The sequence below is a fragment of the Seriola dumerili genome, unplaced genomic scaffold (genome assembly GCF_002260705.1).
Source record: "Seriola dumerili isolate Sdu_G_001 unplaced genomic scaffold, Sdu_1.0 BDQW01000291.1, whole genome shotgun sequence".
Classification (NCBI taxonomy): domain Eukaryota; kingdom Metazoa; phylum Chordata; class Actinopteri; order Carangiformes; family Carangidae; genus Seriola; species Seriola dumerili.
Genome location: NW_019174546.1, coordinates 1,343,031 through 1,458,969, shown reverse-complemented (window position 1 = coordinate 1,458,969; position 115,939 = coordinate 1,343,031). Strand labels below are relative to the sequence as shown.

The 115,939-nt window shown below is 39.3% G+C and overlaps 6 protein-coding genes across 7 annotated transcripts in view; 1 reads left to right on the top strand and 5 right to left on the bottom strand.

Moving 5' to 3' along the window:
• LOC111231192 (protein APCDD1-like) overlaps positions 1–10,335 on the top strand; it is a 36,185-nt gene extending 25,850 nt beyond the window's left edge. Inside the window, exons 4-5 of the mRNA XM_022758227.1 lie at positions 7,795–8,116; positions 9,872–10,335. Coding sequence (XP_022613948.1) covers positions 7,795–8,116; positions 9,872–10,335 — 786 coding nt within the window. The remainder of the gene's footprint in view (positions 1–7,794; positions 8,117–9,871) is intronic.
• A 4,783-nt stretch (positions 10,336–15,118) lies between these two features.
• vapa (VAMP associated protein A) lies at positions 15,119–32,324 on the bottom strand. The gene is made up of 6 exons (XM_022757995.1): positions 32,177–32,324; positions 25,680–25,832; positions 22,804–22,907; positions 20,676–20,756; positions 17,195–17,374; positions 15,119–16,101 (listed from the first exon to the last, which is right to left on the bottom strand). Exons 1-6 carry the CDS (start codon positions 32,232–32,234, stop codon positions 15,940–15,942), a joined length of 738 nt encoding a protein of 245 aa, XP_022613716.1. The 5' UTR covers positions 32,235–32,324; the 3' UTR covers positions 15,119–15,939.
• Positions 32,325–36,489: 4,165 nt separating this feature from the next.
• Positions 36,490–44,416, bottom strand: rab31 (RAB31, member RAS oncogene family). Its single transcript, XM_022758329.1, has 7 exons — positions 44,286–44,416; positions 42,736–42,815; positions 41,483–41,564; positions 40,121–40,192; positions 39,551–39,657; positions 38,378–38,487; positions 36,490–37,552 (listed from the first exon to the last, which is right to left on the bottom strand). Exons 1-7 carry the CDS (start codon positions 44,319–44,321, stop codon positions 37,455–37,457), a joined length of 585 nt encoding a protein of 194 aa, XP_022614050.1. The 5' UTR covers positions 44,322–44,416; the 3' UTR covers positions 36,490–37,454.
• A 1,391-nt stretch (positions 44,417–45,807) lies between these two features.
• Positions 45,808–56,744, bottom strand: ralbp1 (ralA binding protein 1). Of its 2 annotated transcripts, none has more exons than XM_022758199.1 (10): positions 56,682–56,744; positions 54,016–54,321; positions 52,598–53,029; positions 52,094–52,443; positions 51,344–51,505; positions 49,876–50,007; positions 49,415–49,525; positions 49,103–49,224; positions 48,877–48,997; positions 45,808–47,646 (listed from the first exon to the last, which is right to left on the bottom strand). In XM_022758199.1, the coding sequence occupies exons 2-10, from the start codon at positions 54,263–54,265 to the stop codon at positions 47,344–47,346; spliced, it is 1,983 nt and encodes a 660-aa protein (XP_022613920.1). In that variant the 5' UTR covers positions 54,266–54,321; positions 56,682–56,744; the 3' UTR covers positions 45,808–47,343. The 2 variants fall into 2 exon arrangements, with proteins under 2 accessions (XP_022613920.1, XP_022613922.1); XM_022758201.1 differs by lacking the exon at positions 45,808–47,646 and adding an exon at positions 48,579–48,733.
• A 1,430-nt stretch (positions 56,745–58,174) lies between these two features.
• On the bottom strand, positions 58,175–74,558 carry twsg1 (twisted gastrulation BMP signaling modulator 1). The gene is made up of 5 exons (XM_022758116.1): positions 74,124–74,558; positions 73,008–73,193; positions 65,051–65,150; positions 60,546–60,806; positions 58,175–58,651 (listed from the first exon to the last, which is right to left on the bottom strand). Exons 2-5 carry the CDS (start codon positions 73,158–73,160, stop codon positions 58,470–58,472), a joined length of 696 nt encoding a protein of 231 aa, XP_022613837.1. The 5' UTR covers positions 73,161–73,193; positions 74,124–74,558; the 3' UTR covers positions 58,175–58,469.
• Positions 74,559–76,243: 1,685 nt separating this feature from the next.
• Positions 76,244–114,576, bottom strand: ankrd12 (ankyrin repeat domain 12). Its single transcript, XM_022758071.1, has 12 exons — positions 114,461–114,576; positions 94,482–94,595; positions 90,934–91,084; positions 88,644–88,784; positions 86,621–86,824; positions 86,147–86,289; positions 85,461–85,608; positions 80,642–85,074; positions 79,214–79,312; positions 78,813–78,956; positions 78,609–78,704; positions 76,244–77,466 (listed from the first exon to the last, which is right to left on the bottom strand). Exons 2-12 carry the CDS (start codon positions 94,539–94,541, stop codon positions 77,281–77,283), a joined length of 5,805 nt encoding a protein of 1,934 aa, XP_022613792.1. The 5' UTR covers positions 94,542–94,595; positions 114,461–114,576; the 3' UTR covers positions 76,244–77,280.
• Between the last annotated feature and the right edge of the window lie 1,363 nt (positions 114,577–115,939).

Below are 115,939 nucleotides of genomic sequence, written 5' to 3'. Positions count from 1 at the left end.
TATACTATGACGTTTTTTGACATTTTTATGCCTTACTATACTGTGACGTTTTTTGACATTTTTATGCCTTACTATACTATGACGTTTTTATGACATTTTATGCCTTACTATACTACGACGTATTTATGCCTTACTATACTATGACGTTTTTATGATATTTTATGCCTTACTATACTATGACATTTTTTATGACACTTTATGCCTTACTATACTGTGACGTTTTTCAACATTTTTATGCCTTACTATACTATGCTGTTTTTATGATATTTTATGCCTTACTATACTATGACGTTTTTTGACATTTTTATGCCTTACTATAGTATGACGTTTTAAGACATTTTTATGCCTCACTATACTATGACGTTATTAAGCCTTACCTATTACTATTGACGTTTTTTGACATTTTATAATTACCTTGACGTATACTGCTGACGTTTTTTGACATTCTTTTATGTCCTACTAGTACATGACGTTTTTATACCTTACTCATACTGTGACGTTTTTCTATGTAGTATTTTATAGCCTCACTATTACTAAACGTGTCTCAAGCGCTTACTATACTATGACACTTTTTTATGACATTGTTATGCCTTACTTTTACTGTTGACGTTTTTCGACATTTTTTATGCGCTTACTATACTATTCGCCCCTGTTTTTTATATATTTTATGCCTTAATACTATGACGTTTTTATGCCTTATGTATACTATGACGTTTTTTTGAACATTTTTATGCGCTTACGTATAACATATTGACGTTTTCAGTTGATTTTTTAATTACTTACGTCATGCTATGACATGTGTATTGCTTTACGTATTACTAATTGACGTTTTTAAAGCCTTACTATACTATGACGGTTTTTGACATTTTTATGCCTACTATACTGTTGACGTTTTTTTTGACATTTTTATGCCTTACTATACCGATTGACGATTTTTTATGACACTTTATGCCTACTGATACTGGTGACGTTTTGCAGAGCGAGTTTTTATGCCTTACGTATACTATCGCTGTTTTCTTATGAATTGTTATGCCTTACTATACTACGACGTATTGTCCATGACCTTACTATACTTGACGTTTTATGATATTTATGCCTTACTATACTATGACATTTTTATGACACTTTATGCGCTTACTATACTGTGACGTTTTCAACAGTTTTATATGCCTTACAATATGACTACTGCTTGTTTGTTATGAATATTTTATGCCTCTACTTACTATGACGTTTTCTAATGCCTATTGTATACTATGACGCTTTTTGAACATTTTATTGCCCTACTTATAGTAGACCGTTTTAAGAGATTTTTATTGCCTCACGTATACCATATGATCGTTATTAAGCCTTACATACTTGACGGTTTTTTGACAATTTTTATGCCCTTACTAATTACTGTGAACGGTTTGTTGACATTTTATGCCTTACTATACTATGACGTTTTTATGACATTTTATGGGCCTACATATTTATGACATTTTTATGAACATGTATGGTCCTTACTATACTATGAACGTTTTTATACCTTAACCTATGACGTTGACGTTTTTCTGTGATATTTATTACCTCAGCTATGACTAAGACGTACCTGTTCAAGCCTTACTATACTATGACAATTTTTATTGACATTTTATGCCTTACCTATACGTCGGTTGAAGTCTTTTGTCGACATTTATGCCTTACTATACTATGCTGTTTTATGATTATTTTATTGCCTTACTATTACTATGACGTTTTATGCCTTATATATAACTATTGACGTTTTTGACATTTTTATGGCCTTACTATAGTATTGACGTTTTTTGACCATTTATTTATGCCTTACGTATACTATGACGTTTTTATGACATTTATTGCCTTACGTATTAGCTACGACGTATTGTATGCCTGTACTATACTATGGACAGCTTTTTATGATAATTTTATGCCTTACTATACTCATGACTTTTATATGACATTTATGCCTACTATACTGTGACGTTTTTGCGACATTTTATGCGCTTACTATACTATGCTTTTTTATGATATCTTTATGCCTTTACTGATCTATGACGTTTTTATGCGCTTTATGTATACTATGAACGTTTTCATTGACATTTTATGCCTTCACTATCTAGTATTGACGTTGTTAGACCATTTTTATGCCTTACTTCTATACTATGACGTTAGTTAAGCCTTTACTACTACTTATGACGTTTTTTGACAAATTTTTATACCTTACTATACCCTGTGACGTTTTTTTTGACATTTTATGTGCCTCCTATACTATGACGTTTTTAGTACACTTACTATACCTGTGACGTTGTTTTCTGTGATATATATTACCCTCACTGTATACTAAGACGTGCTTCAAAGCGCTTTACTATACTATGACATTTTTATGACATTTTATGCCTTTACTTTTACTGCTTGACGTTTTTTCGACATTTTTTATGCCTTTCACTATGTTACTTATGCTGTTCTCTTATGGATATTCTTCATGACCTTTTCGTATACCCTATGACGTTTTTCATGCCGTTTTATATACTATGACGTTATTTTGAACCATTTTTATAGCCTCATTTACTGAAAACTATGACGTTTTCATGATTTTTTATTAACCTTTTACTATACTATGAATGTTATGCGTTTACTATACGTATGACGTTTTTAAGCCATTACCTATACTATGACGTTTTTTGACATTTCTGATATGCCTTACCTATACTGTGACGTTTTGTGAAACACTTTTGACTGCCTTACTATAGCTATGACATTTTTTATGACACTTTATGCCTGTACTTAGTACTGTGACGTTTTTCAGACATTTTTTATGCCTTACTATACTATGCTGTTTTATATAATTGTATGCCTTAGCTGTATACTTATGACGGTTTTTCTGATCATTTTTCATGTCAGCTCTACTAACTAGGTGTGATGACGTTTTAAGGACACATCTTTTATGCCCTCACTATACCTATTGTACAGTTTTCTTTCGAAGCATTCTTATGCCATTAACCTATACGTGGACGGTTTTTTGACATTTTAATCTACTTAACATGATCACCTCATGACGTTTATTGACATTTAGAAACCTTACCCTAGTACTACGACCTATTTATGCTTACTCCATACTATGACGTTTTATGATCGATCTTCTACTGGCGCTTACTTAGCTACTATGCACAATTTTTATGACATTTGTATGCCCTCTTACTATCTACTGTGAAGTGTGAGCTCCTTTTCTGACATTTATATGCCTACTCTACCTCTCATAACATACTAATGACTATGTTCCTGTCATTTTATCGATATAATTTATGCGATAACTTAGCCGTATACAGTATGACGTTTTTTATGCCATCTCATCTCATTACCGTATGCACTTTATTTTTGACATTTTTTATGCCTTACATAGAAATTATGACGTTTTTTAGACATTTTTAATGCCTTACTATACTATGCACTTATTAAGCCTTCCACATATACTATGACTTTTTGACATTTTTATTACATACGTATACTGGTGACGTTTTTTGACATTTCCCTTATGCCCTTACTATACTAAGACATGTTCAAGCCTTACTATACTGTGATGTTTTTTTACGTCTTACTATACTAAGACGTTTTTATGATATTTTATGCCTTACTATACTATGATGTATTTATTCCTTACTGTACTATATGTTCAAGCCTTACTATACTGACGTTTTTTGAACTTCTTTTGACTTACTATACTACAATGTTTTTATGCCTTACTATACTATGACGTTTTTATGACATATATTATGTCTTACTATACTATAATGTATTTATTCCTTACTATACTGATGTGTTGAAGCCTTACTATACTATGACGTTTTTTGACCTTTTCATGCCTTACTATACTGTGACGTCTTTGACATTTTATTCCTCACTATACTATGATGTTTTTATGCCTTACTGTACTGTGACGTTTTTATGACATTTTATGTCTTACTATACTATGAAGTTTTTATAATGTACTATACTATGACATTTTGATGATTTACTACACAATGACATTTCAATGACATTGTTACGTTACCTGTTAAAGCTCAGGGATGTGGGGAATTAAAATGGAATAAAATAAGTGAAACAGTCAAACCAAAAAGACTCGGGGAAACAGATTTAGAAGAAACATTGGATTTTATTCACAAACAAGTAAAAACAACAACGAAAAGCTGACATTGGGAAACTAAAACTGCAGCAAAACTAAGATAACCCAAATTAACAACATTCACAAGTTAAGAATGTCGCTAGGCTTCAACACTAAATCTCTGAGCAGCTGTCTTTGGGAAAACAGTCACATAGCTTGTCAACAGCCGAATGGCACACTCTGGCTCTGACCAGGCCTCCTCACTCCGCCTTTGTGCTCCAGCTCCTGATTGAGAAACCAGGAGCAGCCAGGCCAAGTCACCTGCTAGAGAAAAGGGGAGGGCAGAGGGACATGCTCCCGCAACACAACACTACAGCATGTAACAGAAATACCATACTATACTATGACACTTTTATGACTTCCTATAGTATGTTGTTTTTTTTACAACATACTATACTTTGACATTTTTATGATATACTCCATGACGTTTTTGTCTTACTATACTGTCATTTTTATGGCATACTATACTATGACGTCTTTGTCTTATTATACTATGATATTTTCATGACATACTATAGTATGATGTTTTTATGTCTTACTATACTATGACATTTTTCTGACTTTTTCTGATTTATTTTACTGTGACATCTTTGTCTTACTATACTGACATATTTATGACTTACTATACTATGATGTTTTCTATGACATTGACGTCTTACTATATACTATGTTGTTTTTATTTCTTACTATACTATGTCAGTTTTATGACATAATATACTATGGCTGGACTGTAATATTGGGGCCAGCCCTATAAATGCGAATTTCCCTGATCAGCCTGTGGCCCTTTTGCTGCCTGTCATCCTTTCTCTCTCTCTCTCTCTCCAATCTTCCTGTCTCTTTCTTACTATAGTTGTAATTTAGACAAAAGCCTGAAAAAATATCTGAAAAAAAAATTAAGATAGTCTGTCTCTCTTCATCTCTGAGTGTTTATGAGTAAACAAACAGCTCAGTCTTTGTCTTTCATTTATGTGTTTGGTGATGACGTCGCAGTTATAACATCAGGATTTGACCATAGGCAGTCCAGCAACATAGTAGGTTTTAACCTAGTCTTGTTTCATCACGAAAAGCTCAACATTTGTTTGTTCAGAGAATATGTGTTTGCTTTGAGGAAAGCCAAGTGGGCTGAGGATGTACAAGACTGAACCAAATACTATGTACATTTAGGATTATAAAAAAAAAATTAATATGGAACTGAGAATTTTATGTTAATTTATCTGAAAAGCAAAGATCTTTGTGTGTTCAGTCAAGATTAGGTATTTTAGCACTTGCTGTTGGAACTGGACAGAAGAAAAGCAGATTTGTTCCGCCTGAATGATAAAGTTTCCTATTGTCCTTGTTATTGGGAACGATGCAACACTTTGTTGATAAGCAAAGATAAAAACAGATATTGATGCTGTAAATATAGATGATAGTACTGAGCTGAAACATTTAACAGTTACTCTGAACACAAGGTAATGTCTCCTAGTAAAGACTAGGAGACATTACCTTGTGTTCAGAAACAGTGAGACAGTGAATTAAGTCAATTTAAACAGCTGGAAAAATGGAGGCATTCTAAAACATCTGACCCATAGTGTCTATATAATGTGTATGTATGCAAAAATATACAGACATACTTTTCTTGCTGCATACTGTATTTATTTTCTCCCATCTACATATACATATCTTGCTCATATGCATAAGTGCTGAGATATACACCAGTGTATAAAAATACTCAACTCTCTCATACACTGGATTCACAGGAGGCCTCTCCTCCAGACGTCCCATTAACCTCTCACTCTTGAGGGTTTATAGAGCTGCACTGGGATTATCTCATCTGTAGGATGTAGTGATACTCCTGTTTTTTGAGGGTTTTTTTTCTCCGTTCTTCTTTTTTAAACTCTCCATAAATCTCCTGCAGGCATAATGTTGTCTGGGAAAAGAGTGATTGGGTCAGGGAGGTTAGGTCTTAAATTTTGACCACCCTCAAATAACAAAAACTCCACCGCCTCCCTGGAGTTTGGTCTTTTGGAAAAAGTTTTGTGGATTACAGGATGAAGGCTTCCAGCTCCGAATCCACCAGGACCTCATGCCTTTTTCTGCAGCCAGAGACACCACAGCTGTCCTAGTCTGTGGATACTGTGATCACATGCTGCTCCGGGGCTCCACTAAACCAGAAATGATGTGAACTTGATATGATTAATAGACATCAATGGATTTGCAAACCCTCGCTTGTCAGTAACAGGGTGAATAAAGGATTCCTAGTGTTGTTTGTAAGGAGCATGAAAGCTTGACTTGCTGTTTCCTGTGTCACGGCTTTTGTTCGAGCAGACATCTGTCTTTTACTGTAAAATGATGTGATCACTCTGAGAAAATGCTGGAACCTTGTCTGGCTTCCAACACTCAAGAGGTTCAGACTGGAGGAAATAGTTTTTCCTCCTTCACCTCTGAACAGACGCCAGCCGTCCTTTATGTGAATTTCATGACACAATATAGTGATGATGGATTAAAAAACCATTCAGCACTGACAGATTTCATTGAACATGCTGGATTTTCATACAGTGATGTTGTGTCTTTGATTCAGGTTTATCTCTAAACTTCAGGTCCCTCAGGTTTTGTGACCTGACTTTTCTTGTCCATTCAAGCCAAACAGATATTATATATATCGCATTGTATTATTGCAGATACAATAATAAGTGCATGGTTATGATTGATATAACAAGAAATTGCAGTACAGAAATACTGAAGAATTGTTTTGTAAGTAATTCAGGAAGTGTAAAATGTGCCTCCTAATTTATCTAGTTTAGTCCAAACTTAAGGGTTTTTATATGATGCATGTTAATGTGAAAACACTCTCTGCAGGTGTGTTGTTATATCAGATTTAAAAAAAAAAAAAAGAAAAAATATCAATATTGGTGAGGCTTAGTGCTCTACATTTAGGAAAATCACCCCAAAATAATGCTGAAAACTTTAATATTTTTAAAGTCACTATATACAATTTTCAAATTGGTGGCTTTAATCACATTGTTTCAACAATTGAAGCAATCCGCTTCCTTTTTTAACTTAATTCTGTTTGTTTATATACATTTTTCATAGTAGTGGTTTGTTTTTTCGATGTATTTATATTATTGATACTACCACAAGGGGGTACCAAAGCTGGAAATTTTCAAATCCTACACATGGTGGCTTTAATGTTCTGCTTTCAGTTCTGAGTTAGTCTAATTGTAGTTTAGTTTTTAAAATATGACAAAACCTGGTCATTGTAATATCTCCCTCAACAAATTCAATTTCCTAATGAAGTGTCCTTAAATTTAGTCTGTAACTCAACACAAAGAGCTACTTTCATTGCTTGTCATAGTAGTAAGTGTTTTTTATTCTTAGGTTTTAATATATTTTTGTATGCTCTTTTAAAGTACTTTTTTTTCCATTAAAGAGTATAATAAACCACTTATTAAATAGTATATATTATACTGCTTATATATTCTAAATTAGGGGACTTAAAGTTATCAAAAAAGTGTAAGTGAAGCTTTTTTGTTGTTTTTGTAAATTTTGTTCAAGGCATGTCGCCTGACAGTTTATCTCATTTTGATAAGTAACTGCTTTAAATTACTACAACCGCTTGTTTTTCATTGTAACACCTTCCCCTTTCTTTATTTTTCCAGAACCATGACCACGGCTGCATCGCCTGTCGTATCATCTACCGCTCTGACGAGTTCCACCCTCCCATCCTGCCGCCGCGGGCCGACCTGACTGTGGGGTTGTACGGTCAGTGGGTGAGCCAGCGCTGCGAAGTCCGCCCTGAGGTCCTCTTCCTCACCCGCCACTTCATCTTCCATGACAACAACCACACCTGGGAGGGCCACTACTACCACTACTCTGACCCCGTCTGTAGACACCCCACTTTCACCATCTACGCCCGTGGACGCTACAGCCGAGGGCTTCACTCCACTCGAGTAATGGGCGGGACAGACTTTGTCTTCAAAGGTAACTGAGTGATATTCTCTCATCCTACAACTCTCATCTTTTAAGTTAAATACAAACAACTCTCAGAAGAGACCACATTTATAGTGACTGTAACATTTAATTTTTTATGTTTCACTCCACTCCCTAAATTATTTTCTCCAATTATCCTCAATTTATGGATACAAATACTTGTATCCTTAACATCAGCTTATGACTTTCACTTTTGGTGCAGTTTGAAAACAACTTTGGTGCATTTGTGTTTCAGCTTTCAGTTTGTTTTATGGTTCTAACAGAAGAGTATTAAGACCAGTCTGCTCTCCAGCTAAACATCATCCATTAACCCCATTATATTGCAGCTATATTGTTCCCTCAATTATTTGATCAGCGCTCATAACAAGCCATTTCTGCTGATACTGTTCTGCTCTGTTCAGTAAATATGAGGCCACAGCCAGGAGATGGTTAACTTCCCATAAAGACTGGAAGCAGGGGGAAACAGCTAGCCTGGCTCAGCCCACAGACAACTAAATCTGTACGATTACATCTGAATTAAGCAAACAAGATATAATCAGTTAAATAGTGAGCTCTAGAGCTGCTGGTAGGTGGATGTTGTCACCTTCAGACAGATCCAGTCTAGCTGTTTCCCCTGTTTCTAGTCTTTGTGATAAGATTAGTTAACCGCCTGGCTGTAGCTTCATATTCACTGTACAAACATGAGAGAAAATGTCAAAATAGATGGTTACAAAAACTGTCACCTTAACGAGTTCATTGTCAGTTCAGGTGACTTATTTTACGAGGCTTAGTTACAGAGAACCTTAACCTATAGCCTAAAACTAAAAGACAAAAACTACCAACTCACAGCCTTATTCTACTGTTAGACTAATTTAAATTTATTAGCTGAAGCCTGACTGGAATATCCCAGTAAATTTGGTCATTGTGTATATTTATTTTGATAGTATTGTACTCACTAATTAATTATTGAGATGTGGGACCTTGTCAACATCACTAAGAAGAAGTGCAAGGAATAGGAGCAGTCAGACGATCATACGGGTTTTATTCAGACTTCTAGGGAAAACAAAGGTTGTAATGTCCACCATAGTAACAGACAGATGTTCTGGTTCAACTTTTGACCTACTCTTACTGTAGTTTGCATTTGATTTGAGGGATCATTTAAGTTTAAATAAAGATTTTGGCTGAAACTGTTCGTCTGACCGCTTGTATTTCTTCTCCAATGTTGTGTTCCCAAATCTCTGCATTTAACTCGGTGAATATGATGTTTCATAATCAATAGAAACAAAGGCCAAAACTCAAGTTGTAACAACAAGCAGAGAAAGAATGGGCCTCATGCAAGAACATCTTCAGATTCTTACACTGAACTTCTCTCACTGTCAAAGTCTCCAACTCACCAAATACCACCTGTTCATGAGCAGGTGTGCACCTGTGATGTTACATCATTAGCATAAGCATCGCCCCTAACATTGCCTTTTGTTGATAAGTTTGATTCACAAAAGTCATACAGGGGGTAAAAGAAAATTTCCCACCACAGAGCTTCAAGTCCTTTTGTCAGCAGAAACAAAGACAGCAGGTTTGACACAGTCAGTGGCTGTTTTACTAAAACAACGGACCACTTCAGGACATCTGTTCATACGAGTGGTTTGCATGAGGCCCATTGTCTCGTCCAGTTTAAAGTTTAGAGTGAGTCTCAGGGTGTCTGCACCTGTGAGTGTTCCTCTGAGCACAACATCACCAACAGGTCTTCTTCTGTCCTCCTTCCTCTAGTGAACCACATGAGGGTGACGCCCATGGACTTGGCCACCACCTCCCTCCTCAACGTCTTCAACGGTAACGAGTGTGGAGCGCAGGGGTCCTGGCAGGTTGGGGTGGAGCAGGATGTCACCATAACAAACGGCTGCGTGGCGCTGGGCATCCGGCTCCCCCACACAGAGTACGAGCTCTTCCGCATGGAGCAGGACGCCCACGGCCGCTACCTGCTCTACAATGGCCAGCGTCCCAGCGACGGCTCCAGCCCGGACGGGCCAGAGAAGCGGGCCACTTCTTACCAGATGCCGCTGGTCCAGTGCTCGGCAAGCAGCCAGTCGTCCGACTACAGCCAAGGGGACGACAGCTACAGGCCTCTGCTGCACCACAATGACTGCACAGGGTGGCACAGAGGCAGCGAGAAACACGTCACTGTGGCTTTGGTTGCGTTCGTCATGTCTGCGCTCCTTTTCTGGCAAAGCTAGAGAGCTGTTTGAGCTTTTTCTACAGAAAGACACAAAACAAGAGTGTGGATTACAAGAGCAGACTGGGAGACTGCTTTTTTTTAAAACATATGTAAACTTTTAACTTTCCTTCTTTGATGAGAATGAGGATGAAAACTGGTGCCCCTGATCCTCTGAACTCCTCCCCAGCTACCAAAGACTCAACACTGCTGCACCACAGAAACTGCACTTTACAGTGGAACCAAAGACCGACTAGTCTGTGTTTCCACAAATATAAAAAGATGTCTATATATCCACACAGACCTATGTTTTATACAGTGTATTTACCAACAACTGTCATGTTGTTTCTTGGTTTGGTACTACAAAAAAGAAAACTATTTGATGCGTGGAAAGGTTTTCTACATTGAACTCTCTGACAATAAGCTCCTTGTCTCGAGGACATATGCTTGTGAGTCACTGTTTACAGTAAAAAAAGGAACCACCGTACTTATATTAAAGCAATTTGTTTAAATATAGCCTGAACTCAGCAGCAGTTTTCTGTCATCTATTCCACATAAAGGTCATACTGTTATTTTGGACACAATAAAATTCTTTCATCTCCTTCTCATAGCTGCATCTTCACTGGTCGAAACACTCATTTCCACCGGGGCTATTTTAAAATGATATTCTACTGTACCTGGAAAGTTGCATATGAACTAGAGTTCCTCAACAACTGAAGAATTGACTGTAAAATTTGAGTAACATATCACCTTCAATTCAATCGACTGGGGAACAAAATATTAATGAGAATAATTATCCGATATCAGTGTGGTAAATGCACCACATGAAATAATCAAATATAAAAAATTATGCTCTACTTTTACATGTGGAAAAATATGTTAAATTACAATTTGTTTGGAATCACTGGAGTAACAGCAGAATTTTGCAATACAATACTACAATATGATTCCACTACATTACATCGCTGGAAACTATTGAATTATCTAGTCTTACAAGCAACCCAGAGCTGTTACACGGTTGAAATATATCAAAGTGACGCTTTGTTTTCATAAATCTTGAAAAGATTTTATGAAAATGCAGCACTTTGTGCGCATTAACTGTTTGGTTAGTTTGGCCTAGCTCCATGATTAAAATTGACATGCTATCATCATAAACAAAACTGACAGTACATGCACATTACAGAAAAAAACAAACATGCAGGAATACAACTGTACTAACAGGAAATTACACAAAGGTTGAATGATTGAGTGACATATCAGAACTCAACCTGCTGCCACTTTCATAAGTAAAATCATAAACTTGTCATTTTATTTTTCTTGTTCCCTTGATAATTTGAGCAGAACTATTCATCAACATCTGACTTTACTTCACTCTTTTCTTTAAATACTGTAGGTCCTCCACTTATGTTACGATTTACAGTATAGGATAGTCATGCCTGTGGCAATCTTGAAGATTTTTACTTTAAGTCACTGTTGCCGAATAAGGTCACACAATGGTGACAGAGCCTTTGATCCACTGATGAAGTCCCTGCACTTTACAGCTTTATGAACTGGGTGTCTGGTGTGACTCACGTGCAAAATCACAAGGAACATGAGTCACTGACACAAAGTTAGTGATTTGTGTGGTTCAAGAACAAACCTGCGATTACCATGTATCGCCATAGGTGCCGCCAAAGATAACAAAACAGAGATCTTGGAGATTGCCACTTTGCGCAGAAGGTCATTAAGACACAGACAGCTGAAGTTATGATTTGTCAAACTTCAGTAATTTCTCAAAACTGAACAATTCCTTCAATAGTTTCACCACAGGGAACTTGTATGAATAAGTGGATTGGATTTGTGTAATCAGTATGAAATTGGCACAACAGGTGGATTCTGGTAATTAAGAATAGAAGCCACATATTACCTGTCCAGATGTTCAGATGTCCAGATGTGTGGCTCCCTGAATCCCTGAGTCTTACAGTGAGGAATCTGACAGGAAATAAGAATATATTTAATGCTTTTTGCTCCTCCAGGTGGTTTCTGAATTTGAGAGCAGAAATAAATTCATAATACCTCCACTGGGAATAAGGTCATCAGTTTGTGGTACAGGATCAGCACCCATCAGTTCCCCAGTGGGATCACAGAGGTCGCAGGGATGTCCTCAGTCTGAAGAAGTCGTCACCAGCACCTGTTTGGGAACTTCTAGCTCACAAAAACTTTCACAGCTGTGTTCAACAGAGAGCGGACAAACAGGCCACCACATCATATTCTATTCCTGCAATGGAAAAACACTAAGTGACAGTACTTACTTAGGGCCAGTTTGTTCACTGTACCCAGACTTAACCCCTATCAGCTCCAAGAAATGTCTTTGTAACTGGATACATGTGGAAGATTAAAAATTTGATGCTTTTCAGTGTTGATCTGTTATTACATTCCTGTTCTTATAGACATAGTAGATTTTGTATACTGTACAAACTGAACATTCAACAGAGAACATGTTTTTGTTAATCCCTTTATAAGATTTTATGATGCCCGATAGAGCATTAAAAACGCCTCGTTTTTCAAGCATTTGGGGAGCAGATAGTAGTAGTACGAGGGAGTTACACATGAAGTCTGCCAAGAACAACCATCCCTGTGCTGGAGGCCACTGTGTAGCTCTACAGGAGCAGCTGAAGGCGAAGCCTGCCTTTATACTGCTAACACCTTTAGATATCATCATTTTGTTGTGTTCAGTGCAATTCAGGAGTTCCAAATGATGTTCCTTCAAGCAGCTGCATCTACTTAATTTACTGATTCATCACTTTTATTTCCTCTGACATCCTGCTGAGGTTACTATTGGTGGATAAATTTAGATCTGCCTGTTGCGATTATTAGCACACAAACTATAAAATAAAAAGACAATCGGATAAAAAATATTGGGCAAACAAAGAGCTGCGCGGGAGAAGACAGAAACCCAGGTGGGTTTATATGCATCCTAGTAAGGCTACTGAAAATCCAATCAACAAACAGAAAAGCGAGCGAAAATAAATCCGTTTGGAGGCAACAAAAGCGCGAGCGGAGGCAGTTAGCAGAGTGGGATTGAGGATTTCTGATGCACAATGGTGGCACATGGCATCAGAAATCTCTGTTAATGGAAGACTGATACCAAAACATAATATTTTTCTTATATTTACCACCTAAATCTACTGCAGCTGTGAGCCGTTTACCTTAAAAGGACAAAACAACATGAAATAGTGTCCCATATCCATATTAAGACATACATACATACTCTAAGCAGGTTTTCAGCATGTGGCATGGTCACACTGCTAAACGCTGTATACTCATAACAGAGAGAACGCTTACTGAATTGTTGTGGTTTCACGCTAATTCAAACTCAAAATCTCAAAAATGTTGGCGGCTCACATCCGACCCCGTAACAATAAGGAGGCTGAACATTACGTTCTCAGAGGACTTTTTGTTTTTATGATAACAATTGAACATTCAGGATTAAACTGTAAGCAGGGGAAGCTCAATTTTTCTTTTTTGTTTGACGTGGGGAGAGATCACCTGTCGATTCACCATCTGTCTGTCTCTTTTTTTCTAATTACATCTTTTCACCAAAATTGTACTGTTTTGCAAATCGGCCCACTTTCAATACTTTACTTACACCAACCTCAGAAGCAGAATACTAAGACAGTATAGTATGGACTTTGGGTGTGCCAAAAGTCTGGCCAGTTATTCACAGGAAATAACAAAAAAAAAGTATATAAATGAAGCAACTTCCACCAATAACAGCACCAAGAAAATGATTTTTCTCCCCCTTTCAAAATGCTCCACACTCAAAGTTTTGGCGCTCAGCTCATATTTAACGTGTCTATTCAGTAAATGATTACTACTAGAACTGACCAATATTAGAGTTGATGAGGTCAAAATTAGAAAAGTATAAAAATATAATAGAAATATATGAACCATCATTGGAGATAATCTAGTATCCTGAGTTAAATATATATGTATATATATGTATTTGCCTGACAGCAATAACATAAAGTCACAGGAAGGCATATAATATGTAATTCTCGCGCTCTTTACTGCCAAGTCAAAAAAACATTGAAAAAAAAAAAAAATTCCCATGCAACCCTGTTCTCCGGGAGTCAGTATGAATCATATAACTTTATGCTTTAATAAAATGATTGTAGGCTTCGCTTTTGGGGAAAATCAAGCATGTTGTAAAGAAGGTTCTGTATTTTACCCATCAGGGAGTAATGAGTTAATTTTAGGGCCAAATGACCACAGCAGATTTCGTCATCCACAATGCCATAATGTACCAAAACCGTATGAAATTACCTCGGAGGAACAAGCTCAGAAATTCAAAGTTACAGCTCCTGTGCAAGATCAAATCATTTAAACGCATAAAAATCCCTTCCCTTCCTAAGTTTAATCAGGTAGCGTCCAGACTAGATCCTAACTTCTACCTTAAATTCATCTTGTCGATGAAAAAACAGCATGTAAAATAACACTGCAACAAAGAGAATTAACTTCATTTCAAGCTCATAAAAAAGCAGATGTCTGAGGTTCAGACGCATTTTTTTTTTTTACTTTTGTGACTCTTGGCAACTTATAACTGAAAGCCAAATAATCATAACTGAAATGTCAAGTGTATTTAAAACACATGGTTAGCTCATATTGTACTAAGGAAGAAAAAAAAAAAAAAAACTATCCACTACAAATTCTGGCAGCCAGACTGATGGGGAAACGTGGCACACAATCACAGTGCACTTATTTTATGGCACGATGTAATGAATTTTTGAGGTGTATCATTGAAGAGAGACACAGGAAAAGACGGCTATCAAAACCACATTTTTTCATTTTTATTTTTTCAATGCTTAATACCATGGGACAGGATTTTAAGAATGGAGACCTTTTTTCAGTCAATATTTGCCTCAGAAGGAATATATGCTTTGTATAATAATAATAATAATAATAATAATAATAATAATAATAATAATATAATATAAAGTCTGCATTGGTGTTGTGAAGAAAAGGAAAGGATAGAAATGTACAAGGAGGAGGCACCTATATCCCCAGCTGGACCTGAACATTCTGAACATTCCAAGACGAGAAGTAGAAATTACAAACTGAACAAATTTACTTCAGAGGCAATCCAGCAACAGGTAGCAATGTCATTTTGATGGAAGTTCTTTCCTTTTTTTGTTTAAAAGGATTTAAAACAACATTTACAAGACACCTAACATTCCATTCAATTCCTATTAAAAACAACAGAGAGAGAGAGAGAGAAAAAAAAATCTAATCTTTTGACTGCTTCTTTGCCCATGGTTCATTCTAGGCGCATGTTCCGTGTTGACTGATAGTATACATCTTTCATTGTCCCGCCACATTACCTGTATAATCCAGCCATCAAAAAACAGAAAACAAAAAAAGGGGGTAGCAATCATTTTTTTGTCGCCTTTCTTTTCTCAACTCTGTGTATACTAACCGTGTGAGATTGTAAAAAGGCGACGCCTTCGAATGATGCTGTACAGATGTGTTCACTGTAGGCCACACTACCAATGATATGGCAAAGTCAACAGAAAGACTTGTTGGTTTTTCCAGGCCTTTTTGAATCCGGAGCTGGGGCGGGTGATACGGCTGGCATGCATCTCCCAGTCTACAAGATGAACTTCCCTAGGAAGAAACCGATGAAGATGGCTGCTATGACAACAAGAAGGGAGGGCAGGGAGGCAGTGGTGGCTTCTCTGCCGAGGAGGCTGGTTGAGTTTGATGTCATGTGGTCTGAGCGGGGTACCTTTCTCATTCTAATGCCATCCTCCTGTAACACAGACGAAATGCTATGAAGAAAGGATTTCACTGAAGAACATGTCCACAAATGTTGGACGCTTTTATCGCAAAAAGGAGTTCAAACACGTTGATGACCTGAAATAGATCGGTCAAAGAGGGCACAAACAGATCCTATTTACGCCTGCTGTTATCACGTGATCTGTATCTGGATGTATGAAAGTGTAAAAGTAATGCTTCAGACTTCTCTCTTCTCTCTCAAAAAGAGGAGAAGAGGCTCTCCGAAATTGTGTTATTAACCCCGTTTGATGATTGTGGATCATCTCTCTCTACAACAGAAGGCTTTTCAACCCGCCTAAGAGTGTGGCTTATTGGAACAGGTATTGACACTTTTGCCTCTAGCTGTGGTCACAGGATGTTGCGTAGGGTCTATTTTGTTTCGGTTCATTCATAATCCGGCCTTAGACTTCCTTTAGTATAAGTAATGTTTGTCTAGTTACTTAGGCTGCTGTAAAGTAGCCTGTGGATGCCTTTAGCTATGTCCGTCTGTCACGTGACTTTTCTCTTTCACTTTATTCCGGTTCTTCAACAGTAATGAGCGTGGCATCCTTTGACCTCATACATGCCATGTTTACTGACAAGTCTGGCAGCTGTGCCAACCTAATTTGCATATTACATCCAATTAACCACAGGTGGAATTGAGACAATAAGAACAGTAGGTGTTAACACAGTGATCTGATGTTATCCACAATATCCAGATAACTGGTTGCTTATTCAAAAAGCTTAGGGGATAAATCCTCACTGAACTCAGACAGACAGTAATATTCTGTCCTGTGTCATTTAAACACATGTTGTACTTCTACACACACACCCTTTTGGTGATATCACAACACAGAATGCTGTTGATAGAATCAGCGAAATCTAAACCCATAAAGATCAGTTTTCTGCCAACTGTTCACTATTCACTGTGGATTCACTCACTGAGTTTCGTTTTGCTATACAACATGGCTTCCTGATTTTCACAGTCGGTTTTAGTTTCAGCCTGTAGAAAATGCATTAGAATGCAAAGTACAGCAAAGCCACAATATTTCATCACATTATGAATATTATTTTTCAGCACATCTGACCTTTAGTTGCCGGTTCTCCTCAACCAGTTTGTTCATCTCAGTTTGCAGCCTCTTGCACTTCTCCTGCACTTTCTTCATCTCTGTATCGTCCAGTGAGGCAGCGACAGGCACCGCGGCTGCTGCTGGGTCGGCCTTTGCAGAGTTCATCACCGGGGCCGCTTTGGTCGCATCCACGTCATTCTGCCCGACAAGGAGAGGGAGAGAACCACTGAAGTGAAATCCAGCATGCCCTGAGCTAAGTAGGGAGGTTAGCCTCTAGACGGGAGCCTGTGCCAAAGAAAGGCAGCGTTGTCCCGAGGCCCAGAAGCTCACAGTGCCAGATCAAAGAGACCAGGGAGGAAATGCGTCCCTCCAGAAGTCATGTTTGATGTGGCTTTGTTTTGTGGGGCAGACTATGTGACGGCATGGGGCAATGGGGGCTTTGTAATGAAAATACAACAACTGTATTGTTGACGACGGATGACAATCAGCACACAGACAGTATATAATATTACTTTCCTTTGTACCAAAACCCAAGGCAAGCTCTTATATACACGTGATTTTTAGACTAAATGACACTAAATAGTAAGTGCTATAGCAAATCAGGATGTTCAATCATAAATAAACAGGACGGTTATGATACAAGCTTCAACACTGAGCTTTTCTGTCTGTCCATACACATTTCTATTAATTTAGGCAACTCAAGTGTATTCAAGCATCCGTCAATACTAATAACAATGAACCTCTGCTGTACTTGCTCTATGTTACCATCACTACTTAAACAATTGGTTGAGTATCTTCTGGAAATTTTCCACACTAATGCCTGATTTAACACTATACCAAAACAATACGTTCATACTTTGAGGCATATTTAGATGTTTTTCTACAAGTCCTGTTTATTCATTTAACAAAAGAAAACTAATTCACTCAAACCTGTTAAAAGTAGAGCTGCAAAATTAGTCAATTAATCAATTTAACCATTTGATAACTGATTGTTTAAGTCAAACACATTTTTCTTTTTTTATAGAAATTTCTGATGTAAAGAGACTAAGCAATTAATCACTTAATCAGGAAAGAAATCTCCATTAGTTAATGTTAAAGTAATCGTTAGCTGCAGCCCTAGTTAAATGTTGTCTAAAACATGAGCAGCCATACAAAACGTTAGCCTAAATAAAAGAGTATAAAACTGTAATGATGCTAATTGAAAATAACTATCTGATTGAAGAAGACATAAACAAGTTTGCAGATGTGACCACATATATGTCATTTCAGTATTTCTGAAAGAAACAAAAACCCTGCACAGAGTCAATCACATGTACTTGCTTGCACCTGCATGTCACTAACTTTGTGCCTTCTCTCTCCCTGTAGTTTGTGCTTTTCTTCTCTGTGCTCATTCTGCAGGTATTGCCGACTCCAGAGCTGTGGGATCAGGATGTGCCACTACTATTCACACTACTGCTAAACCACTCATCATTAATGATGATGATAATGAGCGTTGTTAATATTAATATAAGTAAAAGGTGCTGTTATCACTGCTACTGTTATATAGTTATAGTATTACACCTATAAGTATCACTATCATTATCATTCTAACAACCAGTCTATTAGTGCTTGGACACAATACAGCTGTTCCTGGTCTTCTATGTGATCAAGTGCTTGCTCATTGTGGGAACTGTTAGGTTTCTCTTTATAATATTGCAAGGTATTGACCTTACTCTGTACTTACTCATTAAGTAAAAGAAACGGCCCACAGTGTGTGGGATTCTTTTTTGTTTCTTTCAGATTTTGACCTGATGTAATTGCTACCTGCTGAGAGTACTTCAGTTTGATACTTGGAGCTACACACACTAAACACAAATTTGATACTTAGCCTTTTACACTACAAAAATGTTGCACCTCAACCGGCATTTCAGCATTATATTACACCTGACGACAAATCTCCATCCTATAAGGTTACTTAGTTTACATGTTACATATTACATGCATGCTACACATGCCAAAGCAGAGAGCAGACACCTTGCTGACACAGCAGTCCACATACACACTGTAGCTGCTTAGTGGAAGCTAAATCTGGCCGGTCCTGGTGGCATTTTTACCTGAACTGAGGGCCTGCTGAGCTGTCCATCGGCACTGCTTATCTAAATCCTGATTACACTTAGGGCTGTTAATAGTCTCCCAGTGTTCACAGTTGACTAGAACCTATTGCCATCCAATATAACAGCCCTATGATAAATCTTATCTTTGTAAGGCTTATAATGTAATGAATATAGTCAAGTATTAACTATGTTCTTCACTTTTGGGGAGTTGTAACAACGGGTGTGTTCAAAAATCTATTCTTGGTCAAGGTTAACATATACACACATAAATGTTAGTTACAACAGTCTGTAGAGGCTGGAGCAACCAGCTACTAATCACTCACATAACCACCGCTGTTTACTCTTTACCCACATCTTTAAATCTCTTTTCTCACCTTGAAAAAGTTGAACAGCAGCTGCAGTTGTTATTCACACTCGAGCTTGATGCAAGTGGCATAGGTGACGTTAGTCGTTAAAATGCAAAATGAGGCGCAAAAGTTCTTGTGCTCCACAACAAGATGCACGCAAAGAATCCATGCATCACGTAAGAGAACATTTAAATATTATACAGTGAGAATTCAAATAATGATGAATGTCAATGTTGTTAGTAAATTTCAATTTTTTTTTACTCAAGCAGATATGTGTGGTGTAATAATGAAACATATTTGTATATCTTTCTCAGTGAAGCCATTTTCTGTTCTTCCCTGTCACTGTACCATGCTTTTATCTTATCTGCTCTGCCATCTCTTTTTTTGTAGCACTTCAACAGGCGCACCGTTTTTAATATCAAGTGCAGCACTTCAGTGTATGCCAGCAGGAATTAAAAGTCAATCAAACTTTATTTAGTATTTTTGCTGGTTGTTCTAACCTTTCCCAACTGTACCACAAATTCTGTTGCTGCCCACTCCCTTTGTTGACCTTTGTTGAACATCTGGACTGCTATTTACCACATCTGACACACCTGAAGTTGACAGATGATTACTGCACAGCAAGAAACTTCATGACAGTTATCTTCCAGATCAGCCTGGCAAATTTAAATTTTCAACATCTGAAAAACTCGCTTTGCATGACACAATGAAGTATTTTTAGTGAGGCTTCAGAGAGAACCACATGATGATTTATCAAATAGAGCGAGTAAGCGAGGAATGCACATGCAGAAGAAAAGCTGATGAAGCTATGGTATTTATATTTTTTCATGAGACAGGATGACTTGGCCAGTTTTTTCCGCTAGTACTGCAATTTCTACAAATTTCACCTTATAGCTGTGAATTTTTCCTATATTTTTGCTTCGATGGAAAGCCATGCTACTCTGGCAATTTTAGCAAAGTTTGGCATTCAACATAAGTCCTTCAACAAAACGAAACTTCAGGTTATGATTAAAGTTGTGTGGAAATAAGCTGTTTTTAATGTTCAGCAGCACCTCTTACCACTTTATCATTTTCAGAAGGCAGCTCGAAGACACATCTCAGCTTGGAATCCATGAGATCATCGGGTTTTGCATCTTTCCACTGGTGGAGATGAAAAATGGGCATGTTATTCATCAGCTCAAACTGCTAGCAGCTGGAATCTATCCACACACACACACACACGCACACAGACTTCAATCTACTTCATACTATTCACATGCAATGTAGCCTAGAATCTATAGGAATTACATAAACATAAAACATGCACAGTTTTATTTAAAAAACACAATTTTCCAACACAAAATAGCCACAAACTGTCTGTATACAAGTATATATTTTTCCCCAATGGTTTCCATTAAGTCAGCTCCTTAAATCCAAGACATGTGATTTTATACACACATACAAACATGTTTGTAATAAAAAGTGCTAATAAAACACAAAATTACTTAATGGTCAAGTAAAAGGAATAATCTGTGTCATAAGAGCAAGGTATTACACAAAGGGTAAAGCAATGCCATGGAATGAATTTATCTGACACAGATCGGTAACCTTGCTGGATTCCAGTTTACTTATCAGGACCAGTCAGACCTTTGTTCCTCTATACTTCCTGGATTTTACTTCTCATTCAAGACAAGCCAGTTCATGAACAGGACTAGGGGTATGTGCATGTTTTATTGACTGACTGAGCCTTTGCTGTCCTCTGGTGGACGACCAAAGAATGAATCTCAATTTGTTTAATGTTCTGCCACAACAGCCTTCTCCAAGGGCACAGAGCCTTGCTTGGTTAAGTAACTCAGCAGAATGTCAATAACCCTGCCACAGTCACTGATCAACTTCCAATATCTGCTGTAAATGGATTTAAACTAAAGTATAATTAGTCATGGAACAATTGTATTGTCAAATATCGTGGATGCCAAATTTTCAGTGACTCCTTCGCAATGTTAAGGCGTCATGTGTGAGAGTGGTCATTTCTGAGGCATTACCATCTATGAATGGTGCTCTTCTTAAAAAGACAGTAATCTGTGGTTGTTTAAAATATATCAAAAATGGAAAAGATACCAAATCCTGAAGAAAAATGTTTTTTATACTTTGCTCTTCACTTTCTATTAACTGAAGCACACTAAGCAGTCAACGCTACAAGAGGCCCTAATTTACTGTTAAGTGTTTTTTTTTAATCAAGTTCTATTTATTGAAGATTTCCACGATATACAAAATGTAATGTAGAACACTGTATCTAGTCTAATCCCAAGTATCCGCTCACCTACCCATCTGCCCACCTACCCACCCACCAGACCTGCGCTGCAGAATTAATGTCATTTTACATGATTGCCAAAGAGATATAAACAAACAAAATGGGGTTACATTTTTCTACAAATGACAAGAATGGCTGCCAAATTGCACAGAATCTCAGGGCAGACATTTGGAGAGAGTATCTTATGTTCTCTGGCCTCAGATATGGAATGATCCAAGTTTATATGGGAGGTAGATGGTCATTCCGTCTAAACAGTATGAGCTGCCTGGCCAACAAAGTGCAGAAGGCCAGCATGTTGCACTTGTTACTGCTTAGATGCGCACCCTGTGGTGAAATACCAAATAAAGCCATAAGAGGAATGGATCCAAGGGCTCCTTTAGAATTTTAGAGAGTATTAAAAATTGACTGCCAGAACTGATGTAGTCTTGGACATGTCCAGAACATATGTAATAGGCTTGGAGAGGCTTGCTTGCATCAGTAACATCCAACTCTGCTCTAATTCTAGACAATCTGAACTTTGAGCCGTCGACAGCATGACGTTGACAAATGAATGATGAGTATATTGCATCTGGAATATGTCCTTTTATGTCCTCTTCCCATTTATTTTTAAGATGGTCTAAAGGTGTCAAGTTATACATGAGCAGTGTCTTTTTGCAGCAGGAAAGACAAACTTTTGGATATGAAAAAAGATATCAATAAGCTTTATGCATGAACAACTGTGTTAACTGCTACTGTTTTGGGTTATTTATTTTTGTGGGGGCAAGGTGACTAAACACAACAGATAATGTACAATAAAGACTGCTACAGTGTGATTTTAACAAACATTTTAAACATCATTTTTGCAGAAAGTTTCATAAAGTCAATCATAAAAATAAAAAAAAATAAAAAATCACTTACCAGTGCATCCATGTCAGAAACATTTGGCGGGGCGAAAATAGTCTGCACCATAAATTTGTGTTTACTTTTCTCATTGGGGTCATAATCAAAGGGCTGCAGCATGACTGTGAATGAAAGGTAAAAAGATGATATTAGATCTTTCCAAAACATTCAGCATAATTAATCCCATAAATTTAGACTCTGATGATACAATAGCCATGTTAAAAGTCTAATTTGTATAAATTAAAGCCAAACATTAATATTTTCCTTATGTAATGTGGGAATGATCAATTGTTGGCTTTTTAAATTGAGAAATTCTACCATCTCCAAATTATCTGCAGAGGTCCAAAATAAATGGACTCGGACGCTAAATTCACTAAAAACACTAAATAAAGCAGTTCCACAATGAAATTGTTCTGACACTGTTTGGAGGGGCTGGGCACCAAGCTGCCATTAATGTTTGCTCAACTTGTTTCTCTGAGAACTTACAATCAATCACAATTGATACTTGACTAAATAAGTCACACCGATACCTCCATAAAAAAATATGAATTTCTCTAGATTTGAAAATTGATGGAACCATTTAGGATAATGCAAGTACACAACTTAACAATATACTAGGGCTGGAACGATTATCCGACATAATCGACGTTGTCGATTATAAAAATTATTCGACGTGGAATTTTAGTGTCGACGCGTCGTGTAAAACCACACAGGGTAAATGTTCATAGAACAAAATCGGAACTTTCTAATGGGACCGTTTATTTCCATCGTCTTTGGTTTACCCGGATACAAGCGCAGCGCAAGGGCTGGGACAACGCGGTGACGTAATTGAAGTCATTGACTACGTGAATGATTTGCATCTGTGTAATCTATTTGAACAACATGGCGGCGTCTACCAGCAGTACGACGGAGCGTGTGGAGCAACACGCGGCAAAAAAGGCTCGCACACGGTCCTCCAAAGTTTGGGAATACTTTAATCTTGACACCAACAGTGCGGTAGTCTGCAGACTCTGCAAAGTGCATCTGGCATATCACTCTAGCACGACAGTCATGTCAAGTTAATAAAAAAAAAAAATCGTTAGATTAGTCGAATAATCGAAAAAATAATCGCTAGATTAATCGTTTAAAGAATAATCGTTTGGGACAGCCCTACTATATACATAACATAGGTCTCATTTTTTTAAGACATTTTAATGTGGAAAAGTTACATATTATATTTTTAAAGTAATACTCCAAAATCAAAATTTCTACTATCAAAGAAATCCCCCATGTAGCCTTGATGAATGGCCACTCCTTTACAGAGACCAGGGTTTGTAGGTAGCTTCAATTAATTTACCCCAGTGACATGTTTGAACACAATGAACAGACAAAGTGAGGTATTCTGCAGGGATGGTCTGAGAGGTTTCTGTGACATTGATACTTTTTTCCCCGCTGTGAAAATGCTATCCTTAAAGGGCCTTGCAACTTGCATGAATTCAAGCTGTTGCTATATGAAACCTAATTTTAAGAGCCACCATTTTAAAACAAAGAAACCATTTTAGTTCAGTAACTTGAGACAATTCGCAAAACAACTGTCCTGAATAAGAATCCATTATGAACGAAAAACCAAGTTACAGTAGCCAGAATTGAGGCCAATTTGACCTTAAAAAGCTGAATGAAAACCCAATTTGCCAGCAGCTATATTTACATGCAAAACAATCAAATAATCTCCACTAATCAGGGTAAGGCAGTGCTCAAATTAAGATATTTTACTTGCTTTACGTGCTTTAAGGGCTTGTCCATCATGCAGAAGTTGAATTTAACCTTTAATCTAATACTTCTGTCATGACACAACTGTAACTGGTAGGGCCTTGTGGGCATCTTTGTGTGACTATTGTAACTTGAAATATCGCCTGGTGGTTGTATGCCTCCACCAACCAGTGCAGTTACAGTTAATTAGCATGTGAATACTTGAGTTGTGGCCAAAAATTGGTTGAGTGGTCGAAATAACCTTGACCTGTGACCATCAAAATCTAATCAGTTCATCTTTGAGTCCAAGTGAATGTTTGTGCCAAATTTGAAAAAATTCCCTCCAGGCACTCCTGAGATATTACGTTCACAAGGCCAAAAACATGTTTTGTGAGGTCACCGTGACCTTGACCTTTGATCACCAAAATCTATCTAATCAATTTATCCTTGAGTCCAAGTGAATGGTTGTACGAAATTTGAAAAATTCCATCAAGGTGTTACTGAGAGAATCGCGTGGACAATCTGAAAGCGTAATGCCTCTGGCCATGGCTGAATTACACTACCTTGACTTAAACCTTTTACTAGCTAAGGAAAAGGAAAAGGTTAAGTCAAGTCAGAGGCCAAGTTTACCTGGGCAACACTTTACTGTTCTGCTGTGCATATAAATATAGCAAATAACCTTCCAAAAATATGTTCCTCAGCCGTTTCACTTAACAGAACGTAGATATTTACAGACCATTTCCTCTATTTTAAGAGTTAATGACATCAGACATGATACTCTCATCCAATATGTACACTACACTACACGTGCCACAATTAAAATAGAGATCATGTGGACTAGATGAAAACTGTTTCCACAAATCACAGCTTGGGTCTTTAACAACTAAACTTCAACCAAGAGGCAACCTACTGTGTCGTCATCCATAGGTTTGTGAACTACCTTTTTTTTTTCTTTTTAAATAGTCAATGGCTTCAATTTAGCACATGGCCTTGTTGAATTGTGACCAAACTGTGCTACATCTCCCTGACCCAGTTTGCCTCATAGGTTTTGTGCACTTTCTCTCCAATTAACAAAATTTTGTGGATTGTGGCAAAGTTTTCCCACTGACTTTACAGATACAGAAAATGAATAAATATTATTTTTGTAAGTGTCTAGAAAAACTTACCAGAGATGCTGACAGCCTGTCCGGCATCGATGACACCACTATTTGGCCGTACACAGTACCTGCGCGGCGCCGTCGTCTTCACTTTGAAACACACTCTTCTGTCAGAGGGGTTCTTCAGTTTGAGGTTGGTGGTGACTACATCTGTGAAAGGACCTGATGGACAGAATGACAAAAAACAAGTGGATTATTATTTCTGTATTTTCAAGTACACTCTTCCTCTGGGTGCAACAACATAAAATGCTCTAAAAGGCACATTTCTCTTTAAGAAAATACAAAGCTTTGTAGTCCTCTATTTTAACAGATACGTCTTTGCTATGATTAATCATTGAAACAGCATTTAAGAAAATTTTTCTGGCAGCACATCCTACACTAGTTGCACCAAAACAGGGCTGAAGGTTTCATGCAGATGCATGAAAATGCAAAACAAACACAATTTTCCAGTGAAGTGGCTGAATTTAGAATACCAAACAATGCAGGGCATGTTGCATGTTTACAGTGAAATTGCATAAGTGGAGGAAATTCAATGTTTCAAGTTACACCTCATCCCTGGAAAACAGATAGGCCTGCAGTGTTTTGGTGCCAAGGTTCAAAAAGAGCTCTGAAAAGATTAAGTTAAAAAATATTGTCAGGCTGCAACTCAATTAGGCCCACATAATTAAGAAGCCTAATCGAATAGTGAGTTCCTTGGCTTGAAGTTGGATTTCAGGATAGTTTTATTGTAAGTATTCAAAAAACGGCATAGATGGAAAAAAAAAACAGTGCCAACACTGATATATTACCAGTTACTGCTACACATTTGATTAAATTATGACTCGCACAAAATCAAAATTATTTTTCTAGTGTTTAAAAAATTATGCTTAGAATTATCTTTGGAATATTACTGAAAACTACTTTGTCATTACTAAGACAAAATTGCATAGCTTAAGAGCACCTTGTTTAAGGAGAAACTGAACTCCTTAAAAAGTGTTGCCTTTTTCAATTTTAAAAATGCATCGTAAAAATTTCATCAACCCTGATGGAAGGGCACCATCTATAAATGCTTCCATGAGATGTTAATGAAGCTCAGCAGCTACAAAACTTCATCCCCTGCATATTCCTCCAGAAGCAACAGGCCTAACCACCTGAATGAATTAAGATTTTCACCAGACAGCTAATTTCATATAGATGTCCCATGTTCATATTGGAAATTAAGGTCCCGTCCTAGTCAGGTCATATATCAGAAGATCAATAGCTGGGTCTCCATCTTGTGACAGAGCTGGCTTCAAATTAGGTCCTTAACCATGGTCAGCACCACCCAGCTTTGATGAGCCATGACATGTCGAAAACACAACTGAAAGCCAAGTCAGAGGTACCCTAAATTCAATCAGCACAATTAGCCTGGGAGCCTGGAAAAAAACAAAAAAAACATGTCCCGTGATGCATGGTTAGCTGACATCACACCATGCGTCCTATGGGTGACGTCTACTGATGTTACCTGCAACACTATTTGCCAACTGTCCATCAAGTATTTATTTGATCTCACAAATTCTCTGTAGAACATGGGTTTCAACTATTGGACATTGAGGTCCAAGGGAGTGCACATTGCACAAATGCAAAATTAGTTTTTGTGTCTGTGAGGCTGATTTTGGAGGGAAGTTCACAAAGCCTCACTTCTTGGATCCTTTGAGGGATCTACCTTTATAGGATGCATCCAATAGAGGTTTCCAGCCTCAGAATTGACAAGAGTGCTAGTTTTTTTATTTGATATGTAAATTATCTAGTAGCTAAATCTGGTACAAAGTATCTTTCCTCTTTTTTTTTTTAGATTAATGTTTTCTACACGGTCCCTGATATAAATAAATTCAATAAAAAGATATGAAGTTATACTCTGGCTGTTTTACCTTACACAACCCCTACATGTATTTTAAGTTTTTAGGGATTGATTTAGGGATTTATCAAATATTACAGCTGCTAAATGTCAGGTTCCAATTCTAAAACTGCATTTACTAAATTTCTCATTTAATCTCACCGTATGATACTTCAAAATAAATGTTTGTTACATACTAAATAATCATCAGGTGACTCTTGTGCCTGACCTGCAGGACAAGTCTAAAAAAAGTTTTAATACATATGGTTTCATTCAGGGTCAACAAATTCACTATGTGGCTGTGATTTGCCCAAAGTATTAACTCCTTTACATTGTTTTCAGACATAAAAAAGTCAAGGAAATAAACATCAACAAAACATCCTTTCTACTTTCTATACCATTTACAGCTTGGTTGGAGCTCTGGAGTTCACAAAGGCTACATTCAGCCTTCCTTCACAATCAGTGTTCAGAAAGATAAGAAGCAATGCATGACCAGATTGGAGTGGCTCCACCCAGCTAAAGCTAACATGTAGCCTTACGGAGATGACTGGGGCGTTGTTTTCAGCACAGGTGTGTCACAAAGGCATTCCTGGAAACCTGAAAAACCTTGTCACTGGTGCTGTGTTTGTATCATCCGATATTTCTACCAGCAACTTCTGCTTCCAACATCTTAGTTTTTGTGTACAGCATTCATGAAACAAGTGGCAAAGAATATGAGGTTCTTCCTGCCATGATTGTTGTTTGTTAAGATAAACTGTTGTATGCATTATCATCCTACCCCTGGTAAACACAAATGGAAGAAACTGGTAACGATGCTGATACATAGTAAATTAACATTCATATCATTGACTCAGTCCAGTAATGCCAGTCCAATAATAATCTTTTAGATATTTTCTATTGCTTGTCAACTATTCTTCCTGAATTTGGACATGCCTGAAGTCTTTCTGACGTCCTGTACCTGCTGATGGGACAAAGAGGAAACAGGACTTTTGGATAATGCACCACAAATACGAGCAGCACCTGCTCTTAAAGCGAAAAACACAAAGGCAATAAAAATACTGATTCTATTTATCAAACCCTCACACACACACTCAATGAAGACACAAAGACTTAAGACAACTGAGAAATTGCTTCTACAAAAAAAAAAAAAAAAAAAAAATCTCCCCATTTTTCAAAAGCTGTGAGCATTACTAAAACCAAGACTGAAACAGATAAAACACTGGAAAGCAGTTGCGTGCATCAGATGTACACCCACATTGCCTACATCCATTGCCTAACTCCGAGATGCCACCTTTGCTCAAGCAGCGTTTCTATCATCTTGTTGCATGTATGCTGAGTTAGGGTCCCCCAGGCCAGTCCTGTTCTAATAATACCAGCCAAGGAAAGGAGGGCTGCCCCCTCTAGCTTGCTGGAGGAATCCCAGCAGAGGCTCTAAAACAGACCAGCTCTCAGATACATGCAGACCAATTTAGCTCTGTCTCTGTGACAGAGAAAGACCTGTGGTCATCTTCCTTCTCCTCATATTGCCTCTCTAAGACCACGCAGGAACCATTTCATTTTCCTCTGTGTTCCTGTCCAAACGCCATGATCCTTTCTCTTTCAATTTAGCAGTTTGGTTTAGATTTGATTACTCTCACATTTCATTTCATGCTGGATCATACCATGGGTAAACAATAAATCTGTGCCAAGGGGCAAACACCAAAGTCTGTGCATAACACACTGTATTGAGACTCAAGCCTGCACACACAAGAGGTTAAAACCAGGACTATTCAAATTGTCCTAGAGCTTGCTAGGATAACTTGCTGGTTATCCTCCTACTAAGCAGAAATACCAATATATTTGCAATTGTTTTGCATTATGATTTTACATTTCATATTAAGCCATTAGTATGGATGTTCTTCCTCAAGCATTAGATTATATGTGTTTTGTTGACAGTGCAATAGAACAGAAGGGGTGGTTGACTAATGTTTATTAGCATCAATATTACCTTTGTCATAACTTTGCAATTTAGCCTTGCATCCAATCCAGTACACAACAGGGTAAAAGTTTAATCTGATGAAGGAAAATATAAACCGTGTGACTGATCAGTAATCACAAATTAGAGGAGAATTTCTTAAATCAGGTAAAATGAGGAGGTTCATGATCAGATTATGATTAACCATGTCTCTGCTATCAGACTGTCAATATCAATTTAAGGTTCAGCTAAAGGACAAACATTCATTTATTTTCTTGGGTTTAACTCTTGATCCCACTTTTAAAGCCTATATGTACCCAACACAAACTGATTGAGCTGACTACTGCAGCCAGACATCTACCATTAGCCTTTCAACAATTTGACTGAAGAAGTTGATCATTTAAGCACCAGTAACCTGTTGAACAAGCTAAAGACAAGCTTGATCAGATGCTCAAGTTTATAGTCAGTACATTTTATCTACCTGGTTTTAAACTTAACTCAAAATGAGTTAATCTCTTGCAGTTTCATTAAATGATATATTTATAAGTTTCATTAAGTGCCAATATGCATTCCATTTACCTCAGAAGTCGGATGTTGGAGCTGGGAATGACGTCAAACCTGCATTGACCGTGTTCCAGTACAACAAGTCCAAAGCTTATTGTTGTTGTTGCTTCCTTATTGTTGTTAATGTTATCAATACCAGTTGATAACATCGCATTGTGCGGTATTTTGTGCATACAAACACCGTAGCAACATGTCACACAGATAGAAGTTGAACAGTACTCTGTGTGCAACTGATTCAATGAGACACAAATAAGACAGAAGTGCTAATAAATGGCGTATTACTACAGGTTTCATTTCTGTTGATGCGCAGAGCAGCCATATTGGATTTGGAGGACGGCGTTGGTGAGGCTCTTTCGACTTTCCAAGTCGCAAATTCAACTTAAGGGGGTGTTCCTGTTGAAATTTCCAACTGGGAACTCAAAATTCCGACTTCCCAGTTCAAATGTAACAAACCATCTATTCAAGTCCTGCACCTAATGATGCAGCCACAGACCTAACAGAGGCAGAAGAAAACACTTTTCCTGATTTCAAACAAAACCTGACCAGTTTAATAAAGTAAGCAGAATAAGTATAGGGTTTAGCATCTATCTTCCTTTTTCCTAGCCTGTGGTCAGGTTTAGGATCTGAATTGTGAAATAGTGCATTAAGGTGTGACATATCAGTTTCCCATAGTACACCTCATCACCAAAACATCACAATGACTATACCCCACCCAAAGTTATCCTGTGGGTCTGGTATTTGAACTGGTGACCTTTCTAACAATCCTGTCAAGTCCAGGCTACAACCAGTACCCACCCATACCTAGTCCTAACTAACAATCAGCCTCTTAGAGTCAGCAAGACAATAGAACGAAAGATTCTTGGTTCTAAGACAGTGGTACATTCAGCAACAATGAAATTGTGTCTTACTGGCAGTAATGCCTGCAGCAGAGACATAGAAAACTAACTGGGACAAATTCAAGAAATGCAAAGAAGAATTCTGGGTCAAAATGAAAAATGGTTATGACAAATAGATCAGCTGCTGGGATTGTTTTACAATTCTACTAGCTATGCTGAAACTTTTAGGTTACATCAGCATAAATCAGTTTTACTGTTACCCCAATCACTTGTAATGGTCACTTAGCTAATAACAAGAGCAACAGTTGGACTCATTAATGTCACAAACTTATAGTAACTCCATCTGTAAATTATGATGAGACGTGGCTGATAGGTCTATCAAAAAGAAGACAGTTTGTTGTCGGAGAGTAACCGATAATGTAGCTAGTTAGACATCAACTTTTGCATTAGCAAGCTAGCCAAGCTAACATTAGCCAACGGTTTACTGACACACCGTTGAACGTTATCACTGCCAGGCAAGCAATCAGTGGTAATCGAATGTTTGAATTACGTTGGTTTCCCGTGAATGTGAAAAACAACAATGTCGTCCAGGACACGTTTACATATTTTGTTGAGTATATACACAGCTAATGGAGTCAGGAGAAACGAACCAACGTTAGCCCCATACATAAAGAAACGTTTCTATATCGACGGTTAGCCAAATGTTGTTGAAACCGTAGGTTGTTAACGTTAACCTTACAATATCAGTTGGTTAGCCAAGTTTGTTATCCAAACTGTCAGTCACTACAGCAGCTTGACATGGCAAAGTCTCGAGAAGAGGTGTGTCAAGTTGTACGCTTCATTTGTCGCTAGAAAAAAAGTTAATTTCCTTCCATATAACGTCCGGGTTATGGACAGTAAGCATTTCAAGGAATAGGCTGAGCCCCGAGGAAACAACAGTTTGCTGTTGCTAACACTACAACAGCAGCATATTAGCTCATGTTGCTGCTCAAGTGAGGTTATTGGCAAACAAGGTGTTCACTTTAATTACGTTTTACAACCACAGTGAGCTGCCCCACATTCTTCTACCACTTTGCTAGGTGTTGTCATGAACGGGATACCGTCCAGATGCACGCCACGCCGGCTTATCCACGTCACTACAGTGCGGGGCTACAGCGGCCCGTCTCGTCCCTGGCTAACTTAAAATGGCGGTGAATGCTAGCTAGCTCGCTAGCAACGAAATTCGCTTGAGGGAGTGTGAAATCGTTTCAGTCAGGCATTACTCCCAACTTCGTTGAAGAAATTGTTATCCACCTACCTTTAAATCTGAGGTCGGAGGGAGGGTCAAGAATAAGGATCTGATCCAACTTTGACATTTTTAGCTGAGGGGGATGCACTTGATTTCGGTATCAGGGAGTAACTGACAAGTGGAAATCCTGGATCCCCTGCCACCACTGAGTCAAATGCTGACTGAGCTCTGCGAACGAGCATGTGGGTACAAATACTTGAACGCGCGGGTGCACAATCCTGTTGCGCGCCCTCGTGGCTCAGATGTGATTATAGTACAGTAAACTAATTATACCGCGTGTACTTTGAAAGACGAAGGAGGAAAAAAACACTGTTTGAACTGACATGACTCCAGATTTACTTATGTCCTATACTTCTGTCTTTAGTATCATCAAACAACGTACTTATTTATTAACAGATTTTTATTTAAATAAATCCGCAGGTTTTACTCCATACAATTTGGGTCTCCATGATTTGATTAATTTAATTATTTTTTATTTTTTTATTTCTAAATTTAACCACTTTCTTAGAATATGAACTCTGTGGGTCTTCCATCCCAATCTTGTAGAGAGACTTGTAGAGAGTTTTGAAATCTAGTTTAAAAACCTGAATTTTTTCAATTTAGATCTCCTTTGCTCACATTTTTTTATTTGAGTCAAGTAATTATGACACAAAACTTTGGGCAAGGTTGAATTATTCCATCATAGAACTAAAACTGCAGCCAACAATTATCTGCAGTCAATACCTCTAACATTACTTTTCTCTAATAACTGATTAATTGTTTAGTGTATTAAATAAAATTTTTTAAAAAGTGAAATATGCCCATCATTATTTCTTGATCCTCAAGTTAACATATTCAAATTGCTTCATTTCATTTGACCAACAGTCAAAAACCACCCAAACTATGAGTTTACCATTATAGAAAACTGGGAAACTAATTAACTTTCTGTCAATTGATTAATCAACTAATCAGTTCAGCTCTTGAGTACTGGTACTGGTTGGTGTCTGTGTGTCTGGGGAAATAATGACACACCCCTTTACATGGGTGGTTGCTAGGGTCTAAAGGCTTAATCAAATTTGTGATTAATAAAATTTTGTAGACAGGCACAATATATAGTAAACCTAGGACGTTTGGGGCCTCTGGTATTTGTGGTTTAAATAGCAATTATACACCATGAGGCTATTTTATACACAAGAAAATGCAGCTGGGCTAAACATGTGGGACTTATTTGTTTTCTCCTTTCTTTTCAGTTACTTCCTGCACTTAAAATCACGTTACCAACAACTGATAATTATATTATATTGGTAACACTTCACTTTAAGTCCCCTATTTAGCATTCATTACCGTTATATAAACAAAAAAAATCATTTCACAAGACACTATAATATAGTTGTAAGGAGATATAAGGACATTTTAAATTGTTTATTAATGTACAGAATTTGCCATCGATTATAACATACCTTATAGAGCTGCAATGATTAGTCGATTAATCAATTAGTTGATTGACAACTATTTTGATAATCAAATAATCATTTGGATTTTGGACTGTTGGTCAGACAAATAGATTGACAGAATGATTAATCAGTTAATCAACAAATAATCGGCAGATTAATTAATATTGAAAATAATAGGTAGTTGCAGGATATTTGTAATACTTAACACGAACTAAAACTTTTCTGTAAATAAAACACAAAATTTCATCATCAAAGCATAAAATATATGTGATTTTTATATTTATTTACTTGAAATGAATTACAGCGCCATGAGCACAATTGAACACTTTAGTTCAAAAAGTTTTCTATTCCTCTCTCCCACACTTGACTATTATTAACTCAGTTTACCCTCTCAGAGGAACAAGAGCCATGTTGTCAATCAGTTACGCCAACATTATTAACACACTCCCTCTTCAAAGGCACACATTATGTCTCCCTAGACTCTCTAACAGAGATGTCTGATTTTAAGAAGTTATAAAATGTAAGTGTACTACTTGGCAGAGCTAGATAAAAAAAAAAGTATAAACATTTGTCATTTATGTGACTTTGAGGATGTACATTAGAGTTGCAAACAAGCACACTGTGTTTACATTACTACTGCTGAGCAGGTCAAACTATAGGCTCAGTTTCAGATTTGTCTTGATTCTAGTCATAAACAAACATGTTTGACTGCCATGTCTTAATGCTAAAGCCAGTGCAGAAAAGCCTCAAGATACTCTTCCTCAAATGAGCACTAGAGGCTGGCTGCATAAAAGAAAAATCCCCAAATTTTCCTCACAAAAAAAAAAAGTTTTGTGATGCTAATGATGTGAGTTTGCACCTTTATAAGAATAAAACCTAAAGGAAAAGAAAGTGAGAGGTTAATTGTTTATGGAGAGGAATCCTGATGTTTCATACAGTGTGTTTTCTCAGTTTGAACTATTTATATCCCACTTTGCTCTCTCGGACACCGCTGACAACTGTGGCTGTTGTTAAATCCATCTTCGTGACAAGAGGTGTAGTCCTCTCCTCTGTAAGCAGCTGAGGGGGTAATCCACTGCAGCGTACTGAATAGGACCCTCTGGAAAAGCTCCATTCTGCAACTAATATGTGCTGTTTGCAACTTTTCTAAAGGCCATGTCAACCATATACTGTACCAGTCAAAAGTTTGGACATTCATGTGAATGGGAAAGTGTGTCCAAACTTATGACTGGTACTGTATGTGCCAAAATAACACTAATTTAATTTAAGACTAATTTGTTAAGTGTTTCCTATTTTGGGATTAAAGCTAAAAGGTAGTGGGAGAGTAATACAATGTTTACAAGGGAGGAGTTACATTTTAAATTTAGGCTGTTTTGGGTGAAGTGAATAAAGCAAGGCATTATTTTTCACATAATGTGGTTTGCAGTGACTGGAGTGAATGCTTATCCTACACTGTGCAACCAAATTGTATCATTTTTCACTGAGTTTTGGTTTCTGAGGTGTCAAGTAGGCTAAATGGAAATGCATCAACCTTTTGTTAGTGAGACTGTGTTCTCACTCATCTTTCTGGTCTCTATCAACGACACGTTAAGAATAAAATTAGAGAGGCCTTATTTAAATCCTTTAAGAATGTTCTGGTGTCTTTGGTGCACATTTTGAAACATATATTTTATTTTTCCAGTTGGAAAAGTAACAAAAAAACTAAAGCGAAAAATAGAATAATTACTACTTTATTACATGGATTAATATACAAAAGTTAATCTGGTCTACAGAGGATACAGGGAAGCATGACTAAGGCATACAGTATAAGGATTGCTGCAGGTAACTGGTAGTTTCAAAGTTGACTGTTATGCGTACAGTTAGTCTGTACAGATTTAGAGTAGTAATTCATGCATTATTCTGGCAGTACGCACTTTTTAGCCATGTCATACATTTGTTGAGAAAAACATTAAAAAAAGGCACTTGTGTGCCAACACATAGTACTTGTTGGAAATGGCAACATGTAACCTCTAATAAAATTTCTTTTTTCAATGTCTCTTGTATGGAAGTAGTGTCAGTCCAGACTCCATTGAAAAATCAGTATTTTTGATTTGCTGTGCTGTACATTTGGTTCACTAAGTAATCCCCAATTCACTTTCAGTTAATCACTGCCCTACATTTTGTCAGAAGATTGCAGTCATATGGTTGACATTTGTTTGTACTAAAAGATCATTGATGGATTATGTATGTGGCACATTTACCCAAGAAAACCTTAAGGTCAAAAACAAAGTCGGGTCACATCACATTCTGGGAGGAATGTCCTGTGTGTTTGTTTTTTCTAGTAAGATTTTTGAATGGAGATTGGTGTGACTTTCCATACAGAGAACAGTACCTATTGGCAAAATTAGACTATAATTGCATCATACACTAAGCTTCATTAGAAGTGGATAAAACTGTACATTTTATAACTGACAAAGTACAAATGTAAACATGTTTTTTTACACAATACAAATGTGGAACTAGAATAATGTTAATGTCTATCGAATTTAACTTAATTGTCCATTTCAATCTTTAATCATACTGTTATGGAGTACTGCAACATATTAAAAGATCACTCATAACTAATACTGTGGTCAAAGTGCTGTTACAAATGTCTAAAGTGGTCAAATCCAAAGGTACTCCTGCCAAAGAATCTGCAGCAAACACAATTCAGAATCTCATTTTACACAGTTGGGCTGAGGACCATCTTCCTTCTTACCATTTTGTCCACCTTTTTCAAAGCCAAAAAGTCAGGAGTAGATTCCAAAAGTTCTTTTAGAGTTTGGTCAGTATATACAACACAATGTTTTTTTGAAACTTAAACAGCTGTAGACATGTTCAGAGTAAAATACATGCAGGTCTTTTCTCTTCTTAATATTATAAATGTAACCCTTTTTCAGGTAAAAAATACTTCTCATGTTTGGGAGTCGTATACAGTCATTCCCTGTAGTGAGATCTCAGACAATACATTTCAGCATGTAGAAAACATCTTTAACAAATCACTATGTAAACAATTCTAGTATTGGTCACAGTGTTTCAACAGGGAGTGTCAAACTGTAATTACAATTTAGGGCTCTAAGCTGTTCATTCTGCAGCATTACAGTTAAACCCTTATGCAGCAAATGTGTGTGAGAACACATGACAAAGTGGAATGTAAAGCCGCAGCATCTGAGCTATACAACTGAATGCTTGTCTAAGGTTCGATCTGAACAACCTCTTATTCAAATATTCTAAAGAAATTCTATGGTGACACACACACATGAACACAAAAGCTCCACCAGAAGGAAAAGTCTACTCTTGATAATAATGAATATAAAAAAGAAAAAACTTTCATTTAAGGCGAAACATTGAAGAGCCACAGTGCAATGAAAATCTACAGAGCAGTCGACTCTTACAATGAAAATGCAGTTGCATCTACAACCAGTTTTAATGAGCACATCAGCCAGATGACTTGTTATTCATTTGTGCTTAAATTTAAAGTTACCATAGATAGTGGGATAAAACTTCCTTTCTGAATGAGCTTTTCCATCTCAATACACGGACAGAAATCTTAATGTAATTCAGGCATCACCTGAGGGGAACAAACGGATGGCTTTCTGCTTCCTAACCTCATCAAACTTGAAACTGCTTCAATTAAATGAAATGAACGTCCACTGACCCATATAATACTGTTGGCAAGTTTTCATGTTGCAGGTGACCACATGTGCAAGCTGGCATCTGTCTGTCCACTGTCTTGTCTTTCCCTGGAGTAAGACACTGTGTGCATTGTGGACTATGAGCTGTGCTGGTGGGGTCCCTGGTGCTGAAGGAAGTAATCTCATCTGCCACTGTTGGTACTAGCAGCATCTCCTGGTGGACAAAGCTGGCTGCCGGGTGAGTTTAAAGGACTCGTTGCTGTCCACCTCAGGATTTTCCAGGGGAGGAATCTGTTTACCTTAAACACACACACAGCAAAGGGTCATTTACAAAGCAGTCATGCCATGTTTAACATTAATATTCCCACTTATTTGGCAGTGCATTGTCAATCCAACCATTACTATCATCCATAAAATAAACAAGACTAGGTCAAAACCTAGTATAGGTCCAATAAAGCTTTTCTCATTAATATGTTTTTCTGTTTCTATTATCAGACAACAGAGCAAGTTTGTAATAGTGACTGATTTTATAACCACAACATTGTCTGATACACTAAAACTTGTCCACATCTCCACCCTCCACTGAAAAATGTGTTTTACTTATTGTTACATCACTTGCATGTTTGAACTGTGCAGAATAATGAATGTGCTGAAGTTGAAATCATTGAAAAACCATATCAGACACAAATTATTATTCCTAGCAAGGTCATTTTGAATGTCTCAAAACATGTTAGAGGGAGAGAGGTTTTTAATAGAAACCTCTGCATTACAAATTGTAAGTGTGGGATTTAAAAGAAACGGGCATTAAGGAGGCAGAGAAGAAGGACACGGCTGATTTGCATTAAGGGAAATGTGGGATCCAGCATTTTTAGGTTTGACCCATACTAGAGGCAAAAGTCAGGACATGTTTCTGCTTGTTTTTTTTTTTTATGTTTCTAAAGGGTCCTCCAACTTCAGGGAAGCCAATTTATTTAGTTATTTGAAAATGCTTCTCTAGCCATTCTGAGAGTGTACAGGCTTCCTTTTTTTGACAACATTTCCTCAATAGCACAAATCTTTCTCTTCCTCTCATACAGTACAATGACACACATTATATAGGCACAACATAAAGGCATGAAACCTACTGATTTTCTGAAAGAGCTCCTCAACATTGACAGCATTCCTGGCACTAGTCTCGATGAAAATAGCTGCAATTGATTCAGCAAACTCCTTAGCTTCCTTCATAGGAACTTCCCTGTAAAAGAGAAGGACACTAAAGTTAGTGTGGAGTCCACAGTTAAACATCCCGTGAAAAATCAAAATTTTCATCAATTACTTTTATACAGTCCATCTCTAATTAGTTTACTCTGGACAACTGCTGGAAAAGAGGATACATGGAGGAGGAGGAGGAGGAGGAGGAGGAGGAGGAGTTGAGGTGTTTCTGAAAGGATGAAATTGCACCAGAGTGGTGCTGTTCTTGCCACCGCATGACAATTCATTAAGATTCTTGACACAAACTACATTTCTATAAAGTCAGAAAAGGTATGTCCAAACAGGGGCCTGTGTAGAAATGCACTGCTGTGCTTTTGATTAAACTCACTGAGAATGCACACTGAGTAACTTTACTGAGAATTTAGTGGCCAGGAGAAACAATAATCCGAGATTGTAAAGAAAAAAAAAAGAAAAAAAAACACCCCTCATCAAAAAGATACTGGAAGGTGAGCTGGGTGACTTAATCCATGCGTTTGAATTGTTAATGTAGATACAGTATGCTGTAGTCCAAAGTCTCCAACAGAACTATACTATAAAATTACATATTTGTAGGTTGTTGTTTTTTTTAACGATTCCTGTTTTGTTTGTTCATTTGTCTTTGTTTTGTCCTATTCTTATTTTCCCTTGAATATGTGTGTTTTATCAATATTGAGGAAAAAAAACAAATTGAACTTAATATTTTCTTATTAATGAAACTCTTAAGTGTGTACAGAACAGATTCCAGCTAATGACTGTTACAGTACACTGATCTGTGCTACCAGCTGCGTTGCAGTCTTCTTATACTCTTATTAATGATGTAACTTGACATGAGCTACACAACAGGTATAACAAGAAGGTGACTTTATTGTTTTGTTCACAACAATGAGCCTCATTCACTAAACCTGGAAGAGTCTGCTGCGTGGGTTGTCTTAATTAAAGTATGTGATGCATAATGTGTGTAGTGTCTCTTTAATGTAATTAGTGTTGCTTAAATTTCCCAAAAAAGCAGCTCTTTTTTTTTTTTTTTTTTAAAGCTATGACAGCCTAAGAAAAGAAAATGAGCCCACCTGATGTCCCCTAAATCATTCTTGTTTCCTGCTATGGCTACAACAATGTCCTCTGGACCATGTTCCTTCAGCTCCTTCACCCACTTCTTCAGTGTCTGGAAAGAGTCCTGAACAACAAGAACACATCATGGTCAATTCTGGGATAGGTACTTTATGAGAATGTGCCCCACATTTTCTTCAAGTGGTGTCACATATTCATTTCATTAGATGGGAGGTTTTTTCAGACAAGTTTCCATTAACAGACCAGGAAAGAATGACATTTGTAGTCATGGAAGCAAAGCATCCTAGACTGATGGAAAAGTAATTGAATTTTACATCAAGCTCTTAGTGTGAAACCAGCTTCTTCAGTTACACACTTTTTTTAATACACCAGGAAGTTACTGGACGCATCAGCAGATCCCTTGGTACAGTTAGGGGTGAAGGGCATCGCTCAAGAACACTTCAGCAACAGTTAGTTATTCATTTCGCCTTCTGGGATCCTGCCAACAGCTGTGAAGCTTTAAACCACTAACTATGTCACCACCCACGCTCACCACCCAACCCAAGTTTAATTGAGATGATGAGTCTTACCAGTTTAGTTATGTCATAAACAATGACAGCAGCCGCCGATCCTCGGTAGTACATGGGAGCTAATGAGTGAAACTAAAAAAAAACAACAACACATTTAAAGCACTTCAGTTTATCACATCACATTTAATTTCTGGAGCAAAGTCCTACAGCACTATCACCACAGGGTAAATTGCTTCGAAAACGCTCCATGACCTTTATAACTAAACCAACCTTACATGTGAAACCGACTCACAAAACTATAAAATGTTGTGTTAACCCATTAAAGTCTAACACAGTGTACTGTACTGTGAGTATCCTGTGCCCATACATTCTTAAGTGATGAGTGGCTGATGGAGAAAAGCTACTTCCTCACACTTTTAACTCACTCTGAAGGCTGCTCCAGTGTTTAGAAGAAAGACACAGACTCTCATCCTGCCCCATGGACACTACACGTTACATTAATGTAAAAACTTTAGTATCTGCGCATTAATGAACCCTCCACATCTAACATATTTATTTTTTATAAATTTCAGTTTTATATTTGTGATTCTTGACTTTTGATTCTGCACTTGTATTTGCTCTTACTTTGTAATATTTTGAGTATTATGAACCTAGGCAAATTCCCTGTATATGAAAACCTAGTTGGCAATAAACGTGGTTTATTGGCATTTCTTTCCTCTTAAAACCTTTTTAAAACCTTTTTTAATGTTTCTTAACTAGAGCCAAGCTGATAAACCAGCCGACATATCAGTGAGTATGTCAGCTGATATTTGCAATAAAGAACTGTCAAACTAAGTTCGAGATCATGTAGAAATGGTGCCTCCATTACACAGTTTGCCCACCAGAGAGCGCCACTAGTGGTCAAAAACTTAACACAGTGTCTTTATTCTGCATTTTGCCAGAGATCCTAATAACATCATCTTCGTTAATCAACTGCGGTGACATCATTCCGTCAAATAACCCCCACAGATAAAGAGAACAATGAACCCTGGTAACAGAGGTTTCAAGGTATCAATTTCACACACAAGCAGGAAATACATGCACTAGTTTTTTCCATGCTGTAAGCAAGTCTGGCAAGCTTCAAGCGCACACACACACACACACACACACTGACCACCACCCCTCCTCCATCAAATGAATCACTATGAAGACACCACAGTCTCATGACCTTTGAACCCATGTGAATCATCCTGTTTCACGCCTAATAATAACTCCCTGTCATGAGGACCCCTTGACAGTGAAGCGATTGTGTCACTGCTAGCTTCCTGATGCCAAATGCAATGGAAAATTAACTTTGTTTTAAAAAAGGTGATTCAAAGAGTCGTGTGTGTAAACTTAAAGCTTAGTGGTAAGTAAATGAATTTATGTTGTGGATATACTCACCCTTTCCTGTCCGGCTGTATCCCAGATCAGAAATTTGTGTAATTCATTTCCGCATGGCACCGTCTTGGTCAGGAATGATGCTCTGTGGATGATAAAGTGCATTTCACTTTGTGCTTGTGAGCATTTTCTTTCAGAAACACAGGAAACAAGTCTGTGCAAGTCAGCAGGAGACCCGCACAACTGAGAACAAAGACGTTCGACCCCGCAGCCATGCACATGGATACAAATACACCAACCATCAAACTAGACTGAGGGTGGTGCATTTAGATTCATCCCCAGTTTTTGCATCATGTCAAAGCAAAATAACAAAATTACTGTAAAAATCTATCTGAGCTTGTCTCAGCCTAATGTTTCTCTCTGAGGAATCTGATTCCAGATTTGTGTTAGATAAAGTGTTCAAGCTTGGCATTTGTCTACAGTGCAGTATACTAATTTGTATTTGCTACATGTGTACTTTTTGCATAACACTGCTCCCTACAGGCCAGATACTGGAGTCTATTTTGTGTTTACCTATAAAGTTTATATAGACAAATATAGGAATGCACTGCCTGTAAAGGTCACTGTTATAATTAGAGAGAGAAGAAAAATCTAAATTACTTAGCTTTAAAACTCTGCTCTGATAGAGACACAAACAATTCCATTAAGAAATATGCATTTGTTTTGGGGTAAATGAACCAAAGAAACCTAGACATATTCTATTTTGTCTCCTGTCTCCTTAGGTAATTTGTTTTTTCTGACATTAGTTGACATCACTCTCTCCATGAAGCCAACTACTTAGCTTATAAATGGTTCTTGGTGTGGCATTTAAGTCTGACAGGTTTTTCTGATGACTATAATCAGTCCTAGTAGCTACCAGCTGTATCACTGACTTAACTAATATTATACATGATTTGACTTGACTCCAAAGTTCACTGGGAGATTCTGATATAAAGCCTGAATTGATATCAAGGGTATAGGTTTGCATATTTGCAATTTTTCTTTTAACAACTAATTTCCTTGTTAATGGATTCCTTGTTTCCTTATAATGTATACAGATCTTATATAAATATTCAGCTGACAGCAATAAACAGTCCTCTTTGTTTGGGAGGGGTGACGGGGTTGTTTTGTCCCTACCAATGTTGTTACCAAGCCTACGCCCTTGATTGATCAAATCTTATTGTTTCATTTTGGTACAGGAGCAAATATACCTTCACGTGACTGATCTGTTTCTCTGCTGTTATGGTCTTTAATGAGTTGTACTGCGATGCTCTTACCCTATTGTGGGACTAATGTTGTGGTCAAAGTGATCCTGAACGAACCGGCAAACAATACTGGATTTTCCAACTCCAGTGTCCTGAAAACAGAGGGTTACACATCATTCACAGCACTCTAAACACAAATGTAAACAGAGTCAGTGCTCACTATTGACCACTACTGATTATGCAACTGTCTGGTCATATGCCTACCTCATCAGATAGGTTCCTGTTAGTCTATGAATCAAGCAACTAGCTCTGTATTTATAATCAATATCACTTATTTGTTCAAGACAACATTCTGTATCTGTCACTGACGAAACTAGTTAATTAACTTTATAAAAAATTTTTTTTTTAAAGTTAAGAGCTTGGGCTTATTGTCTTTGATTTAGTTTTGTCATAAGATAACCAACATAATCAACATAACCCACATAACACACATACACGTGAGACATGACAATCACTGACTTAAGCATCTTTATTGTCTGCGGTTGTCAGTGAAGTGCAGTGAAATGCAATACTAGTTCCTGTTATGATTCCTCTCACATGCTGCAGAATTTTGTCTCCATTTCAACCAGTTTCCAATTATTCCATCCTACTTATATAGCCATACATTATAAATATTTTGGATCAGATTGTTGTTAATTTCCCGAGTGAATTAAAGATCTCACACAAACAGAATTAACTTTAACAAACATTCTAAATGTAGCCTATATGTTCTTGTAGAATAACATACCATTGAATAAACTGTGTAAGTCACTGGATAAATGTGTCTTATTGCTCACACTCAGTGAAGAACTATCTTAAGTAAGTAACACATATAAACAAGAGGCCCTGGCCTTATATTGTAACTTATTCTATTTTGGCTTAATTTCATGTATGCTGATTCTGACTGTATATAGTGAATGTACAGCAGAGGAGTAACAAAAGATTGTTAAGGACAGTATTTGGCTATTAAGATGTGTGGATGAGCATGTCAGTGGCCTTCGGCGGCATGCACAGGCCTGGTAAACGTTATGTAGCTCTTCGATGTTCCCAGTTCCCCTTTACTCCATTGATAAACTGGCAGTTTGCAACCCAAACGCCTCTGACCATCTCTGTCACCGTCTATACAGAGGGACTGTGTTTTGCTAACGCAGCAGGAAACTAACGGCTGACTTGTAGCGGTTGATCTAACGATGACGTAATGGATGATAAAATGTCAGAACCGTTGAAAAACATTAGGCAAAAACACGCAAGAGCGCAGATTTAGTCGCTTTAAACATGGAAATCAGACGCAGACGATAGGAAAACAAACCTAAAATGACTGCTGCGCCCACCGGTCGGTGAGCTATTGAGTATTTCAGTCAACTAGCTACCAACATTAGTTACATTTCCAAGTTTTCCAACAAAGAACGACACGATATGTAAAGACAGCTTAAGAAATAAGTTAAACTGACAGTGTCAGTTGGAGACGCTTACTTCTATTAATATGTTGTTCACGTCAAAATGTTTTCGGTTAGTAGGTTACACTCGCTGCAGGCTAAAGGAATTTTCCCTAAAATGGATCAACAAAAACATCTGTAACTTACCCCTAAAAGGCAAACTTTGAGCTCCCTTATAGCCATGGTGAGTTGTTAAAGTTTTTATATCATTATTTGTCAATGATTCAGTCAGTGTCTTTGTCTCGTCATGCTTGAAACTCTGACTTTTTTTCCTCTTCTTGGATAGAAGAGAAACCCAGCCCCTCAAACGGACAGACTGACCATCTTTTTTCAACGACTTTCACGCAATTTTAGTGGGGGGAAACAACATCCGGTGATGACTTTCAAAATAAAACTTGCATTGCCCTCTACACTGGACATTGTAGTGAATTTATAACAGCGATGGAAAGAACATTTACTTAAGTACTGTAATTACGTACAATGGTGAGTTACTTTTATGTTACTTGAGTATTTCTATTGCTACTGTATAGCTACTTATACAGTTAATTTCAGAGGGAAATATACTTTTTACTGCACTACACTTATTTGACAGCTATGGTTAGTACTTACATTCCAAATTTATATAATATAATAATAATAATAATGTCACGTAGAATCAAATATCAGTCACAGGAGAATGAATACTTTAACTTTGACATTTTCAGTATATTTTACTGATAACACTTTTGTAATTTTACTTTTACTTGAAATGGATTTGAATCATTACTTTAAATGAATTTACTTGCCCCATACCTGCTCCATAATACACATTTTTATTTTGGATACAGTCATTTTATCTTGGAGAAACAAAATACAACAAACATGCACCCAGTTATAAAAGTATTCAAATCCTTTACTTAAATTACAGTTTAAGCATTACATTACTACAATGTAACATAAAAGAGACTCCATAACTCATAAAAGTCTTGCATTCAAAATTGTACTCAAGTAAGAATAGTATGTATAGTAAGTATTTTCAGCAAAATCACATTGTGTTGTTATTAAGTTGATCTCTTGTAAAAAAAAAAAAAAAAAAAAACCCTAACCCTACCAGGTAACTGATAACTAAAAGTGTGAAATAAATTTTCTGTAAAAAGTGCAATATTTCCTCCTGAAATGTAGTGGAGTATAAGTAGCATAATGGTAATACTGAGATATTTGAATATGTTCTTAACAATATTTCACCACTGCAGACACCATGGCAAAAAAGGTCACGTGAACACTTATATTTCATAATTCAGTCAAAAAATTTTAAAGTATGCTTTAATTTTGAAACATTTGCCCATATCCGGTCTTTTTATGGCTGTTTTTGTCCTACTTGATGCGTCTACTTTCCAAATCGGAAACCAGTAAAAGCAATGAGAGAAAAAAGTCGGGTGGTTCCACTATCTCTGAAATACTCAAGCTTTGATTCTGAGTCTAAACTCACCGGTTAAACAGTTCACTTTATTAAAATGGATGCAAAAGTTTTTTATAGCCTCAATATGATGTGAGACTGAAAAGTATTCAAAGAATGTGTAATGGAAAACGGGCAGCACTAAATATGGACTACACATTCAGTCAAACATACTTGAGGAAAAAGGTAAACTTGGGCTTTGTGTCAAAGACAGAGACAAGATATTCAGAGAAATTATTTGGATTGACACTTTATTCTTCACAGCATTATTCTGTCTGCAACAATAAGCTACAAAAGCTTGGAACAATATGAAAATAACCCTATGAGCAGCTTCTGAGCCCAATCTAGCATTTATATGTTTCAGTCACAGGATTAATAAACACGAATGAATCATGAGTCCAGATGAGATTGCTTCGATTTACCCATGACCAAAGCAGACGCAGTCACACTAGCATAGTTCATAAAGGTCATTAATAGAAAAAAAACATATGACAAAACATATGAGCTGAAAATACAGTATGTTTGCAATTTTACAATAATATACAGACACGGTAAGTAAGTCAGGCCATGCTACTGACAGTACTTAGCAATGCTCATGGATCAGTTGTGAAATGAAATGATTGACTAATGTTGCCTTCACTAACTGCCAGCTGATTCCATGAATCATAACTCCACACATCGTGAGTTAAAAAACATGATCAAATATACAAGAAAACTAAATAAGCCTCCTGCGTGTCTCTGCACACATTCTGGAGACGAAAGTCATCCCTACAGATTTGTTATGCCATCATAACACAGGAGTGTAACTTCCCATGTTTCCTTGTTTGTGCGAGAGGCAGAGATAACAGAAAAGATGACTGCACGACACAGGAAACTGCCTCCAGTTGTTTGTCAACATTTTGCAGTGATGAATATACTTTTTCTGCATATTTGTTTGCGGTTCATGTTTTCATCCACTGGTCAGCTGCGACATACAACACCACTGCTGTTCAAAGAAAAGAAAGCATCTACAATATATTTATACATATATTCATATATTACTAAAAAGCTGTAATTTAAAATCAATGTATTTCTTGAATAGGCATTTGTATTCTTCAGAATACTACTTAAATATATAATATATAGATAGACCAATCATAAATTCTTCATTTTTCAAAGAGGTTTTTGTAATAGTGGTTCTTTGGGGAAACGTGTCCAGTCTGGCATTGTCGGGTATGGCACAGTGGTCTCTATCCTAACATGACAAATTTGCATCTAGGTAAATGACAAAAAGAGTTACAGGGACTGAGAATATATCTAATGATTATTTCTCAAGTCTTTACCTGTGAAAAATAAACCTTCTGTAATCTCTCATTTCCATCCCCTTTCATGCTTTACGAATCCTATCATGCCTTGTTCCCCCCTCTTCATCCTTCATACAGGCTTGGCACTGTGGATTTGAAAATATGGTCCCCCCTCATCTCTCTGACTAGTAGCCAGTTGTCCGCTACAGCAGCTGCTCTATTCCTAGTTCGTTTGTGTTTGTGTTTGTGTTATGTATGGAAAAATGGGAAACAATGTAATTGATTTGTGATGACAGAGTCGGGACGCCAAAGACACTAGACATATAAGAGATTTTTACATGACTGCCACTTGGTGGACACAATCACTAATGAACTCACAGATCCAGCAATGTGAAATCTCCAGTGGATAACAAGTGACACTACAGAACAACTGACCAGCGGCAGAGACGTACGGCAGCACAGAGCCGCCAAATGCACCGCTGACCTCTCACATGTTGGTGTCTCTCCTGTCTTTGCTCGGTGAGGGCTTTGAAGGATCCTTAGCTGCCTTTCCATTGGCCGAGGCAGCCGTGTCGGTGCTGGCGGCCACCGTGGTGATGACAGAGCGTTTGGTTTGCTCATCGCTACGAGCCTCTGGGCTTGGTTGAGCAGGTGGTGCCTGCTCGGCTGGCGGCTGGACAATCAGTTCCTGCTGCAGTTTGTGGCTCTGCAGGAGGCGAAGCTGTACACGGAGCTCCAAGATGGCTTCCTGCTCCTCATGGATGGCCTGGTTCAGGTGGGTGTTTTTGTTCTACAGGGCAACAAAATACAGACAGTGCTCAAGAAACCTACGAGTTCATATAGTAATACTCGGAGAGAATGTACAGGGATGAAGTAAGAGGCATAGTGGATCTAGGGCCCCAGCATACGGAGGGCCCTCAAAAAGTCTGCAATTTTCTACTATTTCTATTTTGTCTTTGTCCTCAACATAAAACTGAAGTATTGGAAGAATTAACTATTTTGGCTAAGTTATTTTTACAAGGAGTTATTAAGTTTCGTTACTGTTACATATCCAACGTTAGTTTTAACAGCTGTTTACTTACCAGTCTCAAAGAAACGTTACAATCTAGAATCAAACTTTATTCATCTACTCATCAAGAGCTGTCTCCAGTGGTGATAAGCAACCCATTTATTTTGTTTCTATTTCTATCATTTCTTTTCTTCTACTGAAGTTAGCATGCTAACCAGCTAGCCCCTGCCCAGTTGGACTGTCACTCACTATCACTTTCTGATACAGAGCCACTGTAGCGTCGAGTCTGCTCTGAAGAAATAGCACTGCTCAGAAAATATATTATAACCTCTAGTGTTGCAAACGCAACAATGGCTGAAGGTCTTGGCAAGACTGGTAATATAACAGCTGTTAAAGCTGATGTTGGCTATGTAGCAACAGCAAAACTTACAAATAGCTTCCCTCTTAACATTGCTCCCTCTATTAAGGATTGTATCTTTAGATTTCTAGTTTTATCATGCTACTCTCTATATTACAACAAGGTTAGCACTACTCGGAAACTAATTAACCTTAATTTTGCAAATATGTTACAATGAAACTGTAACAGAAATAATGATGTATAATGTATTAAAACCTCACAGTGAAGTTTCATCCAGTAAATTCAGTGTGTTGAGAAAAGAGGCTGAAATATGCTGAGACTTTATTAAATGCATTATAACCACTACAGATGCATGTGGTTACTTGTTATTTATACAGGTTAAAAAAATGGGAGATTTGACATATGAAGGGAACCAGATTTTGTGCTACGTGACTAAGAATATATCAGCGGTTTTATTCCATATTGTTTAGGTCCACCTTTAAAAAAGCCTCCAGAGAAAGAAAAGCATGCCTAAAATGAAAAACTCAGTGTCACTGTTTATCAACCAGTTCAATCAATGTATTCTTCAAGTGTGATGTAGTTTCTAGATTTTACTCAGAGTTCAACTGAAAGATAATACTTAATGGCCAGTAATTTCTGAATGTTTTTCTCACCTCCAGTTCCTCATTTTGCTTCTGCAGATCCTCCAAAATCATCTGCAGCTCTTCCTCATCTTCACTCTCACTTTCGCTGTCTGATGAATACTCTTCTGTTTCACTGCGACCCTGCTGTCGACTGAGGAAAGCATTGCTGGATTACGGACTTACAAGGTATGTCATGCCTGTTGTGCATCACATTACAACATGTTTCATACTCAAAATGATCTCAGTCTTCTCTTACCTCTGTATATCTGCAATCTCTGCTCGCAGTCTCTCGATTTCTTCTTTCTCAGTAGCTATTTGTCGACGAAGCACCTGCTCGAGAGAGATGAGCTCCTCCTGCTCTGTCAGGATCTCGTTTTCCTGAATATGGAAAAGATGTGGGAAAATCACAGAATTATTCCATCCGTTATTCCATCTATTGTTATAGTGAGAGTGAAACTAAACTAAAGTAGGACAAACAATTTCAGAGTTTTGTGCCAAGTTTACTGGTAATCATTTGGTCTGAGCACATTCTTTTTAAATATGTAATGTGTTTATCTGAATGACTCACCTGTGTTAAGAGAAGGTTGATAACTTCCTCCTCATTCTCGGTCATTTCCTCTTTTGAAACATCTTCCTTTGACAGGCTTGCTATCTCCTGGGCGATTTTACTCTCACACTCCTGGAGGCCAGCAGAGGAAACATAAAGAAAGACAACATAATGGTCAGGCAGTTCTGGTTTGGTGTTAGGTGTTAATTCAAGTCTAACGTAATTTTTGCAGCCGTGGTTAGTGGTGGTGTTGTACTAGACTATGTTCCCAGTTCTCTATAACAAAATATCTGGTGCTCAGTTTCCAGCAAATAATTCCCATAATGCTGCGGGAGGGATCCTAAACAAGAGCAACTAACCATTGCATTGAAACCAAACAGGCAGCTGCTTGCTATATTATGATTAATTCCATCTTGAGCAGAAATTCAAAAAGAAAGACATAAACATCCCTACAGATACAACAGTACACAGACACAACTCACCTGGCGTTTGGCCTCCCTCAGTTTGCGTTTAAGAGCCGTCAGGATTCGCTGAACTTCCCAGAGTCGCTCCTCTTTGGACAAGTCCTTCACCCCTGCCTGCAGGTCCCTGTGCAGGCAGTTCAATAGGAACTCCTATAAGACACCCACACACACACACGCACGCACACATTTATGTTATAGGTTGAAACTTAGGTGACAATTATAATTAAAACAATTTGAATTAATGCAACAGTCACACGTTTGAACACCTTTATCATAAAACAAGTATGATATTTTATTTCCCCCAACAAAGATGTGAAGTTAAGAACGTCTGCTGCAGGGTAAGTGAAATGTTTGTTTATATTGCAGCGTGATGCATGTGCTGGAACATAAACTAAACATCATGAACTTCTGGAAGACATGGTATCAAAATATCAAGTCCTGGTACACTGAGACACTGAGGCAAAGATAAAGATTTGTACTGCTGACAAGACAATGTACTATAAACACGAGAAGCTTACTTTGCTAAATCCCTGCTGCATTACTATGTTTCTACCCTGTAACACTTTAATCCCTGCTTAAAGTGATGACAATCTATCATCTGCTTACTTCAAAAAAGATATGGAAATATTTTACTGTCCTTAGAAACAGCAATATACCCTCTATAATGAAGAGTTAAAATGACCTTTTTCTCTGAGGATGTACAGCAAATATACAAATGCACCAGAAAACAGGTGTTTTGGTCCAGTGTCTTGTTAAAGTACTCTCAAGTACAAATGGATAAAGGCTGCAACTAATGATTATATTCATTATCCATTAATCTGTAGTACATTTTTAAGATTAATTGATTAACCATTTTAGTCTACAGATGTCTGAAAAAAGTGTAAAGAACGTTCTTTGGCACTAAATGGCTTCAAATAGCTTGTTTTTGTCCAACATATATAATAATAATTTAATAATGATATAATTTAATTTACAATGATATAAAACCGAAAAAAGCAGGATACCTCACATTTAAGAATAAATATTTAGCAATTCCAACTGATGAATGAAAACACTTACCAAAATTTTGCTATTCAAAGGAAGGATTTCATACCCTTCTCATATCTGTCTGTTCAATATGAGCTGGAGCTGGTTCTATCCAAAGTCCAAAGATAAAAAAAATAAAAGAATATATGCCTACCAGCAGCTCTAAACCTCATAGATCAACACATTATATCTGGTTTGTTTAATCCGTAAAACAAACACAGTGTAAAATTGACAAGTTGTGGTTTCACAGAGAGTTACATGCTGGGCTATTTTTCTCTCTGGTTCTGCTTCACATTAAAACACACAAACATGAGAGTGCTTATTTCTCTTGGCAAGAAACAGAATAAGCAAATCTTTTCCCCAAAATGTCAAACTATTCCTTTAATTTTCCTTGAATCAATTCTGTCAATCAATGAATGGACTAAAACTGACACTTAGGCTGCATTAGGACCGAGCCCACCTGTCGTCGGATTTCCTCCTTGATGCTCTCCTGGGTCTCAGGCAGCGCCGGCATTGTTGCCATGTTGGACCAGCGTAGCGGTCGCACCACAGGCTTTAGCACCACGTCTCCAAACAGCTCCCTCACGTGTGTGAAGAACATGTAGAGAACACGGTTCCCGATCTAAACACAAGGGAAAAAAATCAGTGAACACAAAGCACACAGCCAGAGAGCACTGCATAAACTGCATCTATCCTTGCAGTGCACGTGAGCTTGTCTTGGTCTTATGTGTGTCAAACTGCAGTGTGAATTGTCTCTGCACCAGTTTCTCCAGAATTCCTGCATATTTATTTAGTCTGATTAAACTGACTCTGGACCCCACTCATTAATTGAAAGAATTGTTTATTTAACAGTGCTGTGGCTCCTGCTGCTGTTGGTTGTTGGTTCACAATAAGTGGAACAGCCACACAGATTGTACCCTGTGGGAATAAATTAGCTTCACTAAACTGGGCCAGGGTTTCTAAGATGAACTGACTGTTTGATCCAATAAAAACTCGCTTGGTTTGTTGCTAAGGGGAGGTTTCTTATCTTTTAGGTACAGTTGAGCCTGAGCCAAATTTCCATTTCTCTATTTGATGTTTAGTTTGCCTGTTGCTGTTAAATTACTGCTCTCTGTGCAACATTTCATCATATTTTTGCCCATTTTCTTCTTTGTTATTTTTTTTTTCCAATAATCTAAATTTTCTGCTTTATCTGTCCTCCTTCTCCGACCTGTATGGTTGGGTTGAGGACGATGGAGATATTCTGAATATTCATCTTTGTGTCGGCCTCCCTGGCGATGACGTGGTCCATGTGTGTGATGAGCCAGGAGAGAAGAAGTCGGCTGTCCGGCGGCACCTCGGTCAACAGCCTCTGGAACTCTGTCACCTTCTCGGCCTCCACCTGCCGACCGCAGGCGTCCTCGAAGCGCTGGGCCAGATCTCGACCCAACGGGTTCTCAGGCAGCTCGCGGAGGTACTGCTTCAGTAGACTGGCAACCGTGTGAGGGTCGTACTCCTCCAGGCAGGGGCACTCCTCACGGTCGTACGCCGCTTTCAGTTCATCAACCTTGGACTTCATACCTTGATCAATCACACACACAGATTAGATTAATCGACAAACTAGTTTTTCACTTTTTGCATATTCAAAAATTTTTTTCACAAGAAAAAAAAAAAAAATATATATATATATATAAATAAATAAATAAAAATCAACAACATCCCAAAGTTTCTATACCTGACACCCGGTAGATGCCCTCACACTTCATGCCATAATTTTCAATGTAGTCCACACATTCTCTGAAGATGGCTGGCAGCTGAATGCCATCATAGAGAGCTGTCCTCTTGACAGCTTCAGCCAGAGGAGCTCCAAAGATCGGCCTGAAGGTGGGGGTCTCCACTGGAACTGGCTCTGCCTCTGTGGTTGGTTTCTTCTTCTTCTTCTTCTCTTTCCACTGTTTCACCACATCTGCGGCCGTCAGGTCCTTAGATTTCTTATCCTTGGCCTTGTCCTCCTTGGGGCCCTTCTCCTTCACCTTGAAGTCCTTTTCTTTTTTCTTGGAGAAGCTCGGCTTCTTGAACACATGGATTCCTTTGGAACGCTTCATCTTGGACGGGCTCTCGGCCTCATCTGCTGAACTGTCCTCCTGGAAGGCAGCGTAGCCTTCCGCTGTCAAAGTAAAGAAAGAGTAAGAAGAGTCAGAAATAGGGTAAGATCTGAGAGAAGACACAACCCTGTTTTCTTATCCTCCTCTTCTGACAGAACTATGATAGCAGTGAAATAGTAACAGGAAGAGAGATGTGTGAGAGAGAGAAGATAGCAGAGGAGGGGGAGAATGGGGACTTAGAAAAGAGGTCAACCACCGATTTAGCATAGCTCCCACTGCACCTTACGCCTCTCCTCTCCAGAACCAGCTCGATTTAAATATTTTTCCTCAGAGCACACAGCTACAGGATAGTGTCAAAGACAGTTAACAGCCTCTACACAGTTTTTTACTCCTCCAAATTATCTCTACTCTGGGTTTCCCCCAGAACGGCCACAGTGTATCACACCACTGCCTGAGACACACCTTCACAGAGCTCTCTGGGTGTGCCCTGAAACTGCACATCTCTTCCTCTCTCCCACCGTACTCTGGTGTGGGAGCTAAATACAGACATGGAAAAATCCTGATACAAAGTAGACACAGGGGCTGACAACTACTCAGTGAAAAACATTTTCAGTAAAGGACGATTTCTCACTGCTACAGGCAACAACAGCCAACAGGATGGAAACATGCAAAGCCCTTCCTTTACTCAACAGCTACAAGTGAGGAGGCATTCAGCAACACTACAATGGCATTCAGTTCTCAGCTGCTCTATTGTCAAGTGTTACTGTCTGTTGGGAATAAAACAAGCATGTAGCTTTACCTGAAATCAGGCTAAAAACTCAAAGATTTCTATTAAGTTCGGAGCATATCCCTCTGGCCATTTTCAACATTTCCTATAACCAACAGTTTTTCTAGAAGTCACTTTAACATATTCTCAATTCAATTTAGTTTTTTTCCAGAGCTTTCTGGTCCAGAGGTTGACAAAATGTGACCTTGTGCTAAATTTTTTTTTTTTGTCATTTTTGGCCATTTCCAGGTTCAATAATCAAATTACAGGATCATTTCTTACTCCTTTTCTCCTTCTTCTTGAATTTGTTCTTCTTCTTGCTGTGCTCTTTGTCATCATCTGAAACGTAGGCGTCAGGTGCCTCGTGATGATGGCCATCATGAGGTGGTGATGGTTCACCGGTGCGGTACAACCCGGGGAACTTTGTGGGGCTGATCTCCTCAGAGCTGGGGGTGCGCGCCACGCCCCCTGGGTGCTCAGCCCTGCGCTGCTCAGCGGGGCTGCTGCTGGGGGGCAGGAAGCACTCGGTCATGGCTGCTCTGGCCTTATCACTCCTCTGGCTCGGGGCACATCACCTCTCCATCCCACCTGCAGTGAAAAGAAAAATAAGATACTCACACAATACAAAGCAGAGCTCTCAGGTAATCTCAAGGGAGTGCAGATTCTGCTTAGATCAGAGCCGGTCTACATCTTTTCAGTTGATATCCAGGTATTATTTATCTGACAGTATCCAGGTCTGTGAGTTTTTCCAAGGCTTTTAATTCTTTTTTTTTTTGTACAATTATTTTTCTGCTGACTTTTATTAATATAGACCACATTTGAACTAAAGATGATATAGTGAACTGAACTTGGAACACCAGCTTTCCAGTCCTTTTTAATCATAGAAACTTTTAACTAATCTATTTAGAGATGTTTGTAATTGTTTTGGTGCAGTCCGCATATGTACTACAATCGTATATGACTCAACTATGTTTGTGTCCTTTGCTGTAGGGAGGACTCGCACACAAAAGGGATCACGATCTCAATGAGTTTATCAGATTAAATAAAAGTTTGCCAGTGCTCTATACAGTAAATCACAGTTGTAATAATATAAAATATGACTTAATAGGAGAAGTTATAATTGTTGACAAATACACTACATTAATAAATACTTCAAAAGGTCCATATGTCTATTATTACATTACAGAGTGTTAAAAGCCATTATTACATGTTTATTATGCACTGCTAATATATATTAAATACAGGGGCTTACAGTTAAGTGTCATTGAAAAGACAGCTTTGTACACAAAATTCAAAAACCATGTCAGACAAGTGGACAAAGTGAAAATACAGGTTTGAGCTAAGATACGACTAACATACATTATTTCTGCAGTTCTAGAACTGCAGCGGTAAAGTCCTCCCACCAGATGGGGCTCTGCCATATGAACAAGCCCATCTTCCATGTCCTACTTCTGACATCCACAGGCAGTAAAAATAAAACTACAGTCCAGCTCACCAACCATAGAAGCTGTGATTTATCAGAAACAGCCATGATGAGTGTCGATAAGCAGATATTTTTTCATCTGATGAGCTCGATGTTCACACAATCATTTGATAATCAGGAATATGAAATATTGTATGCAAATTAAAATTTAGTCCTATTTAAGGTAAAACTTCTTGATCATGTCCTTGACCAGGTTAGATGGTTAACCACACCTGTCATCATATGGTCACATAAAAATAAAAATAAATAAAAAATAAATATCAGATTTTTTGGTTTTAGTCTCACATATGAAAGAAAATGTGAACGTTTGCACAATATTTTCCTATTAACATTTTTAAATGAATGTATGTTGGGATCCAAGAATATACTGTATATCATATATAAATCTAATATTACATTAAATTATATATTTTATAGCACACATTTAATGTATTATTGCCCCTATTACTGCTCCTACTCATTGGGATAACTGCACTTTTAATTGAGTTGTCATTGTGTCCTACTGCATCAGTTTGAGATGTTTAGGACATAGGGACGGTTAAAGGATTAATCAGACCTGTCATTAAAGAGCCTATGTGCCAATTGATAACACTGTATAATGGTGATCTATGGCAATGGCGTCCAAACGTTGTCTTTCTGAATACATTTTGTGGTTTGCAGTCTGCAAGGTGCAGGTGACACTTTATTTATTGATGCTGCTCTTTTTTTCTTTTCTTTTTTTATTGTTAAATTGAGCAAAAAACGAACTCCCAAGCTGTCACGTTATAGGCTACATGTTTTTAATCACTGCAAGTGCGTAATGGGGTTAAAAAGGACAAGCTTTAACTTCCTCTGCTGTTTACTGTAAGATGTTTTTCAAACTGACAGCTAGCTGGAGATCTCCTTTTACATATTGATACTAGAAACAACTCTTAAATTGAAGTGGACAGTTTTCCTAAGAAATTACATTGTGTGCCAAGAAGATAGATGTGATAACTGATGCAACACAACAGTAACACATTAACTAACACTGTCTTTACTGAACTCTAAATATAAAACTAATAATAAAGTCTCTTTGTCTGTCTGATATCTTAATCTTCCTTCGCTGTGGGCAGATTATCCTCACGATTTTACTTGCTCTGTCCTGTTTCCAAAGGAAAACTAACCAAATACAAAGACTCATATATCATCAACTAACTATTGAAGTACTCCGATTAATTTGTGTATCATTAATTTTAAGCATATTTAGATTATAATCTGTCATAAAGTAGAAGCTGTCCTCTGAATGGAAGGGCCCATATGCTAACGTTACTTCAGCTAGTTTAGCAGCTAGCTGATTAGCCAGCCTGTCCGTCACGTTTTAAACCGCTGTGTCGTCCAAACGAAACCAACATTAGAAACATAGTTAGCTACAGGTGCTAAACTCTATTTTGCAACCGCTGTACTGTCGCTGAACAAGCAAAACACAAAAGACAAGAAACTTTACCCCGCACTATCCCGTTCGGTCAATTTCAGAGTGGAGCTTCCGGCTGTCCGTATACTAAATAAACCCATCTGCGCTTGCGCTGCAGCAAAAGTGCACGATGGGTAATGTAGTTCGACATAGAATTGCCTCAGTTGCACGGAGCTCTCACCGCAAATGTACACTGTATGTAGGTTTCTTGGCCAAGACTGATCTGGAATTAATGAGGGATGTTTAGGCTGTGGTATCGTTTTGATCTTAACCACGAGTTCGCTGTTATTCAAACCTGTGGACACGACAAACTGTCAAACATTGTTTTGAAAAGAAACTGTAATCTAAATTTGGTGAAACCACTTGTTATTCTGGATCATGTGTACTTTCCCAAACGCTGTGGTTGGACCCAGAGGACTGGTGGTCATTCTGACATATGAAACACATTAGCCCTCTGCAGTGGTGGTACAAGTAGCCAACATTTACTCAACTACTACAATTTTGGGGTACTTGTACCTTACATGAGTATTTTAATTTTATGCAACTTAAAATTTATATTCCACTACATTGAGAGATAGGGGAGGTAGAGGAAATATTGTACGCTTTACTCCACTACATTTACAGCCATAGTTAAGTTACATTAAGATTTTACATAAAGAAAAGTATAAGCATATAAAATACACCACATTGCTTTAAACCAGTGATCTTCAACCTCTGACTAATTACAGAAAATGTAGATGGGGTCATATTTCAGACTAGCTCTACCTTGAGCAACAATAAAATGCTGCTCACACTTTGATTTTCCAGTATTAATAATCTAATGTAAAATAGAATCAGAGAGCAGGAGAACAAGTGGCCTACTTTTAGTTTGATATTGAAAGTACATTTTGTCGATAATACCTCTGTACTTTTACTTAAGTAGGTTATTTCATGCAGGCCTCTTATTTGTAATGGATTATTTAATTAAAAGGATCTGAATGCTTCTTCCACCACTGGTCCTCTGATCTTTGTTGGCACCGTCTGCTCCAAACCCACAGCTGCAGTAGCAAAATGAGGTCGTGACTCAATATCATAAAAAAAAGACAAACAAGGTCTCATTGTGTGTCTGGTACATTAGTCTGTGCAAACTGCTGTTGCATGCCAATTGGGAACAGAATCAGTGATAGGGCACCCCGCTGCCTTTTGAAAATGCACTGGCATTACAAAGAGCATTTGTGTGTGGCGGTGAGAGATTGGCATCAGCAAACGTTCCCTTTCCCCTCCACTTGCATGAGACGGTCAGTGAGCACTGGAACACCTGTGGACCAGAATGGTATAATAACAACTTTGTTTCCCCAGGAAATGATGCGTTTCCTGAGTCAGGCAACACTAGGCTAAGATTAGAGTAGGAGACAGGCAACAGAGAAGACAAACATTTACTATTCCACTCATGCTGGGCCTTTTTATACATTTTTTTTTTTTAACAAAATATAGTACGCGAAGAAAAGACATTTGAAAATCAGACTCCTTCCTGTGAGACAAAGCAGTCCACGTCACCAAACTTTTCTTTATTTGGCATCATGAGACTGGGATTTAGCAGACCATAATTGTAAAAATACATTATTCATATACACCTCTAATAAAAAACACTATTGAAAACATATCTAAAAATATACAGTGAAATATAACAGCAGAATAAAAACAATTTGCAGGGGTAGGAGGAGGGGTGTAGGGGGTATTTTACAAGGTAACCGAGGAATGCTAACACATAACAGTCATAGTTTCCTCTGCCCTCAGTCCTCTGGTATAGCCCAGACATTTGGTACCAATATGTCCCGCACTTCAGAAAAGACAGTTCATGCACTTCACAGCCTTGCTGCCGTAGTCTACGCACTCGGGTCCGATGCACTGGCAGCAGGCATTGTGAAACCAGCGGTACTTGGATCCTCCCATTGACTCACAGTAAAGTTTACACTGACGGATAGACACGCAGTCGTCAAAGTAGACCACTGTGCACATGTTTTCTGAAAAAAAAAAAAAAAAAAAAAAAAGGGAAAGGCAAAGCACAAGACGTGAGTCACAAATCCAGTAAATGTGGTTTATGAAAACAAGCAACATTTTAAAGTAATTACTTTTAACCCTCAATGTTCCTACTTTTTTACTTCAGGGATGAAGTGAATTTGCAGCAGCTAAGTATGACCATATGTTTTGGTGAGCTTAATGAGTTAACTGCTCAGCTCTGCGGGAACGCTCCTATTATGAGTGTGTCTTTATAGCAAATAGCCCTGGTTTAGAGAGAGGGAGCCAAAACAGCCGCAGATGAAAATAAAAAATGGCAGCAGAACAACACTTTCAACCCAGTTACAATTCCCTGAACTGGAGACCTTCTGGAAGCACCGTTTCTCTGTAGCCATGAAAGTCTGACCCAACCCGAACTGGTCTCATGAAGACTTTGTAGTCTACTCCAGCTCTGGGTCGGGCCTGATTTTATTAGCACGGCGGGCAAAGATGCAAATGAAAAATCTGACTGGACCCGACATGACCAGAAAACTATGTAATAACAAGAAAAATGTAAGTAAAGCCTGAATTTTCTCATGCGGTGTAATTCATGTGTAACTCATTCAAAAACTTTATTAGTCATGTGGATTTGACGCAAGCAATAATACAAAGGCTCACAACCAATGTGAGACAGCACATCATCAAATGCCAAGTGACAAACCACTCTATCTTGATAACGTTAATTATATAAAATGTCATAAAATGTTGAAAAATGTCACAAAAGATTTCCCAGGTGACATCTTCAAATTACTTGTTTTGTTCAACCAACAGTCAAAACCCCATAGATATTTAATTTGTAATGATATAAAACAGAAAATATTCACATCTGAGGAGCTGGAACCAGCCAATGTTTCGTGTTTTCGCCTGACTCATGACTTTAACAGGTGACTGCCTTTTTTTAAATATGCCATTGATTAATAATCTGTGGATTGAAAAACTGATTGATAATCTTAACGTTTCAGCACAGCTTTCAAATGAGAAACTCACTCATACACTTAATCACAGCTGCTTTCACGTGTCTTAAAATAGAAGGATCCATCTTCGGTTCATGTAAGATAGTCATGGGCAGTGGCACAAGTATTCATTACACATAATATATTTTAAGAGCTGTGAATCTTTATTTCTGATACATCAGCCCGGGGTAGTGTTTGAATGTTGTAGCTGGTCGAGAGTGAGCAAGTTCAGGTAGTTTAATCTGTAAAAATGCATTTGACTTTATGTGTTTGTATAAAATTGAATCAGCAAAGTAAATAATAACTGCAGCTGTTAATTACATGTAGGGGAGTAAAAAGTGCATCTGGAATGATTAGTCTACTAAACGACTGAAATTAAAGAACAACTACATTGATAATCGATTGATGGTTTTTAGTCTTTTTTTTCCCCTTTCTTTTTTTTCCAAAGCAAAAGTACCAAACATTCACCGGTTGCAGCTTCTTCAAATGTGGATTGGAGGATTCTTCTGCTTTACACTGAGATATCTGACACTAAACTGCATATCAAACTTTTCACCATTATCTGACATTTTATTGACAAAACATTTAATCAAGAAAATAATCACCAGATTAAACTGTGACGGAAAATAATGGTCTGTGGCAGCCCTACAACATTTCCCTCTTAAATGTTATAATAGACGTACAAGTTCACAATTGGAAATTCTCAAGTTAAATGCAAGTTACTGTAGGATGGACACAATTTTTAGACCCATGAGAACCTCTCTTTTACTCTGAAAAACTGAGACTTCACCTTCCTGTGAAGAGTGACTCTCAATATATGGATTCATATGTCTATGAGAAGCTTATGACAAGTGTGAACAAATACATTTTAGTGAGCTGAAATAACTTTGGATGAGTCTGGCGTTACCTTGAGTGTCGTAGCTGGCGTGGATGCTGTTGCCGGGCACCGACACGTTCTGGTGCTGGTTGTCGAGCGACTCCAGGAAGGACACCAAGTTCTCATGATGCGAGAGTTCCTCTGCGACGGGGAAGGACACAACCATCATGTTGATCGGCGCGTCACCTTCCGTGAGGGCGCGGAACAGCGAGGGGATGGGGCGGTGGAGCTCCTCCACGGTGCTCTTCGACGTGGCCGGAGAGTCGCTGTAGTTCTTGGGGTTACACATACCTGACACAAAGAGATGCAGGAAGACATTAACGGGTCACTTCGTGCAGATAGTTGGGTCACATAGTTGGGTTTAGTTGAGCAGGTTTTCATATTCATCTGAGATTTCCGCTGCAACACCAATACAATGGAATAAAATTTGGTTTGTGGCGCTCACAGCAATGAAAGTTACATTTCAAAATATCAAAAGAGCAACATCTATTTCCAGAGACAATGCCACTATTACAATGGCTCAAAGTAGTTACAACTGAGTAAATAGGCCCTATAAAAACTGAGTGATACCACTGAATTACTGTTTATTTTAACACTGAAAAAGTACATTTCAATGCTGTGAGCGCCACAAACTCAATTCCATTTACTTCCATTTACTTCCATTGCACTGGGGTCAGGTCTGCAGCTAGCATTAGGAAATACTGAGGCTATAAGTTCAAATCTCTCCACAGCAACTAAACCAAAGTAAACTAAAATTTAAAGAGTATTAAAAAAAATAGAAATGTACAATTTTTCACATTTGTATTTATTCATTTAACTGTTCGTTATTACTTTCACTACATTGTGATCTAAATATTGTTTCCTTTAACGGGTTCTCTACACTGCCAGGTATGCAATTTAGGTGGATAACACAAAATTTTTCATTTTATTTTATTTATTTTGCCTAAAAACCATCAAACTGTAAACCTAGTCTGAAAATTATCCGAATTAGCTTTTAAAAACCCAACCTGTGTGTCATTACTGAACTTAAACTCCTCTTCATGTCCCGGGTTTCCTCTGCCCCTAGCTCCAGCACTGACTTCTACTTCTTTTGTAATTTAGTGGACTGACCCTTTAAGCGCATTGGCAAGGGAGTTTATTTGCAAATCATTACTGCACTGAAAACACACAGGTTTAACAGTTTAATTGCTTCACACATTTCAGCTCACGAGCGCAGTTCAGTCAAACCACACCGCTGTCAGAGTATCTTGTCTCAATCAGGGTCTTTTTAACACTTCATTTAATTTCCAAATACAGTAGCAATCACTCGACAAAGTCCCCACATCCTCAGATATGATCTTTCTAACCCTTGAAATGAGTCAAAGTGAATTATAGCTAATGGGTAAATCATTTAATGAGGAGCGGAGTTTGACAGAGGAATTGGATTACAAACCAGTGCGAACAGCAGAGCCAGAGCAGCTGTTTTAGATAAAGCGTACACATGGGTCCTCCCTCTGTGTCCTCCCTCCTGCCTCCTCCCTTCCTCTAAAATACAAACTGTCCTCTCCTCTCCCCGCCGCTCCTCTGCAGGGCTGCTCTAACCACTCGCAGATACACACTTCAAAGTAGCCAGTGTTTGGCATAGATAACGTGTTTAGAGTGGAAACTTACTCAAAGTGGTCATAGGGCTAGTGCTGTCAGAAAAAATGAGAAATGAGGAAAAATGAGAATTATACTGATGCTTCAAGCTACAGGTTGTCTTCAGCGCGTTGTAAAAAGTCTGTCCAGGAGGAAAACTCCACCGCCATAACATCTGTGCAGCAGCAGCAGCAGCAGCGAGTCCAGCGCTCAGAGTCAGATGCATGTATTTGTGTTCCACATGAAAGAGCTTTAATAAAGCCTCCTTGTCGGCATGTAGAGCAATATCTGTCTGTCAAAGCTGATCTGAGAGCCTGTTGGTTTGCAGGGGCAGGGCCAGAGGGGCTGGGTGGGGTGGTATGGGCCCCCCAAGTCTGCCAAGTCAGAAGGTGATAGGTATTTGGCTTGATAGGATCATGGATAGATTACAGAGCAGGTCTACAGAGCACAGGAACCCAGGACCAGGACCAGGACCAGGACCAGGACCAGGACCAGGACTTGTTCTTGTTGAACAACTCAAAGCAACTATGAAGAGACACAAAATAACTACAGAGAGATGTAAAACAAGAAGAAAGAGTTGCACGAAAAGAGACACAAAACCACAATGACACACAGAATGAGTACAAAGAGAGACAGAACAACCACAGAGGCACAAGACGACCAAAAGGGACAAAATGACGACAGAGACTTACAAAAAAACACAAGAGGACAAAAACCAGAGACAAAATATGAAACACAAAACAAGACATAAAGCAACCACGACACGCACCATCTCATTTTATGTGTCGTTTTACAACTCGTAAAACTAGAGAGTAGCTGTAGTAGACTATAAAGAAACATAAAGTGACCACATAGACATGCAAAAGGGCGCGCAAAAGAAAACAACTAAAAAAGGGCTAAAAAGGCAAAATGACCACGAGGAGATGCAGAACGACCACAACTCATATATGTAGTGAAGAAGAAAGCATTCAATAAATGGTATTAAGTGTATTTTGTCATAATTAGCGTGTGAATTCTTGAGTTATGGCCAAAAAACATGTTCTGTGAAGTCACAGTGACCTTTGACCTTTGACCACCAAAATCTAATCAGTTCATCCTTGAGTCCAACTGAGGATTTGTGCCAGATTTGAAGAAATTCCTTCAAGGCGTTCCTCAGATATCAAGTTCACGGGTCCCCCCCCCCCCAACCAACCAACCAACCAACCAACCAACCAACAACAGAGAGTTGCTGGACCCTGCTGGTTTGAAGTGGGTTTCAGATGAAGAAGAGTTCACCAGCCAAATGTTTTCCTGTTTCACAAATCCGGTTGTTTTGGATCTCCCGGGGATTTAAACCCCCACTGCATTTTGGGAAGAGGCTGAAAGTCAAAGTTCATCTTGGCAGGTCGACCACCCAGCCCCCCCCCCCCCCCCCCCCCCCCCCCTTCCTCATCCTTTGATCTCCCGCACGACCTCGAGACCGCCTGTACATGTGTGTAGGTGTCACTTTGCAGGGGGACAATATTCCTTTAATTTCCTGAGCCCAGATGAACGGCGCTCCTCTCAGCTCTGCTTCACATCAACATCCACACTGTCACTTCTCAGAGACACGTTCAGTATCTGGCTTCACTCACCTCACACTCATCTCGTATCGGAGCAGCAACACTGAGCGAACCGATTCCTCTTTTAAACCTGCAGCGCTTATCAACCGCCAAGTGCATTAAAGCCACAGCCTCATTTCTCACAACCTTTTTACAGGGAGAAAGAGCTCGGCTGTGAGGCGACTGAGAGATCAACAGAATGTACGGAGGGAGATTAGTGCCGAAATCATTTTGTTCTTCCGTATTTTCCTTTACTGTCTTTAACTGTTTGTACTTTTTAGTAGTAGCTGTAGGCTATAGCTTAAAGCAGACGGATGTCGTCTCTCACACAGTGCACAGCCTCTGTCTCTCTGCCACTCACTGAACAGAGTAGACGCAGGACAGGGCGTTACTGGGGACTCTTGTCTAAGCAGAAACAAAGGTTTCAATGTGCATGGAGAAAGGAAAAAGTCCAAAGAGGTCAAAACTCCAGTAACAGCAGCAGCAGTAAACTTTATCAAACTGATGCGTTTCGGCTCGTGGCCTTCATCGCGGACTCTCTTCTAAGTAGTCAAGCTTTGTCTAAAAAGTCTCTACATTTGTCGCTAGGTTGTTTTTTTGAAAAAAAATTTAAAAGTTTCTAAAAATTTATGGCCAAATGCCTCATGTTGGTAACCCTGCAGGCTGTAAACGCCCCGCTAATGGCACCGAGAACTGGTTTCCATTCAATTTGGATCTCTGTTTAGGGGTTTAAAAAATGTTAAACTGGTAAAACATCCCCCCAGGGTCAATGAATTTGTGGAGTTAAACTGAGTTTTTATCTTAATTCTTTTTCCTAACAGTGCCTTACATAACTTGTTGACTTTTATTTCATCCTTGCAGGATTTAGTGTTCTCTCTGAGTGTTTTCCCTTATATAACCCCTGTGTTATTTGACTTAAATCTGAATCATTTCTGAGGGGTTCTGGATTGGGAACAATAGTTCAATTCAATCAAATGCTGGAAAAAATTCAAGATGAACTCAGTAAACAAAATGCAACTTTAGAGTTGGATATTCCATATTTACATCAAAATCAGTTCAAATTGTGCCTTGCAGATTTTTTGAAACGCAACAGTCCAATACAAACCTGACAAACTTAGGTCTCTACAACTGGAGCGTAATCTTTGCTGGCACTAATGTCTTTTACAGATGTTGAGCTCAGCGGCCGTGTGTCCTGCTGAACCGGCCGTCTGAACCTGCTCAGTCACTGGACGACAGCATGGATGGGATCGTGTAAAGTTTTCCAAGTGCAAAAATAATGCTGACTAACTCGCTGTCAGCTTGAAAACATGTTGCTAAGAAATGAGCCGCTGCACTCACCCACACAGTCGCAGCACTCCTCCCAAAGGTTCCCCAGACACAGCATGCACTCCTTACAGCAGGAGCAGTTCCCGTCAGACGGACGACACTGGCACAGCTCCTGCAGGACACAAACAGCATTTGTCAGCAAAACATAAAGACAGAAAAACATCATCACTGATCGTCAACACTTCTGTTACTACCAAACTGTCATGGATAATAGTGTCCGACAGCCCGATAATTAGATTTGTTTCACTTCATCACTGTTTTAATTGTAGATGAAAACAGTGTGGAAGCGGAGCAGCAGATATCAGACCTGACATATATATTTGAGCCTGTGTGGGCTCTAAACTGGGGGTATCCTTTGTTTTCTTTTTTTGATAACAGCCAAATAGATCCCAAATAAAGTTATTTGGGATTTAGAGAGAGTATAAACAACACTGCCAACACCAATCACAGATGTATGGAATATGAAAATCCACTTAATCGAAACATGTTTTACAGCTGGAGTCTCTGAGTGAAATGCACACAGCCTGTATTCAGAAACTAAGCCTTAAAACGAGCCGTCAGGACTTTGTGATGTCACAACTATACAGTCACTCTCAGGCCTCACGTCTCAAGCCCAACCCACCTGGGCCCACCATCCACCCTTGCAGGATTTATTGTTCTCCCCGAGTGTTTACCTGAAATCTGCTAGATTTTTATTTGATCACTCAGAAAACAATCAGCCAATCAGAAGAGAGGCTCAGAGCCTCCTCTTCTCTGATTGGCTGATCAACCTGTTGTTACTAGAGCGTCAGAGAGAAGCCTGAGAGAGGAGATGTAGAACTACATTGAAATATATCTTCTTATGGATCAACACTTCAGATGAAGCACAGGAAAAGTGTAATGGGACCCTTAAGATGTCTTGTTTGTAATTTTAGGAAATGGGAACGGTTCATCTCACATCAAAACTACACATACAATATTTTTTATAATAAAAGACCCAGGTCTGAAAGGTGCAGCAGTAAAAACATATCACACAGCAGGCAGAAGGCAACATGTAGACATACTGTACAAACAGGAGACGTACCATTAACACATCAACAGAAAGAGCAACAGCAGGTTTGCTTCACATACAGTGACTATTACACACAAGCCATTACAAGACGGAGCAACCGGTGGTGGTATTTCTCCAAGTGTGTTATCGTGTCCACAAAACAGACACTGTGATAACTCCACTGTACTTCTATTCACGAACAGAGCAGGTTCTGACACGTCAAAGTTTAAACCATTCAAGCGTATTTTCTTGAATGGTTTTACACTGTGGCAGCGGCTGAGCAGAGGACGCTGAACGAATGTGTGCGACAGAGTTCAGAGCAGTTTTCAGTCCAAGACAAATCTTCATGAGATGTAAGATGGACGTCTTTCAGGTTTGAATGCTGACTATCGAAATGACATTATATTTGAATACCCTCTTTATTGGTCCATTATTTCACAAGGTCAAAACCAGGTCAAGTCTTAAGGGAGTTAAGTGTCAAGTAAGTGATAAATAAGATGCGTCTCAAATGTCTCAAATCAAGAATCAAGTCTGCAGCTCTGACAACAGTTGAAGTCATTTTTAAGCAGATGCTCACAGGTAGCAGCCTCTCAAATAATTCTAACTTTTGTTCAGATGACAAAAACAATAAGAAAACTCAAGCTTCAGGGAATAACGATGGACATTAGTTAATATCGTCTGACATTTCATACACTCAACAATCAATCAGTTATTAAAAAAATTAACCTTCAGACATGTTAATTATGAAAATAATTGCAGTTCTTCTGATGGAACAAAGCATCGCCTTGACCAAGGTTTTCTATGTGCTGACGACTCAAACAAATGATTTAATTGAAATTTAAACTCGGATTAAAACAGCAGCAGCAGCCCTCTTCCAGAGAAAGATACCCTTGATACTTGATTATACTTCATTGGTGCAAATTTCAAACAAATGTGCAATTTATCAAATGATGGAGATCCATGTGGTATACAGTGATTCAGCCATGAGTGAACCACACAACCTGTGACCAAAAATGTGTCATGATTTAAAAAAAAAAGTTGCAGCCATTGTAGGAAAATAAAAAAGAAAGCTTTTCCCTATTTCCCTAAACAATAGGATTACAGTTTGCACTGTAATGTGAGAGGGATAAGTAATGTAACAGTAATGGTCTTTTATACTGACCAAACTTCCTGCCTCGCTTCATCATTTCATTCCATTAGATATTTGTGTAAAATTGTGTGATAATCAACGTATGAATTATAGTTTTAAATTGTGTGATAATCAACGGTCAAAACTGTGTGTTGTGAGGTCACAATGACCTTGACCTTTGGCCACCAAAATCCAATCAGTTAATCCTTGAGTCCAAGTGAACGTTTGTGCCAAATCTGAAGAAATTCCCTGCAGGCGTTCCTGAGATATCGTGTTCACGGGAATGGGACGAATGGAAAACATAATGCCTCTGGCCCTGGCCGTCGCAGAGACATAAAAATGTAGTTTCATTTTAGTGGATTTATGAGAAACATTTGTGATAATAATCTGGTTCACTGGGTTCACTTTCCTTCATGCACACACACACACACACACACACACACACACACACACACACACACACACACACACACACACTTCTCGTGGTGCTTCTTATGGAAGGAAGGTATTATTATTATTACAAGAGCTTCTGCAAACATCCAAAAACACAGACCTCCGCTGATCCCACAACTCTTCCACACACATTACGAAAAAACAGCCTCATTCCTCGGCTTCGGTGCAGCTCGACTCTCTGGGGACGGAGACGCAGCGAAGGAAACTAAGCTGAAATGTGTAGGTGGGACTGAAAAGTGGGTGAGACTGCCAGAGGAGTTCCTCTTTCTCCCCCCTGAACAGGGAGCACATTCCTCCAAGTCAAGGTCACAGCGATGGGGGGAGGCGGCGGGGGAGAAACAGGAGGAGGGAGGGAGGGAGAAGAAAACACCTGGAGAACAGAAGCGCGCTTGCCCCCCCCCCCCCCCACACCCTCCCTACAACACACTTTCCCCCTCCTTCCCTCCCTTTCTCCCGTGTTTTTTTCTCTCCGTTCAGTCTCTCTCCTCCCTTCCTTTTATACTCTCTCCCTTTTAAATTTCTTCTTCCCCCGCTCCTCCATTATATCTTTGCACAAGTTGTCTCCCACACGTAAACAGTCCCAGCAATGATAAAAGACTCTCCAATGACTCACCAGTGAGGGATTGCAAAACCACACACAGCTCACTTAATCACCAGCCTCTCAATCCCCAAACCTCTGATCAAGATCTGATCCCATGAGTAATTATGACTCTCAAAGGTGGAATTATAAGAAACTAAACAGCTGCCCAGGGGAAAAACACGCAGCTCATATTTCACAAATCACAGAAAAATGTACTTTTTTTTAAAACCATCTCATGGAAACAGAATTTGTTTTATCAGACATGGAGCTGGAGCTGCGAGGCTGTTAGCCTAGCAGGTGAAAACAGCTAACGGTTTAACTGTTTTAAATACACACATGCCAGCACCTTTATGTTAGCTTAGCTTAGCATTATGACTGGAAACAGGGAGAAAACTCTCTGAGTTAAAATATTAACTCATTGTCTAATGAACAATCCATGGTGTTAAGGTGCTGGTAGGGTTATTCTTAAATTTAGGACTGAGCCAGGCTAACTGCCTCCTCCTGCTGCCCTTCGCTATGCTAAGCTAAGCTAATCACTTTCTGTTTATGAGTGGCATCGATCTTCTCACCTACATCTGCAAAAAAAAAAAAAAAAAAAAAAAAGCAAATTTCTCAAAATGTCAAAACTATAAAAAGGAGAAAGCGGGAAGGAAACTTGTGACCTGTCTCCTTACTTGTTAGTGAACTTCATGGGTCTCTGCTCTCGGCTGGTGGCGCCCCAAAGAAGATTCCATATAAATCCAACTAAAACTAAATCAATTAAATAAACAAAAACAGTAGAAGAGCCAAAACTCTGAGTCACAAGATTTCAATCCAGTCGGTGACATGCAAAAAGACGACAAGGATCATCTGCTTCAGAACTCAAACAACTGCTGCTGATCACCAAAGAGAACACGTGACCTTATGGGACTGTAAACTTTTAAACTGCCAAAGAAGTCACCCTGGCATTTTTTAACATGTGATGAGCTTCTTCTTTTTTTTTTTTTTTAACATTTTGACATTTTACAATTGTTAAACTAAGTGACAGACTAATAATCTTTAGTTGCAGCCTTACAAACAACCCTTTCCTCCATGAGGATGGATGAGGTTATCGCGACCACTTCAACAGCTCTCATTAGGCTCCTCTGGCTACAAAGAGGAAACCGCTGTAATCAGTCAAAACCCAGCTGCAGTGAGACAAAAGGACTCTGGAGAGAAAGTGAACATGTGCAGAGCGACCGCTGCCGCTGCTGCTGTGTGTGTGTCTCTCTGTGTGTGTGTGTGTGTGTGTGTGTGTGTGTTTGAAATCTGCTGCCCCACCCTGCTCCACAGCCGGGCCTGGACAGAGCTGGCTTGTGAATCTCTGCTGCACACTTCACAGGTTCCCCACTGTATGTTTCCCTCAACCAACCTCCCCCCACAGACACACACATAATACACACACACACCTCCTCCTGACCTCAGCCTCCCCTCCCTCCTCCTCTCATGTTCTCCCACCCTCAGGGGTTTTGGGGAATTCAGACAAATGACTTGAGATGGCAGCAGAGCGTAAAAAGCGAGCGTCGGACAGCAGATCCCACTAATCACAAGCAACATGGAGCTTCTACAGAGGGGCTAGAGGCGGAAAACTTTTCTCCTTCACGGCACACGCACCATCGCTCTCGCCTCTGACAGCTAGCGAGTTGGTGTCGGCGGGGTCGCGGAAGCTACAGAGCTCGTTGTCCTGAGCAATGATTCATCAGGCGAAATAAGCCACCTGGAAGTAAAGAGGGGGGGGGGCCACAAATGTTCTGTTGATAACAGGATGTTTGAATCTTTGCAGAAATTGAAGCCAGAGGGAGCAGATGTTGGGTACTTGGTAGAAATAAGTTTGGGCCAATAAAAAAAAAAAAAAGCTGAATATATAGAGTGTAATAATTTAATGTGGCTAAAACTGAAAAGTTCAGTCTGTAAAAAAAAAAAAGAAGAAACTTTATTTCTTTCTTGCTTAGATTGAATTTTTTTGTAGGTAGACTTGAAAATGTGGCATTTTTCTTCAATCTCCATGTTCAGAACGTAAATATGTATCATGGGCGAATAATGGCATCTGTAGCAGAGCTGAAGCGATTAGTCGATCTACAGAAATAATCAGTGACTATATTGATAATCAATGAATCCTTTTAGTAAAAAACAAAAAAACAAAAACACATTTGCCGCTTGTAGCTTTTCAAATGTGAGCATTTCTATGTTTTAAATCAAACACCTTTGGGCTGTTGCTGACATCACCTCAAGCGCTAGGAAAAATGATCGATCAGTTAATTGTAAAAAAAATACTTGACAGATGAATCAATCATTAAATGAACCAGCAGCTGCAGCTCCAAGCTTTTGCATGTTGTCTTTGAGCAACAGGTTTTATGCAAATCCAGATGCATTGTGGTCCGTCAAAAATCAACTGAGAGTAAAAAAAAATTTGTTTTATTTAGTTTAATTATTAATTAGTTTTTACAAAAACTCAGGCCGTTACATTTCTAATGTTGCAACCTGAATTCATCCTTTCATTTACTGATTGATCCTCCGGCCTCGTGCCTCCAGGTCTTTGGTTTGTTTTTGATTGATGAACTAAATAAATACTAATAAAAAGCATTTAAAAGCCAGCATTTATGTGCTGCAGCCTGATGCTGTAATACTGTCAGTGGCTGCCGCGAGGCGAGTTTCTCTTTTAGTGACATATAATTTAAAGTTGAGGTTTACTTTGTCCAATTTGGAAAAGAGCAAAGGCTGCGTTACCAACCAGGAAAAGTGGGCAACTGTCCAGGGGCCCCAGACTGCTAAGGGACCCAAATGCCCCAGATTCACTGCATGCCAGTTGTATTTTAGTAACTGAGTTAACTGCACATTTGTTGAGGAATCTGAACAACTAAACTAAGGCAGGCCCTGCAGTATTCACTCATTGTGTGACACTGTAACATTACATGTTCCTAAATGAACTGGCCTTTAACCAAATCACCACAATAAGGGCCCAACAGCAATCTTTGTATCCACAAAACGCTACGTGGGTTTGGTTAAAATTATAGCTGCCATTTTATTTTCTCCCACTTCATCATTTATAAAATCAGAAAATAGTGAAAAGTGCTCATCACAATTTCCCAGAGCCCAAAGTGACGTCTTCAGAAAGCTTGCTCTGTCAAACCAACAGTCTTAACACTAAATATAATAAATGTATAATTATATAAAAACAAACAAAAAAAAGCAGAAGATCCTCACATTCAAGTGGCTGGAACCAGTAAAAATTTGCCATGTTAAATTATTCATTGATTATCAGATTGATTTTCTGTCAATCGACTAATTGTTTCAGCGCTACTTAAAATTTGTTCCTTCCGTTTGACGTCATTTCTCATCTCCAAGCAGAAATCTTCATTCGCATTCAGAGCCCAGCTTCCTGTGTCAGGACTGTGTTTAAAGCCCGTCAACCTCAACTACCTGCAGAACACTGACTGAGGTCAAACAGGTGAAACAGCCACTGAGGTTAAATACAGTACTTTAAAGATGTTAATGAGAGAGGCAGAGCCATTGAACACACACGCGCACTTCTACACACACACACACACACACACACACACGGAGAAGAGAGGACAAGCAGCAGCTCAGATTTAACTTGACAGGTGGTGGAAAGACGGGCCAACACCTTTTTTTCATCTTTTCCTCAAAATAACAAGAGAGCATGACAGAATGTGTGTTACTCGGAGGGCACCACCCCTCATCCCATCACCCACCGGGCTTCAGACATGAGGGAAAATGTGACACAGAGGAAGTGATGTTAAAAAGTCAAAAAAGGGGGGCAGGGGACTTGACGTGAAAATAAATCAAAGAATTACCAGGATCCCCTGGTCCTGTGCTCTGAAACTAACCAGCCTCAGTGTGACAGGTCGAGACCAGAACAGGTGTCTATAAAAACAGGACACTGACTGTGGATAAATCCACATCTCTGCTCCTCTGCAGCTCACTCTGGGAAAAACCTTCCTCCAAGGCGTTTCTTGGCTTATCGAAGGAATGTATCTGCATTCTTCATAACAGATTCCATCTTTGTTCTCAAGTCCAAATATCCATCGTGTTCTGAACTTGGGCGGATTTTAACTTGACTTTGGCTATTGCTGAATATTTGTTTTTATGTGAAGTATTTGTATGAAACTGGCACGGACGCTTAAAAGAAGAAAGAACGGCTGAGACATATTTTCCTCCACTTAATTCAGCTGCACGTTGAAGGAACGCTGCATTTTTCAGTCAATTTCAGGCAGATTTAAAAAGTTAAAAAATCCAAACTTCTTAACTGGAAGTAACTTCTGCTGCAGACAACATTTCATTCGTGCCTCTTTCAGTTTGTGCTTATGCAAAAACAGCTGTAACAGTGTAGGATGAAAAGCCTGAACTTGGATGCATTCACACAGAGATTTGCAGCTTTCATCTACAGAGAAGAACATCACACTCATGGACTGTGTCCAGCTCTCAGCAGAGATTATCTGTCTGCGAACACACAGTGGCCTGAGCAAGGTGAAGCTTGTGTGAGAGCAGTGATGTCGAGAATAGAAAATCCACAGTGAGCGCAGGATTTTTCAAGGTGCAAACCACATTTTCATGTAGTTTAATCACTGTGGCACAATTCAACGTATGGAAAATCCTATCTGGTGGTGCAGTGGGTTCAATTTTAGACCAGAAAGATGAGAAAGAAACTAGTTCAGCTGCGTTTGGGTTGTTCACTGAGCAACTGCCGTGTAAACTCAGCCTCCAGCGCTCTCAGAGAAAGCATATTTAAGTTTCTTACCTGTATGAGGCACTTGCTGACGTCGCTCGCGCACAGGGCTTTGTTGCAGCCGGAGGTCAGAGACAGTCCTGATAGGAGGAAGAGGAGAGCGACTGCGGTGGCGGCGGCGGTGGTGGTGGTGGTGGTGGGGAGGATCAGCTGACCAGGCCTCATCCTGACGGCTCACCAGCACGACACTGGAAACACCTACATCAACACAAGAGCACAGGACCGGAGCTCAGAGATCAGGGACAAACAAACAAAACTTCATCTCTGAAATTCCACAAGAGGAGAAGTTAAGAGCTGCAAGATGGTGCACAAGAGATAATAAGACATAACAGGAGGTGCCTGTTAAAACTACAACACTTTGAATATGTAAAACAGAGCGGAGGGTTTCCTGATGGTGCAGCAGGAAGCAGATGGAAATAACTTGAAGCCACTTATTGACTGTCCAGATCTGAGCTTTCAGAGTCAAAAAAAATAAAAAACAAAAAAAAATTAGATTAAAGGTTTTCACTCATATTCCCTTCATATATGTGCACTACAGAACGAGCCGGATCATGTATACTGTCAGTGTGATCTGAAACCTAAATCTGAGTGCCAAAGCTCACACACCTGGGCTGGTAGGTGGATCTGTGTGCTGTAAGTGTAAAGAAAATGTCGTGCAGAGCAAACACAAGCTTTGACATGTAAACACCACATTTCTAAAAAAAAAAGGCCTGCGTCACATTTCATTCAAATGCAGCACTGCTCCCTTCACTGTGGAGTAACAACACACACACACACACACACACACACACACACATCTGGCAACATCAGCCTCCTTCACTTACTTTTTCTTTTCATATGTGGCCCTTTTTGAACAAACTGCCTGATGTTGAATCTTTATTTATGTCTAATCTCTGCTTTCCCACTTCACCACTCGCTGCACGTTGTTGCATTTCGCATGACGGAGCGAGAACATGTGAGGAACATTAGCTCCCTCACTCATGAACGCGTTTCTTCACCTCTTTTTTTTTTTTTTTTCTTAACTCATCGCTAACACCAAAACTTTGTTTCACTCGAACGCAGCCACAACAAGACCGAGTGCAAAAAACAAACAAACACGAGGAAGATAAAGAGGAGTTCATAACTTACCTCAGCGCTGTTTACAAGTTCACGACTTTTCTTTTCTGAAGGGGGCTGAGGCTGTTTTCTCTTTGAACTTCTCCAGGATGGTGTTCTGCCGCCGCTCAAGTGTCCACTGTGTCCAGAGGGCGTCAGTCTCTCCGCAGCACAAAGCGACAGGCAGTCGGGCGCCTTAAAGGCACACACTCCATTTTCTACCCAACGTCTGCAGAGGAAAACACCGGGCCTCAGGTCACACACACTCTGGTTTAATGTCTTCAGGTGGATAGTCCGACTCATCAAACCGGAAATATTAGCAAGAGAATAAAGTTACAGCCGCTGCCGTGCGGAGGTCTGTGCGTAAAAGTCTTGTGCGTAAAATCTCTTGGTAGCCAACCCATGTGAGATCTGCTAGGCTTCTCTTGCACGAGCAGATCCACCCCCCTCACCACATTTAACCCTCTCCTTTTGTCTCCAGCCTTATCAGCCGTGTGACTGCGCTCATTAGGTGAGAGAGGGCGATTCGGAAGCCGTGAAGCCGCGCGGACTTCCCGCTGAGACGCCCCCCCCCCTCCGGGCTCATTTGTAGCAACAACTCTCCCCGTCACAGAAACGCTCTGATGGGCCGTTCAGCTCCACAGGTGTTTACATGTGTTTTCATAAGAACTCATCAAAGACACGACATCAGTCAGAGTCAGACCCCCCCCCCTCCCGCCCCCAGCCTGCAGGGGAGGAAGGTCAGCGAGGAACACCTTCAATCGAGGCGGGAACATTTAAATTTTCATCAGATTCAGGAGGAGTGATTGGTTTCCACAAAGTGGGCAAATGCCCAAACACAAAGCCAGAGATCTACAGAGAGAAGAAGAACAAGGAGGTCTGGTGCGGTCCCCACAGAGTCCTGATCTCAACATGACGGAGTCAGCCTGGGATCACATGAAGACACCGTTCTCCAAGATGCTTAGAACAACCTGAGTACAGAGAACTGGTGCCGTTTGTAAGGATTTAGTTTGATAAAGGTTTTTCCTTTGTAGGTCTTGCTCTTTATGTTAGAGGAAGTACTCAGATCAGAGTACTCCATCACTGGTTTAAGGCCTGCACCTAATACTTCTTAGTATTAGCTGCAAAATGTACTTCAAGTATGAAAAGTAAGAGTAAACTTGGGTGAATTCAATGCAAAATGGCACTTTTTATGTCAAGGTGGAGTTACATTTAGTATCTTTATGAACTGCTGTGTGTGAGATAAATTTATTTTTATAAATTGATCATATGTTTCACAGGTAAAATATTAATCAGAAAAAGTAACACCTTGGAATAAATGTGGTGGAGTAGAAGTATTAAGTAGGATGAAATGGAAATACTCACGTATAAGTACCTCAACTACTTAAGTTAAATAAATGTACTTTCCACCACTACACTTTTCCATTATTCTGTAAGAAGCTGTGTCAACATATTTTAATTTCCTATTGCCACATTATCAGTACAATAAACATCTTTACCATCAGTGTGTGCATCTCAAGACAAACTCAGCAGCCACTTTCTCATTAAACTGACTGACTACCTGTGAGCTGCACTGATATTACTGCATTAAAACCATCATGTCAGTTTCCACATTATAATCACAATGAGTTGGCTGGTTGTGAAGTGCTGCGTACAGCGACATCTACTGGCTGAGAATAATACTGCTCAGCACACATCTGAAATACATCGTAATTCATTTAGCATTTAGTCTATGAAATGTTAGAAAATTGTAATAAATAAATAAATAAATAAATAAACATGCCCTTTACGTTTGCTCAGAGCCCAAAATAGATGTCTTATCTACAACTTGTATTTTCTACATTTTGTGTTTTCATGGTGATTCATTATTTGGTTGATAAAATGGGGAAAGATGTCTCAGAACCTAAGGTGACATGATCATGCTGCTTCCAACCAACACGAATAAAGATAAATATTAGTGTTAATGTTGTATAAATACTTCAAAATATTCAGTTTGCACTGATTAAAAACAGACAAATCCTCACGTTCAAGAAGCTGGAACCAGTGAATGTTTGGTATTATTTTTTCAGCTGTAACTTTTATGCAGCATTAAAATAAATGACACCAAAAGCAAGAGTTGTAATTTCACAACAAATAAAATTTATTCAATTATATATTACAAATATGTACAAGTCATGTAACAAGTAAATATTAAAATAGACATTTTTAGAACTATCGTTCAAAAGGCATTATGTTGAAAAAATAGGATTTGTTGTGATCTCACATTGAAACTGTAAAAGTATGTTTTTTTTTCCTTGGAAGCCACAACAGACTTTAATGTGCGCAAGACACAATGGACAACACATGAGGAGTGAAGCCGCAAAAAGGACATAACACAATGGCGCAAAAAAAGCTGGAACACTTCAGTAAACCTCACAATTAAGTCCACAGTACAGCTCTTTAGGAAAAAAGTACAAACAACGCAACGCATGCACAGCATTTAATTGCCAAAGTCAAAAAACACCAGCTGTGGCGTGGAACTCTAGATGAGGAAGGAAGAAACGGTAAAAAACAAAAAACACAACAAAAGCCAACACATGCTTAAGATTTTAAGCCAACAACAACAAGAACATCACAGACAAAGAGGACACTCGATATAAAAACCAACTTTGGTCCATTAAAACATGAGACAGAACAAGTTTACAATCAAAATATCTATTATTTTTTGTTTTTACAAGTTTAAAACAATAATTACATGGCTATTTACAAATGCACAATTTTTATGTATAAAATAAGTTAAAAAATTAAGAGCACAATCTGTACACAATGTATGAACACTCACTTTGAAAACAATTGAAATCTTTCGGCTGTGACCCTGCTTGATGACGAGCAGTAGCCGGTGGTTGTTGTCCACACTCTTGCTTCTTGCTGCAGCTCCTGGCCCAGCTTTTGGTCTCTGCTCCCTGGGCTTCATCTGTGGCCTGGACCCCCTTTTTCCTGGTCGGTCCACGATCCCCCTCGTCGTGGTGGGCGTGCCCGTTTGGACTCTTAAGAGCTCTGGAGTAAAACCGTCTCTTTTCTAAGTGCTCTTTCGTATTGCCGCCACATTCTAAGTGCTTCACATTTTTCTCTCATTTTCCTCGAATGCGCCAGCTGCCGCTCGTGTCCATGATATGGCCGCCGCTGTGGCAAAGCACGTCTGTCCTACAGTTCATATCGGGGTGAGGTCAAAGTCGTCGTTGACCTCCACGAGCGGGATGTAGAACTCGGGGATCTCGAAGATGCTGGTGGACTTGTACGTGGCCGGGTCCAGCTCCTGTAGTTTGAGCTGCCACTCCAGGCGCTGCACGGCGTTCAGGGCCGCCGCCTCGTGCTGCTGCCTCATCAGAAGACACGTCTGTGGAGGGGGGAAAAAACACATCGTTATTTTGTCCAGCCAGATGTTCTTATTTAGATCAAGAATGTCTATTTCCGAGAAAGAATTGGTCAAGGAAGGAGTAGACTTTTGGCAGAGTAATTCTGCAACCTGCTGTCAAACCCAAAGAGACTCTGCTTCTCACTTTAAGTTCAACTGATCTTCTGGAGTCCATCAGCGACAGAAGTCACTGATCTAGACCCTGCACATGCAGATCAGAACCAAGGGGTCACAGGATACATTTGAAATGTTAGGAGAAGTCTTATTAATCTGAAAAGTCTACTGGTTCCCTGCAAAATAGCAATAACTAAAACTGGTATAAAAACAATCATCTAAGGGGTAAATATGTTATTGAGAAACTGATGTTTTGCCAGAAACCTTTCCTAGGAAATGAGAGAAATGAATCACCTTCACAACAAACAACAAGGACGCCATCACATCTCATTCTGAATAAATCCAAGGGCAGTAAGGACATTAAGACAGCAGACCAAGAAACATGTAGCACGCTCGGTTCCCATGCTTTGTTGATGTTTGTTTGTTTTCCCTCTTTCTTCTGTGAGTTATTAAAATTGTTACAAATAGGTGACAAAAAAAAAAAAAAAATGTAACGGGTTGATAAAAATAAGGAAAAAACTGTTCTGCTGCAGAAAGCAATTTTTTTTTACTATAGTGGGAAAAATAACTTGACACTGCTCATTATTCATAGATCTATACTACTTATAACTAGGACTGCAAATACGATTACTGTCATTATTGTAAGTTTTTGTGAATGATTATTTTGTCTATAAAATGTCAGTAAATAGTGAAAAATGTCTGTTATAATTCCCCACAGACCAAGATGGGGTCTGTAAATGTCCAAAACTCAAAGTATTTCATTTACAATGACACAAAATGGAGAAAAAATGCCTGAAAAACAAACAAAGAGGCAAATTGGCAATGCCTATTGGTTGGCATTTTACTTGAAAAGTGACTCAAACATTCAACCGATTATCAAAATAAAAAGGACTAAAATAATTGACTCTCGATTTAGGCTTTAGATTAAATCTATAAACATGTGACTTGGAATTCTTTAGTAAACAAACATGTTAAATAGATGCAGTGGAAAACAATCCGAGCGAACTTACCTTCAGTTTATCAAACTTGTCGTCAACATCTTGTAACCAGGACATGAACTGCCGAGCGTTGAACCTGTCTCTCACTGAAGTTTTGCCGTCATCGCTCTGTGAACCGAACACACAATCATTTACCAAACACACGTTAAAATAAAAGTATCATCAAGTAACTGACTGGAGTGGCCACGCTGGGCTGGCCTAACCCATGCCACTTACCTGGACGTCCTGAGGCATGTTGTACACTTCAGCATCCAGTAAAACTGTACAGGCACTGAAAGGCAGAGTCTGATTGGCTAATGTCCTTGCTGCCCGGTAATGGACTCGTAAGACTTCCTGCTCGTTTGAAACAATCAGCTTTTCCTGAGTGAAGAAGATAAAGGAAAATCAATATTGTAAATCCAATCTTTGTGTGCATCTGGAACTGAAGTAATAAAAAAAGCATCTAAAAGACGTAACTTCAGCACTGATATCCTGTTATAGTGTAAGAACACAACACAGCTGAACACAGCTTGTTATAGTTCAGCTACAAGAGGTAATATAAATGTCCAGAGGTACTCAAACTAACCGTAACATGACAGATCATTTAAACACAAAGCTCCATGTGTAAAACCACGTACCCTTTCAATGCTGTGCTGTAGTCTTAGTTTCATGCGGACGACCTCTTGTTGTTTGAACATCTCTTTCAGCTGCTCAGGTAATGACGGAGGTGGAGTTATCTGCACAACAACGGAGACAGAAACAGTTCAAAACACTTTATCAACACTGCAGCCTGATGTCTAGATGCTTAGTCATCATGCAGGTTGTCAGACACAGCACGGTATTTTGTTTACTTCTCTATAATTGAGCATTAACATGACATTACATAAACTGCTTATGACTCTGATTAACTTCAAATACAGGCTGGGTATCACAGTATGGAAAAATTGCGGGTTGGGGGGCATTTTATCGAAAACTGAAATTTCTTAGCACATCTAATTATATTCAGCTTTCAGTATTTGTAAGTAATTTAAATAAACATAGATAGATACATACTTTACCTATCCCCTAGGGGAATTTCATGTAAATGACTAAAAGACAAATTAAGTTGCAGCCAAATTCATGTAAACAAACTGTATCTACAACCTGAGAATAAGATGAGCAGCATCAGATAAGAAATGTTGATTAAACAGACTTCAGAAAGCAGCTGCAGCCTGATGAAATGAATTTCACAAGCTTTGATCCAAACACTGGAGATCCTGATTCAGAACTATTACTCTGTTTATTTAAAATATTGAAATGATATGCATAAAGGTTCAACTGGGAGACTCTCCTAAAAATCAACTCAATCGTGATTTGCATTTCTCTAGAGATGGGTCATGTTTTATTTTTCTCTCTTCATTTTTTTAAACATGCTCTTTGCCAACAAAAACGCAACCTTAGTGATATGATCTTAAATTAATATCACAATAATTTCACAGTTCTACCTTCACAACACTGTATTGCGCTACAGATCAGCGTGCGCCTAGAAATACAGTAGTTCAACAGTTGAGAAAATGTAGTTCCAAAGTAAAGGGCTGTTTGGCGGCAAGATAAGCCGTGAAAATAGTCAAAATAAAAGCATAACCTTCAACTGATATTTTTCAGCGGATATTTTTTCAAAATGGCTATAAGACATTTTTGTAGATAGCCCCGTCTGCAGCAGCACAATGCTCAGCTTCTCGCCGGTACTCCGGTCTGCTTCACTGGGAGGGTGTTGATCTGAATCTACATACACCGACTATGTATGAGTTCCTCACACAAATTACCCGAACCATCACTTTAATGCAGTCAAACAGCTGATTGTGAGCAACTGTTCTTTTCATTTTGAATCCAAAGTACTTGAGCACAGAGCTAAAAGCTTTATAAAATGTGTCAAATACTACAGATAAAGATTACACTGAGCAGCACAATCAGGGGTTCTTAGCATGAAAGTCGGCAGTTTGTGGTGTAAACCCATCCGACCAATGACTTCTAGACACAGCTTGACCACAATCAGAGAAGATCAGAGAAGACGTGATGAAACTCACTGTTGGTATACAGAGCTTGCTGAGTGGGTTCCCATCTAAGAGGTAGGATCCATTGAAGGTCACATATTCATCATAATACTGTGGTGGTTGTGGGGTGACGCTGCACAACACTTTGCGCTTCTCCTCGATCTTCTTCCTGATGTGCAGGAACTCGTAGTAAGGGTTGGCTCTCTCTGTCTGGTAGGGTTCAATCTCCTCCAGCTTGACAGAGTCCACAATCGCAGCCAGGGACTGCTGGCCCCTCTCCTTCTCCTGCTGAGTCGTGGAGCACGGCTGGGAGTTTGACACTTTAGGCATCTTTCTCTTGCGTGGATGGGGAACATGGACGTCCACTTCCTCGTCTGCAGAGCGAACCTTGACCTTAGCCCCTGAGGAATCAGAGTCTCGGTCACCAGACTGTGGAGAGGAGCTCCCTGAAGTGTTGCTGCTGAAGTCACTCTGAGCTGCCAGCTGGACGGTGCTTTGACTCGGCTCTTCTCCAGCTGAAGATGACTCAGGTTTCTCATCAGAAGGTGTCACCTCCATCGGCTCTGAGGAAGACTCTGCTTTTGAGTCAGACAAGCCCTCAGCAGCCACACTGCCGTCAGTGGACATATCTTCTGTTGTAACAGAAAGTGCAGCACTGCTGTTGCTCTCTGAGCTCTGTGGGACATCAGTCGTATCTTCAGCCTTGTGTTCAGGGCTCACACAGGGCATGCTGTCTTTTTTCTCCATCTGAACATCAAGACATGGGCCTGCAGTGTCACTGGGAGGTTTTGCTTTCTTGCAGTCTTGGTTACTTACATCCATATCCTCTTGAGAACATTTGGACTCTGTGTTAGGTTTGCTTAGACCCGGCAAAGACTCCCCTGCAGCGGAGCTGGGAATGTGTGAGCTGGTGGACGGTACAGGACTTCCCATCCCTTCTGTACTGAGGCTTTCGGAAACAGTTTCCATGCTCTCTGGTTCTGGTCTATCAGTGTTCTCAGGAAGTTTCTCTTTGTGGTCAGAGACCTGTGTGGTACCTGTTTCCGTTTGCTGCTGGCTCTCCACGCCAGAGGGTGGGAGTGGTTCTCTCTGCTGGAGGGTTTTTGTGTTTGTGAGCGCTGATGGTTCAGCAGATACAGAAGATGTAGGTACTGATGGTTGATCAGGATCCTTGTTGCTACATTCTGCCTGTGAATTTTCCGTCAGACACTGGACGTCCTTGACAACAGGAGATTCAGAGGAGGGAAGAGCTTTCTGCTCTGTTGATCCGGTTTGAGAGCCACTACATTGTGAGAGGCTCGGCTGTGGAATCAGGTTTTTATTCATAGGATCTTTGTTTGACACTTGTGGTGTCAAGCAGCCAGGAGTGCTCCCTTCTCTCTCTGAGGATGAATCAGCCACTGAATTCATACATTGTTGACTGTTGAGGTTCTCTTCTGTTTCTGCTGAGGTCTCCCTTGTTTTCAGCTCCTCAGTGGGCAGGCTGGATTTTGGCAGATTTTCAACAGCTTTACCTTCAGTTGATGAGTTGGCATCCTCATCCAGAATAGCCCTGAGGTAGGGAGATTCATGTCTGCCGGACAGCAGCGTCCGATTACTTTGCGGCGCATCTGGAAGACTGTTGCAATCTTTGTCGTGAACAGACGGCGATCTGGTGGCCTGAATGACGAGGGAAGACTGGAGGAATGCAGGTTGAGAGTCTGAGGCTTCCAGATTCATGTCCGAGTCGTATTCAACGTGTCTGGGTGTTAATGTTGTAGCCTGACATGAATCCTCTGAGCTAGCGACAGAGACTAAGGACACAGACCTGGACATGAGGCCGCAGCGTTCACTCTCTGGTCTGGGCGATCTGTTCAGACAGTTTTCCACAGCTGACATGACCTTTGCGCTGATGGAGGGCAGACTCTTTCCATCAAGCGACATTGTTCTGGGGCTGGTGCCGTCCTTCAGGGGTTTATCTCTGCTGTGGACATCAGAGGCTTCAGAGCTTTTTGAGCGCATCAGCTCCTTACTCAAACATGGTTCGGTCTTTGTTCTGTCTTTAGGCTTGGGCTTCCCTGGGTCTGCCAGGGGTCGCTGTTTAAGCCTTTCCCGTTCTTTCTGTTTGATTTTCTCCAGATGTTTCCGGTGCCACTGCTCAATCTCCTGGTCCTTCAGGCTGAGCATGCGCTCGAAGCTGGTCTGCATCAAGTCGTCGTTCACAAGCCTCTTTTCTTTTGGCTTGGCGTCTCGTGTTGCTGGCGAGGCTTTTGACTTGGCCTTGTCTGCATCCGTCTCGTTGGGTTTCACTTTGCTGATCTTGGCCTGCTGGGAGCGGTCTTTGTGCCTATCTTTATCCTTGTCCTTGTGTCTCTCGGAGTCTCTGTCACGGTCTCTCCGGTCGCGGTCCTTCTCTGGTGTTCTCACAACCTCTTCCTTTGATTTTGTGGATAAGGACTTGCTGCTCTCAGACATATAACTCTTCTTCTCTTCTAAAAGTAATTTCAGATTGGAGCTTGAGGAAAGAGCTCCATCTTTTATTTTATCTCTCTTCTTCCTGTCACAGTCCTTTTCTTTGGAGCGATCAGATTTACTATGATCTGTGGTCTTCTCCAGAGGTTTTCCTTTCTTATCAGAGTTTGTGCGATCCTTTTCTCTGTGATCCCCAAGACTATACTCTCTGTCCTGCTTGTCCCTATCAGACCGTTTGTCAAACTTATCTTTATTTTTCCTGCTGTCTTCGTGCTTTTTTGTTGTGGATAAAGATTTCAGTTTTTCATTCTCTTTGTAGTTTTTATCTCCAGGCGAGTGGGAAGAAATGGCTCCCGTTCTTTCTTTTTCCTTCCAACGATCCACTGAATTCTGTGGTTCAGCTTTGTCAGAGTGCTCAGTTTTAATCTTTTTTTCCTTGTCAGGATGCCTTTTTTCCATTTTTTCGGAATCCTTCTCCTTTCCTGGGAGCCTCTTGTCAGTTTTTTCGCGTGAGCCTTTTTCAGAGGGCTCCAGCTGTTCTTGATCAGCTGTGATCCCACTTATGGGTTTCTCTTCTGTCTCTTCTTTCATGCTGTTGCTCTGCAGCGACTCCTCAGGAATCCGCCCTGAGCTGTGGCAGTCCACCCTCTCGTCACGCTCACTCAGCTTTGAATCCTTTACCTTCTCCTCTTTACCAGCAGCCTCCTTCCGCTCTTTTTTCACGGCCTTGTCTTTTTCTCGCTCCTCTCTTGGCCTCTTTTCCTTACTACTGGAGTGTTTCTCCTTTGTGTTTCTCTCATCTTTGACAGGAGAGGAATCAGAGGTCTTCTGAAGCGTGCTTGTGTCTTCACCTTCTTTTTTCACTGGCAGAGGTTCATCTGTCTCATCACTTTTGAAAAAATTTTCTTTCCAGAACTCTCTGTCAAACTCCAAATTCCTGTGGCTGTCTTTCCTGGCCTCTTTCTGCCTGTGGCGGCTCCGCTCTGCCTCATATTCCCTCCTGTGTTTGTCTTTCTCCTTGTGTTTAAGTTTATGCTTCTTCACTACTTTGCCGTCTAAGTCGGTCTTCCGTAAGGCTCCTTCGGTGCTGTCTATACTGTTTCCTATGCTGCCGTCTTTGTAAGGGCTCGAATGACCGTCGTCCCCGTCTACACTGGAGTCTTTCTGTTGATGTTTGCTTTTTTCCTTGTGCTTACACCCCTTGGTGCTGGAGCCTTCAGTGCAGTAGTCTGCATCTGTGTAGTGGTTGTATTTGACACCGTCCACCGGACAAGAGCCGTCACTGATGGAAACGCACATCTTAGTATTTTCTTGTTTGAGTGGTGTTTGTTTATCTGTCAGGCTGTGGTTCAGTTTAGGAGATTTGATGGACGACAAATGGAAGAGGTGGACGGATGAGTCATCTTTAGGACTGAAAGACATCTTGAAGGAATCTTCCTCCCGACCCTTTTCTGTGCTCTCAGACACCGTTGCTAGAGAAAGGACCAAAGTTTTGCTGTTCTCTTTACCATCCTCCTGGTTTTCCTTGTTTTTATTCTGACTCTTGCTCTTCCTCTTCACTTTGCCCTTGTCCTTTTGCTCAGCATTGTCCTTTTTAGACCTTGTGTCGGCCTTGAGGCTGTCTGAGCTCTGAGAGCAGGTGGGAGAGTTCCTTTTCTCTGAAAGGCTCTCCATTTCATCGCTGGAGGTATCCGAACTGCAGTGGACACGAGGAGTCTTCTGCTTTTTCGACTTGGAGGAGGAATCCCCCTTGCCACTCTGCTTTCCTGCCACATGATTCCTATCTTTGTCCTCCTTCTCCCGCTGCCGTAGTTCCCTCCGGAGGATGTGTCTGTCGTTCAGGGCTTTACTGAGATCCTCCTCCTCTTCCTCGTCTTTGAACTCGTACTCATCCAGCCCTGGCATGGACGATGACGCTTTTGTGGCTGGTTTGCCATCTGAGTCCTTTTCAGTATCAGAGTCTTCCATGTTGTCATCCACACTAGAGGGATTAACAGACGGTGGGTCTTCAGACTCTGTGGAGAGGAGAAGACCAATTTTAACATCGTGCAATAAAATAAACTGACTTTCATACACACATAGCCATTTAAAGATTACATGCTACACAGAAAAGTGACAAATGACTTGAAACGACTTCCCTATGGCAAGTTAAACTTCAGCAGTGCATATAAAACTGCCAATACCCTGACTGCATATAGGCCATTGAGTAAAGTAAACCCTTTAATACACTGCTGACATTTAATTTTTAAACCCGATCTGGTCCATCTATAGTGAAAACACATGTACACATGGTGCTGCGAGGTGTAGTTCATAGAAAAGGTCCAGTAATATTACAGTTAGGATGATAATATGCGACTAAAAACAAGGGGGTCAGATAAGCACTGCAGCATTCTCTGCATACCTGAAGAGCTGTCATCTTGGTCCGACAGTGGCACCTCTCCCTTTAATAGCTGCTCCAGCTCCTGGGAGTCGGCCACATCCACCGGGCGCTCTCCACGCTTGTTGGCCTGAAAGGCGTTTCCACCGTGACGTAGTAGCAGCTTCACAATCTACACAAAACATAACAAAATTTGATACTGAGAATTGTAAAGACAAACATCACATTTGTAGGAAAAGCTAATTATTAAATTAAAGTTCAAGTTCAAAAGCAAAAACTTTAAATTTTGATTTGATGTGACAACTGCTGTCCTTTAAAGCAACGAAAGCACTGAATAAAGATATTCACTCTAACTGTATACACATTATATTAACCGACACTGTGATGTTGTGAGAAAGGCTATGAACAATCTACATTTGGATGAATGATGTACATTCAACACGCTGCAATAATGTCCAAACAATCATTACTCTGAATGGAGATAAATCTTTCTGGCATCCAACATTATGACAGCACAGACAGACACTGTTACATGACTAAATTCATGTCTATATATGCACATTAGGACATTTCTTCTTCTCTGTTCTGTAGCAATTTAGTCAATACATGTACAAAACCTGTGCAAAGACCTTGGCCACAGATCGTAAGTGTACATTTTCTTTCAAGTCCTACATTATTACGGCAGGACAACCTTCAGATTAAGCTCTTACATCTTTATGCCCGCTGCTGGAAGCATCATGGAGCGGTGTGTCGTCATCCAGACCCTGCGTGTTCACCTCTGCACCTGCTGCTATTAAGACCTTGGCCACATCGTAGTAACCGAGATTACAGGCTTCGTGGAGAGGAGTCCAGCCTGGCGAGGGCAGAAAACAATAACAGTAGAGAGGGTTTCAGAATTCATAGGACTTTTTCTCAGTAGGTCACAGTCACAATTAATTTCAAATGTTAGCAAAATGTGTTGGAAAATCAGGCAGATAGAGATGAAATGAAAAAAAAAAGAGTAAGAATTAAACTACACACAAAACCACAACATGTGCATGGAGGGTAATAATCTGCAGTCTGTTTTTGTTATCTCATCATGAGATATTAACTGTGAATCATTATCTAGTCAGCTTTATGTCATTAATAGCTACCATACAGACATGATGAAAGCTGTTAGAATATCACCTCCTGGGGCATCATACCTGCGAAGTCTTTGACGTTGACATCAGCTCCCAGGCTAATGAGCTCTTTAACTTGCTTGGCGTCTCCCCGGATGGCTGCCATGTGAAGGGGCGTCTCCCCTCGCTCGTTCCTCTTGTTGACCTTGTCCTTCTGTCGGGATGAGGCGCTGCTGGGGACTTTCTTCTGCACAGGGGTCGTTTGAGAGGGGTGACTGGGTGTGGAGTCTGGGCACGGGCAGAGAGAAAAGGACTTAATTGATGCTTAAAGCAAAAATCTGCCACATGCGGAGATAACCTGCACTAGGCAAAGCACTGGATTGAGCAATTACAGTGAAACTCCTTTTTCTGGGAACCTGAAAGACACTGTGTGTTTTAGGAGGCACTAACTAAAGGTTCAGTTGAGCATTTTGGGAAAAACACTTATTTGCGCTCTCGTTGAGTTAGATGAGAAGCTTGATACCAATCACCCATCTGTTCCTTGTTTGGGTCAACCCTCACCTACACAATCACCCTATTAGGCTAAAGAGTTACATACTGGGCTCCAGACTACCAATCTTCACTCCTTTCAGAAATGACTGACATCAATCTGGCTCAAGAGGAGCACCAGTCCATGAAGATGTTCATCTCCAGAAACTACGTGGACAAGTCCTCTCTGTGTCTATGGGAGATGATACTGACCACGGAGCCCTACTGCTCTGAATACAAGGTACAAATGAGGTCCTTGTGAATGTTTGAATGTAAATTATTGCTTCTTGAAGAAATCAAAGCTAAAATATTTTCCATTCTTTGTAGAACATCCTGCATGCTGTGCACATAATGCTCGGACAAGGTGGAGGACCTGATTAGAATAAATCTTGAGGGGACTAGCTTGGAGGAGTTTGATGTTTTGATGTCAAGGAGGCTGTACAGATGTGGTTCAGTCAGGGTAAAAGCTAGAAGGCCCAACTACAGAGAATGGCCTTCAGTGGCACTCAGGGGAAGGATAGACATATAAAAAGGCGTTCCTTCTTTACGTGTTTTGTTGTAGTTCTGTAATGGCAGCAATGTACTGACCGCATAGCTTGTGTTTACATTTGGAAATTTAATATTTGGTGTCCATTTAAAAAAAAGTACTGTTTAACTTAATGATTTCTGCTCTTTAGGCATTCATTCACTTTGTGACTTTCTCCTTTAAAATACAGCACAAAGAATTTATCAGTACTACAGTTAAGATGGAAAGAATATGAATGCATTGCGATGCATGTTGAGTGGTGCTCCTGAATGTTGTCCTGGTGCTCCTAAAAGCACGAGTGCTACTAATGGAAAAAGTTAGTCTGGAGCCATGGTTACATAGCTGACACATGTACAGCAAAAAATGTTTTTTTAAAAACCACACACAAAGGAGAGGAGGAGAGTAAAACGTCTACACAAGATGAGGAAACTGTGGCGAAGAAAGGTCACACAATTGGTGATTTTAAAAATCTCAGAATCCTAAAGCTGGATAAACAGCAGAGCAATATCTGTTTCAGGATGTGCGGGTAACCTGTGCTGATAAAGACAGGAAACAGAACCAACTTTGTCCACCATTTAAAAAGGTAACGTTACCATCCCGACATACAGGAAGCCAAAGTCTACAGTCTTCTCAGACTGTTCTTTTAACAAGCATGGCACAAGATTGAGCAACCACCATGAGACAGGTTTTACTAGAAACCTAATAACCTGTACTTACTTGTGTCTGTCTGTTTATTTCCAGCAGGTATAAATCATCCACTTAAAACTACTCAGAACATTTCATTTAAAAAAAAAAAACAATAACCCGAGTCATTTAGCTTAGTTACAAGTTGGAAGGCAACAATGCAATAACTGTAAAAACCTTTTTAAAAATGACAGCAGCTTTCACTGTAGTTGAGCAGCTACATTAAATATTAGACATTGCCCTACTCTTAACCTTGAAATATTAGAGCGTAAGCTTGTTAAAATGTTCGGAAGCATGACTCATCCAACAGTAAATAAACTGTGAGCCATGTCGGGGATGTGGTTAAGGTGAGAGGGCACACACACAAACCTGGACTGTTGGCAGTCATCTGCATTAGGAGAGCCATCTGTTTGCGCTCTGACAGAGGATACCCAAACAAAAGGTTGGGAGCCTGGGACTTCTTGCCCCCAGCCTCCTTTTTCACCTTCTTCTTGTCTGGTCCGTCTTTATCTGCAACAAAACCAAGAAAGATTTTAGATACGAGTCCAGAGAAAAGTCCTTTCTGACAGCAGTTTAATTGTCACAGTGACATTGTTTTCCTCCTCCCCTTGTATCTGTTGAGCTCGTGAAGAAACAGATGACAAGCATGAGGTTTGAAAAAGGGACAAAAAAAAAAGAAAAAAGAAAAAAAAGACAGCATTCTCGTAAGCTGGCCAAGTGCAGACGGCACTCCTTGGACCCCCCCTCCCCCGTCTCCGTCGGTCAGTTGTTACTAAACACAGACATGCGTGAGCTGTAACAGGGGCAGATGCAGGGCGAAAACACACACACGTGCATGTGTGTATGTGTGTTTACAGCAGCACTGTAGCGCAAAGTGGGTGATGAGACTTGAAGAGGACGCGGGGGCTGAGGATCGGGCTGCAGCGATTACCTGCGTATATCCTGCAGGGAGGCACTAATCTCTCTCCCCAGGTCTCACTCGACTGGCCTGGGTCTGAGTCATCTACAGTGCAAAGCAGAGAGGATGGGAAGGGGAGAGAGGAGGGGGGGAGAGCAAGGGGAGGGGGGAGGGGAGTGGAAGGGTGGGAAAGCACTGCATTAACGCTCACTCTCTCTCACCCTCCGCATCTCGCATGTACTCAAATACAGACAGGCACAAAGGCAGACTCTCACTCCACGCACAGATTATGAGTCATGACAACACAAGAGACAGGAGAGAAGATCCAGTCTGAGGTGGTCAGTGGAGTCATTACTTCCCTTCTGCCTACAGCTGCTCAACACAGGACCTGACAGGCACTATGGGAAAGGCTATTGGGAGGGCAAAACCACCCTCCATGCTAGTTTAGGTTTACAACCTGTGCAACATAAATTATACTCTGTGAACTCAAAATTGAGGGTTCTTGTCTGTTACAATGACGCAGGACCACACAATGAAAATCATTACGTTGAGCTTTTCTCTGCAGAGGAGATGAAGGCAAACAGGCAGTCTGTAAAATACATTACTGTATTTCATTTACTGTAATTACAGCCGGACGACCAAATAAACTATTTTCGGGTCTCAAATCCGATGTAAACATACAGTTAAACATCTAACTAAGTGATGGAAGCATAATAGTCTATTTATACAAGTAAAGGAGGTCAGGTGAAGGCACAATGTCTCCAACAGGAACCTGAGCACTTGAGAGAAGCGTTTTATCTCACACAGAGCTGTTATCATTGCACATTGTCTTACAACTGCATGGACAATACCAGGTTTTAAAGGAGAAGGCTGCCATTGTATTTATGTTTTACATTTATGTCAACAAATTCCATAAAAAGATCAAAACCAAAAATGTTTCTCAGTACTTTCCTGCACAGTCTGTGGCTCTCATCCCCAAGCAAACTGAAGACGTAATTTTTTTTTTATTAAAAAAAAAAAAAGGTCATGAATATATTGTTTTTTTAATGAACACTGTAGTTGTTAGCCAACATTTCTTATACATGAGTAAATGGTGCATTTGTTGGGGGCACAAATGCAAATTAATAGGCATTTGGTAGATGAGTGAGTATTTACAGCATCAGGACAGTGTATGATGAATTGAATATAAACTAAGGTGTGTGCATTGTAATGAAGGAACATGTCACTCAGTGCAACAGTGTAGCTCACTGATGTTTTTAATAGCTTTTGAACAACAATGGCACAGAAGAATAAGATATATCCGGCTTTGGAAACACAGATTATACGTGTTTGTAGGATCAATTCATTGTTGGCTTTTCATAGGATTTGTTTACAATGATAAAAAAAATACAGAACATCACAAGCCTAAAAGGTTTGGAAGCTCAATTTTCTATTGTCATACACATAACTATATTTAGAATTTTTTTTCTCCATCTACACATGATCCCCATTTGCTTTTTTTCCCCTTGGTCTCATTTAAAAAAAAATATATATATAAATAAAACATGGTTTGTTTCTTGTTATTCAATACAACAGGCCACAGCTTCATCAGAACGATCAGGTTTGGATCCTGTTACCAATCAAAACCCTTTGACCTATGGACAGTCCATATAGAAAAGGTTCAACAACGGGCCACCAGGGGGCACTGTGAGGACATGGCAGCAAGCCAGCAGCATGGCTGTTGGAGGAGGAGGAGAAAGGAGGTGCATCAACAGTCCTTACCGGTGTCTGAGTCTCGCTCCTCTGTCCGGGGCGGACTGGTAGTGAAGGAGAGCTTGCGCTTCATGGAAGACTTGGCTTTCCCTTCCTTCCCCAGCAATTCACTCCGGTCCAGCTTCGGAGTTTTGGTGAAAGGGGACAACTTGTCTTTGCTCTGTCAGAGGCCAGGAGGGAATAAAACGCAAGATAAATTAGACGTGAAATGCAGCAAAGGTGTGGCCACATTTGTGAATTGTGTGTGTGTGTGTGTATGTGTGCCTGTATATGTAAACAATACAGTCATGAAAGAGGCAAGCCCATTTAAAAAGCTCTACGCACGATAGCAAATCGGTTGAGATTAGCATGTGGGCAGTATTTCAGCTTGGTAAAACATGACACTCACATAAAGTGCACATGATTACATTACAGGCTGTGTTGTGTCTCTGCAACATTGTTTGGGTCTTGCAGGCAGCAGGTTTGCCTGCATGACTCACTAAAATCTTAGTCCCTAGGCAGGTTCTCTGCCCAGAGACGAGTAAAAGATCAGGAGTGACTAGTTTTTCTCTGCTTACACACAGAAATAAAAACACAGAAAAGAAAGAAGTCTACTGTTGCAGTGTGAGAATTTTCACAGTTCTGTAAGTCACTTTCAATTTAAAGACATTTAGTTTACAACATAAGACTAGAAAAAGTAGAAAATCCTCACTCTGCAGTAGCTAGAATCAACAAACGAAGTAAACAACAATGAACAATGCAACTATTTTTCTTTCAGTCGACTAATTAATTAACTAATCGTTACAGCTCTAAATGAATATAAACATTGCATTTCTAATTTCATTCTGAAACAAACATTTCACACAGATGTTTTTAAGAACGTTTGTGTTTAAGAATGTAGAAAATACAGCTGGCCACATCTTTAGTTGTAAAAGTAAAACAAAAATTGCTATAGAAGAAGTATAAAACTGCAGGCCTAAAAGCAGTCAATCAAGTCAAGACTCTAACTTAATAGTCTAATCTAATGAAATAAAGGCCTAAAAACGATTAATGATAACACAAGCACAGCCACATTAAGGTTAGCTGAATTTGTTTTAGTGACCAAAGCATGGGTCATAATCAAGCTGAAAACACTCCCACTTCATAAAACATGTTAAATTTGGTCCCTCCCACCTGCAGCTGCAATTTCTTTTTATGCTTTTAACTTTTATTTTCACAGCATCACTTAAAATTGGCTTCTCGTGTGCATAGAGGGGCTATCTGGATTCTAAAGAAAATCTTAAAATTATGGTAGCAGTGGTGAGGAGGCAAATACTCCAATGCATGAATGTGCATCATAGCAACACCAGTAAATCTGTTCTACCAGTGGCTTACAGTTCCAGTTACTGGGTTCTTGTACCCTGATCTGCATACAAAGCCGTTTCAGTACCATTACTTTTAGTGAGCTGCATTTTAGTGCAGGAAAATACATTTCTGGCAGGAGGAAAAATGTCTGCAGTGTGGTGCTTCTTTGATCTCAGTGAAGCAATGTGCCAGCTGTGCAAAGCTGGAGTGTCTGGCGGTGTTGAAAGTGGAGGAGAGTTAGGATGAGAGCCACTTCTGTTAAAAATAAAAGCAGATGTAGATTGTCTCTCTCATTTATAGAGAAAAAGTTAATCAAGTAGTGTTGGGGGATTAAAACAAACTCAGTTGTTTTATGTTAAGCCAGTACAGTGAATCATAAGTAAATATTTAATGAGCGGTCCTCAGTCTGCTTGTTGCATCAGAAAAAAAAAAAAAAAAAGAAAGAAAAAAAAAGACAATTGTGTGAGTGACTTCTGGTCCACCCTATCCAGATTTATAATGTACTATTATCTGATCAAACCACAGTGTTTGTCTAACATGACAGCATCTGTGCCGACAAGTACATGCATGGTTCTCAGAATGCCAGCAACCAAATGTTTGTGTCTAAAACTCTTATGCAAATGTTTGTCAAAGAAAACTTTGTCACCATGACAAAGCAAGAAGTGACCAGGTGCAGAAATGTGAGAAAAAACAAACTCAAAAATCTGATATTTTAACACTGGGGGACATTTTGACAGAAGAAAATGAACATGACAAGTCGATCTGCTTGACATTTTTTGCATCTCATAGCCCTTAATGAAAATAGTGAGTAAGCAAAACTGCTAAAATTAAAATTATGACCACTGTCTCAGGAAGATACTGCTGGAGCTACTATTGGCATTGCCAGCAGTTCATAACTCAGGCACTCAAATACAAGTCACATGTTAAGATGATTTGGGATCCAGAGCAGCTACTAAATGGACCTTGAGGGGGAGAGTTTCTTGTCACCTGCTGTTTCCAATGATAAAAATCAACTCCGAACCTCAACATTTAAGCTAACATGGACCAAACATTTTTAAAGTGTTCAGATGAAATGGAAATTTGAACATCTGCAATTCCATGACAACTGGGCAAACTCCAATGGGCTGATGAAGAACATGTGATATGACAGAAAGCAGATCAGCTACTAAATGGGTCTTGATGTGGAATCATTTTGTCAACTGCTGGTTTCAAAATCATGAATGAACTCTTGAACTTCTGAAAACTTTGGAAACTAAAAATTGTTTTGCTGTATTCAGGGACATATTCAGAGAATATGGATGCGTTTTCCCCTGGAGATTCTGTTTGAAAAAGCATCTTATACTCAAGGACTAGACAATTACATGTTGATAACATCAGTTTTTTTTTTTTTTTTTTTTAAATAGAGACAGTACAAGGGTAACACTTGCATTATAGGTTGCTTGTAGCCTTATTGCTGCAAGGCAACCAAGTGTTTCAAGCCCGTTTATAGTGAATCTTTCAGACTTAGTCAGCCCTGTACGTGTTTGGTTTGCCCAGTATCACCTGCAGGAGTTTCAGATGGCTGCTGTAATGTTGTTTTGCAGCCACGGAGGAAATAAAAAAAAAAAAAAAAAAGTGAAAACAACTTCACAGCGTCTCTGACGTCTCTGCTGCAGAAATGAACCAGGGATAAAATCTGTCAAACCACCAAGAACTACAGCTGAGACAGATGATGAGTTCAAAGAGACGGTCTGAAAAATGCTAACTGTCAGAGAAAATGATGTTGTCTGACAGGAGAGAGTGAGTCTGTGACTGGTGAGACAAGTTACACTAATGTGGGGTTTGCATTTTAGTGTATCTTATGTTTCACTTATACCAGAGAAAAGGCTTCAGTGATGAAGACTCAGCAGGACGAAGTGCTTCCCTCAAAAAGTCTTTTTCTTAAACACAGCTGCTGGAAAAGGGAGTGTCATCTTATAATCAGTCATCCTATATCTGAGCAATACAGTATCTTACTGCATTTAGTTACTTCTGCATATTGATTTAATTCTTCAAACTAGAAGCCAAGTTTTAGTACAAAGAACAACACACGACAGACAAAAGCAAGAATGACCTTTGGATCTCAGCCTGAGATCTAATTCTGTACTGTATATCCGTATTTAAATAGGAGGGAGAAAACACAAAACACATTTAAATTTGTGACACATCTGCTTAAGTGTTGTCTTCAGTGCTACTGTGTGTTTGTGCTCACGTACCTTCTTCCCCGCCTGCTTATCCACCATGGCTCCATCTCTGTCGCTCCCAGGTTTGGCCATGGTGCGGCACCTGACTAGCTGTGACAGCTACAGCACAGTATGGTCATCATGCACCTGGAGACAGACAACACAAGAGCAATGAGAAGGATTTCAACTTGCCACATCACAATCGGAGTGAATGACTGGCGTAGCGTTTCTTTAGACTTGGTGTAAACAGGCGGTGTGTGCACCAGACACTGGGAAGACATTTTTAAATACAGGTACAATGAAATGACAATCCTTCATAGAGACTGTTTACAGGCTAGGCTTTCAGCAAGTGTCTGCATCACAGAGGAAACCAGAGCTATGTTAAGAAAAGTCACTTCACCCCAGAGAGGAGTGGCAGAGTATAAAACAGTGCTGCTACAAAATGTAACTCAGCTGTGTTTCATGATGTAGGTTGAGTGGATCAGTAATCAGGGATTTTTTTTATTGAAATTTCCATTCCACTTCTTGAGCCCGACCTTTAAAGACAGGCAGGAAACAACTACACAAGGCAGCATGAATCACAGCATTAGGGACTCTTTAAGTTTCTGAGAGGAAAACGTTCCCCTGCATGTTGTCAGTCTGGCCTACTCATCAGTGTAACCAGGCTTCCCTCTGATGTGGTTTGTGTCAGTGTAGTAACACATGCAGCAGCATCAATGGGGACACTGTGGATGCCTGCAGTGAGTGGAGAAAGTAGCACTCAGCTGAACATGCTCATGAAGCTGACCTGGCATGTGTCAGTTATCTTGTCACATGAAGATTTTCAGTCATAAGACCCAAGTACTTCCAACAAACTTTCCCTGCTCCTTTTTTTTTTTTTTTTTTTTACACACACTCATATAAAGAGCATCTGATTCAACAGAAATAGCATCTCTTCACCCTATGAAAGTCCCTCACAGTTTACTCCATATTAAAAGGAACCTGAGAGCCACTGATAAGGTATTAAGCAGCCACCAAAATGAATGGGACAGCCCCGTTACTCACAATGCATCCAATTCCAACTCAACTATAATATATATAGTAAACTTTTAACCTACCAAGAAGTGAATTAGCATGATTGTCTCTTTTGTACATTTCTAACTAGGTTGACCCACCTTGCTAAAAAGTGTGGTGCAAATTTTCCCAACTTTTCTGGTAATTTCTACCGATCTGCAGCGTCTTTCCTCTACCAGACCTGAGCACTGGTTTGATTCAACAATTAAAATCAACAGTATGTGATTTTGACAGATATTACTGTTTCTGTTGAGGATAACATGCTGCCCTTTGCTGGATTTTAATGAATGTAACTGGAATGTATCATTGTCTGCTACACATAAAAGGTCCAACACATATTCTGAGAGTTTCTATCCTTAGATTAGTTGATCAACAGAGGCTTCTCAAATGTGAATATTTGCTATCTTCTACAATTGTAAATGAAATATCTTTTGGTTTTGGACTGTGGGCTGGAAAAAGCAAGTAATTTGTCAACATGTCAACCATTTTTCACATATTCCTTACATTTTACAGATTAAACTAGAATTAATGCTTGAAGTTGCAGGAAATATGGTCACCATCTCCGCTTCCTGATTTAGTGCTGAATAATGGTCAGATGTGTTTATTGCAGACAATAATGATGTCACAGTGAAGTCAACCTTTGACCGTTTGGATATAAAAAGTAATTTTTGAACAGGAGTCCAAAATGCATATACATTCAATTTCATATTGAGGGAAAAAGCAGCAAATTCACACATTTATGAAGCTGGAACTATGGAAGCTGGACCTGGAATGTTTTGCGTTTTGGTTTGAAAGTTATATATTTGTTAAAAACACAGCTATGTCTCATCCAGTTTTACTTTGGCAGGTTTTCAGACATAGTGTGCATCATTCACATACGTACTGTTTGTATCTATGTAGGCAGCCATGCTGTCGTTTAGGTCTTTGTGTGACTACAAAGCCATAGTCCCGTGCAGCTAAGCTACACACCACACTACCTTATGTGCAGTAGTACATACAGAATTAGCAAGAGGTTTGGTATGTTAACCAACTTAGGATGTAAACAACACCTTGGAAATGGAAAATCAAAAATCTGAGTGGATTCTTTTCCATTACAACTATCACAGAAAGGCTCAAAAGGACAGAAGTAGAGTCACCTGTGGCACACTTCACTAGCATGACACAATCAATCCATGCCAATGTATGACGCAAAATTGAAAACATACCACCACTGTAGCTAAACAGATCAATTACAAGACATCAACCTGATAGCAAGCATAGTCCGGCATTTCATACTCATCACTTTCATGTGAGACAATTGTGTGGCCTGTCGAGCACACACTGACCTTGAACTTTGACCACCAAAATCTAATCAGTTCAACCTTGTGTCAAAGTGTTTGTGTCAAATTCACAAGACGGGGACAAACGGGTGGTCAACTCATAAACATGATGCCTTCAACCATGGCTGTCGCAGGCACAAAGGAATAAAAAGCAGGAAACTGCTTTTGTTGTAACCTGTTTTGTGGTTGACATTTTTGAATGTTATTGTCCTGTCACATCTCAGTTTATCTTAAATTGTCAGAATATTCCTTGTGACCTTGTAATATGTATAGGTTTTGGATAGTGTATATTTTTTAGCGGTGAGATAATAAGTCCATCAACTGATTATTCAACTGACAGAAAATATGTAACTATTTTGATTATTGATTAATTGTCAACAAACTTTCTTTGGTTCCAGTTTCTTAATTGAGAGGATTTTCTGCTCCTTTCTATTCTATATACATCTAAATTAAATATCTTTGGGTTTTGAAGAGTAATTTGGTTGATAGTTGTTTCCTTGAGCTTTGGGAATTTGTAAATTAGCCCTTTTCACCATTTTCTGATAATTAAATGATGTAACAATAAATCAAAGGGGAAACAAATCAGCCAATTAATCTATAATGAAAACAACTGTAAGGTGCAGCCCTGCGTTATTCATGTTATTTTTTACTTTGAGACTAAACATGCAATTAATCATGCTTTTTGGGATTAAAACATATAAACACTACATCACTATTAAATTACTGATTCTTTATTAGACAGCAGGGAACATTTATTACTATTAATAGTTACACATACCATTTGCCTTTCCAGACAGAATTCAGTCATACTTGTTTTCGGCACTAAATCACCATGAAGACGACGACTAGACTTCTTAAAAGGAATCAAACATTTTGTTTCTTCAGATACCTTTACAACCTTTGCTGATCCCAAGTAATAGCACAGTGTTGACAGGTATCGTTTTTCCAACACACAGCCCTGCTGCACAGCTGAGGCCAGTGAGAGGTCCGTCATTAGTCAGCAGATAGCCAGTATGCAGCAGCATTGTCATTCAGCCAGCTGAAAGGGAGAATTGAGCAGCCCACAGTGAACACGGTGGTGTAAAGAGGCTAGTGTATCGGGGGTATTAAAGCAGTATGGACAGCCCGGGACCAGACCAGAAAACAAACGCTGACAGGACTCCAATCTGGCCCAGAGACGAGGCGAGGAGGGTGTGACTATAATTACAGAGGTATTTGGGCACTCGCCAGTTCGGCATTCACATTCACTGCGTTTCATGAGCAGCTCAGGGCTGCATAAGCCTCTGCGAGCTCTGCCATTAACCTTGGGCTGTTTCAAGTCTAGCTCAAACCCCTGCCTTGATGACTACTAGAGTTCACAGAGACTAAAGCCCAGATTAGTTTGGCATGGGACCCTGTACAATGAAAACTGAGTGATAGCAACAATTATCTAACCTACTTAATACCAACGAAAGAGACTATCAAACTGCATAATCACAACAGTAAAAAGGTTTAGAGATGTACTACAGAGAGAGATGTGACACTAGAGACACTCAGGATGGCTGCTTCCCTCAGTCTAAACATCAGTGATGTGGTAAATAATTCAGCAGCCAAGGAGAAGACACTGAAGAGAAAAAACAAAATATACTAGGAATACCACTAATGATTATTTTCATTATCGGTTCATCTGCCAATTCTTTTCTCAACTGAGAGAAAATCCATTTTGTCTAAAAAACGTCCGTTATAATTTTCAAGAGACCAAGGTGACATCTTCAAATGTCTTGTTTTATTCAAAGATATTCCTTTTACTGTGACATAAAAATAGAATAGCAGCAAATTCCCACAGCTGAGTTTTGGTCTAAATAACAGACAATTCCTCTATTAATAGTAACTGTCAATCAAGTAAGCAATTTATAAGTAGGGCTGAACTAATTAGTAAATTACTTGAGTTGGTGATCAACAGAAAACTAATCCAAAACTAATTTAATAATCAACTATTTGTGCAACTTTTATAAGCAAAAACGCCCAAAAGTCTTCAGATCCAGCAACTGAGTTGTGTGGATTTTCTACTTTTCATATGTGATAGTAAGTTTAATATCTTTACATCATGTTGGGCTTTAGGTCAATGCGATGGATAATTTCTCATCTTTTTTTATAGATCAAATGATTAACAGACTATTGAAAGGGAATCAAAAATAATCATTAGTTGCAGCCTTAATTAACAGATCAATAGAATCAGATCTAAAATATACCATGCTTCTGTCTAGGTGACAATAATGACAATAATGTGAGTACAACATGATTCCAAAGTTCTAGTGGATGACCAAAACATGCTGGTTATCAGGGTTGAAGGTCAAAAATATAACACAGTTTATAAATTATCCTCTTTAAGCCTTGACATGAAAAATGTGACTTTTTCAATTTCTAAATATCCACCAGCACTCACTGAACTAAGTCAGTGAAATCCCAAGTTAAGTGTGGTGGCTGCACTGCTGGTCCTTCTGAGAAGCAGATGTCCCTGTATTTATTTATAACCTGGTGTTCCTGCACTTTAACTCTACTGGTTCCTGACTAACAACAATAACAACCATTTCCCTGTAGTGCTGGACCATGTTGGCCCTGACAGCAGAGCGGCTGCTTCAGTGTGTGCCCTTGCGTGAGTGTAGCAGTTGGGGGTTTGAAGAGCGGGGTGGGGGCTGGTGTGGAGATGTGCATTGGAAGGGGGGGGGGGGGAAGCATGTGTGGTGGGGGTGTAGCTGAGATGGATGAAAAGCACACACAGTACGGTAACCTGATCCACTGACTGCAGGATGGGACGGGGAGGGAAGAGGGCTAAGAATAGAACTGAGCCTGACACACAGAGTACGCCACCGCCATCACCTCCACCAACAGCAGCAGAAGCAGCAGCATTACTCCAGCTTCTAGACTAAGAGTACTGCCTGCTGTGAGCTCTTAGACACACCATGTGGAAAATACATGTGATTTTCCCCTGGTCTCCCATGTGGCTGCACTTACGACTGCACACACAAAGGAACCTACTGAAAAACAAGCTCTGAATGTATTTCTCTGTTCAAAAAGGTACAGAAGCACAAATAATTACCAGTTGTGAATTATTAACAATAATATATATATAAAGCTGGAGTCAATTTATCCGTACAAATATTATTTAATGCGCTCACAGAGACACACTACACTTGCTGCGACAGTAAACAGCCGGTCACGTGGTTGTGGTCCTGTATGCCGTCAGGCTAAATGATGGGGGAGGTCTCTCTCAGCTGCGCATCCACTCCAAGCCTTCGTCTCCTCCTCCTCCCTAATGAGGAGCAGGACAAAGCCAGGCGCAAAGGCCCGATTACAGAGACTAAAGAAGAGGCAACAATAACCAGCAAAGAGCCAGCGTGATCACACACACACACACACACAAGCTACCAGTTTACACGTTTATATTATACACCTATTTATATGCTGGCAACAAATAAATACCCCACCCTGTGTTTGCCAAATCTGTAACGTGCCCTAGAAATGTCCAGTCCAATTATTTTCCTGTACACAAAACAAAAGGAAACCCCTATTGTCCAACATGTCGGTAATCCAAATTATTGTTAAAGTAATGTAACATTGATCAGTTCCATTTTTGATCATGAATTATTCATTTAATTTATTATATTTGTTAAAAATAATATGTGCTGGTTGAGTTTATTCTTAAAGTCTTCATAAATGAGACACAAGGACTTAACTGTAAGAAAAAGCAAGCAACTTTATAATATGTAAAAAATCTGGTAACTTGTGTTTTTATTGTTATATTTAATGGAGCAAATGATTAATTTAATTTAAAAAAAATGGTGGATTAATTACTGCTGAAAGTAACAGTAAGCCAAGCCAGTTCCTGCTGTGGTGTTAGTATATGTAGTACAGACTGATACCTGTGTGAAATGCCATTCTGAGAACGCCAAGTGCCCAAAATCATAAGCCTACTAATTACTTTTAAAAATATACAATAAAAATAACAAACCAGCCTTATCTCTTTGTGGTCTTTGGCCACATTCATGCCATCCATCTATTTTAACTGTGAAACCAAATTCAAAAGCATAAAATTTCCAACACAAAATAAGTGCACTTCTCCTCCTCCCATCACTCGCTTGTCTGAACTCAAGGCATATTTCGACATGGACAAACAAACAGCAAGTGACACCGGATCCCTCAAGGCGTCAGTTCACCTCTCTCTACCCTAACCCCAGACAGACAAAACATGCCTCCTCCAACCAGAGTGTCTGGCCTTCGTTACAGTTGTTGTTGGGTTGCATAAATGCATCAGCCAAAGATCTGGTTCCATCTCTTCCACATGGGAAAGGCACGGGCTACTATTGCCAGTAAAGGTGAGTAAATGTTAGAACAGACACAAGTGAACTGCTGCCAACATTTCACAGAAGCCGATAGATTTTTTCAAGCTGCCAGCCACCCTCACAGGTTAAAATCTTGCTATTTAGTGCTCTAAATTAAACTGGCTTGTAAAACTGTCAATTTGGTTATTTTGAAGGGCATTACCTGTTGAAGTGATGATGACAAAGTTCATTTTTGCACACGTTACATTGAGCATACTCCTCTAATTTATCCCAGGACATATTAGTTTGGTAAAGATACTGACAGGATGCCAAATTTTTGATCTTAATTCATAATAATCCAAGCATTAAGCTGTTGCAAGACCCAGACATAATGCACTTTATGTGTCCTAAATGTGTATTATTATGTAAGATTGAGTGCTGAACTCTTTCACAGCCTCGTCCATCACTCAAAAGCTTCCATAAAACAGGAATAGCCCTAAATTTACAAGGGAGAGGCTCAGGGCATGGCTCGCACAAAAATCAAAAGCCTCATAAAATAGCCTAATGTTTGTATGTAAGAGGCGTCAATAGGGTTAACTTTACTGGCAAGAGAATACAGCTCAGCCCAGGACTCACTCAAACACGCCCATTAAACTGGTCCGAGAGTCTGAGAGCCTTAAGAAGCCTACCGCCACCGCTCTGTATGTAGGTTAATGATCAGATACCCAAGCAGCGGACAAGAACAATGAAGCCATTACTGTTGATTATGGGTTAAAAAGGAGGGGGTAGGGAATGAGGGAGGGATTAGAGCAAAGGTTAGGACCTAGGCGTGGAACTTGTTCTTATTTCCACCACAGCATCAGGCTCACATGACTGAACTAAACACTGGAACTGTTGCTTTTCAACTTTCAAGAAAACGTCAATACCCTCAGAGGACATGAGGATTCAAAATCAAATTCAAAATTAGTAAAATACTCGAATTGGCACGAATTATAATGAGCTGCAAATGACAGACATGCTTTTCATTTTGTTATGTCTTTGTGGAAAACAATTACACACACAATGCACCAACTCAAAAAATGATATTTTGATACTAATATTTTGTAGAAAGTGAATTGATAAAACTGCCTTGTCATCTTTGGACCAATTTACCTCCCTTAAAACAACACCCACCCCATTTTGCTTTCAACAGAGGACAAGTTGTGGGAAGTATTTAAAGCTCCTAGAGGCAGAAAAGCCCCCTACATGACAATAAAATAAAACATCAGCTGCTAACAAGGTGTCACAACCACAAGAAATCCCCATCCACTGGGTTCCATATGAGCAACAAGCAGGCCTTAGTCTGAAAAATAAACCATGAGGGAAATGTTGTGTCAGTTTTCATTATGTCATTCAAGACATGACTCCATCTACACCTGCCACATCCTATTAGGCCTGATGAGATGTCGATCCGATCACAGGCCCGACACATGGCTGCCTGTTCTTTGCCAAAACCACAGCTTTGCAGTGCCAGAGTAAGCATCAGCAAGGCCAGCATGTAAAGGTTGACACAGCATCTCCGTCTTCAAACTTGGAGGAATACGTAGACCACTGAGCAAACAGTCTTTGATCAACAGTCATGCAGCACAAAGATTAGCAACAGTTTCATTTAGGTATATTCACCACAGAGCCTTTAAGATGGTGCAGATAAACAAGTCATACTGTCTACAGCAGGTTAACTACTACTTCCTTATTGTGCACATTAATAATACAAAAAACCTTCCCCCTGTGTTCTTGTTGCACAATGGTACACTGACCAAAAAAAATTATGCTCACTACTAGGGAAGAAAACAAAAGAAGAAACTCCATTTTAAGCTGGTAAAAACACAATACCATCTCGGCTTTGCCATTTGTTTTCTTATTGCATATCTTAGACAATTTAGTGAAATTAATAAATAGTTAGGGCTGCAACCAGTGATGGTCTTCTTTGCTAAGTAATTCAATTTTCCAGATCCCAAAGTGTTGTTTTTACATTGCTTCTTTTGTCCAACCACTAGTCCAAAACCAAAAGATATTCAATTTATGGCCATAGAAGATTTAAGAAATAATATTGAATGAATAATCTTGTCAATTAATTAATTGATTAATCATCCAGTCATTTCAGGTCTTCTTCAGTAAGTACGAGTTATACCTCTAAATGTGTCTTTATTTGAAACTACAGTCTGAAATGCACAGCAAAAGCAAAAATACAACCCTTGCCTGGAGGCCACAACTCATTCACAGCAACCATTTCCACCCATGCTAGCATTTTCGAGTTGATGTATTTTCTATAGTCTACACTGATTCAGAGACAGCATATTCATATCACTTTCTCCATATTGATTCGTATTCTTAAGCGCTGCATTTAAAAGGCTGTGTGGAGTCTAAAGGACATGATACCAGTCATTTACTATGAACATTGCTGTATCAAGGGTTTGAGCCTTTACCTTCTTTTTGCCATTTTACAGTACCTGCATTTCAAACAGTAAACCTTGAGCATAGTTCATTTCAGCTGCTATCGATTAACTTCACACTTACATAAATTGCAGACTATGGACAGCTGGTCTGACTAACTCGCATTAACACTCTTGTGCAGTGTATAGAGACACAATATACATTTCAGACACAAAAGCAACTTCCTACTTTATTGTGATTTTAGATTGTGTGTACTTTTGAATACATGACGTAGTAACTATTGGCAGCACTGGAAGGTTTTTGCTGTGAAGCAGCTGCAGGCACAAGACATCAAATTGTTAAGAAGACAAAGCCACTAAGGGCTAACTCATTTCTCACAAAAGGCTGCTCTGGATATAGATATATTTTTTCAACATCTTCAAGTCAGGAGGGAGAGCTGGCCAGAAAGATAAACAACTGGTTGGCAACGCTGCATCATCGGACCGACTTCCACTCTGGACGTCACATATTGGGCGCTCTCTCTCTCTCTCTCTCTACAAGGCTACGAGCACCCTCTGCTGTTGCACGTTTCAATTATATGAACTTGAGTGCAAACATGAGCTACTGGCTAAAACCTAAATCATCATCCGAAATGTAACTCGCTCCGAAAAATAAAAACAATGGAACCCAAAAGAACTAGCACAAACAGCAGTGCCAGTGATGTCAATGTTAACAACGTTAATCCTCAGACAGGTAAGAGTAACGCTGCTAAGGTGAAGCAGCAGTCGAAAGACAAGTTTCAGGCTAAGTGGCTCAGAATATATCCATGGATTAAATTTAACAATGGTGAAATGAGCTGCTAGATTTGTAAAATGTACGATACTGCACCTTTTACCACCCAAAGTCTCAAAACATCAACTGTTAGGCGCCACCTGATGGCGTTTCCCATACAGCAGCCTTGACAAGAAAGTGTGAGGCAGATTAAGCAGAAACTGTGACATCATGTGATTGTGGAATCAGCATACAAAACAGGATTTAAACTAAATTCATAAATTCACTGAGAAATACAAACCCCACCAATCTCATTTCAGAGTTTGGTCCTCCCTAAAAGCAGTTTATTTTTTATTAAGTGGAAAGAGATGAAGGAATGAGACAAAGTATAGGGAAACAGACAAGAGATGAGGGAGCCACCAAAAGAAAGACTAAGGACATTGATGCAGCTATGACACATGCACATGCGTTTACACACATTAGTCAACTAAAACTGACCACAGGATCAAATGTTACACTGACTATATGAATAGTTTCATCATATTGAGAATATTACAAGCAAGCTTTCATTTCCAGCAGCACTGTGGATACAGCACAAGCTGTCCCAAGTTTAATAGGCTGCCTTTGTAATGTTTCTTTGCAAAGGCATCACAAATAAAGAAACCGTCAGAAGAGTGCCTGCCTTTTCATCTTTCATCTTTCACTGCCTTTTATCTTTACTAATTAACGGTAGCTAGGTGGAAAAAATAATTTAATTCACTGTGCTGCTTAAAGGCTACCAGCAGCTTCTGGCAACTTTTAAGATGGAATATTTTCTTGCATTGATGTTGTGAATCGATCAATACACCTTTTTTCATTGGCCCTCTTGCATGACATATGCTTTAGTGATGATTGGATTTTCAAGCACTTAAAAACCATGTATATACATTTCAACCCGATATTGTGAACTGCAAATATTTAATTTCCTCACTTCAAGAAAAAAAAAAAAGTGGTGGAACTTTCATGAGCACCCCGAATGACAAGCACACAGAGATGGCTGGTAGAGAGACTGACACAATGGGGGCAGTAAAAGTTTTTATTTGTCTCGGTATGCCTGATGACTAAATATTAACAGGTAATAAAAATCTATCCAACTTAATGTGAGCTAGTTTAATAGTGTAATTGCGACTTCATGACGTTGCAGCAGCAGCAATTGTTTGCTGGTGTGGCACACCGCTGCAGAATGTATATATGGTAAACACCAAATTACAGTGATATATATAGTACAGGGAATCCCTTAAATTGGAGGAGGGCTGAAATGCAATCTGAGGTAAGAATAGGAGAAGGTAAGACCTGTAGGTGAACTCACAAGTAGTACTCCCACCCCTCAAAAAGTGTTAAAACCTCCTCTATGTGAAGCATTTCAGTGGGGGATTCCTCTCATTCTAAGAAATGAATTTCTGGCCCTGGGATATAAGAAAATGTAAGACCAGTTGTGAAACAAGTACTCCCACATTGTAGAGCCACAACACAAATCATTCTCAACAATGCTAAATAATGTTTCGTAGACATGTTAATACTGATATCATATGAATGTTTACCACTGCTACCTTTTGCACTGGAATGACAAAATAAACTACAATTTAAGAATACTTTGAAGTTAGCTGAGATCTGTCAACATTATCTAGGATATATGCAGGCGTCATTTTAACTCCTTTCTCGTGTAGTTTTCTATTTTGTGCAAGTATGAATGTAACACACAACTGTACTAGTCTAACTGGAAAGATATTTGCTTTTGTATCAAGTGATAAGACAGCAAGCCTAAACCAATTTTAAAATCTATTCCATAAACAAGTTTCATATAAGCAGTCACTTTGTTTGAGTACACTACATGCCACTCTAATAATATGAACAACTGATCTGCAAATGAACTATTCATAGATGTGGCTGTGTTGTTTTTAGCTTAGGTCTAAACCTATGTAAACGGAAACAAGCACAGGCATCCATAATACTGAAGCAGCATGAACAGTAAACCATATCACTGTCGATGTTTAACCAAATTTGACCACATTTCTGAAAAAAGTTCAAGGTTAGAGTAATAGCATGCTTAATTCCATACAGAAATGGAAATGCAACAAAACCAATCAAAAGACATACACAGAAATTGTCCTGTTAATGAAATACTTGTTCACCTATTTTACAGCAGGAGGATCCTCAGGCCTCAGAAACCATGGTCACTAAGAGCCAGAGTAAACAGGATATGACCGCTTTCTTTGGCATTAGTAAAGTGAAAGCAGCCCAGCAATAAAGAATGCAACCCACACGCCCATTGTCAATTTGTCTTTTTCCCCTGTAAACTATCAACAGAAACTGTTATCTCTCTCATTGCTCATTCATAAAAGGCAACTTGAAGGGCTCATTTTTAATTAAAATCCTTGAATGTTATAATTTTACAACCCAGCTTTTCCTTCCTCCTTTCCTTTTTTCTGCGTTGTCATGCTGTATTCAGAGTCCTGTAGAAATGTCACAGGCTCTCAAACTGACAGTCTTTAAAAGCACATGGTGGATTATCAATGCGACATCAGCCGTTACACACGGAGATACTGCACTCAACGTACCAAACAAAAACAACGCTCTGCACACATTCAGCTGCTGGCAAAGGCTAGCACATGTTGTGTAATCAGGTGGCTCCACCCTCTTCACACACAAATACACACACATGCACAAACGCACACTTGCTGGGCCTCTCGAAGACAGATACTCGGCTGACGAAGCAGAGTATCTGTGTGTGTATGTATGTATATATATATATATATATATATCTGTCCCTATATGCCGAACTGCACATAGGCTCAGGCCAGGGTAGAGGCACATCATATCATAAACGGCACTAGTACTTCTTTCACAGTTTTGTTTGAACTGCAAAATAATAAATGTGGATGACAACTTGAAGTGAAAGTGATACAAAGCAGATTGTTAAACTATCTGGAACAGTGGAAATAGACGAATTCTGCCTCTGGCTCTCCGTGTTTGGGATTTTTTCCATTTAATACAACCTTCCCAAATTTCTAGGCCAATTTACCTTCAACGTGACCATGCTCAAAAGATTCCTAAACAAGAGCTACACAAGCCTCAATGATCATTAACAGTAAACTGACAACACTAAACAGATACTAGTCTTCTCTTTGCTAGCGTGGAAGAAGAGTAAAATAAAAACCCTGACCGTTTTGGGGGGTTTCCCTGAAGATACAGCGGAGTGATCACTCAAAACAAAAAAGAGGAACTGCATTCATAGGGTCTGAGTAAAAGGCCAATATACTTGCAATAATTTCATAGCTTTACTGGAGCCAGAATTACTAACAGCACTGTGTTGTTGGTAAAAATTGGACCTAGAAGACAAAACTCCAAACATCTCATAGCCAGCTTGTCTAGGCCTCTCATGAGTCTCATGCACAAAAGGGCCCCATCTTTACTGACTACTCATATGGTTCACACAAAAAAGAGCCTAACCACAAAGTGAGCTCCAGTGAACCTCACACTGGAGGTTTTCATTCACCATTATAGACCATGTGTGATACTCATAAGCATTTGACTGCTAAATTGTTTTCTTTTCCATTCCACTGATCAGCATTCATACCCCACCACCTCCACCCCATTGTGATGGTCACTTTCCTACTCTGCCAACTTCTAGTTTACTTTTCTTAAGTTACTTGTACCACCAAAAAAGATGCATAATGTACAAAGCTTTTGACAGGGGCAGATTCATCAATACATTAAAGTATGCAATAAATTATAAAAGCTGTTAAAAATTGGTATTTTGTTGGATACAAAAAGCACATTAACGACTTAAAAAATAAGATGGCCAAGCATGTACCCATCCATCCTGAAACCTTAATAAAATTAAAAATCACAAGGAAAAACACATAACTGCACATTACTAGGAATACTGCATGTCCTTACATAATTGTTCCTGTTGTGCAGCACCTTGGTCAATACCCTATTCTTTAAGAGGCTTATAGCAGCTATGGTATGGTTTTCGAGTTACACATACAGTAGGTCCCCTCTGTTCTCGTGTTTATCATGCAAGGAAATCTTTAAATGGTTTTAAAATAATTTAGCAAATTTGCCATTTAGGTGTGACTACACATCAGGTTGTGAAGACGGTGTTAATGGCACATACTTTAAATCAAACTGTCCATTATGCACCTCTTGAGGCTGTATTTATTTAGCTTTTTATGCACCTCCCCCACTCTGCTTGTATGAGCATCTGAGTAGACTGCAAACTGATGTGACTGCAGACCCTCCCTCATCTGATTTTCATGATCTGGCAGGAATTAAAAAGGAAAATCTGATTTTTGAGCATTCAGACCTGTCACTCAATACATCGAGTGTCATCAGATGAATGTTGGCACTAAATGTTGCCAAGAAAAATGAAAGAAAATAATATTTCCAACTGACCAAATCCCTAGCTGAATGACATGATTTTCTAAAGACCAGCACCACACCAGAACTGGCACCAATAATTATTCATCAGTATTTACATTATCATTTATCCTATTCTGCAATCGATTGATTGATGTGCTTAAGGTTTACTACAACACAAAATGACTGACTAGCAATCAAAAATTAAACAATTCATGTAAAAGAGGAAATAGCTCTTAGTTTTATTGAAGCTGCAACCTGCAAATATTTTAAATTTCTACTCGATCAACAAACAAATTATTGAATTATTCATGTCTGAACTGCATCACAGATTATATCATAGTACATCATAAGACCAAGTTAAATATAAAGAGGAATCCCAGACCCAGTGGCCAACCACACTTTGGAGGAGAATGCGTTACATATTGAGTAGCTTGTTTATTTTCATTGGGTTTTATAATTTCAGTTTCCATCCTGCATCTACGCAATGTCACTCGTACATGACAACAATTATAGAGCATTCACTCTAGTAGGGATATCCTTCCATCAAATCAAATGCTCATAATTCCTCTCCAAGTTACACAAACAAATGGCAAGACTGTGCACAAGAGCATTGTGGGTAGTAAAAATAAATCTAACATGTGAGAGAAATACGGATGGATAATAGTGAAAGAAAAAGCTTTTGAGGAGTAACAAAAATGTTCAAAATGACTCAGCCAAGGAAACACTGCTAGAAATGATGAGGAGGAGGAAATTAACTTATCCAACACCAACTCTGACAGAACTGTACAAAGGTCACGGGGGGAATATGTTGGACTTCAAATTGATGATCAATTGATGATTGATCAGTCAAGGTCTACCAATATTTGGACATTGGCTGTTGCTAAATTCACCCTATACATTGAGTCTACAGAGAGATGTAATATATATATATATATGCAATATTTAGCCATAGTAGCAGCATCATATGGCACTGCTGGTTATAATATCACTTTAAAATACAATATGATGAAACTATCGAGGCAATTAAAACCGCCAGAAAATACCTGCTGCTTAGAGAGTGTTACCTTGTGGAGTTTGACCGAATAAATAGCATCTATAATGACAGATAGAGGCAGCCTCTCAGATTAAATGGACAAAGCCTCAGTGTCTGGGCACAGCCTCCATCTGGCTATATATGAATATGTGAATTAGCTGATTAGTCAGTCGACAGACACACAATTGTCAACTATTTTGATCAAAAATATCATTCAACTAAAGTTTCAGCAAAAATGGCATGTTCTGTAGTTCCAGCTTCTCAATTGTCAAGATTTGCTGCTTTTCTTTGTCCTTGAGAATTTACAAACATGCAAAAACATGCAATTTAACTAACTCGTTTTAGGCCTCAGGAAAATGTGACCAGTATTATTTATTATTGTTTTGGCACTCAACAGTAATGTGTAGTGATCAACTGAATCTAGAAAAACAAATCAGATTAATAGATGATGAAAATAATCGTTAGCTGCAGCCCTGTCGTATTCCACATTTTTTTTTAAATGTGTGCCATACGACTATGCAATACATGTAACCACACGTGCAGTCCAACAATGTACAATGGTATTACATTGTACTGTTATACCACTGTATTTCAGCATAGTGGTCCTAAAATAAAGATTACCTTTGTCCAAGGGGTATTGGTTCAATCCTACAGTGCAACACACACATACCTCAGTTTCATTTAACATTTGTCTTCGATACCTGTGGAGCACAGTGGGTGTGCCGTATAACAGCGAAAGTACAGTAACCAGAGTGTGCCAATCCAGACACTTTAGAAAAGGAAAAAAGTAGGGCTGCCCCTAAACACCAATAATTCAAATTATTAGTCGTAAACTTCCTGAGTCTAACCTCAGTCAAATCACTGCATTTGTCAATGAAGATGGACTAATAAAAGATAACCAACAGAGACTCAAAATCACCTCACTACAAAACTTACTGTTACGGAAACAAAGTAGGCTGATGGAAACATAGGACAGAGCGATATGTTTAGTGTTCACTGTCCCAATGCTTTCTGCTCCGGCGATGAAAACAGCGAAGTCGGCTAAACTACACTGATACAACCTCCTCTAAACAATTATAACAGCAGTTACAACAAATGCTGAGTATCGTAAGTGTATGTGTAGGTTTTAAAGTAATCTTTTACGCAAAAATGGCTAAACAGTGCAGTTTTCAGCCTCCCAAATTTGAAGATTTCCAGCTTTTTTCTAATGTATTAAACTGAATATCTTTGAGTTTTGGGCTGTTAGTCTGGCAAAACAAGACACCTGAAGATGTCACCTTTGACACTTGGAGGTTGGAATAGACATTTTTCACTTTTTTCCAACATTTTATAGAATAAAAAAATGTATCTAATAGATAATTAGCAGATTAATCAATACCAATAATAACCGGTAGTTGCAGCCCTAGTTATTTATATATGAAGTGAGATACAAATGTATTTTTTGTAAATCAAATATTTTCCAAAGAACTGAATGAAAATCTGATACAAACATTGACATAATTTGTATCATATTAGCGCAACAATAGAGTTACATATAACCTTAAAAACAAAAAAATTACATAGAAAGCAATGTCATATAATTTATCCACTGCATTCTGAAGAGCTTTCAGTTCAACAGAGACATAGATAAATGTGACCTTTTCTACACACAAGGCAACATAAACACATGTGCTGTCATTTCAATGTCACACACCCATAAATTGGCAGAGGAGTAAATCACCACAAAGCAAAACATTTCAATGACACAACAAAAAATAAAAAAAAAAGGTACTGCGGTACTGATGCCAAAGTACCAATAAACACAAGAAACTGTCTAGTGGTATATTGCAATATCAACTAGAATGGCACTCACAACGCATTACTCTGCCAAGGCCACACAATCCTACACGTCTCTTATTCTCAAGTATAGCTTTATTTATTTATTGTCTTTAATCCTTAAACAAGACAGCTGTACAGCTCTACAGCTGTATGAATGCACTAACTAATAATGTGCTTACTATTAATAATACGTATATTGTGCGTGTTATGTGGATTCAGCAGTTTCTTTCACCAGATCTGGATTATTGTCTGGATCTGCACCAAATTGTACAAACTCATAGATCTTGATATGTCTGATTCTTTTTACATCAGGATCTGTTCGTTATTTCCTGAGAAATTAACGAAAATTAACGAAAGCCTGCTAATCTCACCTCATACAATTAACTACGGACTGGCTGTGCAGACCATCAACCCTGGCAGCAGACACCATGGATACACCTGAACACCATTATGCTAATAGGACAGAAATAGGCTACATCCACACTAATGTGCTTTAGTTTTAAAATGCATCATTTTTGCTACCCCTGAAACGGAGATCTTTTGCAAATGTGCTGGGCCTGTTTTATTTTGAAGACTCTGGGTTTGCCTTTTAGTCTGGACAGGCAGAAAAGGAGGCTATTGGAAACGATGACAGATACCAACATTCGCTTCCTAATGGGGGCTTATCAGTCACGAAATATCCTTCCCTGATTCGTCACACTCGTATCACGTGACTTTTTTCCGGGACAAAGCAAAAAAAATGGTCATGTGATTCGCATTTTTAGGCATGTTAGAATGGACTGAGATTCTTTCCAATATGGAGCTAAAACGCTTGTCTGAACGGAGATCGTTTTCGTTTCAAAATGCTATTCTGCAATGATAATCTATCAATGTGAATGTAGCATAAGATACATTTATACGAATCAGTCTATAGTTTCTGCACAGCTAGTAATATATATTATTAAATGCCAAATTAACAAGATTAATTCCAAGTTTGTAATTATAGCACATAAACATTTCCTCATCATCATGGACTATATATGACGTAGGTCCTGTGCCTTAGATTTGTAATGCCAAAACATTTCTCAAGGAAGTCTCAAGGTATGCAGGTTGTCATTCATTCAAAAGCAAAAGCAAATGGCCAAATGTTGGTTGGCTCTAATGAAAGTCAATTTTCACAAGCCAATAGGCAGTTTTCCTTTGGAGGTATCTAGACGATCTGTTCTATTCAAACACCTCCCGTGGCTCATAATGTCTTCGGTGACTGGTCAAATTTTAAATAAATTCTAATACAGGGCCTAGGAGGAGCATGGGTTAACATGTTTCACTGTTGCTCATTCGTGGTTGTAAGTGAAATATTTTGATGTCAGTATGACAAGCTTGTTTTCTTGGTATAATTGAGTTAATGAAATAGTAATTCACCAATCATGGTAGGTTTTTCTATAAACCAACATGAAACTTTTCATCTCTGGCATAATTATTTTGTGATTACAAGTAGTGTTCACCACAAAAAGATGAAATGCTCTCTTATGATCACTAAAGAAAAAATAATAATGTTGACATCAGAAATTAATCATTTTGTAAATGGAAGAAATCATTTAAAATGTTTACTGCTGCCTTCCTTTTCCTGACTATGCCAGCATGGATGTACATTTTAGGCTTTTTCTGCCTTTTCCTCAAACAAGGCATTACATATATTTCACATCCAACTACACTAGGTGAATTATGTGTTTATACTGTTATATACTGATACATTTATGACAAATCTATTACAGCTCCATGGCACAATGTTTCTCTCCCCTCCCAGCATATACATAAACATATACGTATGGCCAGAATAACATTTAATATACTGGTAATAATACCACGATTTAGTACTTTTTGTTGTGTATGGGTGGTTTTCAGTTTAATTTAAGTGCATAGAAAATGTTGTCCCTACAAAATAGCACTTTAACTTGAGGTATATTAAATTTTAGGCTGACGTTTTGTTGGTTCAGAGCGGTCGTTGTACGGACAGCCATCTAAAAACAGGCAGCTTTTGTATAAGGCAACACACCCCCAAGATGTCACAGTCACTGGCTGGGAGGCGCAAAAGCTCCTGGTTATTCAAGCTATGCTAGTTCCTTGTATGCATTAGCAAATCATAACTATATGTTATACTAGATATGATAGCTATTATGTCTGAAACTGTGCTAGGTGTAAATAAACTGTGGTGTTGGCTAGATCATTGCAGACACCACCACCCACCTCACGGTAATGTCGCTCGTGTTTGCCTTCAATACACATCCAGCAATATGTTGTTGAGCGCTAAAATTTTCAACTTGGCTATGGATAGTAAACATACGGTATCAGTAATTTTATGTCCCGAAATGGGTTCCACGAGTAAATGTGTTGTTTAATGCCACTATGTGGCCAACGTGGAGAGAAATCAAGTTCTGGTTTTATGTTTTAATGATAATATTCAACACGAACGCACAGTACAGGCTGAGACAAAAGCCCACTGCAGCCCCTCTGCTGCCCTCACAACGTCCCCCCTCCCCAGCGCTTAATAGCTAGCTAGCTCGTTCCCAGCCCTACACAGCCTCGCTGGCTGGCTGGCAGGGGCTAAAACAGCTCACTCTGCTTCGCCCCGACATTTTCCTATCGGCTCTCTGTACTCTCGTCTCAAATGCAGCGACTAATTAAAAGCAGATAAGGGTGAAATTTCAGTTGGCGCAGAGAGAGTACTCAATGTGTGTAACGCACGTGGCGCACAACTATACCAAGCCCACGCAAACACATAACATTCCATTTTCGCACGCAGTTTACGTCAAGTTAGCTTAACGTTAGCCTGTTCGCTGTAGCCAGTTGGCTAACGTTAACTAGAATTTTTACCTCTCATGAACCGACGCAATCAAACAACAAACCTGGCTTTGCACTTACCTTTAAACGGGGTTACACGTTCCCACCAACTCATTCGGGTTCAGCTATATGTGAATATTGCGCAATATAAACTGTTATATCCTAAATATTGGACGTTAACCGTAGCCTACGGCTGTGTGACGTTCATCGCTGGTTTTGAAAACATCCCAGCCGTTCGTCGCCCGTCCTCTCCGAGAAAAGCCCAGCAAAACATGCAAGCATCGTTTTCATTGGCCGAGCAGAGTCATGTGACCGCCTGAGCCCCACCGAGCTTATAAGGTCTCCGTCTGCTGGATAGACTGTAGATGGGTATGTGTCAAACGATTTAACTCTTATTTTAGCGATATTACCAGTAAATCCGCGCTTTGAATGTTAAGAATATTCTCTGCGCTGTCACATTTTGTCAGCTAGTGGCGTGTGTAACATGTGTAGATGGCTTTTGGCGTGTGCATTTAGCATGAAAGGACTGGAGAGGGAGAACAGTAATGGGCACTTGACGTCATCTTTTCCGTTGCTGTGTTGCGGTCAGTGCGAACTTTCTCGAAGATCATGGCTGAGGTTATCGGAGGAATGGTGGCTCTTTTATTTCTTCTGCGCATGGCCACACAGTTTGGCCACAGCTTTATTAGTGAAATGATCGCCTTATTTCACCCTTTTAGGCCGTCAATTGTTGGTATCAGCCAGCTTTGAATTGGTTGCGCAGTGACATTTGCATCATGGTGGACACTGCGCGCATGCGTTATGGTGCATAATGTTATATGTTGCAGAGCAGGCTTGAAAGTCGCAAGAGGAAACCGGAGTGGGGGAGGGGCACCGGCGAGACACGAAAACGCCACCGGGGCGGGATGGAAATGACAGGCTGTTGTAGGAAGGGAGCTGTGCTGTCGAATGCATTTCAAGAGGGTTTTTTTCATATAATAGCCTGACCGGATTACCTTAAAGGATATTTGCTATTCATGTGTAACTACTCAAAATATTGTTTCAACATGTAACCACATTTTGATTCGTCAAAGACGAAAAGCTACTTTTGCCATTAAGTTGTGGCCTCAATTTGATCATATCCACAATTGAATGTGAATTGAATTTGTGAATTTGTAAATATCTTCATTCAAATCAGGAGTAGCTGAAGCACAAATTCAAGATTTCTCCAATTTAGTTCTGACTATGGATATTTACAACAAAAAAACATTTTATCATTCACAATAAAAGATATTTCACTTATTCACAATATTCATAGTCAAAAGTAGTGTTAATGAACTCAGCTCAGAGTTCTGATAATATATGGTTAGAGCTGCAACAATTAGTAATGATCTACAGAAAAATAATTGTCGACTATGTTGATCATCAATTCATTGTTTGTAATTTTTTCAAGCAAAAATTCCAAATAGGTAAATAATCTGGTTAATAAACTGGTTAAATAATTTTAAATGAGAATATTTGTAGTCTTTCTTTGTCATATCTTTGTAAACTGTTTGTTGAATAAAACAAGCAATCTGAATA

Excerpts from the sequence above, each read along its gene's own strand:
- vapa (XM_022757995.1), bottom strand. The coding sequence starts at position 32,234 with ATGTCAAAGTTGGATCAGATCCTTATTCTTGACCCTCCCTCCGACCTC. Across the intron at positions 20,757-22,803 it reads TTTCTGACATGGATGCACTG|TGGAAAGATGCAAAACCCGA; the intron begins GTAAGTGATTTT and ends CATCTCCACCAG. Across the intron at positions 17,375-20,675 it reads CTTCTGAAAATGATAAAGTG|AATGACGTGGATGCGACCAA; the intron begins GTAAGAGGTGCT and ends CTTGTCGGGCAG.
- ankrd12 (XM_022758071.1), bottom strand. The coding sequence starts at position 94,541 with ATGGCCAAACCTGGGAGCGACAGAGATGGAGCCATGGTGGATAAGCAG. Across the intron at positions 91,085-94,481 it reads ATAAGCAGGCGGGGAAGAAG|AGCAAAGACAAGTTGTCCCC; the intron begins GTACGTGAGCAC and ends GGCCTCTGACAG. Across the intron at positions 79,313-80,641 it reads GCAAGCTCTGTATACCAACA|ATAACTCCACCTCCGTCATT; the intron begins GTGAGTTTCATC and ends GTTGTTGTGCAG.
- twsg1 (XM_022758116.1), bottom strand. The coding sequence starts at position 73,160 with ATGAGGCCTGGTCAGCTGATCCTCCCCACCACCACCACCACCACCGCC. Across the intron at positions 65,151-73,007 it reads TCAGCAAGTGCCTCATACAG|GAGCTGTGCCAGTGTCGTCC; the intron begins GTAAGAAACTTA and ends TGTGTCCTGCAG. Across the intron at positions 60,807-65,050 it reads GGAGTGCTGCGACTGTGTGG|GTATGTGTAACCCCAAGAAC; the intron begins GTGAGTGCAGCG and ends TCTTTGTGTCAG.
- rab31 (XM_022758329.1), bottom strand. The coding sequence starts at position 44,321 with ATGGCTATAAGGGAGCTCAAAGTTTGCCTTTTAGGG. Across the intron at positions 39,658-40,120 it reads TTTATGACATAACTAAACTG|GACTCTTTCCAGACACTGAA; the intron begins GTAAGACTCATC and ends CTTGTTGTTCAG. Across the intron at positions 38,488-39,550 it reads AATGATTTAGGGGACATCAG|GGAAGTTCCTATGAAGGAAG; the intron begins GTGGGCTCATTT and ends TCTCTTTTACAG.
- ralbp1 (XM_022758199.1), bottom strand. The coding sequence starts at position 54,265 with ATGACCGAGTGCTTCCTGCCCCCCAGCAGCAGCCCCGCTGAGCAGCGC. Across the intron at positions 49,526-49,875 it reads TGAGGGAGGCCAAACGCCAG|GAGTGTGAGAGTAAAATCGC; the intron begins GTGAGTTGTGTC and ends GCTGGCCTCCAG. Across the intron at positions 47,647-48,876 it reads AGCAAAATGAGGAACTGGAG|AACAAAAACACCCACCTGAA; the intron begins GTGAGAAAAACA and ends GTTGCCCTGTAG.